The sequence below is a fragment of the Netta rufina genome (genome assembly GCF_964035555.1).
Source record: "Netta rufina genome assembly, chromosome: 5".
NCBI classification, from domain to species: Eukaryota; Metazoa; Chordata; class Aves; order Anseriformes; family Anatidae; genus Netta; species Netta rufina.
In genome coordinates this window covers 41,839,759-41,982,894 of record NC_140128.1, presented here as the reverse complement: position 1 = coordinate 41,982,894, position 143,136 = coordinate 41,839,759, and the positions used below count along the sequence as shown (strand labels likewise).

At 40.5% G+C, this 143,136-nt stretch overlaps 5 protein-coding genes across 7 annotated transcripts; 4 read left to right on the top strand and 1 right to left on the bottom strand.

The window, feature by feature from the left end:
* Positions 1-29,746: 29,746 nt before the first annotated feature.
* SRP54 (signal recognition particle 54) lies at positions 29,747-41,751 on the top strand. Of its 2 annotated transcripts, none has more exons than XM_084287608.1 (16): positions 29,747-29,858; positions 30,268-30,381; positions 31,790-31,881; positions 32,494-32,578; positions 33,498-33,602; positions 34,800-34,866; positions 34,952-35,009; positions 35,708-35,858; positions 36,677-36,825; positions 38,156-38,256; positions 38,364-38,450; positions 38,844-38,917; positions 39,158-39,266; positions 40,056-40,226; positions 40,669-40,764; positions 41,300-41,751. In XM_084287608.1, the coding sequence occupies exons 2-16, from the start codon at positions 30,304-30,306 to the stop codon at positions 41,389-41,391; spliced, it is 1,515 nt and encodes a 504-aa protein (XP_084143734.1). In that variant the 5' UTR covers positions 29,747-29,858; positions 30,268-30,303; the 3' UTR covers positions 41,392-41,751. The 2 variants fall into 2 exon arrangements, with proteins under 2 accessions (XP_084143734.1, XP_084143735.1); XM_084287609.1 differs by lacking the exon at positions 29,747-29,858 and adding an exon at positions 30,109-30,127.
* Positions 41,752-45,384: 3,633 nt separating this feature from the next.
* On the top strand, positions 45,385-62,083 carry FAM177A1 (family with sequence similarity 177 member A1). The gene is made up of 5 exons (XM_084288031.1): positions 45,385-45,544; positions 49,472-49,648; positions 57,041-57,107; positions 58,891-58,988; positions 59,838-62,083. Exons 1-5 carry the CDS (start codon positions 45,458-45,460, stop codon positions 60,048-60,050), a joined length of 642 nt encoding a protein of 213 aa, XP_084144157.1. The 5' UTR covers positions 45,385-45,457; the 3' UTR covers positions 60,051-62,083.
* Positions 62,084-62,860: 777 nt separating this feature from the next.
* Positions 62,861-76,398, bottom strand: PPP2R3C (protein phosphatase 2 regulatory subunit B''gamma). Its single transcript, XM_084286946.1, has 13 exons — positions 76,272-76,398; positions 75,993-76,120; positions 74,750-74,854; positions 74,117-74,229; positions 73,153-73,250; positions 70,589-70,659; positions 70,064-70,196; positions 68,889-68,944; positions 68,740-68,815; positions 67,972-68,108; positions 66,435-66,572; positions 64,007-64,066; positions 62,861-63,318 (listed from the first exon to the last, which is right to left on the bottom strand). Exons 1-13 carry the CDS (start codon positions 76,318-76,320, stop codon positions 63,130-63,132), a joined length of 1,353 nt encoding a protein of 450 aa, XP_084143072.1. The 5' UTR covers positions 76,321-76,398; the 3' UTR covers positions 62,861-63,129.
* Positions 76,399-76,551: 153 nt separating this feature from the next.
* PRORP (protein only RNase P catalytic subunit) lies at positions 76,552-122,211 on the top strand. Of its 2 annotated transcripts, XM_084287003.1 has the most exons (8): positions 76,552-76,643; positions 76,912-77,968; positions 79,071-79,118; positions 82,584-82,716; positions 95,142-95,249; positions 118,521-118,669; positions 120,129-120,324; positions 121,785-122,211. In XM_084287003.1, exons 2-8 carry the CDS (start codon positions 76,971-76,973, stop codon positions 121,923-121,925), a joined length of 1,773 nt encoding a protein of 590 aa, XP_084143129.1. In that variant the 5' UTR covers positions 76,552-76,643; positions 76,912-76,970; the 3' UTR covers positions 121,926-122,211. The 2 variants fall into 2 exon arrangements, with proteins under 2 accessions (XP_084143129.1, XP_084143130.1); XM_084287004.1 differs by lacking the exon at positions 76,552-76,643 and having other exon boundaries at positions 76,876-77,968.
* A 4,355-nt stretch (positions 122,212-126,566) lies between these two features.
* Positions 126,567-136,923, top strand: PSMA6 (proteasome 20S subunit alpha 6). The gene is made up of 7 exons (XM_084288586.1): positions 126,567-126,771; positions 129,864-129,958; positions 130,897-130,978; positions 131,247-131,402; positions 133,161-133,339; positions 135,216-135,310; positions 136,715-136,923. Exons 1-7 carry the CDS (start codon positions 126,696-126,698, stop codon positions 136,770-136,772), a joined length of 741 nt encoding a protein of 246 aa, XP_084144712.1. The 5' UTR covers positions 126,567-126,695; the 3' UTR covers positions 136,773-136,923.
* Positions 136,924-143,136: the final 6,213 nt, after the last annotated feature.

The window sequence follows — 143,136 nt, the reverse complement described above, 5'->3', positions numbered from 1 at the left end:
TGACAGGAGCAGAAACCACAGCAGCCAGCTTGCCTGCAGCAGTTTTTCCCCTTTTTTCCAGAGCAAGTCTTGCTGCTGCCTCTTTCTGCTGCTTTTCCCTCTCACCTTGCCCCTCTCCCAGCTCCCAGGAGCTGGCAGGGATCCAGTGGCACAGCGGAGCTGCCAGGCATATCCAGGTGAACCAGTCTGGGCAGAAAGTGATTCCAGTCTGTTGACCTCTGTACTCCAACTCCTCCTGACAAAGCGAGGGATAATGGGGTTCACGTGCTCTTCTGAAAACCTTGCAGGAAGAGTGACAGCGAGAGCATGGCTGGGAGAGGTGGGATGGCTCCACAAAGCCGGGGAGAGGAAGGCACAGGGCTGGGCCTTCCAGAACTGAAAGCAGTGTAAGGAGAAAGGCCAAGCTGAACAGGTCATCATGAGGTTGTAGGAGAGGCTCTGAGCACTGGCATGGCTACTTTCCCCACCAGTCAAACACTGTAGTTGGCTGCTCTGGTGCTGCTGATAAGTTCACCCCTTGTTTCTTCTGTGCTGTGTCACAGCAGTGAGGTGAGCCTTGTGGGCTGGGGTTAGTCTAGGTTGTGAGCATGGATGTCATCCAGGATGCTTGCCTGCTCTCCTCTGTCAGCATCCTTCCCTACCATTAAGGCATGCACAGGGATATAACTAGTTTCTGACCAGCTCTGTGTCCTTTCCACTCTCTTCATGCCCTTACAGCCACATACAGGAGGGACAAAGGAATAAGCCCGAGTCTGGACACCACAAGACTGTAGTTACAGGACCATACACCAAAACCAATCCATACCACTGAAAGGCTGGGAGCTCTGGGTTGAACGGTCTGCTTGCGAGTCTCAGTGAAATACCCCCTTTTAGTTACTAAATAAAATCTCATCCCTGTTGTTTGTGAGAGCTGAGCCATATGTACAGTTATGATGAAATATGGGTGCTGCAACTGACTTCTGTTAATTCAGAGCATGAATATCAACTCAAACCGATGAGTGGTAAGAGCAAAAAATAAGAAAACATGTAAGAACATCCTTCTATTACCAGTGAGCTTTCAGGGTGGCATCAACTGTTCTGAATACTCAATTTGAACAAAATAGTTGACCAGAAAACAAAACAAAATAAAAACAAACACAAAGACAAAAGACGAAGAACAAGAAAGGCAGACCACAGTGGCTCAAGACAAAGGAACACAGTGTTGGATTGTGTCATATATGTACTGTGAAAGAGGATCAATCTGAAAGGGACTGGAAAATTTCACAGAAATCGTCCTGTCATCTATTTGAGTAAACACAAATTCTCATGCTACCCTCAATTGTGCTGTTGCTGAGTGCAAAGCCCTCTCAGAACAAAGCATGTCATTTTAAGGTTCCTCTCACCTACAGGAAAGCCTGAGGAGGACGGGAAGGAAGAAAATAGCCATAAAAGGTGTCTGGGGCTTTCTTTGGCTATAGTGGGTAGTAGAGACCCTGGAGTAACTGCTAACTTCTTCATATTTAGCTATTCTGCAAGTTAACGTTTTTTTTTGTTTGTTTGTTTGTTTGTTTGTTTGTTTGTTTTTTATCAGAGCAAACAAAATAATACAGGTACAGGAGAACTTCAAAGGTAGCTTAAAGACTTTTTTTTTAAGTTTCTCCCTCAGCCCACACCTTTGGCTGTAGCTCAGGATCTGAATATCTGTGCATAAGTAGGCTTAAAGATCCATCTTTAGACATCTCAGTGCACTGAGTTGGGGGTGGGGAGCCAGATATTCAGCTGATAAGAACTGTAGGAAATTCACTGGAGTCTTCTTACAGGCATGGAGTTACACCAGCAGGCATTGCACCAACTCACTCCCCTCTACTTTTATCTAACAGTTTCCTTGCTCAGCACCTTCTGATGGTTCATGGTGGGTCTTTGGAAGTGAACATGGATTGAACAAGCTTCATGATGCATGGAGATGCTTCAGTTCATGTAGTTACCCACCAAGATGGGACAAGCAGCCTGGAGCAACCTCTGTGCCTTCCTCTGGCAATGGGGCGTGCAGGCCTCCAGCTCCTGCGCAGGCCTCCAAGGCTCCAGTTCCAGGGAGGCAGGCAGTGTGCCTCCTGCAGAGGCTCACCAGCATCCAAGGTGAGGCACGGAGAACAACATGAGCTAAAAACCTCCGCTGATGCTCAGCAGGTAGCAGAAAGCAGGAGCCAGGGGAGCTGAGGCTGGGAAACAGCCCCACACAGCAGGGCAAGCCATAGCTGGGCATGGGCCAGGAGGATGCAGGATTGTGCCACAGGGTAGAAGAGCTGAGAAGGTAACAGCAAGGAGCCAGGACAGTGCAGCGGCAGCAGGAGGCGGCCTGGAAGTAGGAACTGGGAAGAGAAGATGACCATCCCCCAAGGCTGCATGAACAAAAAAGGAACTACATCTGAAAGGCAGCTCTCCGGCTGTAACCCATGGCCACGCACGCAGTGCGAGTAACACGGCAGAGGTAGCACTGAAAGCCAGCGTAGTACCTGCACAACCAAATGTCAATAGCAGCCTGAAGAGGGGACTTCACTCTGCAAAATGCATAGCTGTGAAATCTGTAGACAAAGCTGATGTCTGCTTCCATTAGTACCAAAACAGCAGTTTGACCTAAATAGCAATTTTTGTTTGGCATTGAAAGACAAACAGGAATAAGGTCCAACACATGAGTCATTAAAAACTAAAAAAAAGCCCAACAACATGCACTCTTCTCCACAATCAGCCCCTTCCTGAGAGAGGGCCAAAAGCTGTACATAGTTTGGAGTCTTCTCTTCCATAGCAAATCTTAGCACAGCTTCAGAAATTTTGGCTGACACCTTTATGACACCGAAATAGAGGGAGTCAGTCTACGAAAGGCAGATTTTAACTAGGCGGTGGAGCTCCTTGGTAATTCCAGTAAGTGCCTCAGAATTACAGACTCGCAGTATTGCAACACCATATGTTGTACTTACAAGTGCCATATCTGTGATTATAAAATCCCCGAATTCTTCCTATGACCCAGTCATTGCCTGGTGCTGCTTTGGATTTTTGCTGACGACCTTCTGGGTGACTGCCCCAGCAGGAACAGAGCCGACAACAAGTTACCAGTCATTAGTCCAGCCTTTCTACAGTGCCCAAGTGTGAAAGGATCAGTGAGGAGGTCCAAGATGCTCCTGTGAGGTTACTATTGCCAGCACAGACTTCTGATCCAGATACCCTAACTACACATACATAGCAGAGTGTGCTGCTAAGTTCAAGTAATCATTCTCCCTACTTGTCACAGTTTGTAACTGGAAGGTACTGACCAGTCAAAATGCTTTCAGAATTACCAAGAGAATTTACTAGCTCATGTACATCTTAGGCTTGCACACCTTAAGCAGGACTGAAAGAAAATACACAGGCACCTGCTATCTCTTGTACAGAATAGTGCTCCCCAGTGCCTAGGCCTTGTTAGTGGGCAAGTGCTTTTGCAGCATCACCCTTAGTTTCATTTGGTTTCTAAGATGCTCAGCCTCATGTTTTGATAGCTTTCTATTGAACTCACTACTAAAATTGTTATTTTTGTCTTTATTTCTTTATTTGAGCAGCTGAAAGTGAAGCAGGCAGTTCCACCCAAATTCTTCTTTTCATTATACCAATGTCCTTGCTAGGTTTATCCATGTATCAGCTTGTTATCTGTTTTCTACTGTTTTAAATGCTTTGCCAGGAAGCTGTCAGTGACGTTCTTCTCCCCTCCTCCCTCCACTGGGAACTATTTATCTTCTTAATGTCATTTTAAAATAGAGACTATTTCTTTTAATGGCGATGTGCATATTTTCATGCTTACAATTATAAGTCAATTAACGCATTGACCACAAAAGTGCACTCACCAATACTACAGACCATGTGCGTGCAATTACCTCATGTACACGATCACAATAACGACACATAATTGAATGCCCCATCTGTAAGATAGGAAATAATATTTCCTTTCTTCTACCTTTGTCCATGTACATAGTAGACTCTTGAGGATAAACAGTCTCATTTTGTTTGTATATATATATATATATATATAAACACACACACACACATACACAATACACATGCACACAATGCTGCAAACAATCAAAGCCTGATCTGGGGCTGCTAGAAACTCTGGTAGAACATTTTGCTTCAGATTTTGTCACGATATCTCCTGCTGACTTTCCCCCTTCTTGCTATTTCTAGCCCAGGCTGACAGTTTTGGTTAGCTGCTTTCCATGCTCCAGCAAACCTGGGGAAACAAGGCAAAGCAGAAACACTGGAGGACAGAAGCAGAGCCTTCCCCCTCTCCCACATGTCCCCAGAGCCCTCAGTGGGGTTTGGGGCATGTAGTGGAGAAGCAGAGCCCTCACAACCATTTTCACACAAAAAGAGGGCAGATGAGGTAGAGCCCAGGAGGACTCTGCTGCATCCCGTGATGGCAAATGAAAAATGTTTTCCTGTTCTTTCTGTCCCAAAAGGTGGAGGGAGAGGGACCTCCCAAGAGGAATGAATGAAAACAATTCATGAGATACGGCCTGTGGGTAAAGAACTACCACAGCTGCAGGAGAGGCTGGGATGTTGTGTAGGTCACGCAGCAGAGAGTGGGGGGAATGCAAAATACTAGAAAAGACTCACAGCAAGTAGGCAACTTCTGGGCTTGGGTGTTTAAGATCTATTTGTTGGCAATCCTGAGGTAAGTGGGGAATGACTCCAACATATGCTAATGTAGGGGTTTCTTACGTTACAAGCCCCAAGGGACTCCTGAGATGATGAACTCCAAGCCTTCAGCAAACTGCTTCTTCGTTCCTGTCAGAACAGACTCATCTCTAGGGTCACACAAACATTTAATTGCATTTTTTTTTTAAATGCTCTAAGCTGCACTGAATTGCAGGAATTTAACATATATATATTTAAGCATGATGTTCCATCTCTCTCCCTTCCCCAAAACACTGTGCCACATGAATCTTTTCTCAAACGAGTGGATGTACCAACATCTGCAGAAATGTAATGTGCATTAGTTGGCCAAACAGCATTGCCCTCCTTCTCCACTTATTTCTACAAATACATGCCCCTCTACTGCAGAGGGTTTGTCACAGCCCAAGGGTGAATTTTGAGAGACCATTTGTTAAAATGCTGGCAACAAGCCGCAGCATTGTCTGTGCTGAGCTCCAACATTTCCGAGGCGGGGAGCCAGAGCCTGGGTCTGCCATGGTGCCTCCGAAGTGGGATGGGGCCGGGTCTGACCATTTCTTTGGGGCCCTGATGGGAATTCCTGGAGAGTGCAAAGCAGCCCTTTGGAAAAGCTTCCATCATTATTCCAAGCTGCATTGGCCTGGAGAAGCTGCTCAGCTAAAGTGACTGGCTAAGAGTGCTGTTATGTCTTCCAGTGACAGACAAGAGGCAGGCAATGCCACACTCGGGTGGCACTTCTGCTTGCCTCCGGCTGCACCACAGCCTGGTCCTGGCTCCGGGAGCTGGGGGAGAAGAGAGCTGAAAAGAGACAAGAGACAGAAGGAACCGAAGAAAGAGAAAAGGAGAGAACATAGATGCAGAGGAATTTAGGAGCTGGGCTTTTTCATGCTTGTCCCACTGTCAAGTTATCCCATTCAATACCTCTTCTGATACCACACACTGGGAAGAAGCATACATGGAAAATAGCTCACCTTTGACAGCCAGGCTGCCCACAGTGGACTTTTGGTATTTTTCTTTAAAACGACATCATGTCAAGAAGAAATTTTGCAATGTTTTCTGTCTGCAAAGTTGTTTTATCATTCTTACAGCTTGACAGTTTTTGCCCTGTTACAGTGGGTCCCAAACACCTTCTTTGGTTTACTGAAGTAGTTCTCAATGGATTTAAACTTCACATAGCTTGTCCTGCAGAAGCCAGAGCACTACACTGAGAGTTATGCCATTAGGAAAGAGTGGAGCTGCTCTCCACTCTTCTGTGTGCCAGACACTCCTGGTGATTACAAGAAGCACTGCAGATGCACAGCTCCCTCTGATTAGTTTGTCCTAATTCAGCCCTACAAACATGAATTTCCATGATTTATGAGTTGCTCATGACCCACAGGGTTTTGGCATCACAGCTGGGGTTAGCTGCTCCACCAGGTCATGCACAATGCTGCCCTTTGCAGGAAGATGTAGCACACCATGATGTAGTCTAAGAGCTGTTCACAGCAGCAAGCAGTTTCTGGGCTGGCAGCTTGCAACAGCCACAGTGCCATCTGTGGTAGCTGTCACCCAACTGCCCTGTGCACAGAACCAAAAATCTGGATACCAGTGGGGGTTTGTTTCTCTCACTTCTCCTCCTCCTGATGCCAGCAGCCAGCTAACAGCAAGAAGAGTGCAAAGGATGAGGGCACTAGGAAAGAACTATTGATGTATTTTCAGCACTGTGGTGTGGTTAATCTGGGTTTCCTTTTCAACATTGTCTTGTAAAGAAAAGGGTCAGAAAGTTATCTGAGAGAAGTACCTGATGTTTTGCTTTGCTTTCCAGCTCCTCTAAATCAGGTCAGTTTACAAAGAACAGCCTGGCTGTTTAGCACATTTTATATGACAATCTCAAAGCAGTTGATACTCAATTAATTCACAACCTTGCTTTGATTTTGGATTTGTTATTCCCATTTTCACTGTAGACACTGAGGCAGAGAAAAGTTCAATTTTCTCCCAAGAAGCATGCAATACAACAACAGCAGAACTGAGAACAGGGACTCGGCATGCTGGAGGTACCCCTGGCAGCTTCCTAGAGCCAAACAAGCAAGAGCAGAGCAGAACCAATGCAGGCATTCTCAGGAGAATTTCCCCTGACGACCCAGCCTGCCTAGGTGTACACAGGGAGGACAGATTTTCCCACTCATCACACAGGGTTTTGCAAACCTCCTCACATCTTACTTTTGCTGCTCATGTGTAAGGGAATCTATAACAGGACCAAAAGGAGACAGATAACAAGTTGGAAAAGGGACAAATTCAATTAACACCTTCTTTCACACGCTATTTTTTTCTAGCTTGTCATGCTTGTCTAGCATAACACCCTTAAGAACGGCCCCATGAGCTCTGGCCCTATGAAGCCAAGTTAGGAAGAAATGTCTGAAGGGACCAAGAACCAAACCAAACTGAATTACCACTACCCTTTCTCTGCAAACACGTGGACGTGTGGTTTTAAGTCAAGGACCTGTTAAGGGCAGCAGAGGAAGACAGACATTTCAACAATTTCAACTCACCTCTGACTTTCTCCTGATGTCTAAAAAAGACATGGGGAGCTTCCCTATTGCTCCCTCTGTTGCATCTGAGCTCCAGATGCGTGCATGCTATTTCCAGAGTCAGAGGATACAGATGTCATTAAATATGCTGGTGATCTGCTCGAGTCTATTGAAATTTTTTTAATCTGAGATCAACACCCAAAAAAGTATTTGAAGACTCAGCATGAAGAGGGGAAACAACTGCAATGAAAGCTATAGTTCCCGTATTGCCAAAACTAGGTGCAGGGCACAGATTATAGCCAGGATTGTGAACCAAAAGTCCAATTGATAGGGGACAGGTCTTGCAGGACCTCTGAAACAAGTAAGAAACTTTTCAATATGGTGTTTTCTCCTCACGTGGTAGTAGGGTTATACAGTAGGTTTTAAAGTCCCAGCCAGTTTTCCTTTTATAGTAGCCTATTCATACACTCTAAATTCAGTCACAGCTTCCACTGTACTGTACTGATTACTATAGTGCTCATTTCCTCATTCTGAATTGCACACATATTTCTTTTCCCATTTCTTATTCTCTCCTTGCTTGCTAGATTTTATTAGCCTTGCATTACCTCCACCCTGCTGCTTAGTCTCTTCTAGGTTCTCTTTCTAGGGGCATTTGTGGCAAATAAGTTGGCAATTAAGTAATCATCAGTTTAGTTACTGTACTTTAATAAAATAAACATTTTAAGCTAAGCCTCTTCATTCTTAAATGCATGAAGAATAGATGCAATGGAGTTTTGGGGTGGTGATTCAGTATTAAGTTAAAAGTTAAAATATCAAGTTAAAATATCCTCCTCCATGTCAAATAAACTGCACTAAAAGTATAATTTCTTAATACTTACTATCCTTTATCTGGTATCATTTACTTATTGTGTTACTATGTGCCTAATGGCCACTGCTCTTTTTTGCTTACATGATATATTATAAAGTTCACCCTCCTGTAAATCATTTGAAGACTGAAATCCAATTTAAAGTTTTCCCATTTGCACTAGACATAAGTTGTGTAGCAAACTTTTAGAGACTAACAATACTTCTGAATTCACAATGCACTTAGTCCAAAAACTCCTGAAGTTAATATTTCTGAACTTGATTGCCAATGTTTGCTAAAAACTGAAACATTCTTCAGCTGACTAAAAGCTTCACATCCTTAGAACGTAAAATCTAAATATAAATGTGGTGGGCGTATGTGGATCTTTTCTCTCTGAGGAGGCTCTGTTACGAATTTCCAATGTTTTACGCCACCACCAAGCCTCCGCTAAGCCGTGACACCTGTTCAGAATTTTCAGCTTCTTAAACTGAAAATAAGCTGAAGCTTATTATACTTCCTATAATCCCCAGAAGAACTGCAGGACATGGAACAGAGCTCTGCAGTCCTGGACTTGTGGTATTAATTCTCAGTGCCTCCTAGGTGTCTTTCAGTGTTTTACATTAATAGCCACCTTGAGGATGACTAACTAAACAGATAGACTTGTTTCTCTTAACTAATGCCAGTAAATGCTTGGGTTAGCAGGCAGACCAGGGAAAGAAAACCTACAAATTCCATAGAAGGAACACTACAGATAATATGGGGAAATGGCCTATGATGAAACAAAACAGAAAAACTTAACGTACTGCAGCTTTTAAGTAACTATGTTAAGTGCAATGCTATCAATCATATTAATAAAGATTTGCTATTCTTAGATTTGATATATTCAGCAAACATTAGCAGTACACAGTGCTAGTGAACAAAAATTCTTTTGGCGTCAGTCTAAAGTCACTTTCTAACATTTCTACCAAAAATAAACCACATCTCCTAGTTAAAAGCCAAGATATTCTTGAGGCACAATGCCTTCACAAGAAATCCAGTTTCAGAAGAAGACTCTCTCATTACAAACCACAGATACCACTCAAATTAATAACAATAACAATTTTGACCTGATTTATTCACACATATCAATCAGGAATAATTTTAGACTCAAAATATATGACATTACAAGGTAATTAGTAAGTTTTTCCAGGTACTAAAGAATCCTGTATAGATATATTTGTTCAAGTGCTTCTTTGTCAATATCCTTTTCCACATTTACATCATAGTTTAGCTGCACCTCTACTACCCATTGGCTAAGCTGTATATCCGTCTGAAACAATGAAAACAGATCCTGAAATTAACACAATTCTGAGAAACATAACAGGATTTTCAAGACCGGTACAACATTAAGAAAGCATGACATAATAAGAGAGATCAGTCATTCCAAATTAGGCAGCACTGATAAACTCATTTCTGGAAATAACATTTAGCTTCAATAGGAGAGAATACAGGTAACCTTTTAAAATCAACTCAGTTGGTAATGTAGGTATTTTGCATTTTTGTAGGTAGGCTGCAACTGTTTCTCTATACGCATCTGTATAAGTCTCAAGCATCCTGATCTCAGGGATCATTTTGACATAAGTAGTGAGGCAGCAGCTAACTGTACCATGGAACAATCACAGGTACTTTCTTGTTTTACACCCAGGGAATATTGTAGTAAGAGTACAAAGGGCTTCTCATCTGTTGTGTAACAACCGTCTGCTCCAAGAAAAGGTCAAATGACACCCCTGCTGCTCCTAGGGCCAAGGATCTATTTCATTAATCAGCATAGAGGCAACAAGTGATTGCACATCTACAAAGCAGACTACTGTGGCCAAAAAGCCACTTTATAAGTAACCTTGTCATGTATTATAGCGTTTTGTTTCCTAAGTAAAGCCAGCCCACATAATTTATATAGGCATCATACACATAACTGCAATCTACCGATAACCTATGGCAGAATGGACACAGGGCAGAGGTTGGTCCCTCCGAAGTGGTTACTACTCAGAGCACAGCAGAGACAGCACAGGATGTTCAGCATCAATTAAAGCTCTGATGGCATTCTGTTTGTTGCCAACTGCAACGTAAAGGAATGTTTCTGATCCAATCAGAATCACTTGGCTAGTTGTGAGACCATATCTCTCCCTAATCTGCTCTCCTAACAAGCTCATACCAGCAATATTGTGTATAATTTTCAATACTGACAGCAGGTCAGAAGACAGGATATCCTCAGGAATCCCTTCTTTAATATATTCTTTTCTTCCACTGGCTTAGCAAAACAGTTTGTCATGTCTTAAGGCAATGCAGAGAGAGCTGAATAGAGAAAACAATTCAATTTTTTGCTTCTAACTAGAAGCTTATCTCTACTTCTGAGGGTCTATTCCTATACCTGGAAATAGTCCGAGGGGAGTGAATACGACTGACACAAAACTTACTCACATCATCATATGGCTTCAATAATGTTTTTTGTTTGTTTGTTTGTATGTTTCTTTGTTTTTTATATAACCTCACAACTGAAGTCTTGTTAATAATACACATGATAATACAATGATTCCTGGAGCCTACTGATAGAAACTGGGTTTTCCATTTTATGGGTAGGAACAATCAAAGTACATAAGATCATTGATGACCAACCTGGAAATAGAATCCAGAATCCTACAGGTTTTTAATCTAAGCAGTAAATTACTTACCCTTTCTGATGGAAATACTGGCAAGCAGCTAATCTCCAGCACAGAACTGCTTTTCCATAGAAAGTGACAAAATGTGTTGGATAAAACTGACTGAGGGAACTTACCTGAAGCTTTGAGGGCAAATCTTTAAGGCTTGGAGCTGTCACTAATAAGGACCCTCTTTTCTTTACAAGTGATAAACTCCCAAGCTCTGAAACACATTTAAAAGTAGGTCATCAGTTTCAAGGAAAAGAAGCACATTTGATATCCCACAAATCTAACACTTCTACAGTTCAAGCATTGGAAGTAGACTAAGCTTAAAGATATGCTGTACATGTTTATTGGCCACTGTTCACATGTCAGCAAATAACTTTGTAGGAATAAAATTGAGCTTTGTATTAAAAACAGAGGGAATATATGGTCTTATAATATCAGTTTTCATAACTTTTTCACTCTGATACATACATGCATGTCATTTTGTACTTGTGCACCTTAACTTTGGACTACAATTAAACATTAACACTTGGTCCCTTTAAACTTGTGAAGAAAATCCAGTCCCCTCACACACTGTTTTATTAAGCAGCTCTTTACATGCTTACTTTGCGGTCGTGACAGAAGTCTCTTAAGACATTAGCAATAGCAGTATTTAAATATAGCCCCCAGCATTCCTTTTTTTTTCCTGATTTTGCAAGTCAGATCATTTCTCACAGCACAGCAATTCGGACTAAAAAGATTTTAATTTCCATCATTTTTCAAATGTCATTTGTCTTCACGGTACCAGTGCAACATTAAGCCACTACACCTGAGTTCTTGAAGAATCAAATGAATTCTCTGTCATGTGCCTGGAAACAAATCTGATGGCAATCTGAAACACCCACTACCCTTCACCTATCCATTCTGTCTCTCTGGCTGACGTTACTGCTTGGTGTCAAGGGCTGTAGAACAAGCCTTGAACTGCTTGCAATGTCACACTGTTGGCTGGGCTGGCAGAGACATAGGCACGCTTTCCTTTTTACTGCCCATATTAAAAGAACAGTAACTTCGTCAGGTAAAGTTATTTATGTTTTAAATGGACACTGCTCACTGCTCGATTAACAAAAGTTCATCTGGGAGTGTCTAGTACCTGAAAGAGAAAGATCTTAACCACGCATTTGTTTGCTGTCACGCCCTTGTGAAGATACATTAGAAATATCATTATGTTTTGCAGTGCATCTGTATTAATGCTCTGACATCCACAAGGCAGAGTGACCTGTCTTCTTTCTGAAGATTAAGCTTTATGCTGATAGAGTAATTTCAGACTCTTGAACAGCAAGATACTATTTTAACAGATCAGTACAAGGATCCAGGGCAGGATTTGGGTAAACAAAGGAGCAGCGTTTAGTGGGTTTAATAACAAACAACTGCCCTTTCACCTTAGCACTTAAGAAAAACAATTGAGTAAAGCGAATTTCCTTATGTAATTTATGTATGTGACTTCAAAAAGCACATCCTTAAGGTTTTCCATAATTCACAAGGTTACACACACATTGCCAAAGAAATAGATTACTTGTTTGGACACATAGCTTACCTGGCCTGTTCCAGTCTGTCAAGAAAATATTCAAAGACATTATTCATTACAACAACAAACATCAGCCTTCTGAAGAAGTGAAGCCTGAGTACAGATGTCTGCATGAACCACCTGAAGGAGAAAAATTTCACAAGGCATAAATTAATTTAAGAGACAAATAAAGCCTTTAAGTAGTCATGAAGCCTGTCAACATAATACAGCACCCGCTACCACCATTTTGGACTTGTCACAAAAAGGGGTATTTCACAGAGTTAACAGTAGATAAAAACTGAAGTAAATAACTGGAATAAACTTAAAAAATAAAACTGACTTCTTTCCTCTAATTAAAATACATGATTCATTACATTAAATGAAATAAGCTGTATCCAACTTTTGTCCTAGTACAGTGCATGCCATAAGAGAGGAGATGATGTATGCGATGGCTGATACTTTTCATTTATCTATGTAATACTGCAAATACTTATTGATTATAGTGAAGGAGTTAAGCTAGCTAAAGGTTTTTTGAGGATACTAACAGGCTCCTCACAGGCTCAGTGGCTTACTAAGGGATCATAGCTAGAAAAGACACTACAGATGTAGGTTTGACAACTAAATTCTTGTTACCAATATTGGGACTGGGAATGACAGAAAGGCAAAATGCTGATTGGCACTGGCTTTACCTTCCCAAACAACTGCCTTACCAGACAGCATAGGAGCTGGCTTGATTTCATTTTCTTTCACCTACCAAAAAGGATATTAGCACATCATTTCATTTTCAAACAGGTGAGATTATAGCGACAGGAGAATATGAATGCTCATTAACACTCTGACAAGATGTGTTTGATTTCCTCTTAAAAATGGAGAAATACATCACATCCTAAATCTGAGGAGAAACATAAATCAGAACATCTTTTTTTGAGGGAATAAAGCAAAGAATGCTAATCTGCATATTGCTTGCATTCCACAACGTGGTTTGAAAGTGCATCCATGTATGTTGACAGTGTAGAGAAAATCCAAATAAATTCCAGTCTTTCCTGTGTGACCACCTATTAGGCTGTGCAGAGAACATACTAATATGGTGGATTTAACATTTCACATTTTGGGAAATCCTTCCAGCATTGGGAAGATGTAAAAGGGAATTATTGATTCTGACAGAAAATCTGAATGCTTGTATAGAAGATAAAACATTTACCTTTTGAATAGCATTTTGCCCACTTAACAATATACAAGTACTTGTCAGGAGGCTAAAATATACATGTATATCCCACTTCATAAAGAACATGCAACGCATGCTATTCTGATTGACCGAAGAAACAGATGCTACCACCCCTGCAACTGGTAGGGGTTCTGGTGGGGAAAGTAATGACAAATTGTCACAGTTTATGATCCCAGCTGATGCTATCAGAATGCATTATAGCAATTGAAATTATAGCCAAATATTTCAGTATCAGTAATAGCAGAAACAAGGGTCTACTGTTCAGAAAAAAAATCAGCATCACAGCATTTCATCTCTGTGAGCTATATTCCATGGGTTCTGTAAGAGTGCTCCAACTCAGAAAAAAAAAAAAAAAAAAAAAAAAAGCAGCTCTCTTTCCTTAAATGCATCACCATGACAAGTTGGTCACAACTGCTTGTAGTGAGCAGAAGGGAACCAAATGCATTATCGTACCTTATCCAGAACTGGCAGGCTAGTGTATGAAAGCAGTACTTCTCTGAGAAATATGGACAGTTTAGTAGTCAGAATGACTGGTCAAATGGCTACTTTCACCTCTTGTGTATGGACTTCTGAACTCCTTATCCAGTAGTTTATGATACTTAGAGCTTTTTGATACAATTAAAAATTGTCATCTTTTATCTTAAAACAGTGCACTATAAGCTGCAGGAGGACCAGATGATCTTGGAGGTCTTTTCCAACCTTAATAATTGTGTGATTCTAAAAAGAAGCTCGACCATCTAGGCAGCAGAGAAACAAGATGGATCACTCCGGTTGATGTCACCACCAGGAGCCCTAAAGAAGGTAGGTTACAGCTGTGAACTCCTGTCCTCTGCATAAAGCCACTGCTAACTGTAGATAAAATTGACAGACTATGAACTGAGGTGGTAGAGGTATTATAGATAAACACTCGACTACTGCCGTGCTACATGGACAACAGCTTCCTGCAGTGGGGCAGGACAGACAGCAAGGGCACAAAACACGCTTCAGCAAGACCTATCAGAGCTCACTTATCAGAACCTGCATTACTCCATGATTTTTAGTGCACCTAGGCTGTAAGCAGGGTTCAGATCACAGTTTCCAAGGCTAAGGAGACATTTTATGTTACTCTTTTATTTTCAAGGGGAGGAAACAACAAAACCACTGAACTTCTGTACAAAACACATGAGCAGCAGCCCTTTAATCCAAACACAAGTGACTGACAGACTGTTCACAAACGGATCTTTAAAATGACAACCTGAAGGAGGAAAAGGTTATAAATACACACAGCACAAGAACTTATATTAGTACTGAAGTTTCTTAATGCCTTACTAATGGCAGTCCTCGTATTTTAAGCATCAATTCAGAAAACCAAACTACTAGGGAATTTTGAACATGTGTTGTTACCTCCTTTATTTCAAAAACACTTAAACCTTGAATTAAAATAAGACTGCATTTACAGAGTAGGTGACTGTGCTGATTAAACTGATTTCAGCAGCCCCTTCTCCCTAAACACATCCTTGTTCCTACGAAGGAATGTGGGACCACATGGCCAGCCCCAGATACTGCTCCAGCTGAACCACTTTTTTTTTTTTTTTTGCAGGTTCTCTTTCAGCTGGACCAAGTCCCTGATCTGCTCGGCTATGTGCTGGCACAACAGAGAGGGCAGCAACTGATTTTAAATCTGTTGAACTATTTTAGTTTCCACCCAGCATCTAAACATTTGCTCCAATGGCAAAAGATGCTGAGCAACTTTCAATGTACTTTAACAAACCAATTCTTGACTAAGATTACTCCTTGCTGTCCTTTTGGAACATATTCTGACAAAAATTCAATGGTTATTTAAGAAAGGACTTTTCAAAGTTTTTCCCATATTTGTGTCATAAATTATTATCAGCATCTGGATTCTGACTATTTTTTAAGCTAGTAGGTATCTCTAGAGAAGATTCATTTTGGGGGTAAAAAAGAATCTAATGAGAGGTTAAAAGCAGGGTGATAACAGAAGTCACATGACTAAATTAACATCTAATGAGATGCAAGCAGCAAAGTCCTCAGGCGTTGCTTTGAAAATGTAATATCTTCTTATCTTTATGCTCTGAAATGAATACTTCAGCAGAATTACAAGGTGTGAAGGAAAAACAAAGTCTTATAATAAAGAATATATGAGGACGAAAAGCATGTATATACATCTCCAGTTCCACTGAAGTAACTTGACAAAGTTCCTAACTGCACCTTCAGTCTCATCACAGTATGGTGCTACACAAATGAACACAAAGAATATGCAAAAAGTGAAGGTTATGGATAAACTGGCAGCCTGGGATTGAACTAGGTAACCTGATGATACTGCTTACTTTGTGTTATATTTATGTATGTTTATTATTTCTTTATGGTTTAAAATTGGTTACTTTAATTCCAAATGCATTACTGCAGCCAGAAGTTTGTGTGACTCCACTCAAGAGCATATGCACATAACACAGGATTAAAGCCAGTGTTTCACTCAGCGTACCCTTTTCACCAGTTTTAGCTGGTAACAAAGCAACTGGTATACCCCAGAAAGGAAAAATACAAAACATTTTTCTCATTAAAGTGGTAGTAGTTATTTCCACAACAGGAGTATGGAAACAGTTCCCATATGATATCCTATTATTTGAAACCCATATTGTTTGTGGAAGGTACACATGCACTGGCATTCCAAGAAAACAATTACCAATAGCCAAAAGTCCTTTATGTGTTCTTAAATGCAAATTTGCAAATCCTACAAACATTTTTTCTGCTAGTGTTAATGAAACACAGAGATATTTAGTTTTGTTATTCAACACAGAAACTCTTTACACGCTCAGTTTCAAGGAAATTAGTGGCAATCCTGTCATTATTTCACTGGAGAAACAGCGAAGATGTATCTGTTTTGCATGAGTCAGCAGGTAAGTTCATTCCAGAAAAAGGCTAAGCCATTTGACACACATTATCACATTTTGGTAATTTCCTTTCTCCTTGCTACTTTGAGAATTTATTTTCCAATACAAAGCCTTTGTTTAGGACCAAAACAAGCAAAGGCAGAAACAACTTTTCAGAATGCTGATTTACCAGTTTCCCTCATGAACAGGATACCTACTGTGTACAGTGGTTAAAAACACACCCACTGAACCATATTATTTAGTTACTTTTATTCTGTCAGTGAGCTGGTATTTTGTAATTGCCATTTCTTGCAACTGGCAAAAGTCTGCATTTCTACTCCACAAAGATGGGATGCTGAGCTATAAAGATAACCCTCTGTTAGGAAAAGGAAATTTAGTAACTGATGCCTTTAGAACGACTTCAAATATTTCAGTTGGAATGGAAAATATAAAACAAAGGTTAAGATTAAGAAAGTATTTTAAAACAGGATGATGTCTTACAGTGGATGTGATGTATTTTTCAAAGATAAGCCTCTATTTTGGCAATTTCCCCTTATATCTTGTGATTTTTAAAAAGAAATCCAACATAAGAGATCAAAATAAAAAGAAAAGGAAAGCTCCAACTGCACTTCAATTGCAAAACAGATGGAAAAAGGCCTAGGAAGGAAAAAAGCAAAAGAAAACGTTATTAAAATAGTGTGAAAAGAAAAGACTGTACATTTTTGTTTCTTGTAAGAACTGAAGAAAAAAAATAGCAAGAGAAACAAACAAACAAACAAAGATGTACACAAACAAGATGTACACAAGGTCAATGCAAGTGAAAATGGAGGACAATGTACCCATAATATAATGGGATATTTTTGGATAGTCTTTGTCAACACCTCTAAGAACACTATTACTACCGTTTTCAGGTGCTTCATAGAGCTACCTATGAAAAAAAAAAAAGGTATTATCCCGCAATGATGAGCCCAAAATACTTCAGTGGATTGGTTTGGGACCGAGATTTTGGAAAGTTGATAGAGATGTTTTGTTTTTTTTAAAGAAATAAACAACCTTCCCCCCCCCCCCAAAAAAAAAATAATCAAACAACAACAACAACAACAAAACAACCACCAAATGCTTGAGCTTATAGGGCCCTAGCAGAGATATTGCTTTAACTTTTATCTGCCATTGTCTCCACTGAACACCATTATTACACATTAGCATTATTGCTAACAATGGGAAAGGCAAGCAAACAAAGCTAAAGATACAGACTGTTTGAAATACCTGTGGACTGCAATTTAATTAACATTTTCTGACGCCACTCAATTCTGCAGAAACGCAACCTGTGAAGGTGAAGTCACCATTTCTCCAACACAAGCCAAGAATATGACAAAAAGTAAAACTCTTTACAAAACATTTTTCCTGCTTTATCTTGAGACTATCGTCTACTCTAACAATACAAGCATTTAAGAGCTTCAAAACAAATTCAACAGCTAACAAAAGCGTTACCATTTAAGGACCCAATGCTGCAAATATTTACAAATTGGAGTAACTTTCCTCTTTTGAGTAGTCCCAAAATTAGATTATTCAGATGAGTAAAATTACATGCTCCAGTGTTTCCAAGACTGAGCCCTAAACAGCCATTGACTTTTGTAACAAAGTTGTAATGTGTGTTTTGCATTGCTGTTGGCCATATGTTGCACCAGCCATGCCAAAAGCAATCAAAATTGCACTCAAGTTTCTCGATGAAGTATTTTATGTGCATTTTAAAACGCAGAGCAGGACAATATGTTTTTGGAGACAAATTCATATCAAAGTCTTCCTTTGTGTAATTTAACAGTTTGTCAGCTTCATAAAGGAATTTGACATAACTAATCTATATATAGACATGGTCAAGACATACGGGACAAACTTACTTATGAAGGAGAGACAGAGCAGGAATTAGCAAAAGAGCAGCATGTGTGAGAGCAATATGCTGCCGTGTTGGACAACAGACTTCTCCTCTCCATAAGCAAGATCATTGGTATTCCCTTTTGTGAGGAAAGAGCAAGAACTAAAATCGCTACTAGGTAGCACCATACTCTATTCAGACAGTCAAACCAAAGATGCTATTAGGAGTGACCTGTCCAAGATCGAGTAATGAGAGTAGGCAGTCAGAGAAGGAAAATGATTGTCACAATAATAAAATACAAATTCCTGCGCTGGAAGTTACCACAAATAGCTTTGTACCAAGCCTGGAGCCAGCGTCAACCACTACCTTTCCTGTCAGGTCAGGGAGTACGCGTTGATAAAGAAACTTTAGATTCATGAGAGAAAAGGAATGTGAAATAAACTCTGGGAAATAAGAACAGAACAAAGGTGTTGGGTGGGCAGTGCTGACTAATGTGTTATTAACCAATGAAACAGTAATCTGAAGAGTTGCCATCACTGAAAATCTGTCTGCTTTCTTGCCTGAACTAGTGTGGGGACCCTGGAAAACCAGGGTTTGCAGATCTGATGTAGCCTGCCATGGAGACTGTCCTGAGTCTGGGGACTCATTCCCTTACATGGAGAATTTTGAAATCCTTCATGAAACTAAATTCCCTTTTTCTGCACAGTGACACACTTCGAAGAAAACCAAATACAGTAACTTGCAGTCATTTATGTAAAAAAGAAAACATGGTACCTAAAGCTCAGTGCAATTCATGCAAACCTTTTTATGGGCAGACATATTAATAGCTTAAAATTTAACTCCAAGGTTTTAAGGAACAGAATGTTCTCCTTATAAACTATGTCTTCTTCAATGCCTGTGCTGTACTGGTGACAGCAGTGATCTGTACCACACCACACATGAGCTTTAAGACAGATGGTGCTTTCTACTGCCTTTCAGTGTGCAAGAGGAGACTCAGGTTACTGCACAGTAGGAACAGTTTTCTTCTTGCATCTTCCTTTTCAGTTGTACATAGCTGTACCTCTTCCCTGCTCAGTTTTTGTGGGCAGCTGGGGCCATTTACACACTGCAAATTACTTCGACTTACATGTGCAGGAATCTCCTTCCATGGGTTAATGGCAATAATTCTGGCTGTGTTTTGCACCAGTGTGCATGAAGTCCTCCATCAGCTGGATGCTGTGCTGTCCAGCTGAGTCATTGCACAAACCAGTTTAGCTGAACTGAATTTGTTTCTCATGTTCCCAAAAGAGCACTTACCTAAAGATGCAGTCTTGTATGAGCCACACTCTGTGCAGTAATTTCTATTCATTCTCTCCTCCTCACACAATGAATCAACGAAAATCATCATCATAAAGGAATGCATCAACACGAACCATGGGCAGTGGATGCTGATGCATCTGAGAAAAAGAACAAAATCTAAAAAAGCCATCTAAGCCCAAGTCTTTAACAGTGTTACACAGACAATCACCTCACCATTCTACCTTTCCCCAAATCCCTGAGACCCAAGTGCTTCCCCATTCAGAAGTTGCAAGACAAAATTACACCACAGAAATCCCACATGTGACCTGGATCATCAAATTCCACTGAAATAACCAGTAGGTGGAAGCTGACAAAGGAACGAAAGCTGCAGGTTTTGATATCTGAGTAGGAGAGCTGCTGTGAATTTTGTTTCCTTAGAATTGCTTGGCTATAGAGAAGGTACAGGGTAATGGAACCTTTTTCTCTTCCATTTTAATGAGGAGAACATATATTAAGAAAGGGTGATCTTGCTTCTTAACGTCAATTGTCTAAGTATTTTTTCATCTTCATGCTTCATGCCTCCATCTAGAAATACCCCTGATTAACGCAAGTATAATTTTCACTCAAAGGGACACCAGTTGGGATGCTCGCCTTCTCATCCTTTCAAGGGGTAAAATTCTTTATCCTCCTACTCCTCCTTCCTCCCTCTCCTAGGTTTGTTGCATGTGGCCAATCCACTTTTTCCACTTAAGAGCCACACACATGGCTTTTTCGGGAAATGTGTTAACTTCCCAGCTATACTGCCAGCTCAAGCAGAAGAGGTGCTCTCCCCCTCCCACGGGACTCACAGCCCACCTCTTTCTGAGCCATCACAATCTGAAAAGAACTGGAAACCATTTCTGGGCTGCCCACATTACATCAACAGCAAAGCACTGGCCCTGTATTTCTCTTTTCTTTCAGGGGGCTGTTAAGAGTCTGTTATGGAGCTGGCATTAAGGAGTCACCGTGACAGGTACCACACCACACAGAATGAAAGCTGTGCCAAATAACCTATGAAGCAGTATGAAGCAGCTTTCCTGGGGTCACACAGTCGTGCAGCAACAGACCTGAGAACCAAACTGAGATTTCCCTTATCTCAGTCCAGCGCTCAGCCTCTGCCATGAGCTACTAGTAAAACTGAAATCAGCACAGCCCCCAAATAAATGATGCGGTTCAGCAAAAGGAGACCGTAACAATTAACTTACTTTCTGCATAGCTAGATGTTCCAAATTAAACATTGCCTCAGTGGGTAAATGAGGTAAATTCTGCAAATCTTCAGTGATATTTTTGAGCACAACTTCATTATGCGTTACCACAAGCTCATCAAAGTCACCAATAAATCAAAACAAACACAAAACCCCGAACAATCATATGTAGATCATGTGGCCTAAGTGATGACCAGTACAATATAGTTGCAAGACATAAACAATACCAGATGGATACGGTTTTTATTTGAAATGCATTTTTCAGCCTTTGTTGGTTTTCCCAGCCAATGACAGATTTAGATTGTAATAACTTTGCCACTTAAAATAAATGTAGCGCTTTTTTGAAAACTCAAATTATTTTCATATTTATAAACTTATAACTCACATATGATGGTCTGGGCTGCCACCAAAGGGATATTGTTTCAGCTTAAGATATAAAAACATCAAAGATGTTTTTGAACTATTGGAGAAATTACAAAACTCACAGTTGCCTGAATGTGCATAGTTTTTTGTGTTTTTTTTGTTTGTTTTATAAATAAAAGTTTCTTTTTATACACACCATCTTTCTAATAAAGTGGTTACAAAAAATCAGGGATAACGTACAGTTCAACAGTTCAACTTACGGTACATTTTATGTGACTGAAACTATCAAAATATTTCAAATGTGAAAGACAATAAGAATGGATGTAAACCAGTAAATTTTTGCAAAGCCACACTAAATTATTTCTATATTTTCCATGATATCCCTGCATTACTTCAACTTTTTTTTTCTTCTTTTTTTTTTTTTTTTTTAATTTTGATTTTTTGATATAGACATCTAGAAAAAAGACCTGGAAGGAACCTTGGGGGTTACCAATACTGCTTCTTCCAAGGCAGAATCAATTCTGAGTGCCACTACTTTTTCCAAACTATTATGAAAAAAAAATGTTAATGCTGGAAACTCTACAACGTCCTTTATCAATCTGTTTCAGTGCTTGACTACACCTACTATTAGAATGAAATACTTTTCTTAGTAACTGATCTAAATTTCTCTGTGCCAATTTAAACCTAGTACTCTCTGTCCTGCTCACAACTAGAAGTAGAGAAATTTGTTCCTCTCCTGTATATGAAAGCTTTTTTATTTCTTTGAAGTCTCATCATGTCCCCTTAAACCTTCCCTTTTCTAGAAGAAACAAGATCCAGTTATTCAGCCCCTTCTTGCATTCTTCCTAGGAGTCTGATCATTCTCATCACTCCCCTTTGGATCTTCTGGACTCTCCCATCCTTTATGACCTGCGGTATTCAGAACGAGACCCATTACTCCAGCTAAAGGTTTATTTGCATCAACCAGGCTTTTCACACCTTGCAGACAACATCCTGCTTACATACTCCAGTTTCACACCAGCCCTCTTGCCAGAGCATGATGTTCCTAACTGACATTCAGCTTGAGATCATCTGTACGCCTGTGCTCTATTCCTCCTCAGTTGAATTTCCCCTAAAAGAAGGACTAGATGAAATTCCTTTTGCCTGGACATCTCATTGCTATGAGGGCACTGAGCTGGTTCTGGACAAAGGTACATCTCAGGTCACAACTACATACGTGTAAAAGAAACAAAAAACATGAAACAAAAAGCGACCACAAAACTAATCCTGAAAAACACATCCACCCCATCTCGATTCTTTAGCATGTTTCTCCTCTGTTCCCCGCTCCTTCTGGTTTGCTTCTGGCTCCGTTCAGAACGCACAACGCTGGGCATGGACTGTGGTTTTCACATATACACGTTTTGCTCACCAAAAGGAGATCTGACAGCTTATATAATTGTTAATAAAAAAGTGTTGCTGTCCCAGGCAGGAGCGTTAGGATGAGCATACTTGATAGCAAGCAGGTTCAAAATAAATCTATCAAACATGCCACAGTTCTGCCTATGCTAGTACGCTCAATCTTTGTTGTGAAGCACAAGCAATGCTAGAAACAGTGAGAAAATGTAAGGCAGTATAGGTAGGAAACAGAGACCAGCTACTCTTTTAACTATGAAATGCTTCTGAAATGTGGTTTGCTTAAGCACTGCAGTCAGAACAACGTGATTGAAGAAACCATTCATCAGTGCAAAACACTCTTCTTACAAGGTACAAGAGTAAATGGTGATTCCAACACATTCCCAGACTGACAGAAAGAGATGATCCTAAATCCCCCCCACTGAGCAGCAGAAATTGTAAATGAGCTGTACATGTATTCCCTTAAAATGTGTTTAGTTTATCACTTACAAATGTCCATCGGTAACACTCCAAAGCCCTGAGGGGCACGGTACACCCCCTATTAGCTGTTACACAACTGGACAACAATTTGCTGTTGGAAAGTTCATAGATAGGTTCTCCAGGACCTCAGCTCCCCAAAAGATGCAAACTTTGCATCGAGGAACTGGGCGGGATAGAGGAGGCAGCTGCAAATGCAGCAGCATGAACAGCACAACAGGTGCAAAGCAGCAGCTCCAGCTTGTCAGCATGCAAATTCGAAACCTCCACTAAGCACCCATCCCCATTACCCTCACAGTCCACCCTCACCCTGCAGATCCCTTAGGAACAGCCCAGAAGCAGTGAAGACAGTGACTTTTCTGATCGGCTCAGGGAAGGCTTCTGTGGATGTGATGTAGCACAGAAGTAAACCCAGAGGTTATGGGAAGGAGGACAAACTGCTGCCTAAGTCTGACGATATCAGGCCTGGGGAAACCTCAGTAATTAATGTGGGAATGGGACCATCAGCAGCACTGGGACAGACCTTGAGAGTGCAAAGGAACCAGAGTCTGTGGAGGTGGAATACATCTGAGGAAGCAAGAAGAAGAAAAGTCATGACGTAGACAGAACCAGAGAGTAGAAAGCTGATATTAGCAGCTGCACAGGCTGGTGGCTGTGGGCAATGAGCCCCTACATCTGGCACATGCCTTAAAACAATGCTATTACTATGGAAGAGAGCTCATCCAGCTGTTATACTGCCTGCTAAGAGTATCAAATTCATACAGGGAGTTTAACGAAATTCAGGAAGTGTTCATAGACCTCCAGGCCCGCCACATCCCACTGCAAAGGCAGAACTGCAGCTCCCTTGGTGGGTAGGACCTGCTCCCTCGTGGCTCCAGCCACGTTTTCTGGCCACGGGCAGCGGCGAGCAGCCCTGCAGGCTGTGTGCAATATCGCAGCTCCACCACGGTGGAAGACAGGCAGGCAGCACACCCACCTTCCTCAGATCCTGGAACATCCCTCCCTGCCATGACTCCCATCCGTACAACGCTTGTCACAACACTGAACATCTCCTACGGGGCCCTCTGAGCTCCTCTTAGGAAACAAATGGTGCCATGCAAAAGCTCTTGTGGATGCTCTGTATGAAACGGGTCCGAAGCTAAAGCTCCTTAAAACGCTTAAGCAGCTCAAATGAAAAACTTCTGAAAAACTAATGGCCAAAGGAAGCGCTCCTTTCCAACTATCAATTAGTTTTGTAAGCACAGGCATTCAGCAACAAAAAAGAGGAGGTCTCAGCATGCTCCTCCTGAGATGACAAAATGGCAGCTTCAGCAGAAGCCGCACGAGGAAGGCTCCGCACTTGCGTGGTTAGCCCCTGACTAAACTCACACCCTGAGAGTCACCTCGTTCCTGTCAAAGCAAGAAACAGCAGCAGCTCCCGCAATAACTCATTCACTTTTGCAGTATGTAAATATTTATAGATTGCCATCAAGTACAGAACGCAGGTGCCAAATATGAAAATCTGTATTTCTGCCTCAGACTGCTGCAGTTTTACCAACTCCACCCTGGTGTTTAACAAATCGCTCGCTCTTGAGAATCTCAGTATCACTTTACAAGGATCTTCAAAGAAGAAACAAAAATAGAAAACTATTTTTTGCTATCGTTTTAGTGCCTGTTATATATATCTGAAATGCAGAGTGTGCAAGACAAACCCTGCGTTCAGACAGCAGACAACGAACCAGGAAAGAACTGCACAGTTCATGAAATGCTGCGAGATGAATCACAATCATTTGTTTATGGAGGAAGTCTGAGAGCATTAGTGTTTGTATTTTACTTCAAAAACCGGTTCCACTGGATCTACTCAACGTGCATTTCTAACATTTAATCAACACATTGCAAAAACCTAATTAACACCCTGGTGCTGCTCAGTCTTTCTACAGCAAATATAACACAAGCTAGGAAAACATCACAAAGCCTGACACGGGATAGAAAGGACTGCTATCCAACATCTAAACGTCCTGGCACTGTGAAGTGCGTGGCAGAAGGCAAGCAATCTATGATTTCCGAATGACAACAGAAGATAACATGTCATGGGGAAAGGTGAGGATTCAGCCAGCACCGTATGGTTTTCGAGATGTATATTCAGGCTCACAGAAGCAAAAAAAGCAAACACTAACATCTATGTTACTTGATACACAGTTAATTTAACCATTCAGTGTGCTTTAAGGATACTGGACAAGCAGGTCAAAGAGGAAGTCCCACATCTCTAAAACATTCCTAGCTCCAATTTTGACCAACAATTTCAGAACCAATCTGTGACCTCAGTATACCAGGTTCTTCAGGAACTCCAAATAACTTTTCTACCCCTAAGCATAACTAGCCATTGGTAGAAAGAAAACAACTTTTTTTTATTATTATTATTTTCCAACAGAAATATAACCAGAGATTATTTTATTAGTTCCCTTCATTCATAAATTGAAAGAAACTTCAAAGTTAAATTTTAAGCTAGTTAACTCACACGCCTATTTTACAATCATTGGTTTTCACCACCATTATTAAGTGTCAGTGACTAACAACTTAGAAGTACTTGGTATTCTTGAGATTTCTTTCCTGCAGCAGTATCATTTGTCTCAACTGAGAGTAACAAAGAAAATTAACGCCACTTCCTAAAACTGGTGATTCATCACACGACAGGTTTACCAAGCAACAGAGCAGTGAAAAAGATTTTTGGTATGGCATCATTTTAATAAACTACATTCCTGTTAGTGTGGCTTTGCAACACTATTTTGATCTCTTTTGCAATGATACTCTACTTGGATAAATTCTACCCATTTGGGTATTAAGCCTTGTATTAAATTGCTTTTTCACACACAAAAAACGCCTACACCTACACTTGTTACATCACAGAAACCCATGCTTTTATCCTTTTAAAGAGACTCATTCTACCTGCAGTGACAACAGTACTGAAAAGAAACATTAAAGACCGTTCCCTGTAAAAGAGTCAGGTTATTTTCTTATTTTATACTACATCCTATTCTTGTCTAGTGAAAATCACCATCTACTAATTTCACCTGGCCTGTCTGGGAACACAGCAAAGCCCAAATAAAGTACATAATATAAGCTGGACAAACTCAGTCTGTTCCTGAGAGCGTGATGAGAAGTTTCTTCTCCATATGCAGTCCATAGTACTAAAGGAGCATGTCTACCACGGTCTGGTGAAGTTAATTTTGTCAGCCACCCCTCCTTCACCGCCTGGTAAAAGCCTGAGCTTACAGCACTGATTGACCTCAACTTCTGAGTCACAGGACTAAATTCTGCATCAATCTCTTAACAAGCTGATTTACTCCCAGTACAAGTGAATCCACAAGAGAAAAAAAAAATCATACTTAATTATATGTTGCTTATCTTTAACTTAGAGGATTTGTGAGGGTTTATTATTCAGTGACTGTTTTGAATAACACATCACTCTGTGATTAATTGGCATTTCAACCTAGAAAATCACTTTGAAATCTTAGCTTTGAATTTAAATGTTCCTAATGAAATGTATAAAATGAAAAAGCTTATAAGATTGTTTTATTTTACTGTTTTACAACTGATGAGAAAAAGAAGAAGAAGAAAAAAAAAAAAAAAAGCTAGTATTAGTCTGTATTATCCCTGCTGAAAAAAATACTTTTAAAAAATTTGTCTTAGACCCCATGACAGTACATGAAAAATCATAGAGGGTCTTTTTATCACCTTATGTGCACTCACTGACATGAATCAAGAGACAGGCTTTTGTAATCTGCATTAAGGCTCCAAGTACAGCAAGGATACTCAGTAGTTGCCAGTAGGCAGAATGGTTTGGTCACTTCAATCTTGAAATTAGTATTCCTGGAGCTACTTCCTCTGATTCCCGTATTTCTGTTAGCTTATAGATACAGGAGCCTGATCAGAGCCTGACCAACTCTGCTCGCAGTGCCCATCTTCTCCAGGACCCCTTCTTACCCAAATGCAACCTCTTCTGCAATTGAAAATTCTTAGGAGTTTGGGCAGTGGAAGAGCGTTAGGAGAAATGTGCATGCACACATTTATATGGAAGCTATACATCAAATGCTGGGACCCAACCGAGTGGGATCTTCAGGGGGGTTTCCCCAAGTGGTTTGAATTAGCTCTTGGGCTTCACCCAAGTTTTCTTAGCCAGAACTTCTGGAACGTGGTTATTGCAGAAGGATATTAAAGCATTAATCATCCTATTATATAAAAAAAGTACAGTTAAGAGACCAAAGGTTCCTGTTATTCTTTCCAACTCTTATTGTTTCATTTTCTTTGAGATCTAAGAGTAACTCAAAAGAAAAGCTGGAATGCAAGTCACCGTGAAATGACGTATGTTTCACTGCAGTGTGTGGGAAGAGCTGGCTGATTGCGAAACAGCGAAGCAGGGTTGCTAAGCAGCTGCCTTCGAACAGTAACGTCTTCTTCCATCATACGTAAAGATTTGGAATTTCTAAAATTTGTGAGACCAAAAAAAAAGTATGACTAGTTATTTTGTTCTCTGCTGGGACAAAGAAAATGAATAGCATCTTACACACACTTATGTTCCCATAATTACTGAGAAAGATTAGTCAGAAACCATTAGAGTGAGAACCTGTACAATGTTCTCCCAGCCCCATGTACAAAAGGGTCTTTACTGTAGATAACTTCTTTTATTAAAAAGTAATTTGGCTCTTCCACAGAAAAGTTTTGATTTCAGTCCATGCACGTAGCACGTGAATCAGTCAGAAAATATCAGTTAAGTTAAGATGAATAAATACGGCTGACTTCGTGACAACACAAATCCTAAAGGGCAACCGCTTTTACGGCTTTACTAAAAGGCTGCATGTACACTGTTTGAGAGGGAAAAATCCTGCCTATAACTAACACTGGAATCTTGCCTAGCCTTCCTCAGCTGGAAGTAAAACTATAAGCTCAACATCTTGACAGAAGCAGGAATGGGATGGCAGTAGGAGGGGGGAATAACCCACACACCACAGAAAAACAACTTGTCTGTGAGGGTGCCGTATTTGTTTCCATATATCCCGTCCTTGTTTACTTTCACTATTCTCTTAATTCAGAATGCTATCCTTCAACCCCCCCCACCCCCCCCTTTTTTTTTTCATCATAGACTTGTTTCTTTCCTCCACCTCTGTTGCCAAAGACTTGGCTTTTATTTCTGTGTGGTAACTTAGTGCCGTAACTCAGAAACCTCAGAAACCTCACAGTCCTCTGTCCGACCGGTCTTAATGACCACAGCGCGACCTTGCGCAAATGTTAATTGTTTTGCTTAAACACCATAATCAATAGATGCAAAAACTGGTAGTTTCTACAGGCATTAGCATGAGACCAAATTTTATAGCCTCTAAATTTCTCCACAAACCTGGCAATCTGGGAAATAAAATTAGCCTAAGTCCAACATGTCCCAAATGACACACGTAGGTTGCCTATAGTTTCATCTTGGCAAAATACAATCACAAGCTGTAAGAAAATGCCAAAAATGCAGATGCCCAAAGTGTAAATTAATTTCTCAGAAAATAAATTAATGTCATTCAGACAGTACGTTAAATATGAATGGTTTTGTTTTCTGAAAAAGAAAGGTAACAGAAATTATAGTTATTATTATCAGATCATACACATCCTGTCTATGCTGTCCTCTGATCTGCAATATTAGAGCTAAAAAGCCATTGAATGGCGACCAGAAAATACATTATGTTAGTTTCAAGATGATGTACGTAGTGAGGCAACAGAAAGCAGCACATACACAAACTGAAGGATGGAGATTACTCAGATGTATCGGGTGTGACACGGTTCAAAATTTAGAACCTGACCTACACCGTAGTCTGTATCTTCAGTACAAAGAGTAGACGTGAAGCAAGAATATAAACCTCCTCTCATCGAAAGACTAGGCACAGACCTAGATCATTAAAATAATAATAATAATAAAAGCATTTGAAAGATCATAATGTGAGGAAAATTAGGAGTACATCATGTTTGTCCTGCACAGAAACTACCCGTGAGGATTTTTGGAAGTCAGAGCGTAAAAACAAAAATTAAAAAGTTATTAAATGACTAAAGATCGTCATTTTTGCCGTGTTAAATGTAAATAAACCGTGCTGCTGGCTAAGGACTGCTCCTGGCAGCGGGGAAGCGGGATGAGGGGCTTGGGGTGGGCTGGCACGTGCAGATCCCGAAGCCATGGGACTGCGTGTGAAATTCGGCGGCACTTTTACATCGGGAAGTGCAGGACGGCAGAAAACCGCGGTATTTATGGGGATTTACACCAGGAGGGGCAGCAGGCAGCTGCTGCACACGGGGCTGCAGGCAAGGGCACGGCACAGCACGCGGCAGTGCACACGCAGACAGGTGCACACACACATATATGCACATATATATGCACACACACATATATATGCACACACACACATAGATATGCACACACACACACACACACATATATACGCTCACACACTAATTACAGCTAGCGCTAATTAACCCCCCTCAGCCCCAGCAGCCGCAGTACCACAGCGCCGCCGCGCGGGGGCGCTGCGCCTCACCCCCCCCCCCCACACCCCGCTGCCGCGCATGCGCAGAGCCCGCCCATGAAGCCGTGCTACGCGCATCCGGGGCCGCCCTTCCCCGGCCCCTCCCCTACCGGCCGCGCTTCGTGTCCCTCCGCTTTTAAGGTGGCGCGGGGGAATTCTGTGGGGTTTCTCCGTTCGCGGGCACGCGGTTGCTTGGAACGCCCTTAACGGCGCGGCCGGCGGCTGCCCCGGCGCCGGAAGCGCGCAGGGGGTGAGGCCGAGTGGTGACGTTTCGCCGGTCGGCGGGGAGCGCCCGCCGCTGCCGGAGCGCGGAGCCTGCGCAGCGTCGCCAGGCCCGGCCCGGCCCTGCCGGTGAGTGCCCGGGGCGGCCCCCGGGGGGAGCTGAGCTCCCGGCGGCTCGGCCTGGCCACGGCGCTGACAGCAGGCGAGGGGCAGGCGGGGCGCTGGCTGCCAGCCTGCCCCAGCCGTTCGCTGCCCGGTGGGGTCGGTGCGCAAACGGGCCGGAGGGGGAAGCGCCTCCGAGGGGCAGCGTGGGGCTTCTCCTGTGAAACGGGCCGGAGGGGTAGCCCGGAGTTAACTCCGGGCTGGTATCTGCCAAAAATAACTCCAAAAAGTGAATCGTGGGTGCTTCTCGGAACGCGAAGCTGATTTCTTACCCCAGTATTTACTGGAATAAATCGTTTGTGCAGGCATGGCTTCGACTCGTGTTTAAAGTTATTTTTTAATTGTGTCTGTTTTTTTTTTTTCTTTTTCTCCTCAGGTTCTTCTCAGTGAAGTTCTCCTTGAAGCTGCCAAAATGGTTCTGGCAGATCTTGGAAGAAAAATCACCTCAGCGTTGCGCTCGCTGAGCAATGCTACGATCATCAATGAGGAGGTTTGTAACGCGTGTGTGATGGCTCTGTAACGGCTGGGAAGCAAAGCCCTAATAGATGAGGCTGACGAGAGGCTCGATGAAATCCCTGGGCTCTTCTCTTCCTTCAAGTAACGTTTCTAGCTAGAGTTGTATAGCCCAATAGCACTGCCAAAACTTAGAGCTGTGTCTAGGCCTCAGCGGTTGTGGGTCACAGGGTCATTGAGCCTGGCGGCTGTACTCCTGGGCACTGCAGCTCTGAGGGGGGAGTGCTGAAGGAGGCAGTTTGCGCCCACATTTGGGTGGGATGTATGCTGTGAGACTGTACAGCGTGCCAGCTCTTGTGTTCAGCTACGCTGTGGATGTGTACTAGGGAGCTACAGCTCCAGAAGTTGGAGAGGAGAAGGAGAAATAGCTTTTGACGTAAATTTTGCCCTCTGAAATATGAGGATTGTTGTGGTTGTTGCCTTTCTGTTCTAGCCAGCGTGTGTGGTTCTGGAAGCTTCTTGACTTGGTAGAGTCTGTATTTTTTTTTAAAAGATCAAAATATGAAATGATAAATAAGTGTGTTCTGTTATAAAGACTGAGAAGCAAGGTTGAAAACTAACAGATGTGATGTTTCAGAACTGCCAATGAGTAAATAAATTGCTAGAAACTTTTCAGGTGGGAAGATACGGTTTGTGGCTTAAAGTAACTACAAAGAAAGCTTATCAAGGGTTGTAGAGTTGGCATAGTTACAGGACTTGTGCACAGGGGATAAGTTTTAACAAGTCTTAAGCTAGGAGACAACAGAACCTTAACTGAGTCAAAGACAGCCCAATTAATTTTTTCAGCAATGCAGACTTTGCTGCTGCAATAGCTCAAGCTGTGCAAATGAGGCCACCTATTCAGCTGCTACTTTAAAAAAAAAAATCTTTTCAAAGTGACGGGTCTTAAAACAACTAATCTGGGTTTCAGAGGTACCTGTGTGCCTCAAAGACATGGCACAGAGCAACATCCCAGTTTCTGCTGAAAACGTAGATAGCATGACCACCTTGTGTTGGGGGAATACTTTTGTTTGTCAAGATTGTGTTAAATTCTTTTGTGGCTTTCTGTTGCAGTTGTTTTTGAGGAGTAGCTGTAGGGAAGTCTAGGAAGGATTGCTACCGTACAAGCAGCCATCCTCCTTAGTGCGATAGGAGGCATTCTGCATTACTTGCTAGTTTGCATATTACAAGTAGAGGAACCTCTGTTCTCTTTCAGATTTAAATTTGATTCGCATATGAACAAATGTGCAGACTTTGTGGCACTTGATATAGTAATGGTACCACCTGCATTTAATTCATAAAAGCCTTTACTAGATTATAAATCTACTTTCATATTCTTATTTGAAACTAATACTGGCTAGTCAATGCTGTGGATTGTAAAACCATTTTTCTTTTATACTCCAAAGGTTTTAAATGCTATGTTAAAAGAAGTATGTACAGCACTACTGGAAGCCGATGTTAATATTAAACTTGTGAAGCAACTAAGAGAAAATGTCAAGTAAGTCAATAATCAAAATGAATTTAACTTCTCATGTTTGTAAAAGTTGGGACTTGAGCTTACAGAAGAACAACTTCTAACTTGCTTACGGTTTTCTTAGACATACCCAGTTCGCCTTTAAGCCTCTATTTTCACTTTACAGAAAAATCAGTTTAAACTAAACGTCTTGCCAGCTCCATCAAAAGAATCTTCCTCAAGTTTAGTCGGTCTTTGCTGTTGTGTACTTGTTTGGAAAAACTGATGTCAGTTGAGTGGAAGAGTAAACAAGCTCTTTCTTGCTGCCTAGACACCTCATCTTCACATGTTTTGTGCTGGATATAAATAGATCTGTGCGTATGACCAGGACTGTTACTTTGGCTATTTTCAGATGTGTAACTCAAGTATATGCGAGTCTGAAAGACAAGTATTGCAGAACCATGTTTTCATCCTGCATGCAGAAGTGACATCTCCAATGTATGTCACTTCCTGAATGTGCACTAACTGAAAACTCAAGGCAGATCAGAGTGCTGCTCCTGATGCAGAGACTTCACTATTACTAGGTTAAACTGATGCTTTAAATTACAGCAGTATTTCATGGCTTTGGTTTGACTAAAACTGTTTTCTTAAACTCAGGTCTGCGATTGATCTCGAAGAGATGGCATCTGGCCTTAACAAAAGGAAAATGATTCAGCACGCTGTCTTTAAGGAACTTGTTAAAGTAGGACTTCAAAATTCCTTATTACATCACTTTTGTACAGCCTGGGTTGTGTGAGCAGTACAGTAGCAAGCTAAGCTTTAAGGTTACCGTGTGGTTCCAGCAGGCATTCTGCCTGTTTGGGTTGTTATGTTTTCTGCTCTAGTGCTATTTACTATGCAAACAGTATTTTTTCGATCAGAACTTTACTTTCAGGGCATCTCTCTGAGTAACCTCAATGTAACCTTCAAGTTCAGCTATGCTTACTTTTCAATTGAAACATGAAGACAAAGTAAGGCTGCCAGGCTACAAACTTGTGGACTACTGTATATGGTTGTCCCAGAAACAAGCCTTTGCTACCTTAACAAAGATTTTTTTAAAGCTATTTTAAAAAGTATAAGTAACAACCAGGCAGTTTCTTTTATGGCAGATTCTAACCTGCCTGCTTGGTCAAGTCAGTGCCTGGATGCCTGTATTCTGTCCTCTTCCCAGTTAATGGTGTAGTGTTTACTTCTGTAGGCTGTGCTCACCCACATGATGTCTCCCTGCAATGTATGCACCTTCTGCTCATTGAAAAGCAAGGCACTAACCCAATAAAGTCTTCTGTAGTGTTGGACTCTCATCAGACGAGGTCCTTCTACTGCAGTGATGATGGGGTGGAGGTTGTGTTTCTGTGCTGATTGTAATATTTGTGCCATACATACAGGCCACCCTGACTTTAGTGCTTGGCCTTGGAAAGAAGCACTGTTACTGTTACAGGATGGTTAGGTATAACACCATATACAGATTTCTTGCGTGGGCTGTGGCTGTTCTTGTAGACCAGTAAGCATCTAAGCCAAGACCCAGATAGACAAAAAATGGTATTTCTCCACAGAATGTGACACTAACTGTTCTGTGCTTCTGAAATTCAGACCTGCAACATACAGTATGCTTTGTTCTATAGCTTGTAGATCCTGGAGTCAAAGCATGGACACCTACCAAAGGAAAACAGAACATTATCATGTTTGTTGGCTTGCAAGGAAGCGGTAAAACAACAACCTGTTCAAAGGTAACTTGCACTGAACCTGCTTGTGTTGTGTTGTTTTGCTTTGCTTGGGAAGGAGGGTGTGGTTGGACACGTTACGTAGGACTTGCTTGTGACCTGTGCTGCTTTTATTACTAGGCAAGTACTGACTGATTACGTTGTAGAAATGCTTCTGTTGAGGGGATTCTGAGATGAGATGAACGTTCAAAGTAATATTATTTTGAGACTGTTTATGGTTTCAGGACTTCCTTCAAGATTTTTTTTAAACTCCTAATGAAAGAATTCTGTATGTGGATCACAGATTCTTTCCCTTCCATACTTACTGCATTTAAGATGTACTCTGAGTGGAACCTATCTCATTCTATTACGTACTTAAGGGAACAAGTAGAAATTGTCCTCTGTATCAGGTGTCTCAGCTGAGCATGAATGTGTGGTGTTAAATCTGTTCCAGACCAGAGTTTATTGAGGAAATTTTAGATTTATATCCTCAAGGATTAAAAAAAGGCACAATTCAGAACAGTTGTAACTTAACATATTTACAATAGTTTTGAGGAAGGAAAAATCATCCTGTGGAAGAAGATCGATGCATGTTTCCGTATCTTTTCTTTTTTTTTTGGTCATCTGCTCTGTGAGATTCAGACATAAGCTGTATGGAATATATCACTGTTCTGATTTCATAAGACTTTCCTAGTGCTTATGTAGACAAACTGTATTTTGGAAGTCTCTCTTTGGGTGAATCAAATGTTCTGTGAATGTATGTTGTACTAGTGAAGCTTACAAGTGTTACAAGGCAGTAAGGCTTCCATTCATTGCTTTAAAACACGTCCTTGCAATGAAATATCTTTGTTCATCTGGAAGTGAGGAAACAAATGTTCATGTCGCAGTATGGCTTTGGTCAGTTTCTGAAATCTAATCCTATCTGCAGAATCTTGGAGTTAACAAAATGGGAACAGAGGTTATTTGTAGCCATTTCTAGCTCAGGAAACTGAAATCAGAAGCAGAGTTGAGCAACTATTTTCATCTAACCATGATAATTATTTATATAACATACTTTTCTAATGTGCTAACAAGCTGATGCTTGTACAGTGCTACTAAGTGGTCTCAGTTACTGGAAAGCTGGCTTGATTTTGTGTCCTCAGTGTGTACTTCAAGCTGTTACATAGCGTCGTGCTTTCTGTTGGGATTTTGGTGTAACTACTTGTTTGGATTTCTTTTTAACAGTTAGCATACTTCTATCAGAGGAAAGGTTGGAAGACGTGTTTAATATGTGCAGACACATACAGAGCAGGTAATACAAACAGCTTCTAACGATATAGTTCTTTCTCTTAGTTTTGTTTTTTTTGAATAGCCCCTTGACCATACCTGTCTTACAGGTGCTTTTGACCAGTTAAAGCAGAATGCCACAAAAGCAAGAATTCCCTTTTATGGGAGGTAAGTATCTTTCAGAATCAGTTTGAAGAACAGCTCAATTATAACGAGATATTGTTCCTTACTGAGCATCTCCCACAAAGTCCCATTCAGTGTGGCCTAACTAATAGGCTATTATAATGTTTGCTCTCATGAGATGGAATACCTGTCTAGCTCAGTATGTTCTGCCTGTCAGTAGTAGCAGTAGAGTGAGCATAAGAAGAGATCGGGCACCTGGAGATAATCCCCTAAACGTTCTCTCAGCTCGCAAGTTTACAGGGCTTTACCAGACAGATTCAGGTTTTCAGGAAACAATCCACTTAGCATCTTTACAGATTGAAAGATGTCATTTTTTGACCCTTAATTTTTGTCAGGTAGTGGCAGCAGCAGAACTAATATAGTTCTTATTAAAATTCTGTCTGAGCTTTGCTGGAGGTGCACTGTCTAGGTGCCTAGTTACAATTTCCTTCCGAGAAAGGCTAGCAGAATCTAGCATGATCTTCAGCAGATGAGACAGTCCTTTGTGCCTCAGTTCACTGGGCTGCAAGGGTAAATGGCTTAGGGAGGCATAATCTGAATCAGTTTTGGCTTGATATAAGAGGAAGTCCATCTTGAAATCTAGGTAGATGTTATTGCTTGACTGTGAACTTAGTAATTGTAAATGCTCAATTAGCTTAAGGATAAGGAATTGCATACATGTTGATGTTTATCTTTGTGATCAGTTACACAGAAATGGATCCAGTAATTATTGCCTCAGAAGGTGTTGAGAAATTTAAGAATGAAAACTTTGAAATAATCATCGTTGATACCAGTGGACGTCACAAACAGGAAGACTCTTTGTTTGAAGAGATGTTACAAGTTGCTAATGCCATTGTGAGTAGTTTCAAGAAACACATTAATGTTTGTTAGCAATCATTTGTACTCAAATTATTCTCATCTCCCAATGTTCTGTGTGGTTGTCTGTCTTCTGGAACGTGTCTTTTAACACCTAGAATGTGCTAGAAATTACAACTGATACGAATAAGCTAGGACTGGATGATCAGTGCTGGATAGCTTTGTGTTGGTTTAAATTCTTGGATCTGTAATTCAAGGGTGCTTGCATAGATTGCAGTTCTACTGCTTCGACTCCTTTTGGGGCCTTTGCATTAAGAAACAAGATAAAAGAAGAGTCTGGTCTGATTTTCTGTAGCTGTTTACTACGTTTTTGTGATTGTTATGAATATTTGCCCTGAAACAGAAAAGATGATTGGAAAAGGTTCATCAGCTTGGATATGTAAATGAAGCTGGTGTTTCTCATGTGACTTTTAAAATGTTTGGCTAGTTCTTGATTCTGTGATCTCGCATAACAATATGACAGTTCCCACACAACAACTGTTAATGGTAACTTGTTTTCAGAGAAATAGACATCATAAAGCTCTTAATGTAAAACCAAATGGAAGATATTCATTGCTTGTAGATGCTAATTAGCATACTGGCTAAAATAATTCAAAACAAAAGCTGTAAAACTATTAAAATTTAATATTGTGTTGTAGATAATTTTTTTCACAAATAGTAGCACGGCATTAGGGTTTCAAATGGTCCTTAGACAATAGTGCTCACAGAGCAGTGTTGCAGTGAGTTCTGCTACTGAACATAATGCATCAACACAGTCCAAGAAAGCAGGAAACAATTTTCTCTTCTTTACCTCCTAGCAACCGGATAACATTGTTTATGTGATGGATGCTTCCATTGGCCAAGCTTGTGAAGCTCAAGCTAAAGCTTTCAAAGACAAAGTTGATGTAGCTTCAGTTATTGTTACGAAGCTTGATGGACATGCGAAAGGAGGTGGCGCACTTAGTGCGTAAGTACTGTGATGTAACAGGGTGTCCAAGGCTGTGGGTGTACAACTGTGAAATGTGTTAGTGTCTCACAGAAACCTGTCCTGTGAAAGTGGCACTGTCACATTACAAGGAATCTAGAAATTTCAGTAGTAACAGTTAGATTTTTATCCTAATTTCAGTGGACCTGTTGGCATTCAGTGTGAGTTGGAATTCATATTAGGATGTACTTCCAGTGCTGTAGTGTGTATTGTCATGCATCAGGCTTCTGTCTTCTGAGAACAGAATAAAACAATTGTTGCATCTTGCATATCAGATGCAAAATACAAATTTGAGCTTAATAGATAAGGCTTACCTAAAAATTTTTCTTCTCACTTAATGCCCATGATTTTTCCAAAAGGGAAAAAAAATGTAGCTAGTCCTATCTAATGGCCTTAAAGCTGTGATGAAATTAAATTTCTGAATTTTCAGTGTCCAGAAACTTGGTAAAAAGATGAGTCTGCAGTCACGCTTTTCTGAACTCCATTCTTCTTGGACTTCTGATGTGCTGTGCTGTATCTTGACAATCGTTGTTGACTAGAACACGCCATATTATCTTTTAAGTTAGAGTAATCTCCAGCTGTTTTTGAATGATACAGCTTGTATGGAGCTGAGATGTGTCCAACTTGGATCTTAAGTGTTAGAAATCCTAAACTGCCATGTGTATTTTGCTGTTATTTATAGCGCAGTGATGGAACACCAAATTTAAGAGTAAAATGAAAATACCAAAAGTGAGTTCCAGCTGACATGTGGTTGTATACATTGTCTGCTGTGCTGTTCTATACTTTCTGTAGGCTGGAAGCAGAATTTGATTAAAGCTAGTGTCAGTGACTGATTCCTGAAAAGGTTTTGATTTTTCTCATGTCTAAGCTTTGTTCCTGTGTGGAAAATGAGATTGCTGTCTGTAGGAGGAACCCTGAAGAAAAATTAATCAACACCTGTGTCATCTGACCTCCCAACATTAGTGTAGAATGGACACAATTTATTTTTCTTTCTATCCTCTCAACTATCTGAAACTTGGCAATGAAAATGCAACTTACCTACCTATTGGTGATTTGTCAAAGCACAGTGTGGAAGAAGCAGAGTTTGCATTTTACAAAGTACTAATTAAAGAAACGTCAGCTATTCCCAGCAATCCCCTCCTAAATGGATGTTGGATGTTTCTGCATTAATAATTTTTGGGAGTAAAAAAGATACTTAGGAGATTGAGTTGATGTTGTGTTCATTGTGTTGTGCTGATGATGTCTGAGACATAACATATTCCGTATTCATATTCCATAACGATTCCATAATATATGTATTATTTTACTGCAGAGTTGCTGCTACAAAGAGTCCTATTATTTTTATTGGAACTGGTGAACACATAGATGACTTTGAACCCTTCAAAACGCAGCCTTTCATCAGCAAACTTCTTGGTATGTACTACATGCAACTGTACTTACAAGACACTTTGAACCTGATAATAGAAAGTTTAAAAGTGTAATTTTTTAATGCTAACTTCAGAGCTGCTTTTGTTTTCCAGGTATGGGTGATATTGAAGGATTGATAGATAAAGTAAATGAGTTAAAGCTGGATGATAATGAAGCACTCATAGAAAAGCTCAAACATGGTAAGTTGTTCCCTGAATAGCAGGTATATTACCATGAACTAATTATGGCAGGTTCTCTCTGAGATGCAGTTAATGTGTATTCTAGGTAGAGACAAGTAATTTGTTTCAAGTGCATGTTGCAGAACAGTTGTTCTTTCTCTAATAAATGCGTCAAGCGAGTAAATAGTCATGTTTTTCATCAAGTGACAGGTAGTGCTGTAACTGCAGATTAGGCAGCTTAAAACTCTTGAGTGCGTGCCACCTTGTGTGCCTAGCTGTATTAGCAGTAGAGATGATGTTTACATATGTTTTTATGCTGTATAGTAGTATTCTTTTTCACAGGGTAAATAGTTGAGAAAGCAATACCTAAATGTTAGTGTGACCTTTGCTAATTTTCTTTTTGTTGTATTTCAGGTCAGTTTACATTAAGAGATATGTATGAACAATTCCAAAACATCATGAAAATGGGACCATTCAGTCAGATCTTGGTTAGTTATTCCCCAAATCATTTTTCTTCATCAGATTTTCATTTATATCTGACAAATTTCTGCTGTGAACACAAACTCTTCAGTGAAACTGGTGCTAGAGTCTGTGCTTTAGATTTTCCAAAAAGGTCCACTGCGATACATATCTGCTGAACTCAAACTTGCTGTCTGTATTTCTGGCTGCTTAATTCAAGTTAGTTTTGCTTGTTCTGACACAGCTTTTGTTTTGCATTTTAAAACTAGGGTATGATCCCTGGTTTTGGAACTGACTTCATGAGTAAAGGCAATGAACAAGAATCAATGGCAAGGCTAAAGAAATTGATGACTATAATGGACAGTATGAATGACCAAGGTAAAACAAACTTCAACCGGTACTTCATTTCTCAGTTGTTGAACAAGCTTATTTACAGAGATCGTTTTTGGGTACAAGTTGGACTTAAGGTAGCATCTAAAATAACAGAAAAGGGCGAAGAGCATTTATCAGTTTTACAAACAGCAAAGAGTTGCTTATCCCTGTGCCTTTAAACTTTCTGAGTAAGTCCAAATACTTAAGAGAGATACTGACAACTTCCTGTTGCTGCTTTCTTGCATAGACTAGATGGAATTTCAAAGCAACCCATTGAAAATTAATGTGTTTTTACTTTTTGTAGTGTAGTTGTGATTCTAAAATCATTAATGCTATATGTGCAAATGAAAAAGTTGCATTTGTGTTTAATCTGTCATTAACATCTTTCCTCATACCTTTCTTCCACCCTCAAGTTTACTTAGAGATACAGCCTAGTCTCTGGAATTCAGGGTGTGCAGTCTCTAATCCACCCAGAACTCTTACAGGAGAGGTGTGCTCTCACCTTTGAGATAAACCTATTAGCCTGGCTTACACCAGGTATGCTGAGAGCATAATTTATTCTGGCAATTTTTTTTTATCACTGTGATTGACACTAGAAAGGCCACTGCTATTCCCTTGAATATTCTGTCTCAATTATTTCTGTACAATTCTGTGTTGATGCTTCTGAAACTATTTTTTGTTCTGTGGATAAAAACTAAATTCTCAGCACACACTTGCTTTCGTTATTTTTACAGCTATAATAGATTTTAATGTTAGTAACCGAATGTTTTTTTCTCTCCTCTGCTGTAATTGCAGAACTTGACAGCACAGATGGCGCCAAAGTATTCAGTAAGCAGCCAGGAAGAATCCAAAGAGTAGCAAGAGGTTCAGGTGTTTCTACCAGAGATGTCCAGGAGCTTTTAACCCAATACACTAAATTTGCACAGATGGTGAAAAAGATGGGAGGTATCAAAGGGCTCTTCAAAGGTAAAAGAAAGTAAAACACTTACTCAGTGTGAAGGTCACTTGATACGTGAACAGAGGAAGCTCATAATGTAGATTAGGTGCTGGGAGAGGGGAGGGAGAAGGGAGGTGTGTTGGGAGAGAAGGACCGAGTTTTAGCTCACTCATTTTCATGATGTTTGCAAGCTTTTTGATATAACTGCTGAGAGCCATACTGTTCTTCATGATGTTAATGTGTAAATTGTGAGTGAGAATTGATGTATTTTTGGCTTTATCAAGGTAGAGTTCATCACTACCACAGTACCGATACTTTAATTTGTTATGTGGGCAGGACAGGGATTGTTGATCCTTAATTACTCAAAGTAGTTGATGTAGTAACTTGATCATTGATTTGAATATAGAATTATGTAAAATTCTGTTTTTTAGCCTTGTATGTTAATCCAATTTTTCTTCCATTTTCTTGAAGGCGGTGATATGTCAAAGAATGTAAACCCATCTCAGCTGGCCAAGCTGAACCAACAGATGGCAAAGATGATGGATCCAAGAGTCCTTCATCATATGGGTATGTGTTGGCTTTAGACAGCTTCGCTAGGTGAATACCTGTTACAGTCATCCACTTGAAATATTACAGAATTTAGGAAGGGGACTCATTTGGATTCAGCTCTCAAAATGAGCAATTGGAGTAGTGTCTGAGAAAATAGTACAGTGATGACTTCAAGCATGTCTGTTGTGAAGCAAATCTATTCCTGAACTTCCATCCCCTTCCGAGCTTTGCCTTAAATAAGTCATTTTGACAAGAACAGCTTTTACTAAAGATTCCCATACTGGAATCTTTCTAACTGGTAATGGTAATTTATTCATGTTTTTTTTCCTTTGTCTAGGTCTTGATGCAAAGGTCATCTTAAAACCTACTTTAATATTTATGTAATTACTTCCTCAGTTGTCCATATTTTGATAGCCATTTAAGCGTGGCTGAGTATTGGGCTTTTGTTTGTATATTACAGAAATGGCCTCCTTACAGCACACAGACTTTAGAAGCAAGATAGCTGTCCTTCAAAACTAATTAACGCATGCATCTTTTCACTTATTTTCTGTAGGTGGCATGGCAGGATTGCAGTCAATGATGAGACAATTTCAACAAGGTGCTGCTGGGAATATGAAAGGCATGATGGGATTCAATAATATGTAAAGAAGCCTTAATAAAAATGGACTTGGTTGACTATTAGTTGCGACTTCAGTGAAAGGATTGCTTTCTTCCTTTTTACAGTGATGGGGGAGGTGTTTTAAAATCTTATTCAGGCTTCTCAGTTTCTACATCTAACTTCTGAAAACTATTTTTGCTTAAAGTAGTTCCTCTCCACTAATACCTGATGGCACAAGAAGTAATTCAATTTAATAAAATCATGATGTAAAATTTTAATATGTAGAGACACTTTTTAATTGTTTACATTAAATGGCAGCCATTATATTTGTAAACAACCCTGATCTTTGGTTATAGTAACATAAAATGTCACAAATATACTGTAAAATAAAATTAAGCAATTATGAACAGAGGAATGGCCTATTTCTTCCAATTCTTCCTAATGAGCCTTTATCAATATGTAATGAGATTTCCTTAACTTGAATCATTTCTAATTATCTATGCCAAACAGTTATAGCAGTAACAACTGCAGTGCAACGTTTAAAATGTAGAGGTGCTGCTGCTCAGATTTTTGAAGGTGTCAGTTCTGTACAAAAATTGTTCTCCAGCAGTCTAATCAGTCTTTTACATTAACACTGTAGGAACTGAAAACATTTATGTAGAAATCTTCAGTATATGTGACAGCTTGAACGTCTTCTTACTGGACTGCCAATTAAGCAGCTTTTCTGTTATCAAGAGTTTGTAATATATAGTAGATAGAACTCTGTGCTGGTATTGAAGTTAAAATAGCTGTATCTGACAGGACCATATTGCCCCAACTCAACTATTATCTGATCTTAATTTCCTGTCATCTTGTACTACCTCAGTCCACGGTGTTGGTCTGAAATGGGTGGAATCTACAGGTACACTTCAGAAGTGTAAGCCAGATAAACCTTAAAATCTGATAGACAGTTTAGCAAATAGGGTGAGATCTTTCACCCTTATTTTAAGGAAAGGGAGTATGTTATGGATTTATTTAAATATGTTGAGTGCTTGGATTGTAAATAGACACCCATTTCTGTTGCCCAGATGACATAAAAATTAGACACAGTAATCAAAGTATGTCCATCTGTTAGTGGCAGCCATTTGCTTGAAAAGGTGACTGCTAACAGCTGATGGAGAACAACTTATTAGCACAAGAGCATAATTACCCACCTAAAACATAAGGCATGCTGTAACTTAGTTTATAATGTCTATCTTCTGCACTAATAATGGTACATCTATAGAGAGGGGATGCAGCAAAATCTTTGGGTATGCTTTTTACTATAATAATTATACGCATAAAATGCAGCAATCACTAAAAGGATTGGTTAAGTTGGATTCTATTATTTTCAGTGAAAATGAAACAAAAGAATGAATACTTGCAATAATAAGGGCTTGTCTAGGAGCTGTCCTCAGCTATACAAGTGGCATGTGTTCATGGAAACTACTGTTTTATAGTATTTTCGGTTTTTGAACAATTAAAATACAATATATGAAACCATGCAGTTGCATTAGAAAGTGGAAAATAAATCCACTTAAATAAAATTAAATGTGTTTTGCAACAGTTGGTAGGGGATAGTGGAGTTCAGCTGAATGATGGAAATCAAACATGAGAAGAATGTGCATATTGAGAGTGAACAGTGAAGCACTGTTTCTGTACAGGCTTAGTTGGACTGTCGAGTTATCAGCAATGAACTTGTCCTATTTTCAATCCATTGTATGCGTTTAGTTTTAGTCTTCAGAATTTCCAAACTACTGCTATTGTACAGGAAGAGAACAAAAGATTTGAACTGATGTCTTAAAAAACAAACAACAGCACAAAGGCAGCCATAGGCTCATGCTAGAGGTGCTTAATTGGAAAGTTCAAATGTATAGAAGGGTATATAAAAACCCGCTCATAGCTTAGCTTTCTTTATGGGAGAACAACGTTTTTAAGGAGTGTGAGGAAATAACTTTGTAGATCCTGCGGAGGACAATGTACAGAAGAAAATCTGAGCTGTTGCCAGAGAAGAGAAGCTATCATATTCTGTACCTTCTTTCAATCTGGGCCTCTAAACTGATGACTTAGCTTCTCTTGGCTCGATGCAATTATGTAAAACAAGGCTAGAAAGTAACAACTCCTCGGACTGTCTTGCGTTATTTAGACTTCTTGTGCTTGTCCACCACAGAACAGTTCTGCCTGGTACATGTGAAACTTGAAAAGTTGAAGCAAGTTTCACTGGGAATAAATATAAGACTGAAGTTCATCTTTCTATGTCTGTCTTCACGAAACCAGTTGGTGCCGCTTGGACTAATTTGCTGTTTTGTTATCTGGGCACATGGCTCAATCTAGGTCGAGAATTTGAGAGGAGATGATGAAGGGTTTAGGAAATCAGGTAACTGTAGTGCCCGGGGAAGGCCACGAGGAGGAGCCAAGGGACAAAAGAGCAGCGTACAAAATAAGCTCGTCTCGAGATTCTGTTCTAGAAGCGCATCCCTGTTTTAAAATCAGTAATATCCTGCAGTTGCTCTCTTACAGTATATTAAAGTTACAGTATGTTAATAAATTCTGATATGTATGTGGTCATTAGTGCGCCCTGATGTTGAAATAGGTACCTGATGTATGTTTATTGTTTTTGAAAGATGATGGATATAAAACTTTGTAAATCCTGATGATTTTTGCTATTCTGTGTAAGTGGAAAACCTTTACCAGCTGTGGATGTGTTGTTGGCACATGTTTTCTCAGTTTGCTGCCTCTCGATGGAAACTGACTGGGCTAGAACAACAGACAACAGGCCTGATGGACTTTTTCACTCCTTTGCTCCAGACAAGGAAGAGAAGGAACTACCCTGGCAGTTCAAGCATAAATGGCCTTTCATCACAGCTATTGAAAAGGATGCATCTCCTTCATAGAAGCTATTCTTAAGCCTCTCTGCCTGAGCAGCCCACTAAAAGAAGAAACAGTTTTGAGTCAATACATAGCTGTGTGATAGTAGCTGGACAATTAACTCTATTAGCACACAAAAGTAGCCATGAAAAGGCACAGGTATGGTTTTGTCAGAACTCTGTGTTATTTTTTTACTGATACTGGTCTTTACCTTTCATCAGGACTTCCATTGTTAACAACTACTGAAGTTGTCTAATTTGCAAATGCAAATTGTTCTGGGAGGTGAAAGTATTACTGCACAGCTGCTACTGTAACCATAGAAGCAAAGGACAGCGAGTTGGTTCATTTAATGATGTTCTAAGAGCTGCTAACATATTTCAATCAGTTCTTAATAAACACAATTCAGATCTAAGGATAAGGGGTATTTACTTGCCCTTATGCTAGTTTGCTTCTTTACAGTTTTAAGTAATACCTCATTATTTCTATATACAAAGCAGATGCTTGGTCCTGTACTGTATGAAGTAGTGCTGTATTCACTGGGTGTTTGTCATCAAACACTGATCACACATCCCATTTGTGAGTCACTTCCATCAGGGGAACTTTTCTGCTTTATGTAATTGTAAATCGGGTACGTTTGTGCTCTGTGAGACTTTAATTTGCCTCACAATCTGGATAATGCTGCGATGTGACTGAAAAATGGCGTAAGAGTCTGTGCCACAGCCCATAACTTTTGGAAGCCACGCGGAGTGGCAGGGTTGAAGGATGGCTCTTGCCATCACGTAGTGTGTTACAGCCGCCGACTCCTACCTTTAAAACATGATTCACTCCTCGGTTCCACAAAAAGGGTGCTTCAAACACTTCCTCCCCCAGCTGCCTTCCCTGCTGGTTGGCCGTGGCCGTGCCTTTCGCCCGGGTCAGCTCCGGCCAGGCGTGAGCGCCTCAGCCCCCGGGGGCCGGGACCCCCTCACTCCGCGTTTCTGCCTCCGGGACGATGCGAGGCGCCTCACGGCGGGCTCCCTTCCCCTCCCGGCGGGGCCGTGGGGCTCCCCTCGGACCCTAGGGGGCACGGCGGAGCGGGGCGGCCCGGCACCCCCCGTTGTCCTGCCCTCGCTCCGCGCCCCGCCCCGGCGGGCGGTGTGACGGGCGGTGCCGCCCGGCTGCTCGCCTCCCTGGGCCGCCGCGGGCCCGCTGCCGCCCTCCCCCGGCGCCTCGGCGGGCGGGAGGGAGATGGAGCAGGGGCTGTCCGCCATCACCCTGTACTGCGCCCCCGCCGCCGGCCCCGCGGCTGCCGCCTGCGCTATGGAGCCCGAGCCGGTGAGGAGCGGGGCCGGGGAGGGCGGCCATTTGCGGGGCGTTGCGAGCCCGGCGGGCAGGAGAGGGGAGGAGGAGGAAGGGAGGGAGGGAGAAAGGAAGGAAGGAAGGACGCGTGCCCTTCCAGTGAGCTGTGCTTACAGGCTCGGTGTCCTGCGTTTCACCTGTCACACAACGCCTCGCGCCAACGGGCCCGATAAATATTGCATTAGGACAGGGCTCCGCTGCCGGGCAGGTGCGCGAGGGGGCCTGGCAGGCTCCGTGGGTCCCTGCTGGGCTTTATCCCGATACCTGTGTGCTGCGCCGAGCTCCTCGGGCTCGCAGCGCCCGGGGTTTCTTTCCTACAGTTCCCTTTCCGACTGTCCTGTTTTGTCATCTGCTTCCAAAACACCCTGGCTTTTCAATTTCAGTTGGAGCACGATGGTGGAAAGTCAAGAAATATGCCAAAAAGCAAACCAAACCAAACCAAAAAAACACCAAAAAATACCTACCCCAGAAATTGATACGAACAAAACCGGTAAGGCAGGCAAGGCAGCAGGGGCAGAAATATTTCTCAATAGGCATTAGCAGCCCTCGAGTAACTGGCACTGTGGGATCGGTAGATGTGTGCAAACCCAATTCCTCGTCTTTCTGAGGGAGAGCGGCTGCCACCGGCTTTGGCATTTTGGAACAAAAGCTCTTGTACGTGGCACCGGGTTCTGACAGATGAGAAGGTGACAAAGTGAGTGGTCTGCTCTCCATAGTGCTGGTTGCTTTTCTTCGACGAGACTTGAGGTTTTTGCATTGCCTTGTGTTAGTTGTATTGAGCCCCAGTAGCTGCAGGTGTCCTGGCACACCTCATGCTTGATTGTAGCTTATTTGTTTGGGCATTTTGATAGTGGACTTAAATTCCATTGTGCTGGATATTGTACCAACAGGGCCACAATGTTCCCTGCACTGTGTGCTTTTGGCCAAAGGGTGAGGTAGGCGAGGAGGTGAAAACATGGTTAATGAGGAAGAGCAGCTCTGGATGTGACTTCTGACAGGCGAGGCTTATGGGGGAGTCATAAAGTGAAGAAAAATTCCAAGAGGGCATTTGAAAGGAAAGGGAAGTAGCTTTACAGTGTTCCTGGAGTCTCTTCACAGCCTTAGCTGGTGTGGCAGAAAGCACAAAGGTAACTGGCCCTCGTGTTGACACAAAGCTGACAGCGTAGAAGCCATGGTAAATACTTGTATAGCGTGAGGTTATGTCAGCTGCCGAGCCTTTCAAGACATATATAATATGTTGGAGGGGGATAGGCTTGTGGAAAAAAATGAGATGGCAACCTGAGCAGAGCTGTGTAATGACCTCTTGCACTGGAAAAGAAAGATCACGCTTGGAAAGAAAGATCAAATGTGTAAAGCCTGAAGCAGAAAATAATGTACTGTTTGGCTGCAAAGCGAACCTGGATGATACTTAGGGAATAGATCTGCATTGCTACACTTTTGGGTAGACCCTGTTGGAGAGGTAAATAAAATTTACTGATGCAGAACTTACTGCTTGCAGCTGGGTTGAGAGTTGGCTTTAAGTGGTGCTGTGTATGTAAAAATTAAAAGGACAAATGCTACTGTGATGACTAAAAGCAGCATCCGGGTTTGTTGGACGTGTAATAACCAAAGCAAGAGCTGACGTGTTTTATTTTATTTAATAATTTAGGACTCTGAACCAGATTACTAAGGGAAACTGGATTCATTGTTCCTTGATGAATCCTTATTGTCTTGAACTGCTGCATTTGTCTGAAACTTTGTACCGGTGCCAGCTGTGCTGAGCTTCTCACTGTAGGTAGTGTAAGTGGAGTGTGGGATGGGTTGAAAAGTGTGCAGTTTCCACAACCAGGGAATTAAAGCCCGCTTTTTAATCTTTAAATATTAACTGCAGTATTTTTCAAAGTTAAAATATGTTTGAAGCATTTGAGTTAAATTAATCAAAATCAGCAGAAGACTGTGCCTTTAGAGGAGCTTGTAGGCGAGGGTTTATGCTGCTCACGATTATTAATTACAATAATATTTGTGATGCTGTGTCACAAGAAATAATGCTCCTCAGTACTGTGACTAAACATGAACAATGAAATCACCATACTATGCCAATAAAAGAGTGTGAGATTTTCCTCAGAGGCTGATTCTGTGGTGCTTTATGCTCCAAAAAAAACAGAGCTGACTTGCAGTAAGTGGTCTCTGCTTTTCCAGTGGCAGCAAGGGGTGTTCCCTGTACTCAGGCTGTTTTGCTTTTTTCAGCATTCATATTTTTGTAGCTTTGTTGTTCTGCCACTGCTGTTTCCAAGACTGAAACTCAGCGGAGAGAATGCACTAGGCCCAGCACAGTCAGCTTTGTGTTCCTGCATGAAAACATAAGGCCGTTTCAGCTGGATTATACTTTGGAAAACTTGTCACTTAATTCTGCTCTGCTCCTCCAGGAAAACACACACAATGTGCCACGGTAGCTAAGAAACACTCCAGGAAGCTGAAATGACTTGCAGTTTTCTGAAGCTGCTGTACAAGGGCTAGGAAGGATGATGGATGTGTGTACTCCCTCTCCACATCGTCGGGCTTGGCACGTGATCTTTATATTCCCTCCCTCTGTTCTGTGGGCATGAGAAAAACCTATTGCCTGGAATGAAGGCAGCAGTTCTGCTCTCCTCTGCCTTCTCCTGCCCCGCTATACCATGCCCCCTGCTTATCCTAGCTAACAGCCTTTCTGTGTTGCAGGGCTAATTTATGTAATGCAGCAGAAGTGTCAGGAAGGGCACTACTGTGCTCATAATGATTAAGGGTTATCTTACAACTGTGTGATAAAAGTAAGTGTTTTTAGTAATAATTTTGATTTGTGATCTGTGAGGGCTGCTAGGGCTGCATAGACAAGAAGTCAAAAATTGGCACGTGTCTGTTTTATGCAGCCTTAATTCTGTGTGTGCCTACACACATTTTCTTCCACAAGTTTCTTATGCCGTGCTTTTAAATTACATGAACTCATGCATTTTTAAAAACCTTCACGGTACATTAAAAATGTGTGTCTAACATTTCCTGTCTTCTGTGTCCTTCTCTGTGTGGCAGGCGTGTTTTCAAAACAGTTTTTGCATTTGTTGTAGTAGTATTTAAAAGCTCTACCAAGATGTAGACTCTGTTTTGATAGATACAATACAAAACCTTACTAAAATTCTGTCTGTGGGAGTTATTAGCCTAAAGAATTATTGATTGGCCTTTGAACTAGGAGTGTATTTTTTCTATCGCTTGTGGCTCGAAGACGGCATTGTAGTATTCAGCAGCTCAAAGAACAAAACCGGACATTGTACTTCTCTTTTTCATCTGTCCTTACACACCAAATTAAGTGTCCTGCTTTTTGCATGATCCCTTGTACTGGTAGTGATTGCTGATGAAAGCCCAGAGAGGCAGATTCCTTGAGGCATCTTTCTAAATCTTGAGCTTGGTGGCTTAGTTATCCTTCACTCGGTTTTCTTTCGAACTAGAGCTTTCTGTCTAAACTTGCAAAGAGGTGGCTGTAGTGTCTGAGTTACTTGATTCACTTCAGGAGATGCTAATTCAGAAACCAACAGTACGCTTAAATATTAACACTTATGTGCTCATCAAATTATTTAAAGTGTTCTGCTAAGGAACTCTTACATAACAGCGTTCTGTTGGAACAGACGTTTTATAAAACCACCTTTCTGTGCTGAAATGAAGGCACTTATCTTTGTGTTATTTCTGGTGAATAGATAATTTTGTATGTATCTGCAAACAATGTTTCAGTCCTATCTATTATCTACAGCCAAGCTCTTGGATATATCCTTTGTATATGGTAAACAATCTAAAATTCTTTAAATACCTCATGAAGTTTTTTAAGGGGGAACTCTTACAGTTTTGCAGCTTATTGCACGGAAGTGTACTTGAGATAATGATTTTTTTTCTTCATTATAGCAACTTGCAAATGGAGATAGAGGCTTTGAGAATGTGGAGCTGGGTGTCATAGGGAAGAAGAAGAAAGTTCCCAGAAGGGTAATTCATTTTGCAAGTGGAGAAACAATGGAAGAATACAGCACAGATGAAGAGGAAGATGAACAAGAGAAGAAAGACCTGTTGCCTCCTGTAGATCCTGTAGGTATTTTGGTTGATAAATTGCTGCTTCTGGTTTATTGTATAATTACCTGCATTTTATCCTTTAATTTTTATGTCACAAATATGATTTTGTGCATTAAAGATTCAGTAAATTCGATTGCCTCTAGGCACCGAGAAATCTCAGAGAAATATTCTGCAAAGTTTTGTCCTGCAGCCCTCCCTCATTGAAATAGCCCTACTAATTAGAAATGGGTTTAATTTCTTCACAGTTCTAATCTGTCCTCTCCAGAATCTTCCCCTCTGATAATATTTGCTTGGTGTCTCTTTTATTCACACGGGCATTTGAAAAAATCAGTTGGGAGGGCATTTTTTCTTATCTTTGTTGGCAGTGGAGAGTTGAGCTTGTAACGTAGTGTTAGCATACCAGCAATTAAAGGAGTGTACAAAGGAAAGAAACAGATGATTTGCAGAAGTATAGGAAAACTTCATTGATACATCAAAAACAGGTTTTAAGGGGTCTGCCTAGTCCATGTATGTGAAGTCCATCTGTGTTTTAACCTGTTAAGATTTGCTCAACCTGAATCACATCTCCATGTGTTGGTCCAAATCCAAGGGAAGTTAGGACAGTTAAAGCTGTCTCTAATAGTGCGTTTTATGGCTACTAAAAAGAAAAAAAAAAAAATTCCCTTTTTGACAATGATTTGGTATCTACACTTAGAGGCAAAATGAAGTACATCACCTGTTTTATTCTGTTGGAGTGTCTGACAATGTGTTTTATAGCCTAGAGATTTGCAACCCCAGCAGCAGCGTGCTGGAGGAAGCAGCTCCCTGCCTTCTGGCAGCCAGCCTCGGAGAAGATAGGCATCCATCTCTTCATCTTTCCACACTCCCAGTCTCATGTTTCTTTTATGACAGCCCCACAAACTGGTGTTCCAACTACCTCCTACAATTCTGTCCTCCATAAACTGGGTCTGCAGTCCTGTTCCCTGCCTGCCTGCGGTACTCCCTTCCTGGCTCTTGCTTTGCTTGCCTGTACTGAAGTTAGAGGTGGAGCCCCTGAAATTGGCTGGATCCTTCCCTGTGTGCTGAGTACAGTGAAGTGGCTGGGAGTTTCTGCTTTGTGCAGCAGCCAGTCCTGCCTGATTGCACATTGGAGGCAAACGCCTGTTTAGAGTTGCTTGTTCCCACACTTCGATAAGAGTCTTGGCATGCACAGAAACTGGTGCTGCTTCCTACCTCACGTAAGCATTGCTGTCAGAATGACTCATGCACCAGAGTTTGGGAATTGGTGCTTAAGAAAAGTCATGTATGAAACTCACTATTTTCTGTACTACTAGGCTCTGTGTTTATTTATATGTGCATCCTTCCAGGAAAGCTGGGATTTCTTGGGGGGATTGCAGTGGAGTTTGACTTTCTGCTCATTCTTTTCTGAGAAAGCAGTGTGACCACGAGGAGCTTGCTTTGGGAAGGACTGTCAATCAATTCTTTTTTCCCCCCTCTGCAAAATTAATTTACCTTGAAGAAAAAGTAGTAGTTAGAGGACTGAGCTGCAATTAGACTATAGAAAGCTGGGGCTGGGGCTCCTGAGTAAAGCCATTGCATTTAATCTTGGATGGACTTGGCAGTGGCATCTCTTTCTTATTAAGCTGTTCCTGTATACAAGGAAAAGTAACGTTAGTCTGAGAGCAAGTGTTTCAGTGTAGAAAATAAATATACTAAACTTATGAACAATGAATAGATGTTAAGCTACCTTGCTGGGTGGGCTTTTGTTTGTTTGTTTGCATTTTGTCTTTGAGATGCTGTTCAAAGAAGTGCAAGAACTGTGAAACTTACCCAACATTCAGGTATCTTTGGAGTCAGATCTGTTTCCCACTGTGCAGGTTGTGTCAGATACCCATGGATGTGTACAAAGAGATTTGTTTTTTTCCAACTGTAATTAGCAGAGGACCAGATCAGTATAATTTCTCTGTCATTTCCCCTCAGTAGAGCAGTTTCACCATGATGGAAGGCTCAGGGGACTGTATGTGTTGTGAGGCCAGAGGAGTACCCACTGCTGTACAAATGGACGCTTAACTAAAAAACCTGCAAATATTCACAACAGCCAGGAATTCTGTGCGATCATTCTCCTGCTTTCCTAATATGGATTTTATTGTGAATACCTGAAAGTATATTGTATGGCACAGTTAAGATTGCTTTATTCCACTTCTATAGTTTATGAAATATTTAAATTTTATTACAATTTTTAATAAAAGGACCCTCCAAGGCTGAACATGTTATTGTGGAACACAGTATGCCTTATTATGCATTGCTTTTTACCTTGACAGAATAAACTTGATTAGACCAAGGGTTGCCATTAAGTGAAGTTTACCTTATCTGCTGTATGCTTCGTGTATCCCAACTGAGCCAGTGAATTGAAGAAATGTTAGTCCAAGCTGAGCTTTGATGTTTTAGCCAACAGCTGCCTTAAAAATGTTTTTATTGTAGGATTTCTATAAAAGCAATTAAATAGTCAGTTTGCTGGGACCAGCATGTCTAAAACTTGTTATCTCAGTTGGGATACAAAAAAGTATGTTGCAAATAATAGCTGTTTCTGGTCCAATTTATTTTTAGAAAAAGCACTTTAATATTTTGAATAGAAACTTTACATCATGAAAATTCAAAGCTCAGCTGGTATTGGCATACAAACAGGTTCTGAATTGAGTTTAAGAGAAACAAATGTTTTGCCGTGTTGTAAAGAAACTTCTGCAGTAACTACCTGGGTTTAATTACGCTTTAGAGCTAAGCAGATGATGATGATGTCTTTCTTGCTAAGCAAAGTAGCATGTGTGTACTCTGGTAATATGACAACTAAAGAGCTCACTGTGATGGACTGGTGTCACTCGTAACTAAACAAATTCTCATAAAGTACTGAGTCTTAGGCTGTGCTTTGAAACAACGATTCCAGCACTTCTGTAGGTCAGCGTTCAGGTCACTTAAATTTTTGGACTGGAACGTCCTTTTGTTCTGGTGTTTTGTTCTTTTTAAGAGTGAATTGAATCCAGAACACAGGGCATGCTTAATAAATTTTGCTCTGGTTGTTGTTTTTAGATGATAGCATTCAGTATTATTCATGTTCTCCTTGGCCTCTTTGGTGCTTGTAAATGCTTTAACTGAATCTTCTATCAAAAAATGTAGATGCTTACACTTTACATGTAAATCTTTTGCTTCTGTCCACCAAAACCTTGCTTTATAACTTTTTGTTTTGTTTTAATTAGAACAAGAAATTAAACTTCTGTAACTTGTTCTAGAAGGTAATCTTTCTGTTTATCCCTGGAGTTCCGCTTGCTATGGAGTCTTGGTTGCATGAGTAAGCAGAACGTGGAGTCTAAGCCTTTGCAGAACATCTATCATCAACTATATAATTATTGATTCTAACCGTAGAATTCATCCTGAGCACATTTCTGTGACAGAGCTCCAAAACAGATGTAATTTTGTTAACTTTCAGTGCTTGGAAAGACTGAAACACGTTCTTACAGGAAGGTTATTGTGATATCCTGTAGTTAAAAGGAGCTTAACTTCATACAGCAAAGAAAGCATTGTTTTTATGCTATTGAGGACTCTTAAACTCTAATTTCATTTTAAAAGTTCTGGAATGAGGGAGAAAAATAGTGACTTAATAATAGCTGTTCATAATATCATAGAAGCTTTTTTGATGAAGAAGGGGTATGTGTTCCTGAATCTTGTTTTCGCTGGCTCATTAGTTGCCACAGTTCTACCTGGTGTGTACACTGAAGGACCTATTACAGCAATGACCAGTCATTAATTTAACTCATTTAAAATGAGTCTTGACATAGAAAACAATGAAAAAAATATCTATTTGGTGGTATTTAACTCTCAACAACATAGTTTATTTTTTCTTTAAATGGGAAATGATTCTTTACCTCCTTTTACCATTTTCTCTGCCAACAAAAAAAACAAACAAACAAAACAAAACAAAAACATATCTTGTGAAAGTTCAAATGTTACCAGGGACTGAAATCTGGCAAAAGTAAGTATAGATGTGGATTGTTTGTATGGTACACACTCTGCTGAGCTTCTGAGCACATGTATTCCCTTCAGCAGCCCCATACTAGGAAACAGTATCATATTGTTACTGAATCATAGCCCTTTGGTTTTATCAATGGTTGAATTTGTTACGTGATTCCTACTTAAAATGCATTACACCAACACCTTCTGGAGGTAGATTTGGACAGGTCCTATTATGGCTGAGTGTCAGGTTAGAATTGTACATTGATTTGTACTTTAAAAGCTGAGTGTAGCAAGCATTATGTTTTCTGTTTTAAACAGCCAAATGAAGTCATGATAGCAGAACAGTATAGGTAAGCATTGCAGAAACATACACTTAAGAGTAGAATGATGCTAGGAGAAATACTATTGCCTCCTAATACTGTGTCCTGTATTCCATTCAAGAAGCACAGTACTACTGTGTCCTTGTTTTAATTGAAGCCATTCCTCTGGCTGAAGGATATTGATGCACAGCATCAGGGCATGTGGTTCTTACCAACCATTAATAAGACCTGACTTTGGTGCCATTTTCCAGAGTCATTCAATGCATTAAGGCTACATCACAGAGGATTAGTTTGCACTGAGCTTTTGCATAACACTTCACATCACCCATAACATTCCACAAGGTTCTTGTTCTCTCCAGTACCTCTTCTCGCCTCATATTTGCCATTCTTGCTTAGGTCTCTTGAGGTGCTACCCAAACTTACCTTGAGGGGGGGAAAGAAAAAAAAAAAAAAAAGAGGAGGGTTATTTCTCCCAGATGTGTTCCCCTGTTTCTGCTTGTTCTCAGTGGTTTACTCTACAAAACATTTAATTTTTACTGCTTAATTTTCATAAAGTATCTTCTCTTGGTTTTATGTTGCCTTTTGAGATACTTGATAGAAGGCTCCTTTTTTAAATTATTGGGACCAGCAAAGCAACACTGGATATCACAGAATCACGGAAAGACAGGAGTGAAGAAGTGTCTGGTTGGGCTAGAGACCTTTGTTGTCAGAAAGCAGAGGTTTCTACAAAGTTGAACTTAGAAGTACTTCTAACATACCAAACTGTTCTTTAATTGTAGTGGGAAAATAGAGGAAATAGAAAGCATCTCTGTGCCTGCAGAGTCTCAAATTTTATGTTTGTGGTACTACAATAGTACGTTAGAATATTCTGTGTCTGATTTACTTCTGTCACGTTGAAGCTCAGCTTCTCTTTTTATCCTTAAATGTTAAGGGGACTCTTGTAGCTTCTTGCGTACTGCTGCACAGCAGGCCTTTGTTTGTCCTGTGCACTGTGTGAATGCTTTTTAACCTTGTCACCTTGTTATGAAGGATTGTACAGAGGCTTGTCAATGCCATTATTTGCACCTGTGGCAACAAGCTTTTCCAGCACTTTTCTTGACTTCTTCAACTGAACAAACTGAGAAATGATTGTCGTTAGTCTGTCTGCCAGCTGAGTACGTAATCAACAAGCGGGAGGTGCTTTTGTGTAAGCAGGATAGCAGCTGGTTTTGCTTACACTTTTACCTTGGCAGGATATTTTCCATACCCAGTGCCAAAAATATCTAGCATCTGGCTTTTTTCTGCCTGCCCAGCTTGAGTTTCTGGCTTGACAGATTGTACGCAGTGATGAGATTTCCCCTGAGCTTTCTCTTCTCAAGGCTAAACAGCCCCAGCTCCCTTATCCTTCCCTCATGTGGGAGATGCTCCAGTCCCTTTATCATCGTAGCAGTGGTGCATCCCATCAGGGCTCATGAATTCACATATGTCCAGTTTGCTTGAGTATTCTGTAAGCTGATCCTCCTCCATACTTTTCCTTATGCTACACCTTCCCTCAGTCCTCTAGTTTTCTGAAGGCCGGTCTTACTAGTAAACACTGAGGTGAAGATGGCTTTCACTACCTCAGCCTTTTCTACATCCTGCATCACCAGAGCCCTTGCCCCATTCAGCAGTGGGCCCACATCTTCCTTTTGCTACTGAACTTACAGCAGCCCTTCTTATTGCTCTTTAAATCCAGGTGCACTTTGGCTTTCCTAATCGTGTCCCTGCATGCTCAGGCTGCTTTATATTCTTCTACATTATCTGTCCCTGCTTCCAGCTTTGTATAGTCCCTTTCTGTGACTCAGTTTGGACAGGAGCTCCTCATTCATCCACACAGGCCTGCTGGCATTTCTGCCTGACTTCCTACTTTTTGGGATGGATTGCTCATGAGCCTGAAGGAGATGATCTTGGAATATCAACCAGTGTTCATAGGCCCCTCTTCCCTCCAGGGCCTTTTCCCCTGGAACTTTTCCAAGCAGGTCCCTGAAGAGGTCAGTCTGCCCTCCTGAAGCCCAGGGTTGTGATTTGTTTTTCCCTCTGCTCCTTCCTCTCAGGATCCTGAACTCCACCACCTCAGTCACTGCAGCTGACGCTGCCTCGAACATTCACAGCCCCAGTGAGTTCTTCCTCATTTGTATGAGTATGAGGTGCAGTAGAGCACCTCTCCTCGTTGGCTTCTCTGTCACTCGTGTCAAGAAGTTATCAGTTCTCTCAAGGTACCTGCTACGGTGTTCCTCCAGCAGGTATCAGGGGGGTTGAAGTCCCCATGAGATGCAGGGCCTGCAAATGGGAGGCTGCTTCTAGCTGTCTGTAGAAGGCCTCACCCATGTGTTCTTCCTAGTCAGGTGCCCTGTAGCAGACACACTCGGATGGCACCCATAATCAGTTCTTTAATCCTTACCTGGAAGCTCTCAGCTGGCTTCTTATCCTTGAAAGCTTCGTTGCCTACGTGCAAATGCTTGAGGTGACAGCTGAAGCCCTGGTTTGTTAATTTGGTGATCCCTTCCCTTCACATTATCTTAGGCCCTTTGCTAATCAGCCCTGTCCACTGCTCCCTCACAGAGCCACTGGTGACTCTCTCCCTCCCTCACTGTTCCTAGCTTTGTTCTTCAGGTACAATTCCAAATGATAATTCATATCTGTGTTTAAATATATGGAAGCAGCTTGTTATGACCACTTTGAAGTGTTGTTTTGCTTGTTTATTTTTTAAAATGTCTCTCATAGTTCTCCCGTTACTACAATCAGGGAATACTTGGTTAACCCACTTCTCTCTTTGGTCTGACAGAATGCAGACCTTTATAATTTTAGGAGTTACCTTGGGATTGAGCTGGATGCTTGCTGTTTCCCAAGTTTGGGAGTAGGAAACAAAAAACAGTGAAATGAGTGTTCCCAGATATAACAGCTTTCTATCTTATGGTGATACTTCATGCATGTCTTGCCTAGACTTACTTGAAAGCAAAAATACTGTGGTAGCTGGCAAACAGGCAATGTCACAGATCTTTCTTCTCTGTCTGAGCTTTCATGTGTGTTATTATGTACAACGAGCTTACGGCTACACATACTAATACTAGTTTTGTTGTTACAGACAACGCTCACGTGGGGACCCTACTTATGGTTTCATATGCTGAGAGTTGCCACTTCAACGCTATCAGGTATTGCTTTAGTTAATTCTTACATAAACCCGTGAAGGGATATTGAGTCACTCTGACGGGCTGTAAATCATCTTTGTGATCTACCGGTCAATTTTTCAAAAATATGATTGTGGTTTTGTTGTGTGTTTTTTTTTTTTTTTTTTTTTTCTGTGCAGACATAATCTCTTGTCTTTAGCACTAATTTTATTTATTAATTTATTTTCAAGCAACAACTGTTGAATGAAGAATGAACAGAAAAATCCCTTTGCTGAACACTTTTTAATTTTTCTCTTTTTCTCCATACGGAGTGATGGCGATGTTGGCAAGGGATTTATTTCAGCATCTCTTATATAACCCTTTTGAGTGATTTTATCTGAAAAGAATGCTGTTTGGCCTAACTAAATTGAGTTTTTATGAAGACTTAAACTGGAAAGTATCTTAAAACACACTTAGTCTTGTGCTTTACAACAGTTGCAAAATAAACAAAAATAGGGCTATTTTACAAGTCTTAAACCCACTACACAAAATTTTCATTGACCTGTGGACCTCATAAAATTTTGTTAAGTTTTTAGACAGCTTGTCATAATCTGTGTTCCTCACAAATTGTAAAGTATCTGTATTGTATACTGACAAATATTTGTGGGATTTCCATGATTGTACAGCCTCAATTTAAACTATTGACAGTCTACCCTATTGATTTTTATTGTTTTTAGAAGCACCTTAATGTACAGTGAATCCTATTCGTTGCATACCTTTTCCTTATACCCAGTGGTAGATATTGCTTTCCTTTTTTCAGAAGTTTTTATGAATTTGAAGATTGCTACATATTTGCATCTCACTTCAATGTCATTGAACTTTGTCATTTGAACTGGTCTTTTGCAAAGGCTCTGTCTGTAAGGATGCTTGCAAAATGACTGAATCCTCACGGAGACATTCAGTTTCTGACTTCTGTTTTCACTGAAGATGACTAACTTATTCACATCCTCAAGGATGTGAATTTTTAATTTGAAGTGCAGTATATTTGATTTCTTGCTTGCTTTTACTCAAGGATCAGTGCTTTAGCCATCATCGTGGTAGAGAGACTGACTGACCTAAACCCACCTATTCCATCCTTCTGATTGCACTACCTGTTTTAGCAAAGGAGAACTGCATGTAGCCTCTAGCTTGAAAACTGAGACAGCTGACACCTAAAAATTTAATTAATCCATCAGTATGCTACACAGAGCATTGTTAAAACTGATACTGGCTTAAAGTATACATCTATCGATAAATAACTTCAGTTGGTTGATATCATTAGACTGAATTGTCAGTCCAGTTGGTAGCCATGTATTTTTAACTAACCTTAATTTTCAGTTAAAGTTCAAGTAAAAGCTTATACTATAACTGATGACCTAGCAGAACAAACCTGGATGCAAAGCTAAAACTGGTAGAATGCAAACAATACCGTCATCAAGGCTTTTGTTGTGTTTTTTGTTTGTTGTTGTTGTTGTTGTTTTTTGGGTCCATTCTCTGTCTTAAGGAACAATTATTAGTATATAGACCCGTAGTATATAGACCTGTGTGGTGCCAGGATTTGGACTTGATGATCCTTATGGGTCCCTTCCAACTCGGGATATTCTATGATTCTATATTTAGCTAATAAAAACTATATATAAGTAGATTAGCATAGCAGATTTTATTTTTGTCTTTTGAGTGAAGTAGAACTATGGAAAACCATTCAGGAGAGATGACACCTTTAAAAGCAGAACTGTGTTCAAGAACTTTCTTCTTGATACTAACCATTTGTAAATCTCTCTATTTTCAGTGTGTGATTTCCTTGGGGAAAAGATTGCATCTGTTTTGGGGATAAGCACACCAAAATACCAATATGCCATTGATGAGTATTACAGAATGAAGAAAGAGGTATGTGTGTGAAATAGGGTTCTTACATTTTTTTTCTCCCTACTTATCTTCCCTGGCATTTTCAAAAATAAAATTTGTATTCGTGCATTACTTACTAAAATGAAGTTAAATTTTAGAACCTCTCTTTCAGTTTTCCTTCAGTTTTCTTTTGATGCTTGATTTATGCTTGCTTATCCATTAGTATTTTCTCACCAGCTTATCTGTTGGGTCCTGAGCACTGCTGTACTTGCTTCTCTTCTACAAGGCATTTTAAAGTCCAGGCTGGGAGAAAGCTGGAAGGAGCAGTTCCTAAAGAGGCAGCTGCCTCACATTACTCACTTAAAGTGAGTGTACTTTGAAACTCTGAAACTTGTCCCATTTCATGTGATAGGAAGTGCCAAGGGTAAATTGAACATTATGTTACCATTTGTTCTGAACCGTAACTTAAAATGAATGATAGCCAGTACTTTATGCAAAAATAAAAAAAATACAAAAATTAGTAAATCTCATTTGGAAGAAATGTGAAACGTTTAAAGCTTTGATACTTTTTAATAGCTTTTAATTATTAAGGGTTGAAAATGCTTTATAGGTGGACCTATCACTGCTACTTTTGATTAAAAACTGCTTATCTAGATGTCTTTTTTTTCTGTTTATGTAACACACTTTAATCCATCACTTTGGGCTATTTCTAGAATTCCCATTATAGAGGAGAAAAAACAACAAAACACCCAATCTTGTGATAAACTAGTGACTATTCTGTAGCAGAACAAATATTCTTTTCTTGTAATAGAACTGGTATGTTGTTACAGAACATAAGTGGTGTTTATTTCAAGTAAACAGTAACTTACGAATCTGGTTACATATTTTCAGGAGGAAGAGGAGGAACAAGAAAACAAATTATCAGAAGAAGCAGAAAGACAGCATCAGGAGCAGCAGAACAAGGCACAAGCTGAAGCTCCTGTCCAGACAGACCAGCCTGAATCAACAACATGTACTTCATTTGTGAATTTAAACTTTGAAAATGAGGGAGATAGCCACTCTGTTGTGGAAAATAAACAAGATGTAGTTACTGTCCCTACCTAAGTATAAAGCTCTGTATAATGTAGGAAATAGGAAGTGTCAGGTGTCACGATCTGGCTAGAAGGAGGAAAAATAGGATTATACTTATTCAGTGTAATACAACTTACAGCATTCTTATTGATCAGGAGAGAGCTAGGTGATGTCTCTTCAGCCTGTCTGCCTAATAAAGGCTGAGGCATTCTGCCAAATTGGCACTTCAGTGAAAATGAAAATTGCACTACAAACATTTGGTCTAAAATTGAATTTCTGTGTAAAGCAAGTAAAAATGTCTTTCCTTTAAATTGCTGTCTGGCACAGTGGATTGCAGATGCAGTGCTGTTCCTCCTTGTGAACACCAATTTCTGATCTGCACGTTGTTTGCAACTTGGCTCTCTATGAATAGATTGATAGGAATCAATGTCCTGTAACTCACAAGTCATTATAATCGCTTCTGAATTTCCCTATTTATTGTCACTATTGTGTGCATGTATCTTTTTCTGTTACTAACACAAGAGAGGTTAGATTTAATGTTAATTAGATTTAAGGGCCTAATGGAACACTTTCCTTTTCTTTTTTTTAACTCTAAAGGAGGCTGTAAACACCCTTAAGTATTTATGAACTAGTACGAGCACTTTTGGGGGCTAATAGTGCTCAGCTGCGCTATGTAATGCTGTAGCAAAGTACAGAACTAGCATCTGTGTAAGATGCTGTCACTCCAAATCCAAGAATTAACAGATTCTTTACCTGCTCTGAATTGGGCTGGGATGTAAACTGAAGTCTTGCTGAATTATAGCAATTACTGGACATCGCGTATGGTACTAGTTTGTAACTACAGAAACTTTCTTAACATAAATTACTTGAGTCAGTGTACTTGATTAAATAAACAACCTGTTTAAGGTTAATGTTTATTTATGAATAAGGAGTGGGCCACTGAAGGTATCTATTCCCCTCTAGTGCAGAATATATATGTAACTGGAGATTAGAAAACCAGGCTTATGACTTTTTTAAACATGAAAAGCATTTGTTTCAATATTGAAACAATATTCATTTTTGTTTAAGTGAAATGCAGGTGGCTCCAGTTCATAACCAGCCCCAAATACCATTCACTTAAAAGAATTTTAGTGCAGTGACCACGATCCTGCTTCTACCCTGTTCAAGGTGAATGGTTTGCTTTGGGACAATCAGGTACTGCTCCTGCAGGCAGATAAACAAGCAACTGTGTGTGTCCCAGTCACTGTCTATGCAGAAAGTTTATTGATAAATGAGCAGAAGACCTGTACTAGTTACCGTAGGGAGTGTTGTTTTTGTCCTCGAGACTTCTAAAAATAAACCTGAAGAGGCTTCAGAGAAAGTTTATGTTGGGCATCATCACACTTGCCTGGCTTTGGTCCCACTACCAGCTACCTGAGGAGACTGCTGGAACAGCACAGGCCAGAAAGCTCAGCTCTTAGTTTGCAGAGCTCAAACAACTCTGCCTGAACTAGCATCCCATTCAACTCAAACTCTCTCTTCTCATCTGCCCCTAGCATTCCAGCACTTCAGCAAATCTGAGTAAGATCCATTCATCAGCTCTGTTTGATCTGTTTTGATGCTCTGTTCTTTGCCTTTTTGAATTGTAATGCAGAGGGTGCTGACAGCTGTGCAAAATCATGCCATAGCCCTGAACATCTGCAAAGGAGAGTATGGTTCTGTATTGTGTAGGGAATACAGAGAAAGAGAGATCGTGTTGGGAGTTCTTGTACTATAGCAAAGATAAAAAGCAGCCCCTAGCTCAAGAGTAGAAACTGTAGAGCTGAAGGATGCTTTGCTTTTCTGCAGAGAAAATGTCAGTTGTATTTTCTTTTTTCCCAACTATCTGTTACATCAGAAATGCTCTCACTGCCTCGGGGTTAAACTTGTTTGTATAAAATGCTGTATTACTCACTGTGCCTTAACTTAATCCTTCCTGTCAGTTTTTTTGCGAATTGTATGAAAGTGGTTACTTTCATAATGGTTTAATTTTTCTGTAAATGCATTAATTGGTTATTTTATATTTAATATGATTTTTGAACTGAAAATTGGCTGTGGCTTTTCCTTTGAGACTGTGTATTCTTTGAAAGTTTATGCCTACACCCAGGAACACATGCTTGTTCACTTCGTATTTTTTGAGTCACATCCTAGTGGAAAATCCAGACACTGAAATTCAGGACACACTGCCACCACCCCTTCCTTATAACCTTATGCAGTACTTGTTGATGTACTTGACAATTCAGCACTACCCAACCTAATAAACAGAGTAGGACTACAACCATCTCTGGCCTGCAGCTATTCTAACTTTCAGATAAAGTTGGAACACTTACGTAAAGTCATTAAATCAGTAAAACACTTATTCTTTCATTACATAGATGAGCTACAGCCGTAGTTAAGATAACCTCCTATGCAACTATTTTACATAATTTAAGTTGGTGAAAGCCTTTATACAGGTATTTGGATTAGTTTCAACCAGACCTACCGCTAGGGTGGTACCATTTCTGTCCAGGAACCTCTTCACAAGTACATAAGCAAATAAATGTTGAACCAATTGAATAGTTACCCTTTCTGCCAAAGATAGACATACAAATTAAGAAAAATGCCTAAGGTGTTTAGGTCTTGCTGAAGACCTTTGCCTTCACAGAAGGACATGTAATAGTGCTGTCATTACACACAGCCACAAGGAATGCTGTGGGAAGCCCTGTGAGGCTGTGTGGGTACAGGGCGGTGCTGAGGATACCCAAGAAACACATTCTCACCTTCAGGATAAAATTCACATTCTATATTAGAGCACTCAAATAATAAAAAAGGCTTTGTATTTAAGGAAAAAGTCCACAAATATTTATTTAAAAAAAGCACCACACACACACCAGATCATAGCTCCCTCTTAAACAAGACTTGCTGGTTTGTTTTCAGGAATTAGTTCTGCAATTCCTCTGTACCACATTTTATATTATATGCTTGAGGGGAAATAAGGTGGGGAGGAGTAAAATGGAAGAGGCATTGATTCAAATAATGAATGTCTCCAGCTTCCAACAGTTAATGAATGCTTCAGTTAGAGATATCAATGGATACAGTCTACTCCTGTTCAAAGTCACGTATCATCAACGTCAGCAGTGCTGTCATTATCACTTGCCACAAGGACCTCTCTATTCTCGTATGTCCAGAACCCATTCAGATCAATTAGAATGCTGGTAACAGTGTCTCCTTGACTGCTATTGATTAAATCCTGAAGGGAGATTTTGTAAGGATCCTTAGGCTTTACCATATCAAAGATTTCATCCTGTGAAAGAAAAAAAGATGAAATTATGGGGAAAAAAGCCCCCACACATTAATGAGTAGAATAACAGTGACATTATATACTATATACAGAATGATCTTTGGATAACTAGTGCCATCCTCACCAGTTTACAAAACAAGTCTCTAATAATTTAAGATGCAAAACATAATAGCAGCTACAGATAGGACCAGTGTGCTCAGCTCACAGATCTCAAATAAGAACTTGCTTTTCTGGGGAGGCTTTGGGCTCAAAGCAGCAACATGAAGCTCAGTTCATTTCTGTGAGTTAAGCTTTATAGAAGCTTTCATTCTTTTAGTGCTAGAACTGCTAGATGTTAGTAGGCAGCAGTGAGGAGAATTTTACTGATAGTTGGTTTTAGTCAACTCCACATCCCCCACAGAGGGATGATCCTGAATTATGATATAGATATATGAAATATCTTTAAGGCAGAGCAGTACATATTAACAGCCAATGCATCTATTAAATATGGAAACAACTAGAACAGCTGAATACCAGATTTTTCTTACTAAGCAACTGCTGAACAGAAAGACGTTTTCAAACCTGTAACAAATCAGATTCACCTCTGCTACTCTGCAAGTAAATATGCATCAACCTAGAAACTACAATATGATGCAAGTTATAAAATCTTTATTCAAATATTTCATGTAGTTCTCTACTGAGGAAAACTAACCTTCACATCCTGAAAAGAAACTGGTTCTTGTCCGTGGATTTTCATTTGTTCCTGAATAGCCTAAAATACAAAAGTTAGAAAAAGTAGTTCAGTATTATACTGACACTGTAGGAAACTGTTTTAAATGCTTCTCCATCTTAAGCTGTATTGCCTTGTGACATAGTATTAACAGCACAGCTTGCAACCAATTCTCTTCCACAGTGGTGAGTTACGACAACCGGTGATACACATCTCTGGGTGCACAGCTCTCAGTATAACAAGAACCCAGTATCGTTATGACCAGCGTTTGAGCATTCTGCAAACAGGACATGCAGACCCTTGAATATCACTATTCACCACTCAAGATAGGAATACATTCAAACCAGAAGGTTCAGTTGTCCTACGAAGTGAGGAATACAGACTAGGGAAAGAGAAAAGGGGAAAGACCAGTCAGCAGACAAAGCAGTGTGGCTACTGACTTGCAATTGCTTTGAAAATGGAACCTGTACTGGGATTGATCAAATAACATGCGGGAGATGGTGCATTTGCCTAGTTGAGCATTTGTCTGGGCATTCTCCTGCTTCATGCTCTAAGTAGGCATTTCTGATCTGAAGTAAAATGGTGTTCGCTATTATTAGCTCTGTTAATGCAAGACTACTTAGAGCTGCATCCCCAAACCTCTGCCTGCAAACAATGACTGTGAGCAAAACCATTTGCTTCACAAGCACAAGCTGCACAGCCCTGCCAGGACAGCTGTATCACTATGGTCCAGATGCAGCCTGGGGCTCTCCAGGCTGTGACAGGCATTCACAAACCAGTGTGAACCCACCAGAGGGCCATCAGGATGCTCAGGTAGCCAAAGCAAGCACAGATGGGAAGAGATAAGATGATTAATGAGCCTGGAGAACAGAAAGCCAAACTAGAAATCTAGATATTTTAGATAGAAATTAATGTAGAAATCTACATACTAGTTCAGCAACCTAGCAGGTGGTTAGAGAGATGACACAGCCATGCTCCTCTTGGAGATGGACAGTGCAAGGACAAGAGGAATGGACATTAACTGCAGCAAGAGACATTCTGATTAGAGCAAGACAGGGGAAATGGTTAGGGGAGAAGATATACTCAGCAAGGTCAAGCATAGGAACAAAATGACCAAAAAGGCTACAGAGTCTCCATCATTGGAAATACTTCAAATTTGCCTGAACGAGGCCAGGAACAACTTACCCTCACTATGAAGCCAGACCTGCTCTGAGCAGGTGATCCCAAAAGTTCTATTCCACCCTAAACTACTCTGATTCCAAAATGCTGAAAAAGTTTTTTTTTGTTTTTTTTTTTTTTTTTTTTTTTTTTTTTAAAAAAAAGAAAAACAACCTTTCCTTTTTTAAGAAAAGCCTTCAAGATAAGAATTCCTGTTTTTTTTTTTGTTTATAAAATGATATGGTTATTGTCCCTACCAAAGTTTATTGCAATAAGCCTACATATGAACATAAAGAAGGTAGGTAGGAGATGATGCCTTGGAGTAGGCCTGAACACTTAATGAGTCAAGTGAAGTATGTACCTTGTTCTTCATACTTTGAGCACAGGGAAAAGTATGACATTTATTTTTAAAGTTATAATATGAAGACCCACATACAGAAAACTGAAGCATTTGTCCCTGTGCCTGAATAAATATCACTAAAAGACAGCCTTGAATATGAACAAAAAGCATCACGCTCTCAACTCAGCCAAAACCAACCACAGCAAAAATGTAGTCCCAGAGCTGAGAACCTACGAACAGAAATACTACTTTACTCTGACATTCCCCTTCCCAAGACACCCAAGGTATCAATTAGCAAAAGAACACCACAAACCAGAAAAAAGAACCCCACCCCCAAAGCCATAATTCAAAGGGATACTTTACAGTCTTAGGTTAAGTTTAAAATAAACTCAAAAGGAATTATTTCAGACCCATTTGGGGGAAAAAAAGATACAAAGTATTAAATATATGAGAAGCTTTTTGCATGGGGCACCCTGGATGAAAAAACCCACAGCTGTATGTACAGACCAGCACTGCATTTCAGTATTTACATTTCTTGTACTGTATTTGAAGATTACACTGAAACTAAAAGCATGAGCAATAACCAACTAGAACCATCATAAGAGATTTTAACACGTAATAATTAGGTAATTGTAAGGACCCTTTTTGAAATCAATAGAAAATATTTGTCCTAAATGAAATCAAAACAGTTAATTTCAACTGCAGATAAAATGATGAAATACCTTTTGAATTCTTTCCAAGTTTTGCAATTTTTTTTTTTTTTTTAATGTTTTAAATCTTCTTACAAGTAGTTACTAGCCTCCCAGTGGGTATTGGTAATTCAAAGTGATTCCCTGCAGATCTGCATGCAGAAGCACACAGGCTATAACACCATAAACACAGAAAATGGCCTACCTGTATAAAGAGACTTACCCTAAAGAAATAATTAAGGGAAAAGACATTCAGGTATCCTTTGTTCTCTATATCAAGCAGTTTGAAAATATATTGCAGAGCTGCAGGCTCCTTTCTGTTTTCTAATGCAAGTACAAAGTCCAGGTAGGTTTTATAGTCCTAAAAGTAGACACAATCACGTTTATTACAGTCTTCTTTCTAAATTGATTTTGCAAGCAGGAACATTATAATTGGCAGCTATTTCGTTGTAGGGGATCAGTCTATTTTCTGAAAAAGACGACATGAAATAGAAAATGGCTGCTACCAGCCACGCAAACAGAAAAGTTAGTTTCCAGTGACTGCTGAGGATAGGAGATCCTGCCATTTTAGATGCAAAATAGAATTCCAAGCATAAAACCAAATTAAACAGGCTTCATATACACTTTTAAACAACATTCATTACACCTTTAGGCTGCTGAGTATACCTAATCAGTTAAAAAAGCTGTAATAAGTTGTCATAAGCATAAATAAGAGATATCCAGTAGTAGTAATTCCACTGTTATCCAAGAGTAAACTACATGACCAATTAAAGTACACAATTCTTAGACCAGAGTAGTAGTCTGGCAAACCATGTGGTTAAAGCATTAGAAAGCAAAGATTTGTGCATTTCTTCACTATTCTTACTTTGTCCACTAGTACTGATTCTTGTTTTCCTGATTAACATACAGTTGTGACAACCAAGGGTCAAAATCCTACAGTCCTGTGAATGTAATCACCATGTCTACCATAAACACCAGCAGGTTCTGCTTCCAAGCAGAAGGACCTCAGACTGGAGAAATGAGAATCTCACTGATTTAAGAGGGAATGCAAAATCCTGCATCTAGGGAGGGAAAACCCCATGCCCCAGTACAGGCTGTGGGCTAACTAGAGGAAAGCAGCTTTGCACAGGAACAAGTCCAGCAAACCAGAGGCAACTAACAGGTTCTCTCTCCCCTAAACTCTGTGATGCTGTGATTCTATGGATTCTAAGTCATCTGAATGCAGACATTATAAGTAGCGGTGCATTAACTCAAGCTTTCCAAATAAACATAGGGCTCAGGTTTTAACTGTAATTTAGTTAGATTTCACGTTTCACAGCTACGTAAAGTCTACAACAACAACAAGAACCAATGCTATTAGCTAACCTGCACATTTCATCATGAAGGCAACTTGCAATAGTATGAAATGTCTCTCTAAATAAACAATTAAAAAGCATGGCTAAATCTATACATTTTTTCAACATGCACTTTGTATTATTTAATCTACAAGTGGTAGAGAAGCTCTATACTACGTTATCTGGATTCCCTCACACCACTACTTCTCAAAGCAAGCAACTTGTCTTCCAACCACACTGCAATCATCTTGATGTTAGAAAATTAATTTTCTAATCTGCTGCACTGTCATTTCTCTGAACTGTAAGAAAGAAAGATTACATCAGCCCAAGCTTTTTTTTTTTTTTCCAAAGATACTGTTTGAGACATTTTCCTTGTCGATAAGAAAAAGCTTTTATCTTGTGAACAGAGTATAAGTATGCAATTACCATTTCTCCATCATAAGTTAAGCATTCCTGAAAAACACGATCCAAAAATATGTTGGTTAGAGTCCCTGTTCCGTATCGGGACAGTTCTTCTTTGCTGAGCATGCCATTGTGATCTTTATCGAGGTTTAAGTACTGCCCTAGGGAGGAGACAGGACAAAATATAGTATCCCTATATCACCAACGAACTGTTTCAATGGAGAAAGGAAATGTAGCTTAACACTAATCTAATTTTCATTATAAAATTAATGCAGTTAAGTGAGAATCTGCAAGATCCACAATAATATTCACAGAGCAACACAAGTGAGCACAACATGGAGGGAGCACAGACTGGGCCAACAGAGCTCCCGTAAGGAGGCACTAACAGTTCCACTATAAATTAACAGCTTAAAAGTAAAGGCTGTTTATACAAAGGTGTCAAAGACTGACAAGAACATGTTTGAAACAGATCTGCTGTAAATAAAAAAGATATAAAGTTGATACAAAAGCACGAACAGAACTGTCAAAAAAAAGGTTACATAGGGACCTTGTACCTTATGACAGAGGGAGCAGAAAATGAGAGAGGATAAAACCAAGGTAAAGAGCAACGTTAGAGAACAGAAACTGTAAAGTCAGGAGGATACAATGAAAGGATGGCTAAAGGAGTTGAAAAGACAAGTTATTGGGAGGATTTAAAGAGAAAAAAAATAACAGGAAAAATAACAATAGAAATTTGACTAAGTCATACAAGGTAGAGGGGAAAAAAAGTGTTCACATATAAAAGGAACCTACCATAAACTCTTAATGCAGAAGGAGCAGAAAACCAATTTGTTTCCTGACTTTCTTTAGAGAGTTCTTCATCCCTTAACTAAGTGAAATATAAAGTTAGAATTCAGAAATAGTAAACCAAAATAAAGATCTATTAACATATACTACTGTACCTCCAGTAAGTCATCCAGGAAGCTGCAAGCTAAAATGTCCTGTATCTTTATCTTCCCTGCAGCAAGAAAAGGAAAATGCATTTTAACAGTCACCTAGCCAACACATACATTTGGCTGTTCTCATTTACCTGGTTCTCAGCACAAAAAAAAGGTCTTTTTTTTTTTTTTTAAGTACCAAAAAAAATATAAATTCTTACATCACAGATAATGCAGTCATTTAAATGATAAAATAAAAGTAGCTTTTCAAATGATGGAACAAAACTAGTCTGATATTGGTAGGAGTTAGGCTGCAACTCCGAAAGCTAGAAAACTAAAAATATAAATATTCAACCCAAAGTGTAAAAAAAAAATACAAAGAAAGCATATGCTTAGAATGTTTATTAGAAAAACACTGACTCTGAAGTGATGTGATTATTTTTACATCTTCAGACCTTACAAAAACTTCTGCCAATGAAGCTTTTACCTGTGGGCAGATGCTGCACAAATAGCTGTGCAGAACGACAACATTGTAGTTTCACATACACCCTCTCTACATGCTTGTTATTACCTCTGCTAGAGGGTACTGCCCACACCATGTTGACATCTCCAAGTGGCACAACAAAATTTTGATAATGCATGGTTTGTGACTTAATTCAGTGATGGGGGGGAGGGAAAAATCAAACTCTTCTCTGAGTAAGCTACAGATGTAACAAGAGCATTAACAGCTGTAATTGCAAACCTCTTCTAGTGAGCTTATATGGTGCGCTCAAGTTTAAACACAAGAGAAGTGCATCACAATAAGCATTCTTGAGCATTTCCTCAGCCCCGTGGATGTTCTGCCCCACAGTTCATAGTTACCTGTTACTGTGTTTTCTACACATTTTAAATACTTTTAAAATTAGCTACTGCTAATGATGCATTATGATGAAACAATTGTCTTATCTGTTAATTTCTGTATCTCTGTACTACTTCAGCTGATGGATACCTCACTACAACTCATTAGCAGTGCAAGCAGACAACCCAACCCACAGGAAGACTCATGGTCTTCAGGGGAGATGAATATCCAAATACAATACTGCTGAATGGAACCCTGCAAGTACAATTATGTTATTTTGAAGGCACAAGTAGCTTTGGTAGAAACATTTTAAAAGTGAAAATATTCCCATATATTTTGAGTTTGAAAAACACAGACCTACCTGTTCTGAGAGGATCCAGAAAGAAGAAGAACTTTCTAACTGCTGTGCAGACATAAAAAGAATAAAAAGATTTTTCTAAGCCATCCAACTGTGGCAAAGTAGGGATGAGTTCCAAAATGTAGTTTTCTAAATCCTGCAGAATTAAAAAAGAAAAGAGCACACACAGAGAAGCTTTAAACACTACTATTGTTTAAAGCATATTCGTTTGCTACACTCCACCCTAACTGTCACATACACTTAATTAAAAATACAACCCAGAAACAACGCAGGAAAGAACATAAATGCAGGCAGAAGAGCTAGTATCAGTGCACAAGAAATCCTAGGTCAGATGCGTAACATGTACATGTGGTGCAATGACTGAAATGGTCTGCAAATAAAGCAGAAGGTTAAAAATTAGATCTCACCACCGGATTTCTAGTATACAGATTGATATTTATCTTAACAAGTGTGCCCTCCCCAAATCTAGATTATTACGTTCTTTTGATGCTCTATCACATGAGTTACATTAACCAAGAATGTACTTACCGATTCTCTGAGGTAACCCTGTCCTGCCACGTCGTATAAACTGAGACCAATTCTTGTCTGATGAAGCCACACTGCAAAACAGAAAAAAGAATTTAGTGTAAAAACCTGGAGAGTTTTTTTTTGAAGCCTCACCAGAATCTGAAGTTATTAATGCAGAACTGTTAGATATTAATGTCTATATTTCCTGTTTTTCAGAGATTTAAGCAGGTAGGTACCAACCCTGCTGAGAAAGCCTAGTTCGGTCTCCAAACCGCTAAGAGTCACTAGTGATGTGTTGTATGCTGTGGCCAAGACTGCCCTGTAATAACCAGCTGTGAGTAATGGTTGAGCAGGTACATTTCATCTGGTATGTTGAATCATATGGATTTGTTCTCACTGAACTACTCCTACAGCATTAAAAACAGCTGTACAACAAGGCATACAGGTTGCTTGTTAGATTGCTGCAGCCCCTCACGCAGCATGAGACATTGCAGCTACACCCAACCGTCCCAACCTCACTTCTGAGTTCCAACAGTAGAATGAAAATAGCACAAGCATCTATTTGAGATCCAGTGCATCAATCAGATAAATTACAGGACAACGTGCTTAATGGCAGAAATACCCAGAGCCGCAGGAGTTAAGTCAGGAAACCTTTAAGGTCACAACTTGAAGAGCAGCATTTTCCAGTTGCACTGCCATTGTTAAAGCACAGTAATGGAGATGGACCACAGATCAGACAGAAAACTTATCCACACACTCTGCTAAATCTAACTTGCATTTTATGAAGAAGCAGTTTACGAGCTCCTCTTACAAAGCATGACCCGTACTTCATACCAACATTCTTCTCTTCAGGGTTAAGTGCTTGGCAAAGTGGACCAAGTACCACTCAGAGATGCCAGAGGTTGGCTGGCTGAAGCTTACAGGTAAGCGCATCACACTCCCCGAAGTGATTCAAGACACTTGTACCAGGCTTGACTTCTGCAACAAAGCCAACAAACTCAACTACTTTTTCTCCTGAAGGATAGTTTCTGGAGTTAGACAGTGCTTTGGGAAATGCTTCACTATTATTCAGTCATTAACTTTGCTGTTAATTAACAGTAAAGTAATTCAGTCATTAACTTTGCAGCCTAGCTGCACAGCCCCTGTCAGAACCAGGTGGGCTGTGGGACTGCACTGCTCCAAGGCAGCTGTGGGGTAACTTCCCTCCTCTGTTGCTTCTCCCTACCCTGTCTTTTCACTGCCATGCCTGAGGATCCTTAGCAGTAAGGATAGAAACAACTAATTCCAATCTACAGTATTAACTAGAAGCTCCTAAAAGAAAGGAAGAAAAAAGATTTAAATTCAAGACCTAGCCTGGTCTTTAAAGCTCATAAGAAATGCTGTCCAACAGACTGCATAATGATCTCAGCTACTTCACAGATGTGCTACTGGGCTGATTTTGTTGCAGAATTACAGCGCTGAAAGTAAGCAGAAAGAAGGATCTTTGTGGAACTGTCCCAGGAGGGGCAAACACTGCGATGGGACTTGTGTTGGACAGGGACTGACAACGCAATCATATTGAGATGGGACACATTGAAAGGCAGAAAGCTTCCTGTGTCTAAGTGTTTGTATTTTGTTGTTGGTGGCTTTGTTTCTTTTTTGTTTTGTTTTACAGGGTGGGAGGCAGGTATTAAGTCTTGTGTGTTTATGGCAAACTCTGTGAAACAACTGAAATGGAGAGCCGTGGATCTGTTCTGTCTTTTCCTGTAGGCCTTCTTGAAAAGTGCACCATTTCCCGACTTCACAGAAAGTCTTTCTGTCCTGTAGCTTTTGTTTGCCATTTGCTGTCAACAGATGCACTACTCCCTTCTTTCTTACTTTGCACTTCTGCTTACTAGATTTCCTGCTTAACACATTTCTCATTCTTTGCACCTCATGAATTTAAGTTAAACAAGCTTAGCTGGTCTAGAGAATGCCATTCTTCCCTCCTGAAGGCTGTACCAGACCCAAGAAAGCACATTGGATGAGGCAATGAGGCAACGTTTCCTTTGTGCTACCCAGTCTCATCTTGTTAACAAGATCTAATACAGACTAAATACATATAAAATTCATATGTATTTTTTTCAGCACCAAAAGGCTACTTATAATCCAAAATAGCTGATGATATAGCAAGGCTATATTGACATGGACAAGAACACATTTACATATTGGACAAGCACAGTCAGAAGACACAGCTAATGCTCTGTAGAGGGGAAAACAGCTGGTAGACAAAGCTGTCTGCTAGACAGTCTCATCCCGGAGGTTACATCACACTGGCCACATAAGTTCATTGTTTTATTCTTCTCAATACTGACCAAATAAAGGAAATTAGATTGATAATATATACAATAAACAGACTGGTGATCTTGCTGGCTGGTGGACTTCAAAGGTATAGTGAGCTTTCACCTCCCAGTAACAAAAACTCCTCAAACCTCCAGGAGAACAGCATTAGCAATCAAGAGGTAGACCTCACTGTTTTTGGAGAAGACAGCAAGTAATTAATAGAGCTTAAAATAGCATTGAAAATAAAACAGCTTCTCACCAAAAAAGAGGAAACATCAACTAACCTTTTCGCATGACGTAATTGAAAAACTGCATGATGGATATCCTCCCATAAGGATCATTATGGAGCAATTTAGCAAAGATCTTGGCTGTGAAGAACTGCCTGTAGAACACAAACACAAAGCTATATCTGTGCATCTAATTACACTGTACTGATAGATGCAGTTCCATACCCAAAACTCATACACTTTAAAGACTTTTAACAACACAGAACATGTTCTGTGTCTTCAAATACATTGAATTACTATGCTACAGCCAACAAGTGTAGAGTGCATTCATAGCAGGTACACACTTAGTTGGGAACCTCCCAAGTAACAATGGTAAACTCAATAAAAAGCAGCAGCTTTCACTGCTCATACATGTGATACTCTTCACTGTGAGAATTTAAAGAGTTTTTCTCCAATTTAATTTCTCTTTAGTGCAATATATTTGGTAGCTCCCGACCTTCTACAGCATACATGTAACCATAATAAAAGGAACTGCTGGTACTGCCATCTGCTTCTGCATAAAACTCAGTCACACAGTCACAAAGCTACACGCACAACACAGCTGTGTATGACACTAATCTCCCATAGGAATATAAAGCAATATTCATTTCATGACATACACAAATTTGGTAGGAAAGGTTCCATCAAAAGATCTTACAGAATGCTAGGCAGTATTGCTAGACATGATTTCCTCTCCAAGTAGGGAATGAGCAGTTTATTGTCCACACTAAAATCATGAACATACAATAAGAATTTCTTCAAAAGAACACTGTATTCTCTTTTGCAAAGAACTCTATCAAAAGAGACTGCAGAAATGCAGGCAATACACCTTTGCAAGGATGTAAAGCATTATGCTCAGCAATAACCTCATGAATGTTATTTCTCTCACCATTAAACTGTCTCTATTTATTTGAGCAGTTAAAAGTTACAGCACCATTTAAACTTGGCCACAGTAAGCATATACAAGAGAAGAAAGCCTTACTTGCATTTAGGTCCAGCCTTTTCACCGACTTTCAAGAAGTTCTCATAATTGATCATTGCTTCTTCCCCAATCATTGGTGATGTCTGATGTTTGTCCAGTAGAAACCAGAGATTCTTGAAAGGCATTTATATATTTGGTTAAGTAAACATCACTCTGTATACATCAATGTGCATAAGACAGAGCATCTAAGAAGTGCAGCGAAAATGCATTTTTACTGCAAGGCTATCTCAGGTAATTGGTACACATCACTTCAGCCAGGAAAGCAAGCAAGCAGTACTTCCACTGCTCTAAACTGGCATTACACACTCACCCAACTAGGATATACTCAGCTGTCTTTGGAGTCTCTCAGTGATATGTAAACACTTATTACTTCTGGGCCCACTAGGAAATTGACAGAATGTGCTGGAGAACTGGAAGCCATTGATTTAATCCTCATGTACAGCATGAGGAAGTCTTACCAGCCAAAGACTTTTCAGCACTTTAGTTTTATCTAGGGCTTCACAATAAGCCAACGTGCCCAAATACAAAGCACCTTACCAGCCACACAAGATTCTGTGGACTGATGCTCAAACTGTGCAGAGAAAGGAAGTTTGTCAGAAGTCATTACAAGATGTACAGAAAATATGTTCATACCTGCAGCTCTTCATTATCCAACAGCTCTCTGCTTTTTCTTTGCAGGAAGACAGCTCTAGATTCTTCTCTTAATTTCTGAAGCAAGACTTCATCTTCAGCTGGCAGCTAGAAGCATTGTGATGTTTCAATTTTCTGTACAGTGATACCATTCAAAACCTACACAGCGAGTGAGTACTCTTAGGTAACCCTGACTCACACCCTCAGAGGAAGCTGTTTACTCAACAGAAAATACCATACTATCAACCAGAATGCTGTGTGGTACCTGCTTCTTCTACAGGTGTACTTTACATTTGCATGCTGTCTCAAATTATTTCATTACTGAAATACTTATTTAAAGTGGGACGTTGACAGGAGAGACAGGGAGACCTACCACATACCTGGTAAGTCACCTAAGAAGTGTTTTCCCACTGGTGCAAGATAGGCTACATATGAGACATTTACTAGTGTGTTTTTAGCCAGGAGAGAGCAGCACTTTCTGTTTCATGGTAGGCCTGACTCTCACATGCACACACGTCTATGAGGTGTGTTTTGGTCAGCAAAACAGATGGGAGAATGCTTTGTATGAAAATTCTACCAATATCTGCACACAAAACTGCACCATTATTATCAGGACTTGTATGTTTGCATGTATAGTCAGCAACTGAAACCTAAGTACTTGAGAACTTTATTGGCAGTAACACACGATCCTAAGGAATATGGGACAATGGAAGGTGAGACAGCAGTGAACAGTCAAGCTGATAAGTGTCAGCACTGTGAAGGTGTCAAACTTCTGTTCTCATAGTCCTACAAAGCTATCTGATGTATGCCACAGTTAAGTTGCCTGGCCAAGCATTTCTGGCAGATGCAAGCAAGAGCCTCATCTGCAGTCTGCAGGACTAAGGACCCATACTTTTCATAAAGTAGCAGCCTACAGTGTCTGAACAGAAACAGGAAGATGCTTGTTTATAACACCTGTGTGCCAAAACTTAGTTAAAAGGGACATACCTCTGAAAGAGAAGCAGGACTTGTTACCTTTTGGAAACCCCCAAGCCTACTGCCTGAGCACCAAACTATTCCATGGCCTTTCACAAGATGCTTGGTAGTTATTTGAAACTGCTGAAGTTCTTAAGCATACAGAGACAGAAGATCCACACCTTTCAGATCTCAAGATATTTCAGCTTCTGTGGTTGAAACACCTCTCCGAATAAGCACAAGTACCTTACAACACCACGTAACTTCTCGTTCAGCTGCGCGCCCCACTCACCCTGTAGTAGAAGCGGGGGATGTTGCTGTAGGAGGGGTTGCCGCCGGCCCCCCCGCCCTTCCACTGCCCGTAGTACTGCGTGAACAGCTCCATCTCCTCCTCCTTCAGCTCCTGCTCGCTCCTGGCGGCTGCGCGACACAGACAACAGGGCCCGCGCTGGGCTGCGCAGCTCCGGCCAGCCTCAGCGGGGAGCCAGGGCCCGGCTGAGGGCTCCCAGGAGGATGAGGATGAAGATGAAGACGAGACCCCCCCCACGCTACCCTGCCCCCCCCCACTCACGGAGGCGGCGGGCGGCCAGGCGGCCCCTCAGGCTCCGCGCCCAGTCCATGGCTCTTCACACGCCGCGCATGCGCCCTGCGCCTACCCGACACACCGGGCGCTCCGGGCGCCGCGCCCTCACCTGACATGGCGGAACGGGCCACTGCCAGCGTGCGCGATTATAAAGCGCCACGGGTCACACGTGGTAGCCTCCGCGGGATGTGATTGGCTGTGAGCCCGGCAGGCGCGTCCAGTTATACTTCCGGGTGAGAGGGGCAGTGGGTGCCCTGTCCGCCGCGCGGCCGCCTCCGCTCCACGCCGCGGGCGGGCAGCGGGCCCGCAGCGAGCCTCCCGCGGCACCGAGGCGCGCGCGGCCGCCGCGCACCGAGAGAGGTGGGCGAGCCCCGCAGGGTGAGAGCGGAACGCGCGCAGCAGCCGCGCTCCTTAACGCTCCGGCGCGGTAACGCGGGGAAAAGTGGGGAAGACTACATTTCCCAGCGGGCAGCGCGCCGCCGCCGTGCCGCGTGGCACGCTGGGAGTTGTAGTTCAGCCGGGGGGGGGGGGCCGGTTTATGGCAGCGAGGGGGCTGTGCTGGCTCCTGGGGGACTCCCGGGCTGCCCTGGGTGAAGGCAGGAGGAGCTGATGAACCTTTCCCCTGCAGGCTGCCTGCCCTCCCGGCTTCTCTCCGCGCCGTGAGCTGATGGCGAGATACCGCCCGTGATGGCGCTCTTCTCTCAAGCCAGTCACCAGGGGGTGCAGGGGTTGCTGTGGAAGTGCCGTGTGTTCTGGCCCGTTTCGAGATGTCAACAGCTGTTTGCTGCCTCTTTCGGCATCCCCAGTTGGGAAAAAGTTAGCGGTGTCAGTTCTGTGACCTCCTCCAGCACGGCTTTACCGGCAGATCCCAAAGGAGCTGATGCCTTTCCTGCCAAGAAAAGGTCTGAAGTTGTTTATGAAGAAGAAAAAGGATGGGATGAGGAGACTAAAGAAACACCCGAAGAGAAACTCCGCCTCTCTTCCTCTGCAGGAGCCCCCAAGAAACGAATAAGTCCCATTGCATTAAGGCATAAGTTTGCTAACGTACAGCCTCCAGAAAAACCTTTACAGACTGAGGAATGGAATAGACTGAGGGAAAGCTTTCAGGCACCTGAAATATTCGAAGAAGTGATGTTTAACAGTATGATCAGGTACAACAGCTCCATCGACGTGGCGAAGTCCTTGCTGACTCACATGGCAAAAAGTAATGGTGACATTGGATACAACTTGTTGGTCAAATATCTGGCATTGTGTGTCCAGCAAGGGAAGACTTCAGAAATTTGTGACGTTTATGATATATTGAAAATGAGATTTAAGACTTTAGAAAGTGGGGCTTACAATCTTATTGTCAGGGGGCTGAGTAATTCAGATCAATGGAGAAAGGCATTGACTCTCTTGGAAGAAATAAAAAAGGCTATGATTCCTTCACGAGCAAACTATGAGTCCTGTATCAAAGCAGCCTGCCGTCACCAAGAAATGACCCTCGCATGCGAACTTTACCATGAAATGTTGACTAAAGACTTGGTGCCAACGCTGGATATCCTGCAGACCTTTTTTGACTACAGCAGGGGTATGAAAGATCCTGAATTACAAAAAGAGCTGTTTGGTATCCTCTTATATTTCAGAGAGAACCAAATATATCCTCACAAAACACTTATGCGGAGTATAAAGCTGTGGTTTGAAAGGTAAATAATGTTCCAATAGCAAGCTCCAGTTCATGAAGGTGGGATTCTGATTATTCCACGCATCAAATCTAATAAGATCCCTTAACATACTGTTTATGCTGATGGCTGAAAATAAATAAGCACTTGACACAGAGTTCCCAAACAGAAATAGAATCTGCCAACTTCTAGCACCATTAGCCTCACAAAAACAATGCAAATTGGGAAGCAACTTTTGCTGACAGAGGAAAATGACAGTACAGTAAGCACAGAAGTGAGGTCTGTGAGTGTAACTGAATAGGTGTTCTTTTAAATAATGTTTGTTTGTTTTTCTGAAGAGCAGGTTAGTCCTGGCTTTTACTAGTGAATAAAGCCAGATCCCATACAGAGATCTGAGTATACAACAAAGAATCACGCTATTTTTGGCTGCCTATTGTCTTTGTAAAAAAAAAAAAAAAACACATTAGAGAACCTTTGTGTATCATTGTGTGCAATAGTAAAGGAGGGGAGAAATGGATGACTATCCCAAAGCCCATGGCATGTGTAATTGTGCAGATAATAAATGCAGTGGCAAAGGGAGAGAAGTCTGCCATTTCGTGTTGTCACGTGTATTATTCTGGTTTGGGTCTTGTGGGCAAAAAGGACTTTACGTGAGTGTGGTGGCACCACTAGTAGTGCTGATGATGTAGTGACAAAGTCTCAATACAGGATTTTGGGATAAGCACCATTACCCGTGGAGTAGCTTTCTGAATCTCTCAGGATGACATGCACAGAATTCTTGAGTCCTGCTTTCCCATTTGCTTTCGGAAGTGCTTTATGAATGTGTCAGGCAGCAGCTTGAAATTGACCATGCAATCTGGTTCTTTATACAGTTCTTAATATTTGGTTACAAAGTAAACTGGAGAGATCAGTGCTTGTCTCTGCATGTTGTTAAATGCTGATTCATTATATAATACTTTTGGACATTGCTAAATTACACATGAATCTTTGTACAATTTCTTTGCAGGGCTGATTGGTCTATTTTATTTCTAAACATTGACCAAAATAGAATTGTTCTTTATCTGTAATTTAGGTATTGTTAAATAAGAGTCTAATACTGTCATCTATCTTTCCCTATGTACATTAGTATACCGGGGGAGAACTGGAGAGGACACCTGACCAACATCACCAACAGGTAAATGCAACATTTTATTTAAAAGTGAGCTGTTGTTCTTTGATAAATCTTGAGCTTTTCTTCCCTAGCTATAAAAACAGTGGTGTGTTTTTTTTTTTTCTGTATCTTTGTATAAGAAAATATTTTAATCCTTGAGAATATGAATTTTCATTGTGTATGGATGACTTCCCAGACTCCAATTTCCAAATCATTCTTGTGCATGAAACAAGACCGAAGAGGTAGAGTTGAAAAGGAGTTATGCTGAGCATAGTTGAGACAAAAAAAATAAAAAACAAATAAAGAAAAACACAGAGAAAAATAATTTTCAAAAATGCTATTTTACAGCATTGCTTATTTGTTTAATGTTTTAATTAAAGACTAACTACTTGGTTGGCTTTACAATACTGTGGTTTAACAGGGTTTTTAGTAGAGCAGCTTTGGGGTATAAATTGATGTCACCTTGAAAGCTCTCTGTTACTATTCATACCTTGCAGTAATTTGTACAGATGCAAGGGTTCTCCCTTCCCACCTGATTTGAGTGAGGACACAATAAATGATTCTTGCGTTGGTTTTCCATAGGGTTATCTTGGATGCATGTTTCTATCACAGCACAGTTTTCTTAATGTCTGTAGATTCCTATTGTAAAGGATCCACTCTATATGAAACCTAATTCTGTGTTTTTGTAGCAATTTGGAAACTACAAATGTATTAATTATCAGAATGTTTCCAATAGATTAGGCCTTTTTGGTGATTCACAGTAGTACACTAGGTGGTGGTTGCTAATAATGCACTGCTACTCAAGCAAAAAGCACACACAGATATTGCTGCTTTTGAAGCCCATGAAAGAATGGTGAAACTCCTGCCCTAAGAGTAGGGGTTGTTCGCTGTAGCGTAATGGGTTATTATGTATAAATGTGTGTTACTGTACTGTATCATGGTAAATCAACACAGTCTAGACGACCTTTTTCAGACTTTAAAGTTTTAAAATTCAAAAGTTGCGGAAACTTGTTTTCTTACTGTATAAGCTGTTACAGACTTAAAGGGACTTAGATCACATCGCATGCTATCATGGGTTACGTATCTGTGAATGTAGCGGCGGCAAGGTGCTATGTAGCAGTTATTTTGTGATAACTATATGAATACCTTTTATTTTGAAGTAAACAGCTTTCACGTAACTTGCCTGGGTAAGCATTCAAATAAAGTTAAAATGGTTTCAAGAAAATAAAAAGAATATGTGAGTTTTGTTGTGTTTAAATTAAATGGCTTTTGACAGAAAGAATCTTTAGATTTTAAGAAAGGATTTATTAATTAATTTATTTATTTATTTGTCCTTAGCATAAAGGACAAAGCCCTTTTAAGGTATATCTGAAACACATGTGGTGATTGTTACTAGACTCATCTCTGCACTCAGTGTAACTGGTGTCCAAAGGAACTATTATTCCCTAAGCTGAACTTGAAAATTCAGTAGGCTTGTTTACAGGTTGTCCTGATTTTTTTTATAAATACTGTCAGTTATATCTAATATGCTTATAGCCAGGATATTTTCTTCTTTCTCTGAGCTTCTAGTTTCTTTGATCTGTGATAGTCAGAGTCAGAAGCTTGAACCCTCTACAAGCAAACCTTGACATTTGCTGACCAGTTTTACTAACTTTGAGAGTTACAAAAGTGTTGGTTTTCCAAGATCAGCTCCAGAAAGCTGCAGCTTGATTTTTTTTTTAAGCCAATTATCGCATCTGATTTCATGTTATACATAGGTGCCATGATACTCTAACTAGCTCTGGCCCTTAAAAAAATGGTTTAACAGTCAATGAGTTGTAAGGACAGGAACATATTTTACAGAGATGAAAGCTTTCTGTCTGTGAATTTCTCGGCATGAAATCATAAAATGGTCAGTGAGGTCAGCAATGCAATTAATGCACTCTTGGTTTGTTTTTAGGTACTGGTCTAGGCATTAATGTGTACCAGACATCAGTTTTTGGCAGAATTTCACATTTCTGATTGCCATGGTTTAGAAAATTACAATGTCTTACTCTTGGTATCTCCAGGATATCTTTGTGGAGAAAGTCAGAGGAGAACAACTTGTTCCATATGAACACTTGAAGCTCAAAGCCTTTGATTCAGTTCTGAGATTGTGCTTGTGAAAATAAGTTATCGTGTTGGATTTAGAGAAGAAGATTTATTTCTTCACTTCAAAGTATGTCCAGCTGGGTGAATGTAAGCTTCTAAACAGAGCATGATAGAAAAGAAAAAATGAAGCATCAACAACATATCGTGCATATAAGAAGAGTGTAAGGGGGAGCAAGCAGGGAAAAATTCATTGTTTGGCAGCCGGGAATTATCAAAGACCCATTAAATGTTATTTAATTTATTGCCTGTTGAAAAAACCATTGGATTCTGCTTATTTTCTTGGTACTGTGGCTGGAGTCTCCAGTCTGGTGATGAAGAAGCAAGGTGGATCTCATGTCTAATACTCTTTGAAGAAGTGCTTAAGAACTTTAAAGAGAGCTCAGACACAACCGACTGAATTTCTGTAGTGTATGTTAATGTCCTTTCTGACCCCTCTTTTTCCTTTCTCACATAGTTAAAGAGTTAAGCTTGGAAACATTTCCAGTTTTAGCCCACAATCACAGATGCACGTCATGAAGTATATATACCACAAAGTCTGTGTATATTTTTAGCTCCTTCGTTTGTCTTTAGAAAGCTTATCTGTGAAAGTTCAAAGCCAGCTTTTTAGGGGAAAAAAGAGTTCATGCAGTTCACAACCGAAGCACTGAGACGCATGGTGTTTTGTCTCAGTCCGCCCCTGCTACCCACACCTTACTGATGGCTTTGTGGTAGGCCCAGAGGTTCGTGGCAATGGTGCATGACTCACACAGTTCTGATCTGGGTATGGAGTTGTGCGTTGTCTTGCTGTACAGGCTTAATTTGGAGGGGCTACAGGGAGGGACAACTGTGAAAGAGTCAAAGGAATGAACAAATAGTGCTTGGAAGCAATGGCACTTTGATTTTATTCAGAACGTGTGCTAGGGCAGCAGCTGTGGCTACGTGACGTGCAACAACCAAAAAAAAGGCTAGATTTCTAAAAAAGATTATTCTCTTTCTAACAGCACAGTTCTGGAAGATCATACAAAAATCCAGAAGCAGCCACAGGGTTTTCACACTCTCCTGCAGAATCTTAGTCCTAAATCCTCAAATGTTTCTAGAGTTCGCTCTTTGATCCTGATCCAGTGGAAGCCCATAAAATATTTCCAATGACTTCAGAGTTTTGGATGCATCCCAGAAAGAGTACAACTAATTTTCTCATAATTTTACTCTGTTGGATTTGTTGGAAAGAATCACAGAATTGTAGGGGTTGGAAGGGACCTCAAGAGATCATCGGGTCCAACCCCAAATGTGCTCATAGTCAGACAAGTTAATAAAATTTAAGGCAGTTCTTCTTATTTAAAATTCTTTTAATTTTATCTTCTTGTTTCACTATTGATACAGTGGACAGTGCCCAGTTTGCAGCCATCAGCTGGAGGATAGTGAGCTCAGCGAAGAGGAGTATAATAGACTCAGTGAAAGAATAATAAGAGATGTGATACATGGAACTGACACTTTCAGAAAGACCAGTCCACAGGTAGGTCTTGCATGCTGTCAGGCTCATTGGCTAGGAGGGTGATATATAATTAATATTAAATTTCTTTGAAAACACCACAAATCTTATTTTTCTTTGCTTTAAACATTAATAAGTCATTAGATACTTACTCGAAGTATCTGATACATATAGTATATGTATTCAGTTCTGTTGATAAAATGTGTCTAAACCTTGATCTCTTTAGTATTGTTTTTGTTCTTACATTTTCAGCCAGTCATTAGTGGATACTGAAATAATTAAAATGTAAAGGAAACTTGGAAAAATATTTTTTAAAATAAAAATGAAAAGCTGTGGAAATCATTTAATCCTTCAGAAACTACATTTTAAGTATGGAATAAAATTTAGTAAGCACAACAAAGTAAGATGTAGCATTTTGAGCTTGCAAAAAAAATAGAAGTCCTTGCGTTTCAGAAGTTCAGTTCTTATATGAAACTTGTGTTTATGTGCTCGCTGAATACTTGATTTTTCAGTTGGGTGACTGTTTGCCAGAAACAATAAAGATCCACTTTTCATTTTGTTTACTCAGATTTTACAACCGACCAGCCAATTAGCCCTTGATTTTAAAGATGCACTTTCATATTTATAATTACAGTATGCATCAGGAGCCTCAAGCTCTTCTAAGGATGTTGTATACATACGAGAGGGAGTAATTCCCACCATAGACTATTACATATTGCATGCAGTTCTGGTTCCTACTTGTTTTGTGTGGAGATCCAGCAAAAGTGATACTGAATGAAGCTGAGCTCCACTAGGTGGAGCCCACACCACATCTTGTGGTGGTTTTGCTTTACCTCTGTAAGTATTGATGTCATTTTGCTGCAGCTGGCACCTCTGTTCTGCACTGGTTCTGAAAATATGGGAGAGGATGTCAGATTTGTTTTTAAGGCTTTCTGCAGACACAGCCCTTGCACATGTATAACAGTTAAAGAAATCTGAAATGGTTAATGTCAGGGTGCTTGTCGTGTATGAAGCCTGTTGTTCAGATACCTAATTTCTACACAGATACTTTCCTCAGTTCAGGACTGTTGGCAGATCTGGCTGTGAATTATAGAGGGGAGTGAAATTATCCTTAAAAATGTAGCAATAATTTTAAGTATTTAGTGGGTACTGGTGTTCTGTAATATTACAAGATAAACAAAAGGAAGTGTTTTATTGCATGCTGTAAACTAACATCACTTGTTCTCCAAACACCTTTGGGAAAATCATAGTTAAGGTAGGTTCATTAAAGAAAGTAACAGCAAAAATTCAGTGCCTGAAACAGTTAACTGTCCAGTCCATGAAGCTTCAGTCACATTCTCTGTGGTGACTGCTGTCCTGAAAATTTCAAATGTGTGAAGTGCACAGGGCTAGATTAGCAGCACCGGCTGGAGGGGGGAAGCTCAGCTAGGGAGTTCTGTAATGGGTCCTTCATGCCCCAGTTGAGCAATAGTGGAAATGAACCTGATCCATCTAGCGAATGCAGTTTACTGAAACAAAGAATCCACATTAAGTTCTGATGCCCATAGATTTTGCTGATTATTGCGGTAGCTGAATTTCTGTCATTTGCCTCTCCAGGGCAGTTCCTGTCGACCTCGGTCCAGGTGGGCAGCAGGAGGCAGGGAGGGAGTGAGCTTGGTGTGCTCCCTGCTGCCTGCACGGCTCCAAGTCTGCTCCCGCTCCGGGAGCTGAGTGTGGAGGTGTGGCAGAGGCCAAGCAGCATTGTGATGTGTTGGAGGCTTCCAGAAATAACTTTGGGACTTTTTGCTGCCTTTGTTCTGTGAAAGCAGACGTGGCGAAGAAAATATCCCATCCTGTTTTGCTATGCCAAACTCTGCGACTTCTCCTGCAGCCAGGGTTTTCCGGAGAGGAAGCTAGGTGAGGAGGCTGAAGTCATGATGTAGGCAAATAAATGAGAGAGGGGGTTTTGCATTTTCCAGGCAGTCACGTTTTTCTAGTAGCTGCAATAGAAAATATTTTGACTTTCCCTTCCCTGTTTTCACTTAACTAATTTTCCTCAGTGCATCAGTACTTCTTGCAACAAAATGATTAATCAGGGAAACAGTTTGAGTTGTTTTGAGCTCTAAAAAAGTTCTGTTCCAATAATGCTTTAAATTGCATTTGTAAAGCATTTGGAATTTTCCTTTTTCTTCACTAAGGAATAGTCTGCTGTCTTACAGCAGTATCATTGCTTTCTTTTTTTTTATTGAAGATCCTCCAACAGTAGTCTGTTGTGCTGTGTTTAAAAAAAAAAATCAGATTTTGAGTTTAGATACTTCTAGAAAAGAAAATTAAACAATTTAGGATGACACATAGAAATGGCAGTGTACAATACAAATCTTTTGAAAAGATGGCTTACGTGGACTATGTAACTGGTCATCTGTGATGAGAAAATACCTATGACACATTAAAAATAACCATCAGTTCAGATTTTTGTTCACAGCTACCAAAAGTTGTGTAACAAGGATGTCAGATGCTGGTCAGATGTAGCAAGCTGCAACCTTGCAGCTGACACAGGAAGAAAACAATCGTAACAGGACTGTCACATTTGTACCAGTGTCCGTGTGATGCTTTCAGCTGGATGCCTGTTTACTCTGGCTGCATTTAATTGGCAGCTCTGCTATGGAGCCTGAGATGATAAAATCAGTATCCTGAGAGGCAGCAGCATCTTTTGCTGTGAAGACTTCCATGCTCAGCTGCTCTCAGCTGTTTCTCTCAGATATATGAATGCAGCCATTTCATTCCCATCACAGCTACTTCATGCCCCTGGTAAGGGCTGCTGTGCAGGAGGAAGGAAGCACTTGCCAGATGTGTGTGTGTGCTGGCAGGAAGAGATGGGTTTGTGGGCATGTAAAGTCCCCACACTAGGTCTGGGTAATTGTGTAAAGGGGGTTTACAAATTCTTCTACAGTATAAGAGAAGAGGAAGTGACCCATTCATATCGCTGTTATTTTTGCAGTTGAATGAGGCTTTGCTGTTTCCAAGGAGCATGGAAAATAAAGCTCTCTGTCAGCTTTCAGATTGATGCCTTTCCTACAGTGAACATCCCAACTGCACAATTTGCCCCAAAGCCCTTTGTGCTGTGAGTTCTGTTCTAAATGGAGCAGGTTACTAGTTCCAAAAAATGTACGTACTCCAGAACTGTCTGACGCAGTCTCAGCTTCTAGCAAGATCATCTAGTTCTTCACGGTGCATGGGGTGTGCTATGCCCAGGCTGTATGTGCCATTTACCTCCTCTACCCCTGCTCCCATATATGCTACCTTCTTGCTGTCAGTGCCAGCAAGCAAAGGACTTTCTGAGGAGAGGAAGGAAGGAGAGGGCTGGGTGGGATTTTTCCTGTGGCTTTGTGTATCCCCCTTTGCTCCTAGGTGTGTGCCATCACAGGTTCAAATTCCCAGTTAAGTTTTTACATACAGTAGGAGTACAAAAATATGGCCTGTTGGTGAACGCTGCACTTTGCACTGGGACAGGGCTTTTTTAGGCAGGGCTACTTCTTCTGGTTCTTTTGGGTTGTAGGTAGGACGGGGTTTCAGGATAGTAAGGATGGAGGAACTTGGTACGGCTGAATCTCGAAAGTCCTGAAAGTCTGTTGTTTGGGGGTTGCTGTTTTGGACAGCAGGCCCTGGAGAACTCGAGTTATTGGTAGCATCTTAGAAGCTCATTAGGATTGAATTGAGAGCTAATAGCAGTGGATGTGAAGATTTTACTGGTAGCCATTTGGGTGCGTGCTGGTGTTGGGCTATGGACAAGATTAAGGCAAGAGTTGATGTTTGGGAGTTAAAATACTTGGTGCCCTCACTCAGTATGGCTGTGGTTTGGTCACAGCATTAGATTAGAAGTGATCATCAGTAGGAACAAATGTGTTATGATAGTCTGCAACAACATGGATCAAAAAATGGCTTATAACTCGTTTCATTATAGGACAACCAGTGCTGAACACTTTTTATTCTACAGATGATTCTACAGGAGTTGCAGAATAACACAGTGATGATCAAGTCCATCACTGCCTTTTGGCTAATTTTTAGTTATGGGATGAATGTGGAACTTGGATTATGGATAAGAATAGGGTTAACATTGCAATTAGAATTAAATACACCAGTACTAACCCTGCTGACTCCTGGATCATGAAGAGTCCTATCTGTCATAGGTCTAGCAAAACCTACAAAGATGAGACACAACATTTGTAGATAGGGCTGAATTTTATTATTTCTCTGCTACATATGGGCCACTGGACTCAATTGGGAGGGGGTTAGTAGTCAGTACAGCAGAATCCTGTGTTGCCTCAAGCCAGGTATGTGGCTAGGTCTTGTAACGTGCCACAGGAACAGGGGAGATCTGAGGGACTCAGGATTAGCTGCAGGTTTCTTTTGATTGCAGTGTTTTGGCTAGGTTAGTTTGGGGGTTAGACAGGAGGCTAGCTTCAGAGCTCGATCCACTGCTGAATCTTGTAGGTTTAGTAAGCGTAGAGTAAAGGTGGGTAATGGTTTATGGTGGATGTTGGGATAATTTCAGTAGTAGACTGCCCAGACACGATGAGAGTGGTGCAGCCCAAGCTGCAGGATTTATCCTGCATGCTTTGTCTTCCTGCCTCCATTTAATTCAGGGTGGATGTTATGCTCTTCTTGTGATATGATCTGCTAGAGAGCAGAGAACTTCTGGAAGGAAGGAAGAGGAGGGGAAGAGGGAAGACTGCGCGGGGAAATGGGTGGTGAGAGACAAAGGCTGCTGGAATTTTTCTAAGGTTTCTCTTGCATCTTCTCTTACCCCAGAGGCTCCTGATAATGGAAGCAAACAGAAGCATGGAGATTATTTTGGCAGGAGAATAGAAAGACTAAGCTGCTTCCTCAGTAGCAAGAAATAAATTTAGCTATTTCTTCCCCTTGATTACCTCAGTGTTAGAGAATCTCTGCTGGGTTGGGTCAGATCTTCTGGGGTGGTCCAGTCTTCCTTTTCTTGATTCTTTTAAGAAGGAATGAATTGAGATTTTATTGAGGTCACTGTCTACTTTGCCATCAGCTCATTGTGCTCCAAAATTAGGCCACCACATAAGAAAATAATGTTCCTTTCTTCCAATCCATTGTCTAAACCTATTCTGTTGTCCCACCCAGTCTTTTCAAACTGCTCCTTTGTCACCTCTGTATTTGGAAATTCTCCTAGCATACTCAATACTCCAGTTAGGGCAATCAAGTAAGAAAAGTCTGTTTCTAATCTTATAATCTTTTTGAATGCCATTTCCTTGGTTAAAGTGCGCTTGCTTTGCTGATGCAATGATTTTCTAGATCTGTATCTTCCTTGCACTAGCTAGAACATATAAAAAGAAAGAGAGAGAAATAGAAGAAATAAAAAAAAAAAAATCATCAAGGTTTTAGAATGTCATACCTTGAAAAAACACTCCTTTTTTAAGAGTTCATTAGCTGATCACAGAGCCAGACAGGGGCCATAAAAGTGAAGTCAGAATAGTCAATTTTCACCTAAGAGTTAAACTAATCTGACTTAATCTGAGTAGTTCATTTTCAGGGAGATTATTTTATTGGGAACCCCTTGGATGCACAGTCTGGTAGTTGCAGCTTGTTCATTCCACTAATTAGGATCTTCAGACTTCTTCAGACAGTGTTCTCTGCCTTTGAATATTGCTAAGTTCTTTGATAATACTTCTAAAGTAAAATTAGTATGAGCTCATGTTCTTGTACACACTTTGAAATGTTACCTCTTTGAACTTGGGCATAATCAAATGGGCCCTTACCATTTCATCCTTTGGTCCACCACCAAAAATGCTTGCTTCTGAATCAAGGAGCTGGTCTCTAGCTGTGGTCAATCCCAGATTTTTCTGATGCTGCGGAGACCTGTGTGGAATTTCTAACACAGGGCTTCCTTGTGATTTATGGTAACTAGAATTGCTTAACAAGTTATAATAATTTCATGTTATCTATCAAATGCCTTATCTCTTAAGATTTGATAAGGTTTGTTTTAGAACAGTAGCAACATGAGCGGATGTTTTCATTACACACAATGATCCTATGAGTAGATACAGTTCCTCCAGAAATCTGTAAAATGTAAGTATACTTTTTTCCATAGTATGCATTGTTTCATCTTTTTGATGTTAAATTTCATTTGGTTTTGTATTCATCATTGGTCTGGCTTCTTCTGTGCCATTCTCTTTCATCAATGTCTATAAAATATTTCATATACATATGGGAATTAGTACAGAACTTTGAAAGAAGATGCTAATTTTTTAGCATGACCCTTTGTTCTCTTTTTGAAAATGCTATGGCTTGTTCAGTGGTTTAGTAGCTTTTTATGAAGTCGTGTCAGGTTTTTTTTGAAAATGTAATTAATGTCATGTGGTTCTCTTTCACCTACTTTTACATTGACACATGGAAATAATTTTTTTGAGATACTCTTTTGCAAAAGATGTGCACATGAAACTCCTCCAGATCATGGTGTTCCAGTGGTTTTGTACAGTTTTCCATAATCTGTCCAATCATACTGCAATGCACAGATTCTGGTTTATAATTCTCTGGATTGTTTCCAGAAATATTAAAGTAGGGTTAGAACATTTGGTGCCATTCAGTTCTCCAGAACAGTTGCTGTTTCTATTGAGATTGCAAATATTAGTCAGCGGAAGCATTTGGTGGCAGCGTGATTTTCAAACTAGCACAACTTGCCTTACCACCCTACCAGCTGCTCATTCCTGCCCCCTTTGCCCCCTTAAAGTGTGCCAGGAAAAAAGTGAGCATAACCCTATGGACAAGCCCAGATGACAAAATCAAGTTTTATTTTCTCGTGGGTGGTTTTCAGCTAAATCTGTTCCTTGCTTAGATTCACTTTAAGCATTTGCACCAGCATAACAGAGAAAGCAGCAGAGAGGTATATTTGGCTCTCTGATTTTCATGAGGCATCTTTCCACATGGAGATTATGGATTAGCAGTAAGTAAGTGCTAGTCTGCCTTGTGTGCTTCGATGCTCTTTTTTTTTTTTTTTTTTTTAGTCAGTTCACACTGCATGGCTTTTTTGTTCCACTATCTGTCTTTAATGCCTGTTACAGCATTATTAGGCATTCAAGTTCATCTCCAAAGGCAGCAGGGCAAAGATGAGGGCATTTTTCCACTGAGGACAGCATCACAAACTTCTCGTTCCTCCCTCCATGGTAAGCGTGCTCAGGAAGGACATCTCAGAAGTGCGCTGCCTGGGTTGCTGAGGCCTGAGTTCTGCACTGTTGGTGTGATGGACCCACATCAGCCAGCACCAAGTCCTGCAACGGCACTGCCAGTGTGCCTGCTCTCTGCCTGCCATCCCAGGGCCTTCTTGTTTGTGAAGGCAGTTTCTCTGGAGGTTACAGACACAGCAGCCTGAGACTCTTGCATTGTTTGTTAACTTTGCAGACATAATAATAGAGGGCAAACAAATCGTATGCAATCCAGAGTACATAGTGTTACCATACACAATACTGAGAAAAGCCTTCCTGCTTATACGGGTTTGAAGGGGATTTCCAGGCTTTGAAACTGTGGGGGAAATATTTAAACCCTTCAGGCACAGCAACAAACAGACTTAAGAGTGCTCCATTAGTTGCAACACAAGGCGCCTTGAAAGAAATTGGCTGGATTTCAGTTTGACAGCTGAATTTTATTTCTCACACACTAATGCTCATTCCTGTGTTTTTCTTCTGATATCAGAGAACACTGCCAAAAACAAAGCAGCCCCCATCGCTTTTCATTTTATGAAACTGATAAAAAGTGAATGTTTTCAGTTCCCTAAAAGCTGCTTTCAGTGTTGAAAAACACACTGATTCGTAGGGTAGAGCTGTGTGATATTTAAGTGAAATATCGTATTCTGCTCATTCGAGTTTACTCTTTCCTTGCACTTGAGTATATTGTCATTCAGTGTGGTGAGGGGAAGCACTGCTTTTGCTGTTATACAAACCTCAGAATTTGGATGAATTCTTCTGTCAAATATATATGTTGGTAACTGTAGATTTGTGCTTCATAATCAACTTGTCGCGTCTCCACCCTTATTTATGAGCGAGCACAGATTCGTTTGTTTGGAAGGAGTGACAAGCAGCTGCATCTCCAGTGATTTTAATAGCTTTTGGTAGTTTTTTTTTTTCAAATTCCATGTGTTTGCATAAGCATAATGGCCTTTCTTGTATTTAAAGTCCTGTATGGATTTGCTCATGTATCTCCTTTGTATGCTATATCACTTTGTTTTTTGGCATTTAGATTAGAGGACATTTTGGATTGTTGAAGAACTTGAGAAAGGCCATGATTTCTATTTCTAGTTTCCAGCGCATTTCCTAATTAGATTTGAGCAGAAAAAATGCTATGATCTAACCTTTCAGTAATTTTAAACTTTCACTCCAATACTTCAGGTTGAGAGATCACCAAAACTCTCTCAAAATTCTGTAGTTTCACAATCCCCTGAGTTAACACAGTCAGCACTACGTGGTGATCCCAGGAGTCTCACCTGCTCCCAGCCTCATTCCTTCTCTGTGTGCTTTCTGCACATCGTGCCAGTACAGATTTCTGTGCTCTGACCTGACAAGGGGAACTGGTGCAGGCTGAAGTCTGTTCCATTGGCTCAGCTCACGTTGGATCTGTTCTTGATCCGCTCCAGGCTGCCTTGTTGTGCCAACAGACGTGTTTGCATAGGTAGAGGTGGGGTTAGACTAGGAATGAATGGCTAAGAGAAGGAAGAAGGTAGAAACACCTCTTTCTGCAGCCACACCAGTACATACCAGTAAAAAACAATGGTGAAATACAGCGTGAGACATCCAGCTGGTGTGGAGTACCAAAAATGTGCAATCGCTTCGTGCTTTGGCTGAGATATGAATAGACTTCAGCTATCCACATGCTAGTGGTTAAACAAAAAAATATTTTAAATGTCTTTACTTCTTTATGTCAGGATAAATTCCATAATGGGTTTGTTATGGCTGGCTCTTAGTAATAAATCGATTTAGTCAGTGTGGTGTCCATTTGCAAACATAAGATCTCTTAGTAAAAGTGGCGGTGAATCACTTCTAACGATCGCGTAGCTGGCATTTCCCTATTTTCCCAGCGAGGCAATGAATGAAATCAGGCTTTTTTTTTTTTTTTTCCCAATTCCCTTTTCTTTTGCACGCAGTGTACAACAGGGTACCACATCCCTTCTGCAGGCTGCCCATGTTCCTGTTGCAGCGAGGCACATTCACCAGGCACACAGCCTTCTGGCAGCAAACAGAGCAGAATTGCTGCACAGTTCATTGCAGCACTTTTCTCTAGCTCCTTGGCATTAAAAGAAACTTCTCCTCAGCATCTTTTTGAGGCAAACCCATTTGGAACAAGTTAGAGATCGCTGTAGTGTTTGCCGTGTTTGAGTGCTCTTGTGTGTAAAGAGAGATGTCTCGCTACTTGTTGGCATCTTGTAAGGGTTCATCAGAAGTGCTCCCTGTTGTGTTCAGCAGGAAGTTTTCATCTAAATGTTCCTTTTTGGATTCCTGTACCCATTATCTCCCTGTCTGGCAAACACACCGGTGTGTTTGGGTCAGGCAGTGTGTTCTCAGTTTGGAAGGGGAAGCCTGTTTGGATTCTTTTTGCCTAAATCAACCTTCACATCACTGGTGTACCACATGGGCGGTTTTGGGGTCTGGCTTCCCCTGATCAGTTGTGTCCTGGCTGCAACTGTGCTCTGCTTAATTACTTTTTATAAGGAAGATTTTCAATTTCTTTGTCCAGATGGCTAGTGAGGGGATTATCTTTAGAGAATTGTTGATGAATCATCTCTTTATTACTGTAGCTGTAAGATTTGGATAAAATACAGACAAATCCTGATCTTTGAAAGATTAGCATCCTTCAAGCTGCATACTTTCTCTCCTCTAGTGTAAGTCAGTGTGTATGAATGGATAACTCTTTATACTGCATCTGGATGGCATAGCCTGCTGCTTCCTCCCAGGGTTTGCCCTTTTCCTTCCCTGTGTCTGAAGAGGATGGTGAATTTGACACCTCAAAAGCTCAGGGAAGGAGACCTGGATCTTCTGTGGTCCTTTCAGGTGTGTTGTATGTTGTATTTTTCTTGCTTTGTTTTGTTTTTCTGGAAAAGGAAAGGAGCAGTCTTGCGTGTTGCTGGGGAAACATGGGTAGAGAGGAGAAAATGAAGAGATCCTTGGGGATTTTTAATCTCTCTACGGCTTGTCACTAAGGAGTCTTCTGAATTTGATGACATAAATTAAACCTAGTAGAGTAAGTGCAAAAGACAAATGGCCATTAACTCCTCATCTCCCCCTGTGTGGAAAGCAGTCTCCTGTGGCAGCAAGCCTTCTCCTCCTCCAGAATCGCATCGTTTACTGGTATTGGGAGTGTTTTCTCTTTCTCTCTCTGCTGTATTGTGGTGTTTCCTGGTAGTGAGGCAGAAGAGCCGCTCAGCGCTTGCTGAAAGGCCTTAGCTGGGGCTGGGCCTGGAAATGCGGCCAGGAGGAGATGGCAGGGCAAGGTGGGGGGCGAGGTAGCCCTGTAAGGCCTGCAGCTTCTCCCCTGCTCAAAAAGTAAACCAGAGAGAGCCAGGAGCTGGCTGCTGAGAGGCACTGAGCCTGTCCTGCTCGGCAGGCCCTTCCTGGCAGCTCCTGCTGGGAGAGGAGAGGGATCGAAGCGCTGAGGGGAGCACCCCCTGCGCGCCTTCTCTGCTGCCCACCCAGCTTGTGCTGCAGTGTCTCCTTGGTAGGGCACTCTGCCCGGCAGGGAAAACCCATGCCCTCAAGGAACTGCTCCATAACTATTGGCACTTGAAATAAAATGCCTCTTTAAGGATTCTTCACAAAGTGTTTGTTCTGTATTGCACTGAGCCCTTGAAGACAAGGCTGTATGTACACCGTGTTTTCTAAAAATGTGTACTTGACTGTAATCAGTGTTGTGTCAAATAATGTTGGCGTTGGGAAAATAGCACTCTGCTGGAGTATTTACCACATGTTTTCATCTGATTCCACTTTGTCTTTTCCATTTCTTACTGATTTCTTTTATCTCAAAACTTTCCTATTTTACCTTCATTCACCCTGCATATGTTTTCCTCCTTCTTGCCTTCCCCTCCTTTCAGCCAGCCCTCCAGCGTTACAGCAGTGGCTCACCTGATGGTGAACCACAGGGGAGTCCAATGAGCCTGGCAGCCAGGAATCCTCATTTTCTGGAGTTGCTTCTCTTGCCCCCACTGCCTCTGCTGGTAACTGCAATTTTAACACCTGAATGATGCACTCGTATCTTCCTTGGTTTGCTTGTACTCTGCATACAAGTAACCCTTGTTCTAGTGTAATTTGTCGTAAGCATCCTGACTAAATTTGAAGTCGGTGATCATTTGGTACTGCCTGACAGCAGTATATCTTCTGAGCAAATAAATTATTTCATTTCTTTCTTTGAGGAAGAGTTGTATATGCTATAAAGGTTTTGGTTTGGTGTGGGGCTTGTAATTCTTTCGTTTTACTTATTGCTACATGGATAAATGGGAGAAAGTAAGATTAGAAGAGTGGTTCTGGAAGTTTGAGCCCAAGGGATGAAATTTGTGATGGTTGTGACAGTCACTGAGCACCTGGGGCTGTGAAACCTCCGCTACCTGATAAATAAGTTTTACCTGTTAGTAGAAGGGTCTGTTATGAAACAAGGTCACTGCACACCACTTGGCACAATATCAGCAGGAAGTAGAAATCTAATACAAGCATCTGCTGAAAACACTAGATCTTTACTCAAAAATCAAAATAGGAATTCCTGAAGACTTGATTAAGACTTTGTATTCTGTTCTCGTTTGGGCTCTCAGGGCTAAAGCAATTGTGGTTTTCCTTCTGTTAGGAAAAAAAAAGGATGGATGCTCTTTGTTTGCTCAATCACTGCGTTATGTTTCTGACCTAGTAAGAAGTTCATTGTTTTGCTGGGCTTAAGGCTGTGCATTTCTCACAAATGGAGGGCTGTGTTAGTAAATGAATGCTTATTTAAACTTAGATCCTATTATCCAAAGACTGGCATTCAAGGATTTCAGAATTCTTACAGAGAAACTAAGCATGATGCTCTCATTTTGGAAATATTAGCGATAGTGTCATACCCCAGCAGTATTGCTTTGCTCCCCAGCTGTTCCATAACAATGACTATAGACATGTATCTTTACAAAAATGTTTGGTTTGGTTTATAATTTTTTTTTTTAATTTAGATGACTGCAAGTTTTGGTTTTCAGCACTAATGTAACTTAAAATTATGTTGAAAGCATCCACTATAATATTTATGGCTAAAGAAGGTACAATTTTGTGCATATGTTTGTTTTAGCAAATACGCAAGTAAAGATGTGAATTATAATCAACAAAGGAAAAACGAGAGATTTAGTGTTTTGTTTTGTTTGTTTTTAATAAAAATGGAATGAAAACTTTGTGTTAAACTAAACATATTCTTCCCCATACCCTTTCAATTTCTTTCTTTCTTTATTTCAGGAATTTGAAGCCTTTCAAACATTTGTGGAAAATCGACTTCCATTTGATATTGTTATTGATGGACTCAATGTTTCCCACATTAAACCCAGAAAGTTGCAGTGTGAAAATGTAAGTGCTGGTTAAATATTAATTAAGAGTTTTGTGTATGCTTAGGCTGATGGTGGAACAATTAGTGACTCATTATTAGTTACCCTCTTGAGAGATTGGTCAAACATTTTTGTAGCATGTTACAATAAGTCCAAAGACTTATCTAAACTTTACAAATGAAAATGATCAGTGGAAAGATGGTGGTTCTTACATACTTAACTGTATTAGTCATATAAAATGATACATAAATTTCCCTTGTACGCAGTGCTCATAGTTAGAGATAAGTTATTGATAGTAACTTTAATAGGACATATGTTGTGAGTTTCTCTGTTTTCATAACAATGGAGAACAGGATAAACCTACTGTATAGAAGATACAGTCTAATGCAGTTAATGCTGGTAAGTCTTTCTCTTGAGATAACCCCCTAGTTCAGACTGCATCCTTTCTAAGTTTAAACTTTATTTCACTTCTTATTGTCTTAATCATTTGAGTTCTTGTTCTTACAAGGGCAACTCAGACTGGCTTTAGTTCTTTCCACTTCGTGATTTTTTAGAAGAATAATCCTGCTTCTTTGCCAATACCTTTGAGAATACCTTTCTCAATCTTTGAGAATTCTTGGCAGTCCTTTTTGGCATTTCACTAAGAAATGGCTTAATGTTTTGTTGTTGTACTTCCAATGAAATATTTATTTTAAATTAGGAATAACAAAGTAGCTCCTCACATGTCTTCCGAAGCCAGTCTTTAAACTTTCAAGCTCTTGAAATTAAAACTAAGTTATAAATGAGCTTGATAAAAAAAAAGGAAGTAATTTACTTCTAGTAATTACAAAAAATACATTTTTGTTCTTAGAACTACTTTAAAACTATTCTGAAGAGGCAGGATATCCTTTCATATATGCAGATAAAAGCAGCTGAGCTAAGGAGCTGAGGTAAACCTGCTGAAAGATGTTTAAGAGCTGCAACTAGCTTTCATAAGATACTGGCTCACGGAGAGGGTACTTTCCTTAGAATGAAAGTAGAAAAGGAAGTTCACAAGTTGTTTGCATGGGATCATGGAGGAAGTGTTGATTATCTGAGAAGAATCCCAGGCAGCATGCAGTGACACAGTATTTTAAGACCTATGAAGACAGATTTATGCTGCCAAAGGGAGAAGAGAAACAAAGTGTTGTTTTCTTGATGTCCTGCACCAGTACATGCCTGTCCCAGTGTGCGAGCTCTGATCGGGGTCTTGAATGTTCACTAAATGTTGGAGGCAATGGAGCAAAGAGCAAGCCCAGTTCTGTGGGATAATTACTTCTGATTTCTGGTCTGAAATCTTACTAGGAGATATTAGCATGTTGAACAGCATAAGCTGCCTTTGAATTGCTTTTTAGATTCTGCTGTATTTACTGGTAGGATTTTAGGGTCTATGATGCTGAGCAGCTCCAGGACAGTATGGCAGCATCAGCTTCCATTTAGCTGATTCCGTATAGATGCAAGTTGGATCTTTCATGAATCCTAGGTATTTACAGATAAAGATGTTCTGTGTAGGAAGGGAAAGCAGACACTAACTTGGGCTCATCCCATCTTACCTCCTGAGAAAGATTCTCTTAACTAAAATTTACTTGTTCTACTAAGCTATGGTGCTTTAATTGTTTTTGCATCACCATGCACCCGAAATGTTAATCTTTTGGAGTTTCTGCCAAGCAGTCTTTTGCTGCTCTTGTTAACTCAGTCCTGTTTTTGAGAGTGTGAAGTCATTACAAGAGGGAGGATGAAAATGCCCATTAGTTTTTCTGTGCCTTTTATCTGTAGATAGAATTTTTTTTTTATAGAAAGTGTATATTCATGCTCTAAGTGACAAAATAGCTGCTTTGCTGCTCCAACCATCCTAAAGAAATACTCTTCTAGACATATGAACTACTAGATACTTTTTTCTTCTATTGAGCCCCAGTATTCATTGAGATACTTTTTTTTTTTTCTAATGGTAGATGTCTTTATGCATGATTATTCTATTAACTGCTGAGTTTACTGTTTTATCCACTTGAATGTGGAACATTGCACTTATCCACTTGAACTGTGGAACAGTTTAAATGTGAGAGTATGTAGGATGCTAATTAGGAGTATTTTCTTTCTTCATGAGCCTGAATTCTTGCACTGTAGCATGTCAGGAAAGGATTGTGCTTGTGCTTTTATTTTTATTTTAGGTGCTTTGGACAAGAAGCGTGTGTTCTGGTTTATTTATTTTTTTCAGGACACAGCTAAGCAAAATAAAAGGAAACAGAAACAGCGATGCAAAACAGAGCAAGCCTTTCTTCTGTCTCCAAACTTTTCCTCCAGAGGATGGAAGGGAAGGCCACAGGAATCTCTGCTGGTGTAGCTTTCCTGATCAGTGTTGGTGCTGGGGGAACAGCCCCCATCTGTCTGCTGATCTCTGCAGGCTGTAGCCTGAGCTTTGAGATCTAATTCTGCCATAAAGCGCTTCATCTCTGGAGGCCGCTGTCCCTGCAGCAGAGGCAGCTGAATGGGAAGTGGCAGGTCCAGGGCACAAAATGCAGAACTGAGAGGACAAAGAGGAGAAATAAATGCCAGAGAAGCTGGAGGCAGAGTCTGAAGGATAGAGAAAGTTAACAGTGAAGGTCAGGGTGGCTTGCTAGGGTAGTACGACTGGCCAATTTAGAAGAGGGGCGTGTTGTGATTCTTCAGTGACCTAGTCTGCTCTTCTTGAGAAATAATACTAGAGTGTATTTCCAAGAACCTGTGTCAAAAGCTGCAATCGTTAGCTTGTTGGACCACCTCTTATACAATTTAGAGTAAATATCAGAATAAAAGTCATAGTTAAACACAGGAGGTGGCATAAGATTTGTGGCAATTTTAATGCAGTCTCATTTTTATTTACATTTAACAAAAATACCATAAAACATTGATAAAATACTACTTTCTTTTTCAAACAGCTTAATATTTGTAATTCCCTCTAGGCATTCTGTAGGTGTCTTGGAAAGTGGATGGGTGGAGGGGCAAGGCACAAGTGCCTTACGGGATGAGAAGAAAAGGAAAAACAGCAGAAGTTAAAGGAATGACTTTTACTTGTGTAATCCCCAAAGTATTCTGACATTCTGGAAAACTAGATATGTGACTTCCAGTAGCCCCAGGCACCTTTAGTCTTTACAGCCAGCACTTACTTAGCAGATCATCATGAATCTTATTGACTTGGCAGATTTACAGGAATATTCTGTGGTAATTTCTCTATTATATGACACAGTCACTTTGTAATTACAATCCACTTTTTTGCCAGGTTGATTTTAAACTAGGGCTGTTTCCTGGTACAAATCACCAAGCGGCTGCATCAATTACTGACAAAAGAGGAGGTAGCATGAGGATGGGAACAAGCATTTTTGAGGGCTAGGGAGGGAGTGGTGAGAGCATCGCTTTTGAAGGCGATCGCTGTAAAGCTGCAGCAATGGATATTAGCAAGTACCTCTTTTCGGCACTTTGCAATTTAGTGTGTCATTTTAAATTAGACATTATAATTAATTCCTAATAAAAAGATACCACGGAATTGAAATTATTTTTGCTATATAATCCAAACAATAGAAACAGACTCCTGTAACGTGTAAAATAGTTGTCATGTGTCTTTTTTGGGCATTACATTCTGTTCCTATTTAAGACTGTACCTGATGTGTATTTGCCTTGATGAGTCAGTCACAATTTGTACTGCAAAGCTGGCAGTTTATAAACTGAGCTATCCTTGCAGTTTGACTAAGGAAAGTTCATTCTGGCTGTGTCGTGACTTAGAGTTAATCCTCTCCTCCAGGTGTATGTAATTACATCAATCTGCAGCTACACAATGACATTTGGAACTCCCTGTTCCCTGCTGCCCCGACTCCCTGTGGTGTTCCTGCCTTTCACCTTATAAAGGTCAAGAGAGGGAATTTCCACGCTCTGGCCGTCCGGTTGTCTTCTGAAACACAAACTGTTACATAACTCTCGGATGCATTTTTTCCTGTTTATCACTGTTTTCGGTAGAAGTATTCCTTGGAAGCAAGGGGATTCTAAGTGCAAGCAGGATATCTAGGCTCTGAAGCATCCCTCTTGGGATGTGGGAGAGGGGTCAGGGACCTCTGAGCTCTTCCCAGCTACCTCTAGATTGTAAAGGCCAGGGCAGGGGTGAGAGCGAGACGGGCAGGGGGAGCATGATCGGCAAGCATGATTTGGAGAGCACTTCACTATTTTAAATATACATTGAGATTGCTCTATTGTAAATGAGGTATGCAGCCAGCTCCTTTCATAGCTGTACCCAGCTGGTCTTAGACATAGCTGAGTATATATATCTCAAATGTGTGTTGGGACAGATCAAAGCAAACTCACAGTTCCCTTCTTCAAACAGTTCAGCAGTTGGGGCCAGCTCAGCCCTAACTTTTCACTCCCTAATCTCTGTATTAAACTCAGACATCTAAAAGGTTGGTAAAATGCTTCCAGACTGAATTTGTTAAGGCAGATACTGCACAAAGAAATAGTTTTCACTCTTGGCGGAGAGTTCAAAGCGGTTACTTCCAAACTAAACCAGCATTTCTATAACTGGACTACACAAGTTCATATAATTCCCATGCAAATTGTAGTGGGCCTGTACAACAGCTGATGAAGCCAGAGCCTTGCAGTTCCCCTCCCATCCCAGCCCAGTGGCAGCAGCTGGCAGCCGCCCTGTATCACCTCCTTCCGCCTGCAGCAGCCGTCACCCAGCTGAGCCACCAAAGCTGCCCTCCTGCTCAAAAGGGCAGGCTGGGGTTGTTGCTATAGCTGGGGTGCTGAGATAAGCAGAAGGGATAGGGCATGCCTGGTAGATATTTCCTCTTTCTTCCAGGGGGAAAAACAGCAAACTTGTTGAATGGAGGTTGCTCTCTGAGTAACCAGCCCTCCAAAGGGCTGTTTGAATGAACTGCGTGGTCACAAGTGGCATAGCAAACACAGGTTATTGCTGATTTTTTTTTTTCATATTAAATATTTTTCTAATTTTTATCAAGGAAGTTCAGAGTTTAAAACTAATACCATAATTTTACCTGTTCTAGTGGTTCTGTGCTAGATATTCCTGGACTCCCTGACTGCTTTAGTAGTATGGAAGAGGACAGAGAGAAGTTTCAGCTTTGAAGGGAAAGCTGATAGTGAGAAGACTTTCATCAGGACAGGGGAGAAGAACAGGATATAGGATAGTAGACTACAAGGAAATGATGACTGGTCTTAGTATGGTTTTGAAAGAAAGCCTAACAGCAGCCAAAGAATTGAAGAACTTTGAAGTATCATTCATTGTAATTCAGCTTGGAACCATTTTTTGCTATGAACTTTATTCCCAGTGTCAAAATTTGTTCTCCAACTATCAAGACAAAGGGAATAGCTCTTCAAATGAAGGAATTTAAAAACAAGGGGATAAGGGAGGAGGAAGAACCAGCCACACTAACCCATCACTCTCTTGGATTAGTAACCCCAATCAATATTGAAATACAATTTTGTTTTTTTGAGGTCTCCTGCACCAATAAATCCTCTGTCATTAAAAAATAAAAAAAATGTATTGGAGCGTATGGTATTTGGGGGAAACAGTAAAGAAAACTTTCACTCTGATGTCTTGACTTAGTAAAAAATACTTTGAGGCTAAAAAACACAGAAAAAAAGTAACACCTGTACACACATACATATATATAGTTGACAAAAAATTAATTACTCATGTTTTCATGTGGTGATTTTTCCTAGTCTTCAACTCCGTTCTTAGCCATGCTGCATGTATATGAGATCAACTGCATAATTAGTGAGACACTGATACTTGATACAAAACTTGAGCTCCACTGTATGAGCTGTCCTGCAAAACAGGCGTTTATTAATAAATTTGCCCCAAATCAAGTCATGCATGGAAAAGAATGTTCTTTCTTCTTTGACTCATTTGGCAGCATCTGTGATTTGTTCAACTACTTTACTGTCTTTAAATGAAGCGAAAATTGAGTAGATCCATGAGTCATTCTCTGTTCAGAATCAATACATCCAACAGAGGTCTTATTTGTCATACTGTGACAGTTCATCAATTCTTCCTCCTACCAACTCTTGTCCTACCACTCAGCAGAGCCGTCAGATGTGTTTGTCTATTTGCTCCCAGCCTTTTCCATCTTTCTATTTTCTGTCTTCTGATGATAGTCCAAGTTTACATATCCATGATAACTAAACATTGCCCTGTTACTCAATGTTGGACAAATGTCTGTCTTTGCAACATCTGTGTAGTCTTTAGAACTGTGCTGTCATTTCCTTTGAGTATTGCTCAAATCATAAGGATGAGGATCTTTGATGGATGCACTGAAAATCACCTACAACGTGTGTAACGTGCTCATCGCTTGGTTTAGTCACAGGATACCTCTCCTGACATTCAGACCCTGTCTTAGTATAGAAAGAAGCTAAAGTGCTAAAGTACTAAGTCTTGCAAGTGCACTTATTTTTAGTGTTAGAGATGTGTGGCTGTCACACTCAGCAGTGCATTCATCTCTCCTCTGTTAATTTCTGAGGGTCCTTCAATATCTCAACAGGTGGACTGAGTGAATCTCTTCTCTGAAGTCACATGTAAGAGACTGATAAGCTGAAATTTATCCCCCCTCATATTTGTGCCATGCTAAATAGGATAGATCCAGTTCATGAATTTTTGTCCACTAGATCAAGAAGAAGAGCAAGGCTGTTAAGCTCCTCAGGAGAGGTGAAGGGGAATAGACTCATTTGCTTCAAACTTAGAGGAAAGGTCTGAAGAGTCTTATCTTTTCTCCTTGAAGTTCTTCAGAACAGTTGGATACTTTCTATTTGTGGCTAAAAGAGAAATAAAGGGGCATTTAATGCATTCAGCTTCACACACATACAGAATAGTTGAAGGCGTATTTGACATGAGTGTCAGAGATTCTAGAAATGCTACTTCAAGTAGTAGGAATGTTTGCTTCCACTTTCATTTTAGAGTTACCCAATCTGATTTTGCATTTCCTGGTGAGAAGAATGTAGCAGCAAAAACTGAACAGGCTAAGAAATCTGACTATAAGGCATTTTGACAACCTCTCCCTGTCATTTTCTGCCTAAGTCCAATACTTTCTGGTGGTGCCTCCCCTTACTATTGTTGGCCTCTGGCTATAAGGCTGAATTTAAAAAACGAAACAAAAAAACCTTGTGATTAACGTAGTGACCTGTTGTGGTTCCTCTCTGGTATTTATCATTTCTGCCTTTGTATTTGGCAATAGGAGCAAATCGAATGTTAAGTACAGGAGCACCCAAGCACTCCTTTTTTTATAAGGGGAATTGCATATCTTTCATAATAATCATTCTTGTACATCACCAGGTATATGAGCTTGAAATTTGATAGAGCAGAATGAACATGCCCTGATGATTCATGTTCAGGTGAACTTTGTAGTTGTAGCAACAGGTTGGTTGTTGTGTTGCGGAGAAGTCCCACTAAACTCTGGGTGACGAAGTCAAATGAGGGTATCTTCCGAACTGGGTGAGTTTCAGTCATGCTGTTTTCACTTCTCCCTTGGAAACCAAAAGGTGAACTTTCTTTGGGCAGCCCAATTGATTCATCTGATTATGGAAATGTTATCATGTGGCAATAAGAGGTATGCTGTGATTCCAGATCTGAAACCTGGTCTTTAGGCAACAGAACTGCTTCTTTAGAAGTGATCCGTGTCTGGAAACTCCTATTGAATAGTGGTATTAACATAGGGGATGCAGGGCAGAAAACGTGATGGTTGGTTTATTATAGGTCAATTCTATGCAAGAAGAAGCATTTGATTTGAGCCTGAGAAATGCTGTTTCTTTGTATGTCATCTTAAAGGTAACATAGATAAAATCCTTAGAACAATGATTGGATTCATTTATGTACATCTGGATTTATGTACATTGAAAAGCAATAAATTTTTGATTCACACTTGGCTTTTATAAATGATATTCTATTTTTAGTAGAAGTAGGAAAGTACACATGTTTAGAAGCTGTGTCTCACGGAGAAAAGGTGCAGCAAAGCAGAAGCTTAAATTCCGTTTGGATTTATTTATGAAGTTATGAAAACCTAGATTTTCTTGCACAGTGGGTTATTTCCAGAGATCTCGGTATATTGACATGGTGATTAATGATTCAGCAAGCTATTAAGCTGCATTTATTGTTTTTTCTCTAGTTGAATTCTACTTGTAGAGCTAGAGTGAAAGAGGTATATAGGGATAGAGGTTTATACAGGTAGTTAAATACATATAAAATTGAAGTTATAAAATGATTGTAAACCTGCAGTGAAATTTAAAACCAAAGTTAATTATTATTATTAATATTTTAATATTCTGGAAAAAATGAGTAGAATTCTCCATGGATTTTAATCTAAATCTCTCTGTAAACTGATTGCTTCATGTTGTCTGGTACAAGAAAATAGTTTACAAAGTCCTATTTGAATCTAGTTGATCTCTAAGTGAATCAACTTCACCAGATAAGATTCCATACTGCAAACACGATTGCACTAGCAGTATGCTTATTTAAAAACAATTCACAAGAATTTGTATTTCAAACTGAAAAATTGTAGGAACACTTAATCCTTATCCAAAATACCATTCCCGTTACAGATGACTTCCTGCATCAAACCTTTACTGTGAAAAACATACCTTTGTCTTGTATTGATTTTGTACATCAGATGCAGAGGTCATAGGCAAGAGGATCTCACTCTTCAAATTCTACCAAGTTTGGAGGGATGATTCCTGTTGTTATAGTCTCCCTTATTTATTTATTTACTCTTGAAAAAACTGCCTCCCGAATAACAGATGTAATTGCCACTGATAGAATTTTCTGTGATAAATTTATTTAATTACTTTCCCCAAATACTTCTTTTTTTCAAAGCATCCTGTGGCAATGAGTTTTACAATGACAGAAGATATGATATAATGTCTGTACTTCTGTTTCCTTTAAACCTTCTGTCTGATAATTTTGTATGGTGGCCTCTACTTTATGTGCTGAGAAAATGGTGGGTATTACCCACTTGCACTTTACAGCTACCTTGTAATTTTTCAGGCCATCTGTAATAGGTTGCACATACTCTTTATAAATCATCTGGAATAAAATACTGCATACAGTTATACAAGTTAGGTGTCATGGATTTATCTGTCTTTCTTATTTTTAACTGTGTTCCTTTCTTGATAGGGTATTTGCTGTACCTGAGTGCATGTGATGAAAATAAGGGCTACTCTTGGGCTAAAGAGTAAGCTCCTCAAATAGGACTGGGGAGAGCAGTGCTTCACTATATAAGTGCTGGTCTCCCATTTGACTGTGAGCAACTCTGAAGTATTCAGGTCTTGCAGATTTCTTGTAGGTAGTGTACCAAGCCAAAGCTTTTTGTGAAATTTTCACTATTTTTAAAGTAAATTCATATATCTCATAGAATGAAAATTCCCAATATCTTTTCTTACTTAATTGTAAGAGATTAATATACGTTTTTAAATAAAATTCAAAATTAATTGCGCCTCAGAAAGGCAGTCCGAGTCTGTGACACTACAGCAAACCATTGCAGTCTTCTGTGGATCATTTGTGGTACGCCTCTGCTGAGGTTAAATATGTGGTTAAACAGAGATAGCAGGAGAAGGGAACAGTGTTTTGGCATCTTCCATCTAATTCCCAAACACCGATGCAATCAAAACATAGTCTGGAATAGTATAAAACATGAAATACCTGGAAGCCTTGGAAGTGTGTCTATTAATGGTTCTAATCAGACCTGATTTATTCATACAAAACATAATTAAGGTATTATCACACATGCTGGGAGTTGTAAATGATTTTGTTGTTATGTGTCATATGAGGAGCAGTAGTGATATGGTAAGAATACCAGTACCAAGAGCATAAAAAACAAGCTATGGCTACCTTTGCTACTGCTATTCAAATTGTCATTAAAAAATTACCAGAGGGTAATTTCTAACACAGGCAGTGTTAATCTGCATGGGTACTTCTTTTGTCATGTAGAATGAACTCTGAAGAATGGGGATTTCTCGAGACTGCTTTTAGGAGAAAAGTCCCAAGTTGAAATAAACTCCAAAATCTTCCCTGAGTTGCAGGATCTCCTGAAAATGAGCCTTTTATCTGCTGGGTCTCCTCATGGGCATGCAGTGATAGTGTTAGCAAGTGATAGTGTTAGCTAGTTGGCTGACTGCTGTGGAGGTGAGACCTGTGTATAAGATCATTCCTATTTCTTTGTGTAAAGCAACAGAATATTGTTTGGTACTTGCAGAAACTCTCCAAACACTTTCCATATTTGCTTCTTAGCATGATATTTCATGCTGCTTACATGGTTTTATGACGTTTTAGATCTTTTGATGTGCATTTTTCTAAACGATAGAGAATGAACTAGAAGCTTAAACTGTGTATGTGTATTACTAGTAGCCATGGTTCTACGGCCCCATGGTACTAACCACTGTACATCAACAGAATTCTTCACTAGAGAAAGACACCCACCTCAAGGTCTTAAAAATTAGACTTTGAAAACCATTCAATGAAGAAATACCCCTATGAAACAACATTTAGATGCTTCATAGACTTCTACTTTTTATGTGTATCCATCAAATAAAAATCTGTATTTTCTATTCTATAAATATTTTTCTCTAAATATGATCCCCAAAACTGCAATGTAAATTACTTCGAATGCTTAGTCTTTGGCGTCGTACTTACTGACCTGCCATGTATTTTTAGGAAACCTACCTCTTAGGAAATTCTCCATTTCCAATCATTTACATATTTCACACTAATATTTACAAGTATCTAGTGTTTTTCCTTTCTGCACAGAGATACTAACTTGTGATGCTGTTTTCTCCTGATCTATTATTCACCAGATAGTTCTTTAATAATCTGAACAGTTCTTTTCACAGTTCTATCTGGAAACATGCATTGAAGATATAATGAGTCAGGTGAGTCACAAGCTGAAGATGTTGTCATATACTCTATTTTCCAAGCAATTTTATCAGCATATCAGCATAGAGGCATAAGCTCTCTAACAGAAGTTCAAAGCCAGTTCAGATCCACTGGTTCAATGGAGTTATTTCTGACTTAGGTGGTATATTCATGTGGAAGAATCCTCTTTGCTAATGCTTTCTCTCCTTGCTTATTCCTAATTATGTGATGTTGGGGTAAACTAGGTATTGCTTATGCTTTGCAATGGAAAAAAAAATTAGTATGATGGTGCGTATTAGATTTGTGGTTCATTGCAATTGGAGCTTCCACATTCAATGACAATTTATGTTTCTATAAATTGAAGATAGGTATTTATTAAGTGCTAGTATTACCTATATTACTACCTAATTGATTGATTGATAAGAATTTTCTTCCACTGTAGTCCTAAGTTGGTACATATTTGAATAAATAAATAAAGTGGCAGTAAGAGAGATGCAAGAGGATAGACACAGAGCAGAACCAGACAGTCTTAATGATGTTGATTTACCCTGATCCTTACTAAGAGTCATCGTCCTGGGCTTGTCTAATGTTAATTTTGCTACATTGCTTTCAGCATCTAAATCCATTTGTGTTTACATGTGATATCCCTGTAAAGGTTTGTATTGACTGTCTAAATCCATTTATGCATGCTGGCCCTAAGACTCAACAGTTAAAGGAAGTGGTTTAAAATAAAAGATGTGGAGGTTTTGACATCTTCACTTCTCAGTGATACATATGTCATACTTCATATTTTCATGTCTCGCAGAGTAAAGAGTTCTGTCTTTCCACCGAATGGGCATCCCCAAATGGGCTTTCAGAAATACTAATGCTAAAGAATATAAATTTTTTTTCTTGCCCCACTCACTCTCATTTCCACAAGCCCCATCACTCTGCCAGCCTAGCTATCATAACCACTAATATGAAAAAGTTTTAACATTGAATTATCTGATGCATTTGGCTTATTGTCTATATACAAAATACTTCTGAAACTACAGCTGTCCCTTACACTTGAGCATAGATGTTTGGACCTGGGTGCTGCAGAGGGTGTTTTTGGGTAGGCATTCTTTCCACAGGAATGGGCGAAGGAGGGAAAGATGCAGCAGAATTCCTTAAATGGCTGGCTGGTGTAGTCACATACAGACAGCTGGAAACCATAATGCTGAGTCCCCAAAATGAAATTTGCCTTAAGAAGGTAGATCCTTTTATGAAAAAGGGGGTGGAATGTTCTTATTTGGCTTCTATTACCTGAGCCTTTTTGGTGATCATATTCACAAGCTGATTTGTCTGACTACAAGGGCAAAAAATGACAAAGTTGACAAAGATTTTCATATAACCCTTTGTTCCCATGAGGTGGAGCTTTTAGACGAATGCCAAATATCATCTATAATTAATTTGTGGGAGCTGACAATATTATCTGTTTGTCAGATACTCTATCTTATCTCCTGAGTTAAAGAAAAATACTTAAGATAAACACTGACCTGGCCAGTGTTTAGATACTGAGTACTGCAGATTGTTACCAATAAACTTATATTAAAAGCATTAAAGTAAATTAGATCTTGTGGATCATAGTCACTCTGAGGGGCTTTCAGACCTTCACTGCCAAGGATCTCCAGGCCCAGATGTTGGCAGCAGCGATACTAGCAGTAAAATAGCATGAGTCTCCAGTGCTGTGCAGCTCAAGTTAGTAACTGTGTCAAGAAGAATAATGCTGAAATATTAAAGCCCCCTAAGTTTTCTGGTAAATACCAGTTATGCTTATACCAGTATTAAACAGATTCCTGCCTTAGTCCCTCTCTGCTGAAATCCCTTATCCCTAGGTATGCGTGCAGGGTAGGTAGGCCTGGCTCGGACCTTAATGCTGCCCCTTCATCTTAGACCTTTGTGCTTTAGTTTCTGCTGATTTTTGTCCTGCTGAAGAAAAAACATTTGATATGTTCTCTGTCATATTAAACAATCTTTTTCATCTTTCAAAGAGGAATCACCAAACTTGAGTAGTTGAGTTAAAGTATTTAGTTGTGTTAAGGACTGGAAAATGGCTCTTATAGGAACAACTGGTTTTGGAGGTAGCCTCTTTAGCTCTACATAGTAATCTGTAGCAGGCAAATGCAAAATAGTAGGAATAAGAAACAGAACAAAAATCGTGTGAAAATTGCGTCATAAATATTTGCTTCATACTGTAGTTTAATTTTATTTATTTATTTATTTATTTATTTATTTATTTATTTATTTATTTATTGCAAGCAGTTGATTTATGGATGAGTTCCGTTGGTTACTGTGCCATCCTACCTGGACCATAGGCCTGTTTACCTGTGAGCACAGAAATAGCCTATATTTTAAAGTCTTTCTGTAAGTCTCTAGATTATTAAAAGGTAGGTTGTCACGGCAGAAGCACGGATTTACTGTGTCTTGTACTGCATCAAGGCAGTGCCTGCCATAACATTGATCTCCCCATCTGGTGCAGCACCTTTCCTCAAAGAATAAAAGTACCGTCTGGGGCTTTTTGAACCACAGATGGGAGAGGGGGAAAACACAGCATCAGACTAGGTCAGTGACGCTGTTCAGACATCTGCATGGGACAGTGGTGAGAGCTACAACATTGGTATCTTTTAAACTGTCAGTTTCAATCTTACAAAGCTGATTTCAGTCCTGCACCAAGTTATTTCCTATCTGTGGAAAAGATCAGTCGATCTTGTGTTTTCATTTTCATAACGACCCACCGCCATTGCCACCAACACCCAGAGGTCCTGCTCACATTTTGGATTTTCAGTGCTTAAACATAGCTTCTGACTCAGCCTGTCAAGATCAAAGACTGGCACAGCTGCATATAATTCACAAATATTCCTTTCTAATAGCTAGCTTTTTACATTCTTTCTACAATGAGAAATGATAGTTTTTTATATAAGTTTTTTATATATAACTGCTATAGAAATAGTAGAAATGCAAAAATACCAGTGTAATGTCAAGCTGGGTTTCCAGTGAAAGATGGCTGACTCCTGAAGTTGAGACTTCAGCTGGGACAACTTTTCCATTTACAGTCTATATCACTGACAGATGAAGTTTTACTTCTGTAGCCTATACAAAAATAAGTAAAACCTTATACCTTTTCATTTATATATAACTTACTTGCTCATGAAAATAATGGGGATATTTATGCAGTACTTAGTGCAATAAAACTATGTGTAGTGAACAGTGAGAAGGTACTGTTGAGGAAACAGCAGCACAAGCAGGAAGAATTCAAGAATGAGAACAAAGGATAGTATTGAGATGTGGAAACACATAAGCCAGACTTTGTGTCCTTTGAACTTTTATATGCTTATTTTCCTAATGTTGTATAATCACTGATAGAGGGAATCACCTATCTCATTTCCTGGGTGTCAAGGGTTGATACTGATAAATCTTTCATACTTTGAAGATCCTCAGGTTTTGATACAAAATAGTGAATTCCCAGGAGAAGTCTGAATTAAAAAAAAAAAAAACATGTAAGATGCCCCATGAGTTTTGTGAAGATCTTGCTGTTTTTTCTTTGTTGCAAGAAAGGAGATGAATAAAAGGAGAGATGAAAGTATGCAACAAATTGGATACATAGAAAAAATAGAGAAGACAGGAGAGGTTAAAGGATTAAAATAAGGGTAATGGAATCATTTGGTACTATTTTTTAAAGAAATAGGTTACAGGTTTGCATGAACTTAAGTTTTGATCCAGAACATCAATTACTAGTTTCAGTCATTCAACAACTGGAAACGTAGGTGTATTTCTTTCTTTAATGTCTTGAGCCATAACCTGAGTAACATGGCTTGAGAAGAAGATTAAGAGAGAGTCTTCCAAACAGAATTTATTGAAATTTGGAAGGGGTGTTGTGCCATGATTTAGCAGATCTACTTGTGTAAATTGATTCTCTGGATTTCATAATAAACCTTATGAAAAGAACAAGGTGATTAAAATCTGTCATTCTTTTATCATTAGAATTTCCTTTTTTTAGTTGCAATTTGAGGAAAAAAATTATCTATTTAATTTATGGTATTGATACTTAACTCTGAGGAAGGAGTTATCCAGGACAAGAAGAATCCAGGAATTATTAAGTATGATATTGCAAGCCTGTCATTATTTCTGGAGAATTAATCTCTTGGGCAAGAGTATATTTTAAAGCTTTAACATATGCAAGAGAGACTTCTTATCCTTAATATTTAAAGAATTGCATTCCAACAAATTGTGCTTTCATTCCTGAAAAGACTTGAGTGACACAGGTGCTTGATCTTACTTTCTGCAGAAGTACCTCAGGGTGTAATTTTCAGGGAGAACAAACAAAGTCTAAAACTGTTTGCATTTGGAATAGATGAACCAAGCTTATAAGCCATGTTTTGTATCATACCTACATCTTTTATTGCCCGGTTTTGTCTCAGAATAACATCTTATATTAAAAATGTGACTGTCCATAAGAATAAACCTCTGATGTGTATATAGATGAATTTGATTGCTTATAGACAGAGCAACTGTGCTCCCCCCTGCTTTTCTCCCAGCAGAAGTCTCCATGTTCTCTACCACAAACACAGTTGCAGGAAATCAGGTAGATGGGAAATAGGGTTGGGAGCCACGTGGCTAATCTTTTTGCCCCTCAAAGTCGTGCAGCCAAGTAGAGACTGTGGAGCCAAAACAACAGGAGCCATGTGAGATGGCCTAGTTTTGTAGTTCTCACCCATGCTCTCTCCTTTCTTCAACATGCTTTGGGTAGTAGAAGATGCAGGCTGTGGTAGAGAGGTGCAGCATCTGAGATCACTTAGGTCAAACAGCCTAGGAGGGGATTTCAGATTATTGATTGTGACTGCTGCTGTGGGTTGTGAGTTTCTGAATTCCTGAAGTCTTAAAGAAGTTTTACGTTGCTACACTTGCGACAGAAGCAGAAAATGACTGTGTTACTAAATTTTCCTTGTGAATATGGACATTTCCCAGTTTTAGTTGTTGCCTTGTCAAAAATGCTACTTTGGATTTCAAACTCACTTTGTCATGATCTTTATGCCTAATTCATAATTACAGAGCCAACATCAATGGGTCAGTTTACATGTTTAAATCAATGGTATAATTTTTTAAATGATAAAAAAAAATGCTGTTGTGGATGTTTAACAAAAATATTACTGTTTCTTTGTCTCCATGTGATTCTAAACCTGTTGCTGCATAACAGATTTTTTTGTGGATTGAGAAACTTAACTGGCACTGCAGTGACTTTCAAAACTCAACTTTCAAAAATTCAGTTATGCAACTAAGGAATGTTTGTGTCCACATAGTTCTTAAATTGTTGTAAGAGTCAAAGAACAAAGCTGTTTTTCTCTTTTACAAATTAATACTATGAAAATCAGCAGTTCTCCAGCTCCTAATCACTTCTTTAGCCATCATTTCAGAGTTCTTGGCATTGTTCATTTAATAACATGCTTTGCTAACCGTTATCATTATCCATTTCTCTTTTATTTATCCATGGTTGACCTTTACTCATCTGAAGATCATGAGGAAACTGGGCTTGTTTAGTCTGGAGAAGAGGAGGCTCAGGGGTGACCTTATTGCTCTCTACAACTGCCTGAAAGGAGGGTGTGGGGAGCTGGGGGTTGGCCTCTTCTCACAGGTAACTAGTGATAGGACAAGAGGGAATGGCCTCAAGTTCTGTAAGGAAAGGTTTAGGTTGGAAATGAGAAGACATTTCTTCTCAGAAAGAGCAGTCAGGCATTGGAACAGGTTGTCCAGGGAGGTGGTGGAGTCACCGTCCCTGGGGGCAAAGAAAGGTTGGGCCTGGTGCTTAGGGACATGGTTTAGTGGGTGACATTGGTGGTAGGGGGACGGTTGGACTGGATGATCTTGGAGGTCTTTTCCAACCTTGAAGATTCTAGGATTCTATTATCTTGAAAATACCACCATTCAAACAGAGTGACATAAGTGTATTCAAGAATGGTGACATTACAAGGTTTGTGAACTGTAAGGTCTGAGAAGAAGGGCCTGAGATCTTCAAAGCAGCAATCCGTTCTGAAAAAACAGACTCCAAAAAGCTGGTGTTTCTTCCAGCTGATGGTCCTGCACCTGCCTCCCTATCCTTCATGTCACACACACAAATAAAGTGATTTGTATAATTTGTATATATGATGTCCTTGGTCTCCGCATGCATCCCACTTGATTCTTGTAGAAAGTACTGGTTTGCTATTCATCCAATGACTGCTCATCATGCCTTTTGGGTATAATGGCAGGATATGTCTGTAATTAGATTATATATTAGAAAATATCTATTTCAGAACCTTTTTTATTTTTACTCACATCTCTGCTAGGAAGGATGGGGACCTATCCCTGTCTTCACATTGCATAGAAGAAATCTGCAACAGCTTTTCTAAATGTAAAGGTAATTTACAGAAGTTTGTTTTGTAGAGGTGTCTCTTCAAGCTTGTTTGGAATTGGAAAATTTACCTGTAGTCTATAATACAGCAGAATTTAATGCCAGAGTCTAATTATGAACATGCTACTTCCGCATTCAGGGCTGTTTCACAGATTATTTTGAGCAGGTTCCACCTTCACTTGAAGTCAAGTATAGTAGTAATTAAAGGTATCTCTATTACTGGGATAATATCCAGGACACTGTGTAAACAGGAAAATATAAAACATGCTATTGCTTCTGTTCCTAAGTTGAATCCGTTTAAGGTCACTCTTTATAACTCTGCTTTACTCTCCACGGTACTTGGGAATCAAGAAGGCGCGAGTCAGGATGCACTTGCTGTCAACGGGAACATCAGCACCTGCTGAAACGCCAAGGGTCTTGGTACCCAGTCAGGTTGCACTTGGCTGCAGAAGCATCCCTTGGATGCCTCTGAATACCAATTTCTCTGCAAACAGCAGAGCTGCATTTGGGCATCATCTCCTCTGGGCAGACTGAGGCTGCTGTACCATCCTCGATCTATGTGAAATCAACTTGGATATCTTTGCTTCTGTGGTTTAGTTCTCCTGTTCAATCCATACTCTGCCTTTGGTTGCCAGAGTTCGCTGTGAAGGCAAGAGCAAAAGCTGGCACCTAAAAGTGAGCCGCAAATTCTAATGAGTCGTGGAAGTTAAGGCATGTGTGTGTGTGTGTGTGCTCAGGAGAGGATACGGCATTTCTAGGTGTGGAGTCAACGCAGACAGGTAGAAACATGTTAAACATTGCGTGATTGCTGTCCTGATGTGTAAAGTGGTGTCATTGGTAGAGTTTTGCATGGTGATGTGTGTGTTGCATCAAGCTGCACAGTCGTGCTGTAACATGGTATACAAATATTCCCAACAGCATTGTAACTGCAGCACTACAGAAACCTCCAGTATTGTAGAGGATAATTCCCAAGAGTTGGTACTGCCTGTCTCCAGCAGTAGTAACCCAGGCTGCTTGAGCTTCTGCTGTTATTTATTAATCCATTACCGCTTTCTCTTCTAAGTAGCTGCCCCTTTCTATTCAGGGGAAGGGAATCTGCAGGAAACCAAGAAACGTGTATGCAGCCTCTGCATTTGAGGGAAGAGGACTTTGAGACTAATTTACACCGAGGACTTTGAGACTAATTTACCCTGTGTCATCAGCAATAATGTAGGGAATATAAGAAGCAGCTTCCATTATCTTTGTTGCTTTGATAATGGTGTTGAATCTGCTTCAGCGAAATGACTGGGCTCGGTGGAAAAGTGACAGATTAGGTTGGTTTGGTTGTTAAATTTCTGGGAGGCAACACCCTGCCCTCCCTGCTGCACTGGTCGTGCTGGGGAAATACCTCCCATGTCCCGGCACGGCTTGCTCTCCTGTGTGGCGCTTAAGTGCACATGTTTTTTGAGCTTCTTTATCTGCAATCTGGAAAAGGGAACTAAAAATGATCAAACTAAATCAAATAAATGTATTGATGGTGGGAAGTGTTCCCTTGCATAACCCCATGGAGAGCGCTCGTGCTCAGCCCCGCTTGATGGTGTGCTCAGGCCAGCTCTGTACCTGTGGTCAGTGGGGTGGTTTTAGGTTTCCTCTGCACTTGCACAGCTCCGGGACTGGGTGGGAGGCAGCACTGACAGCAGGTGAAAATAAATAGCAGCAACACTCAGCAGTTTGTTGCTGTTATTAGCAGATACCAGGCCGTAGGTGTGTTTTGCTTTTAAATGGCAACCAGTAAAACCAAATGTTCAGAAAATGTCTCACATGATTTAATAACAACAAATTTAAACTGATTTAAACTTTCTGGTTTCTTTTTCCTGCTATAGCTGTAGGCAGGTGAGCCACCACCTTTTGCTGAGGGCCAAAGGGTGTGCCTCTGAGCACAGCGTTTAGGGATTTCCCATCCGCCAAATGGGAAAACACCGGCAGTGTCCAAGGAGAAAGGTTGTCTTACAGAAAGCTAACCTTTGGAAAAGGGACACGTGGCGCTGGGTGATCTAGTGATGAGAGTAGATGACTGGCTGTAGGAAATCCGTACCCTGCTCTGCTCATGGTTCCCTGTATGAGGTGGAGTAATTCACCCACCTTCCTTGTGCTGCATCATGCACTTGTGTAAAAGGGAGATTTAAGTATGCATTTACTTCATGAGGCTGTTGTACAGCTAAAAGAATGAGGATATGTTTTCCAATGGGACAAGGACTGTCTGCCCCTTCAACATAACTCCGGTGTTTTATCCTTGTTCAGTCGTGCAGAATTGGGCATGGGGGTTGCTGCAGAACTATTCCCAGGAATTGGTATTGAAGCATTCCCTTCCAATGCAAATATGTTAATAGATAATCCTCACCTGAAAAGTGATTCTTTTAAGGTATAACTTGATGATTTTTAAAATATAAAATTACCAGCTACAGCATTTTCAGTTGCTCTATTTCACATTGGCAAAGCTTGGGCTTATGTAATGTGGGATTGTATAACGTGGCTAAACCCCAGCATGTTGCTGTGGGGTTTGTGCTCTCTGGTTTCTCTGATCCAGGAGTTTCTGCCCTTGAGTGTGAGCTCATGGCCCCACGAAAAGAAGGTATCAGCACAACTGAAAAATTAAAAAAAAAAAAAAAAAAAAAAAAAGGTGCATTGTGCTATGAGGGCAGGAGCGTGGTGGTGGAGGGGAAATTCCATGAAATTGCATTGGTGCAGATACAAAACAAATATTCATTTACTTGTGGGGAAATAGCTGCCTGCCTTTATCTCCGGGACTGTCCCAAGGAAAGATAAATGTATGCACTCAGCCAGGCTACTGTACGAGCTTGCTGCTCTTCCACTGATCCACAGCTTAGGGTGCAGAAATAAGAATCAGAGCATGCACACTGTACACATGCATCCATTTTATGCTTTTCCTATAAAAATTAATAGCAAAATGCTTCAAAGATCCACGTTGGGAGATACCATACATATGTGAGCAGTGGTCTGCACTCTAGCACTGATCTGTGTGCAGTTTCATACTTCCTTGTGGCTGCACCCTGGCTCCATCCGAGTCCAATTTGCTAACCTGCTGTGAACACGAAACTGTTCACGTTGTCGGTGAGGTGTTTAGGAGAAGCTTGAGAAAGACCTCATTAAACGAAGACTGGGACAGCACAGTGATTATTTAAATGTAGCTGATAATTGAAAGGGATTGCAAACAGATCCTATTCTGCAGCTCCTAATGAGCATGAATGTTGTGGGGAGGGATCTAGTGATCTCTACAGACAGTTGATTAAAATGTCTCTGGTTCAGAAAGAAGCATGGACCCTGATGTGCACTGTCAGAGGAAAAGAAATAAGACTCAATGAAGTGATAGCTGTTTATATAATCTGGTAGGACTTGCAGTACCTTGTTGCGTGGCAGTGATGTGTGCAGCACAGCAGCAGTTCACAGCTTCCTGGTGTTTCTCTGGCTCAGCCGCATCTGGCCACGTGAATTGAAGGAGTCAGCCTAACCATGCTCATTTTCTCTTCCCTGCAAAATGGCAGTTCACAGTTCTAGTTTTCAGAGAAAATGAGGTTTTCATATGCTCTGCTGACCAATTTTGAAAGATAATATTTGTAAATAGTGATAATACTAGGTATTACTATTATATATGCTATTATAATATCTGTTATATATTTATAAAAGCTCATTCTTTTACTAATTTTGTAATCCTCATTCTTGAGAAAATGAATAACGTGGGGAATGTGTGTGCTGCACATTTTTAAATGTTTTCCACACACTGCTTTTTGAATAATTATCCAGCTGAACATCTGAGGTTTGCTGCCCAGCTAGTGTGGGAACATTCAGAGGGTGCCTCTACACGGAGCTGTTGCTCATAGAGCTCGACAAAAAAGCTGCTGCCTATAGCAAATGTGCATTGTGTAGTGGTAGATAACAACTCTCTAACTTTTGGAAATATGAGATTAATAAAATACTCTTTTTTTCTAAGCGAGATATCACTACTTCTGCTTCTTCGTTAACAGTACTATGTTGATTTTCCTCTATGACTAAAGCGAGTGTTATTATTGTGTGTCTCATGTCTTCCTTTCTTGAGAAGCCACCAGGCGTGGGAGTAGACACACTCAGGGAAACCCCCCACATAAGTTCTGAGCCTCTCTGTAGACCACCCTTGTTAAGTGCCCAAGCCCAAAATGAGATGAAATGCTGTTTTGTAAAGTTGTGTCAGGCAAGGGGGTGCGCAGAACAAAATTATTTGCATCTTGTGAAATCAAAACCAATTTCTATCTTCTATGTTTTATTTGTGTAAGTAAAGTTTAATCTTTGTGGCAACTAGAGGAGGGACAACATGCTGTTATGCAAGGAGGAGATTCTGTTTGTTTTTAATGGTGAGTCCAGTTGATTTTATTAAGATTTAAGGCTGGTTTGAGTTTGTCCATTGCAAAACTGTAGCTAATTTATACCCACACCTCATTTTTTTTTCCCAGAAGCCCTTCATAGCAGAGAACCATGTATTCTAATAAACTGTAGGAGAAGAAGGTCCATCTGACTGCCAGATACATGGCACACTTGGTTTGAGCTGACTGCAGGTCCTCTGCCGAAAGGGGCACTCACACTTGCTGGCCTCACTACCTCCAGTGATTTCTTCCCATAATTTCCCCTTGTGTCAGGTCTTTCAGTAGTGTGGCTGCAAGCTCAGCCCTGCAGAGAATAAAACAATCTCTTGTTGGATTGGTGAGCTCACAGGTAGCTGGGACATTGCTAGATCCCGTGCCACTGAAGTGGTGGCAATGTGTGGCTTGAGACAAGAATGAGTGGGAGTACCCCTTCCACTGCTACTTCCAGGTAGGTCAAACCAAAGGCATTGCCAAGTTGTACTCTAGGGTTGCAAGAAAAAATCTTTCTATTTCCTGGAACAAAGGCTGATGATAACAAATAATGATAATGATCATAAAAGGAGAGGAAAGAACAAGAGAAAGAGAAAGGTAGTTGGAGGTATAGCAGGGAGAAGAGATAATAAGAGGGAAGTAGCTAGAAAAGCTATAAAGGGGGATTAGAGTAAAATCGGGAGATTGCACATCAGCAAACAGAGTTGCACATTAGGAAACACCTTTCCCTGGAGGTTGAGCATACAGTCCTTGGCCTTCAAACATGATGTTCAGTCTCAAGAAAGAGTTTTCCTCTTTCTGGGCAGTATTCAAACAGCATTGCTTTGTGACCAACCCATGGTACCAGTCTGCAGGCTGAAGGTCAGTCTGTGCTGTCACCTCTGGGTGAAGCAGGGAGGGGAAGCCAAGGCAGCAGTCGTGGCCCCGATGCCCGTTCAGAGCAGCACATATTGCTGAACTGGCACAGCTCAGAGGCAGGCAAAAAGTCCCTCTGAAGAGCTGCCAGCATCGCAGTGAATTTGTCACCTCAGGATGTTGGTTCATAAGTGGGAGGCTGGCCTGGATGTGGCTTTCACAAACCCTTATTCCTGAGGTCACGAATTTCCTTCTGCTGTAGCTTGCTTCTTCCCCACAGGACAGCCCAGATCAGATGCAGTTCTGGAGTTTGGACAACAGGTGGGGCTGGAACGGCTGTGTGGCTGGGGCTCGGTCCTCTCCAACACCACCAAAGGCTTCTCTGCTGAATCATTCCCAGGGCGAAATACTACTTGAATCCCAAAGTGATTCAGGTCCCTCAGCTGGCTCTGGATTTCTGAAATCTCCTACTGAATGCAGGCATGTCAACCTGCAAGAGCTGGAAAGGCTGAAAATAGCAATGCATTTTCTGTGTTTTGAGAACAGCTTCCTACAATCTTTTTTGTTGTTGTTGTTTCCTTTGTTATTATGGACTCAGGTTACTTATCTACATAACTTGTGTTGCAGGTAAGAACTGTAGGAAATGAGGGTATGCCAGAAGTCCCTCTACCTGACATGCAGATGTGAAAGTGTTTCCTGCCATTCTTGTCTTACAGCTAAGGAAATTGTTGGTTTTGCTTTTGTTTTCTGCAGCTATTTGAGGCTGTCAACTGCCTGGCAAAAAACAATGCCCGCTTGCTTGTGCTGGGCCGCAAACACATGCTGGTCAACTCTTCAAACTGGAAAAGAGAGATTATGAAGGAGATGCAGAATAAGGCAGACTTCTTCTTTGCTGAAAATATGTAAGTTGAAGAAAGAGGCTAAGCTTGACAGAGATCAACACCTGGTTTATGTGCCTTTAGTCAGTATTAACAGCTATAGGTTTTAGTACCTTTACTTGTATCTCCAGTTTTATACGTGCAAGAGAAACATATCCCTTGCTATACTTGCTGCAAACAATGATACATATTAAAAGATGCATTGTGTAAAATTTCATCACTTAGAATTGGGCTGACATCTGTATGGTTTCCCATGATATGTAATTGTTGAAAGCACCGCCAAGGATCACACTGGCCTGAATTTACAGCATACCTCAGTAAACTGTCGTGGTTTGCTGTGTAACCCTGCTCAGAGGGAGATGAGGTTTGTGCCTGCCCAGTGATGCTTGGTAGCAGAGGAACGTGGAGAGTCTGGAGCAAGGAGTTCCCTTTTGCTCCTGCGGTAGAATATTTCTGAGTGGAAACAGACTGACTGCTCCTGTCCACTCAAGCTTGTCCAAGACTGTAAATTATTTACTTGTCTCTGCCTCCACCCCACTGTCCCCCTCCTTGCCCTGCTTTTATAATGAGTCTCAGTCTTCCTTCAGTGCCAGCTCCACCTAGTTTCCATCTGATTTGGGCTCTGTTGATCATTTGCCTGTCTCTGCCACTGCTCCTGTGTTCTCCCAGTTCCCAGAACTTCTGAACACATTCCTTGTCCCAACAGCCAGTCCAAGTCTCTTCTGTCTCCTTCTTTCAGATCTGTTCTCATGCATCACCCTTCTAGTTCTTGCCCTTGTCCTCTTTGCTGTTGAATCACATTGCTTTCTTTTCTACTATCTGAGCACCAACAAAGGGGACACAGTTACCAAAGGATGGAGAGGAGAGCCTCACTAATCTCAAGTCATGTCGCTTGAACTATTAGAGTAATCCATAGCAATCAGTAAGTTGTTTGAAGCAAAGTTCTGCTTCTGAACCTTCGTCAGCCAAGGGGTAACTCCTGCCCATTATAAATGAACTTTTAGAGGTTTTTCCCTAAAACTATTTCAGTTTAACAGCAGCTAATATTGAATATATTTTGCAAATAATTGTCAGGCCTTTTTGGAAGTTCATTCACCCATGTGACAAAGACTCACAGATTCATGCTGTTGGTGGGTGATTATTGTTTGCATTCCAACAAAGTTTTGGGGCTACCCTTACTAGTTTCAGTAGTTCTGTTCCACATACTGTACTGTTAAGTTTTATAGCAAAAGATGATATCATTATATTACCAGACAATGATGAGAGGGAAGAGTGCTCTGTGTAGCACGCAATTTTTATTGTAATCTCTGACTTCTGGTGCCTCATGGTAAGCAGAAGTTATTTATTTTATCAGGGGCCTAGAGTAGCAGTGGGAATTTTCAGTGATGCTGATGAATAAATCCCAGGTCAGCCTTTGATTCATTTCCTGCAGCCAATTACTGCCTTGTGAATGATGTCTGTCTTTTCCATCTGTTTTGTTAAGTTCTGAAGATGATCCCTTCTTGTTATATGCCACTCTTCGATCCGGCAAACGCTGCAAGTTCGTTACGAGAGACTTCCTCCGGGATCACAAAGCTTGTCTTTCCGACAGCCTGACGCGTCATCTGTTCCGTAAGTGGCAGCGTGGACACCAAATAGTCCTTTTTCCTTCTGTAGGAGGAAATCCTATGAAATTTTTGGTAAGTTTTCTTCTACGTTCAGAAAGCACACAGAGCGTGTTTGTTAAATATAAATGATTTCAAGCTCAGTAGGCAAAAAGATTTTTGTTGGAATATAAGAGGTGGATTTGGCTCAAAACTTCCATTTTTACTGAAAATTCACTATATTCATAAGGCATGACACAGACTTGTTAATGTTAAAGAAGCAGCCCTTGGAAAATACAGGCATTTCAGTATTCACTGTAATATTATCCTAACATATCTGTAAAGTTTCATGAAAGAGAGCCCAGAATAGTCATGTTTGTAGTCGATATTTAGCTACTGAAATCACAGCATACCAAGCATTATATCATCGTATAGCAGAATGCTCTACTGCTTTTGTTTAGGAGACAGAAGTCCTCGTGATCCATGAAAGTATATTAACAGGAGTGCAGCTGTTCTAAGATTTTTCTAGGGAAAAATTCATCACGTGCCATTCCATATCCTACAGTTTCTTGCTGTCTGATCCCTCTTTGTTGTTATTGCTGGCTTAAAGGAATACTGCACATACGCAGATTCATTTCCTTGCTGCTCGAGTTAAAACTGTAAATTAATGTTCATCACTTCAGTCAGACTGCAGAGATACAGGCTTATAAGCATGTAAGACTGACAGCCTTTCATTCAGTGCTGCCATATACATTTCTTTCTATGGAAGCAAAAATTGGATGCAGGGTTACCTGAGTAACACAGCTTTAGCTGCATTTTGTTTCTTTCTTTTGTTGTAGCAGGGCTAGTAATTTTCACATCTTAATTCCCATGCAGGTTTTGCGTATCACACGTTCCCAGTTGTAGACTTCCAAGATTATACATACACAGTTAAAATGTGTTCTGAGAGCCATAATTGCAAACCAATTATCTTTTCTATTTGGGTTATGTATGCTGAGTTAGTATATCTGTAACAGAGTAGACCAGAAGAATAGTTTTTATTTGGCTGGCTGGCTGCTTTGGAACGTGCTATTGAGAACCCCTTTTCTTATATCCTCCTCGGCATAGAGCAAATCATTTCTGCAAAGAGATGCAGTGGGAGAACGAACACAGGATGTCATTAATGCACTTTATCAGTTCAAACTGGTAAACTCCACACCCTGAGCTAAATCCCAGTTGATTTCATTTAACTGAACAGAAAAACTTTGCTTTCTCTGAAAATTCAGTGCATTATGTTCAAGTCATTATTATCTGGTGGAGATTGAAAATGTATTTTTTTAGCCATTTATAATGACCCCTAGACCACAAAATACTGAAAGATGTTTTAGTTTTTCCTTCAGTGCTAAAATTTATAATTTGTTTGTTGTGGGGAAATAAATGAGAGTTGTTAAAGAGATGAATCCATGGAGATTTCTAAGGAAAATGTTGGAACTTATAACTAGCTATAAATGGTATTTCAGTAGCATATCATGGAAAGTCTAAAAACAAGTTTGTTTGTTTGTTTTTTTATCCTACAGCCTGCTTTCAGTTATGACATTGTGGTACAGACTACAGGGGACACATGGCATATCCCCTATAAAGACGTTTATGAGGAAAAATATTCATATCGAGTGCCAAGAAAATGGCTCTGCCTTCATCGGAAGTACAGAAGAGTGTAATTGCACAACCTGAAATTTCTTCTTTTTATTTTTTTTATTTTTTATTTTAATCCCTGCTGCCGACTAAGAACAGAATACACATAGAACAGCAGTACAATTACGGGATTACTGTGTGAGGCATGTAGCTAAAGAAAATTCATTAACTGTGTTTTGTCAAAATCATTCTTGAAGTAAATCTGTTAATATCAGTGGGGGTCCAGCAGGGATGAATTAGGTCCACGATTTCCATCTTTACTGGCAATTTCTGTAGCCTCAATGTGATTTTGAATTAAAACTTGTTTTTCCCTCCTGGAATTTCAGGTTGTGTGTTTTTGTTTTTTTATTTACCTGGTTTTGCTCAAGCTTTTCATCTACACTGAAATTCATGAACTTTGTACTTTAAATAAATAAACAAGACTTCAGAGTGCCTTCAAAATTGGCATGCTGACCATGCAACAGTATTGCACACTATCCAATAAATAGAGGTACATGGGCCAAATGGCATGTTTACTATTCATCAGGCACGCATAGCTCTTAATACTTTCTCACATTAATTAGAATTAATTTGATTATACAGAATGTGAAAGATTTGTTGTAGCAACATATATTAAGTTTTTGTCTGTAAGAATGAAAAAACAACTAGTGGAATATTGTCTGGTTCTTTCAATCTTAAATTTGCTGCTTCTGACAGGATTTTTTATCACTGGAATAATTTGCTTATGGAAATACTTGTTTTTTCTAAACAAAAAATGGCAAAAACTAGCAATTCAATAATACAACAATTAAATTTTGTACAGAGATTTTAGTGAAACCTCTCCCAAAGCACGAAAAGTAGTATCTATTACAGTGATTGTTTTGTAAGTTGTCATTTGTGTTTCTATAGTAAAAGCATTTATTCCATTTACCACGCCTTTCTCCCCCCAAAACATGGAAATACCACATTAATCTCAGCTAAAGGATCACATTTTGTCACATTTATCTTGCACACTAAGAAGCCATCTGTTTGAAACTGAGCAGATCTTTTTGAATACTACTTGCAGTTCTGAGCTTTTTCTGTTTGATGACAAGCTCCCTCATGTCTCTTAGCGTTCAAGCATGTTCCCTGCTATTTTTTTCACAACAGTCCTGACACTTATTCTGCTCCTGGTGTCCGTTTGTAAAGTGGCAGGTTTGTTTGGCACGTAGTCATGTCCTTCAAATAATGTACAGAAAATGTAGAGGAGCTGGATACCTCTTAAGCTAACCTAGAACCTTGGTTTTAAATTCATCAGGTAGATGGTAGAATTCATGACAACCCCCTGTTCTGGCAGAATGTGCCAGCTCTGGTAGGTCATCTGCTTTCTGGAGTCCTCCGGGAATGCAGAGATTGGGTCTTCTCTTGCTCCTCAAACTGATTTACTTCTAATTTGTCAGAAGTTTGTCTTTACAATTCTCTAAGTCCAACAACTGCCACATCTCCTTGAAAATGCAAATATTGCATTGTTACAGTGTCTGCTCCTGCACAGGACTACTTCATTAGTAACCATTGCTCTGTGGGAGGGTTACCCTCTGATGTAGTTCCACGACAGCAGAAGCTGATCTAAATGAGTGTTGTTACGGTCCCAGTGTGGTGCTAACTTTGGTTGTTCTGCAGTCCTAAGCAATTCAGAGCTGAGTCAGCTGAATGCAAATGCTATAAAACTTGTGAGACACATTCACTGAGGTTTGTATTTTATCTCACCCTGGTCATTAACAGACACGCATAATACCAACATCTAACCGGAATAATTGCATCCCGCGCTTCCTTTTGACCGAAACCAGACATGTCCTTAATCGCTCAGGTTTCATCTCAAAAACTGTTCTTAGAGAGATACGGTAATACTTTCTAAATATTAACACTTCCTGAATACACAGTCTTAGTGTGAGTAGTTAATACTGAATGCTAGTATGTGTGCTTTTCGTGTTGCTGTCTATCATGCAGAGGTTCTGCAACAATTTTAATCCATGGTCAAGCTATGAAATGGTTACTTTTTCAGTGCTCTTTCCTTATTATTTGTACTGCAGGGGATGGAAGGAGTTTGTTAATCACTGGCAGGATGAAAGGGAGCATGGAGTTACGTGCTTCAGAACGTGTTTCAGTGTAGGAGTTGATTGAATCATTTGACAGCTTTTGAGAGCCTGTGAAGCATTATCAGGTGGGGTGTCGCTGCAGTTCTTCCCCATACAAATGAATTTCCCTGTGCAGGAAATTTATCCTGAAGCCCACGGTGCCATTGTCGTTGTAGAGCTGGGCAGGTCATTTTGACTGGGACCATGTTCACCTTGGGGAATGCGCCAGTTATTTAAAACCAGTCAACCAGAAGAATATACTACTAGTTGTGTGATTTAATACACTGCCTAACGTGTCAAACGACAGGGAGGCTTACAGTTACCCCACGTAAATGAAGTACTATAGTAAGTAGTTGGGTTTAGTTACTACATATGAAAATTTTTCTTTGAGAGAATGTAAGAAATTGGTTTAAAACCTCAAACCTTTTTTTTTTTTTTTTTTCTCTGAATACATGAGTATTAGAATTAGCTGAAATAATACAATAACACAGTACTGATGCCATCAACCATTAAAGCAGTAAGTTTTCTCAGGGCAGATATTGAACAAACCAGCCAGAGGGAACACAATCTGGAAATCCGCAGCAGGAAGATGTCCCAGGATTAGTGTGAGAATTATTATGATTTCATTTTTAATTATGTTTGCTGCTAATGCACTTTGTTGTAGCTCCTTATAAGGGATGAACAGCCTCCTCTCTGGAATGAATGAGGAGATGTTAGTGACCTAACCACAGGCATTTTCAATTTCATGCCACCTGTTTCTGGATATTTCAAAGGAATTCTGGGGTGTTTTATTGGCAACCTGAGAGCCAAACCAAAGCAATCTGCTAGCAAATCTACTGACATCTACCAGATCTACTTGACATCTCGTACTTATTAGTACTGTTGTACAGTGAAAAAACAAGGATTTTTAATGTCTTCCTCACATTAGCTTATCAGATTGATGAGTCCACATTGAAAGCCAGGAAGGCAAGTTCAGGTAAGTCCTCTGAACGTCGCAGGAGTTGGTGCCACCATAACCATGGCAAGTGGCTTTGGTGCCCTTTGCAAGCACTCTGAGTGAGAAGAGTCAGACAGAACAACACTTAACTTGGCCTGCCACGTACCATGGGGACGGAGACACGCTGGGAAGACAGACTTGAGGAAGAGTGGACTGATTCAGCCTTTACTGTAGTTGTTTTGTGAATAGTTTAATCTCCGTGATTGCCCATTTGCTGTTTATTATGTTAAAAAGATGTGAGAATAGTCTTTCGCAGAATCTTGCATCACAGACTTTAATATGGTAGGTAAGAAGTGATGAATATTACACCCAAAATACTTGATAACTCTTCTGAAACAAAACCATCATTTGGAAGCTGATGCAATTGCTATATGGATGGAGAAAACTTCTGGACACTGTATCCCAAGAGTAGTATGACTTCCACTCTGTCATATCCATGGTGTTGAGTAACCGTTTAATCTTAATCTTGGGTTTAATCAAATATTTAGTCTCTCATTTCAAACAGTTAAAAGTAATGGATTTTCTCACTTGGTTACTTTTTGGCAATCGGGCTGAATTCTCTCCATTTCTCCATCCCTTTTTTCTCATTGAGAATAAAAACAAAGAACGTGACATTAAATTCTAGTGTTACAGTATGGAATAGCTTTGTGCGTGGTAGGAATTGGAAGCCAGGCACCCTTAGCGTGGGGAAGGGGAGGTCTTAAGCAGGTTGTAAGAATCATTAGTGTTGCGGAGGGAGTGCACAGGGACGGGGTGCTTGCTGTCTCTGCCAGTGCAAAAGTGGCATCAAACGGTGCTGGCGAACAGAAGGCTCATACAAAGGGTGAAGTTTCAGATGCAACCACGCAGTGCGTCATGGTGCTGAGCCACCCCTTGCCACGGCCCATCGTGGATGCGAGAGGTTCACAGGAGTTCACAGGGAGACCAGCAAGTTCATGAAAGAGAAATCCAGCAGGGGTTATTTAATAACTAGACGCTATCTCTGCCCCGGGAAGTCCCTCCAGACGGCTGCAGACAGGGAGAGCATTGAGGGAACGCCTCACGAAAGGCTCCCTGCAGCCTCAACAGCTTCTGGGGCTGCTTCTGGCCACAGCTGGAGACAGGCCACCAGGCTGGGGACTGCTGCATCAGAGAACAAACATTTCATAGCTGCCCACGGAGCCTCTCCCTAATGAGGGGGACAAAATCTGTCTCTCGCAGCGTGTGGCGAGGCGCGTTGTTCTTCCATTGTATTAATAATTAAGGAGAGCTCTGTGGAAACCATTAAAGCAGGCTTTTTAATGCGTGGCGTGCACCTGCCGCAGGAAAACGCGTGCAGTAACACTTTCAAATGGAGGCTCGGACATCAAAACGCAGCCTTCCCGGCTTTTTTATTGAACTCTGAGGGAAAATAACAAATAACGACAGCGCTTCCCACACAGCGCCGGGGAACTCCGCGCGCCTCACCCACAGCCGGGGCTTTCCCGCCCCGCCAGCCCCGTCAGGGTTCCCCCACCCCCCTCCCGCGTCCCGCACTGCGCATGCTCGCCGGAGGCGCGCGGCCGAGAGGCTCGGGCACGCGCGGCGGGGCGTGGAGGAGAGGAGGCGGCGGCGGCGGCGGGGCGCGCGCGTGCGCCGAGCGCGTGACCCGGAAGCGCTCCCTCAGCCGCCCGTCCGGTAGCGGCGGGGCCCTGCACGCTGCGCGCCCCCCGCGCCCCGCGCCCGCCATGTCCCGCGGCTCCAGCGCCGGCTTCGACCGGCACATCACCATCTTCTCGCCCGAGGGACGCCTCTACCAAGTCGGTGCGTGCCCGCCGCCCGCCCGGCCCCGGAACTGCCCCGTCACGGGCCCGGCCGGGGCAAGGCCCCGCCGACAGCGCCTGAGGGGGAGCGGCCCTGAGGGGGGCGGGGAGGGGTGAGGGGGGTGCCGGGCGCTGCTGCAGGGCCCCCGGTGGCAACGCGGCCGCCTCGCAGCCGGGCAGAGTTCGTCCAGCCCCGGTGCGGCCCGGGGAGCCCCGCGGCTGGGCCCCACGAGGCGTTGTGGCCGCATCGTCCTGTTGCTGGCAGCCCCCCGGGCCTGGGGGCTCTGCCCCAGCTGCAGGGGTCTCAGCGGCAGTGCTCTGCGGCTGCACGGCCATCGCTCCCCAAGGAAAGGAGGCTGCGGGGAGCGGGCTGCACCGATTGTCGGCAGCGGCCAGCGCTTTCTGCTGTGTCTGCCACTGAGCTTTGCTCAGGAAGGAGGATGCGTGGAGCAGGCAGCGCAGTCCTGGATGGCCCTTACAGCAAGGCACACCTACAAGCATGGCCGTGTTTGGGTGGCTATGCATCAGCAGAAAGTCGCCAGCTGCCTACATGCAGTGCCTTCTCAGTACCTGTTGTTTACGTAAGGCTTGGATGCAAGTGAGGCTGGTAAGCCTTACACATGCAGGCAGTAGGAACAACGCTTCCCTGCACAGGGTGTCAGTGGAGGCACGATGGAAGAGGCATGGAGTACGGCCTTCTGTTGCCATTAAAACGTGCTGGTCGGCCTGCATCACCTTTCTGGCTCTTTCTCTGCTGCGCTGCTACTTGCTGAGTATGGTTTCAGCATCCTGCAGCAACGAGGGAATTGAGCCTTCATTTTCTGCCCCCTGGATATACGCATCAACTGTTGTTAACCATTATGATAATATACGAGAAGAGTCCATATCTTCCATATCTTTCCTGTGTCTGAGAAGCAAGTTCCTGCACGCCTATTTGAGACCATCTGTTCAAAGGTGTTTTGAGTACCCATCTGTTAGGGGAGTATAGGGAGGGAGGTACTTAGGTGTGCACAGTTACCTTCAGGTAAGCCTGACCTCACTCTGCCTGCAGCCAGGCTGATAACTTGGGCATGGTGCCACGCAAATCTCTGTTGGCTAGCACCTAGCCACAGCATGGGCAGAAAACTGCTTGTGGTCAAATGTGTGAATCTTTCTTTCTGAGTTCTATACATCCTTATCTGTGTGCTAGATGCAGACTATTAGGTGCTATCGAGTATGGACACATCTCAGGCTTTAAGGCTGCCTTAAAACTTGTTTGGTTTTGTTTCTTTTCCCCAGAAGTTTTTGCCTGAACAGAGATTTCCAGTGTAGTGATACTGGCCTGAAATGCCAGCGCTTTGCCTTGCATCTGTCTTCTGAAGCACAAAAAGCTTGTGCCTTCAAAGTGTTCTCAGAATAAAAGATAGCAGTTATTTCATATGAATTTCTTGTTGCTGTGATTAAAAGCCTTCAGAGAATCAGTGCTGTCTTGCCATCTGTTAGTTCCAGTTATCAGAGCTGATGTTTCTTCTGAGGGAACTTCTGAGAGGTGAAGGAAATGGTAGAATTTCTGATGAATAGCAGAAAACAGACTTCGCTGCCAGCAGCAATATTTATTTGGACTTGCTATACTGGAACAGCCACTTCACCTTTTGGCTTGTCTCTTTGAACACAGCATTACAGGTAGCAATAGGAACAGACAAAGGGGGACAGCTCAGGCAGGGTGCCCAGGACCATATCCAGAAGTGCTGCCTCATGTTTAGATGGGACCTCTGGTGCTCCATTTTGTGCCTGTTGCCTCTCCTCCTGGCACTGGGCACCACTGAAAGAGCCTGGCCCCATCCTCTTTGTGCCCTCCCTCCAGGTATTTAGGCACACAAATAAGCAGGCGCCACACGCCCCTGGCCTGGAGCTTCAAACATGGGTGTTTGTGGACAGTGCTGGGGCAGTGCTAGTTGTGTTTCAAGGCTCTGTGCTTCGCTGCAGGCTAGCATGGGTATGCCTTGGGAAGGCAGGTGGAAGGGGTGAGCAAGATGGTGCATCTAGTGGAGGGAAAAGGGGAAGGTTCCTTATGTTATGCTAAGGTAACCAGTAAATGCTGGGAAGTTTGAGAGCACACATACAGAGCTCTCAGTACGTGGCAGTTACCCCTTCCACAATGCCGACTCAGGGTATCAGACACTGACTTTTTGCAAGATACGTTTTTTCATTTTCAGGTGATTCCTGTGCTGTTGCGCAGTTTCTCCCACAAATTTGAACACAGCTTTTGAAAAAACTTTATTTCCTGCCCCTACTGTGTGTTTTTTTTTTTTTTTTTGACAGTAGTGGTAGCAATGTGTTCTGGGTTCCAGCCTCATTCACGTAGCTAACAAAAAAAAAAATGGTCTGCATCTAACTAGTGCCTGAAACTTGCTTTTCCTGACCAGATATTAGGAAGTTCTGAATGTTTGTCACGTATTGCCAGATAAAGGTTTTTAAAGGTTCTTGAGGCTTTTGAAATCATTAGTGAAGGGAAATTTATTTCTTGGAACGTATCTCGTAAATCTTTATCATTGTCTGATTAATGCTCTTTAGTAAGCACGTGGATTAATTTTTGTATTAAAAAGCAAATAAAAGCATTGCAGCGTTTGAGCATCAAGACACAAAACATGACAATGAGCTGGAAACTCAGCTTCTCTGCCTTGCCTGTTATTTCAGTTCTCACCTGTATTCAATAAAGTCTCCAAAAGAAAATTGGCCTTACAATGGCAATAATACTTGAAATACTAGATTCTGCCATGATAAATTTTTTATGTAGGGATTTATGGTTACTGTAGGTTAGTGTCGGCCTGTGCAGAACAAATTCTGTTGCTAAGTGCTCTAATTGAACAAAAAGGCCAATTATTAGAAATGTTTGAAGGAAGCAATAATAGCAGTTCTGTGAAGACAGACCAGTGTAACTTGCATCAGGAAGTCTTGCTCTTTGTGCTAAAGAGCTTAAAGACAAAGTGGTACAGAAGTGCTTGCTGTTAAAAAGGCCAGAACTTGTTGAGATTTCTATGGGAGGAGGTGTCAGAGTTGCTTGTACTAATATATCTAATAGTGGTTTTTATTAACTTTTACATATTTTTCTAGAATATGCTTTTAAGGCCATAAACCAGGGCGGACTTACGTCTGTAGCTGTCCGTGGGAAGGATTCTGCAGTAATTGTAACACAGAAGAAAGTACCTGTAAGTCTGCTCTTTATATAAATATAACATTAATGTTGTGTATTACCATTGACGCATATAGATGTTTGAACTGAATTTCGTGTCATTCTGCTTACTGTCATTTCAGCCCTGTTTAGTGCTCAGTTGTACATTTCATCCCTATGTCCTGTGATTTTTCTCTGCAGCTGTTGAAGGGATAAAGCTGAACTAGGGGCTAGGCTCTGGTGTACCTTGGTATATGTGCAGTATTCTGGCTTGTAAGGGTTGAGCTGTCCAAAGTCAGTTTTCTGATTTCTCTTCCTTAGTTCTTGCTAAGAAAGCATAATACTGACAGCACCACAACAGCCGGAGTGTTTCAGCACAGTGGTGATGTGCTGTTGATGAAGGGGAGCTTCATCACGCTTGCATTTGAAGGGCAGCATGCAAGAGGGACTCCGGTGTTTATATGCCTTGCTCTCAAAGTTGCTTCAGAGGGAAGAGGCCTTTGTGTTGGTCATGCTTTAGCTGTCAGCATTTTCCAAATACTGAGGTTTTTATCTTCCTCATTATTTTATTTGTTCCTTTGCATGTGTACAGCAGTAAGTAGTGGAGAACCCAAAGGACAAGTTTTAGCTGTTGATTCTTCTGGACTCTTCGGTAGCTACCAGTTTGTTGTACTCGAAGGCCTTATTGCAGCCTTAAACTAAAAGGGACTAGATTTAGATTAGATACAAGGAAGAAATTCTTAGCTATGAGGGTGATGAGACTTCTCAAGTTGCCCAGAGAAGCTGTGGACGCCCCATCCCTGGAGGTGTTCAAGGCCAGGCTGGATGGGGCTTTGAGCGGCCTGGTCTGGTGGGAGGTGCCGTGCCCAAAGGTGGGTGGTGGAACTAGATGGTCTTTAAGGTGCCTTCAAACCCAAACCAGTCTATGATAGCATAGCATATCTATGATAGCAGATTATTTCTTCTTCTCTTTAGGACAAGTTACTGGATTCCAACACAGTGACTCATTTATTCAGCATTACTGAAAATATTGGCTGTGTGATGACAGGAATGACAGGTATTTAATTCACTATCTTTTTAAGTATCTGGAATGCCTGTGGTTTTTGGTGTTGTTTTTTTTTTTTGGTTGGCCAACTGTGTATTGCGTAAAACTGAACCTGTGCTCTAGGAAACTTGTTACACTCGATCTGGTCTTAGAGAACTTGTCTAGATCTAATGTGTTTTTTAAAACTTAGAGTTGGGCGTGGAATTTGCATTCTCAACCAACGCTAGGAATAAATGTGGTACACGTTCATTGAAATTAATAATTAGCTCTCTCCCTCTAGCTGACAGCAGATCCCAGGTGCAGAGGGCCCGCTATGAGGCTGCTAACTGGAAGTACAAGTATGGCTATGACATCCCTGTGGACATGCTGTGTAAGCGGATTGCAGATATTTCTCAGGTCTATACGCAAAATGCTGAAATGAGACCTCTTGGTTGCTGTAAGTATAGTGTATGAAATCTCTGTTTCATGTCTAAGCTTGCAACTTTGAGTATAAGCAATTACCCATTTTTAAATTGTGGAAAATGATATGAATGTAACCAAAAGAGTAAGAGGGGTGAAGAGGCAGGTGAGAGAATAGTGTTGGAAGTCTTGAACTGGAGCCATGATTTTACCATTGACTTAGCATTTAGACTTAATGAAATGATTTAACTGCTTTAAAACATGTTGCTATTTCACCTTAGTTTTTATGAGCCTAATCTGTTTGCACAGTGATGGCTGTGAATGGAAGATGCTCTTTTTACCAGTGTCTGTGTCTGGGTAAATATCACACACACATGAAGAATGCAGATTGTGAAGATGTTCAACTTTTTTTTTTTTTTTTTTTTTTACTCTGAGTTGTGTGTATAGGCTAAAAGTAAGCTAAATTGGTGCTTTTAACTTAACCATTATCTGTGTAATGTAGGGAAGACACACTTAATAGTTCACTTGCAAAGATTTCTGCACCAATCTGGCTCTATAATAGCAAATGCAACCTAAGTTTAAAAAAAAAAAAAATAGTGTGTAAAGTTTTCTGCATATACTTGGTTGTCCTTGTATTCTGAGTTTGGTTCTGACTTGTTTTTTTTCCTTACATTCAACCATGAGTAATGTGTAACCGTAGTGTTAGACTGCCTGGGAACTGGGGTAAAAGACTTAATGTTTCCTCAATTGCTCGTTCACTAGACGTTCTGCCTAGATTTCTTTTTGTGTCGTTGGTTTTCTTTTTTAATGAAAATATTTTCAGAAGTGATGAATCACTTCTGGTAATCGTACTAGGCACTAGCACTTCTTGCTAAAGAATTAACATTCAGGGTTACACCACAGTTTCCATGATGGGGCAATTTTTGTAGGCTTGTACGCTTGTAATGTTCGGGAATGATCATTTATTTCGTTGCTTGGCATTTTCCATGCCCTGATACCACTGGAAAGTGAACTTTTTTCAATCCAAGAAGAAAAATGTATTTTTCCTAACTTTGGTTTGTAAAAAGATGAAACTTTTTTTGTTGCAGCAGTAGCTGTTCAGAAGCTGATAGCTATAACTGCTATTTAAAAGTTGCACAAGTATAAAGCTAAAAGTATTAAGATGCTTTTTTTTTTTTGCAGTTGTTATTTTTCAGTTATTTTTAATATGTATACTGAGACTATAGAACTCTAAATGTAAAAGTGTAGCTGAATATTGCTGCGCTTCAGAGATTTGACCAGTTTATGACTAGATGTAATGCAGTGATTGTCAAGTTATAGTCAAGAACTCAAAATTGCTATTTTAATATTTCACTTCAGTGTATTGTGAAGATGCTTTCTTGTTAAAGACATCTTAACCGAACGTCTGTTTATGCTTTCGAAGTGTCACCGTCACATAATACACAGGATGTGAATTGTGGCTGGGTGAGCCTTGTGTCAGGATTAAACTTGTATTTCCTGACTTTGTGGTTCTTTACTACTGAGTCTGGCCAAAACATTGCTATGTTTAACAAGCAGCTTTCTTGGGGGTGACAGAAATCTAGTCTGTTCTAAAATGAGCTGCGTGCCTGGTATGAGACATTGGTAAGAAATGGTGAATTATAGATAAAGGAGTCACAGGTCTAGGTATTGGACTGGTTTCCAGAAATGAACTGCAGCATGCATATGTCTCTTAGGAGGGGAGTATCTTTAGTGGTCTTCAGTTCAACAGAACAGAGAAAATCAGAAAAAAATATTAACAAATTTTCCCTTCAAGGTATGATTTTGATTGGTATTGATGAAGAACACGGCCCTCAGGTGTACAAGTGTGACCCAGCAGGTTACTATTGTGGATTCAAGGCCACAGCTGCAGGAGTTAAGCAGACAGAGTCAACCAGTTTTCTGGAAAAGAAAGTAAAGAAGAAATTTGATTGGACATACGAACAAACGGTAGAGGTAGGTTGGTGGAGAGTAATATTTATCAAAGTATTTTTAATGATTGTTGTCTGTGCAGGTTTGTGATACAGAAACGTGTTACACGTTTCCTGTTTTCTTACAGCTCTGTATTGCTGCCAGAGCAATTATAGCTATTCCAACCAGAAAATCTTTTGAAAGTATTTGGCAAGTGTTTGGAGTCATGTAGTCTGCTTTTTCTGCGTGTATTAGTTGAAGTGGAATCCACACGATTCTGGGCATATCAGTGGTTTTTGTTGTGTGGTTTTTTTTTTTTTTTTTTTTTTTTTTTAGTGTCTGTTAAAACAATTCTCCTGTTAAAAAGCATTTCAAACAAGGTGGGGGTTAGTGCCCATCTGTCAGTTCAGTAAATACAGCAACAATTACTGTGCCTGCTGTGAAAACTGTTGTTCAAGGCCCATTATAAAAACATACCCTGTTTATCCAACAGATTAATGAACTGTATAATAACCCTTACTTTTTCACTTACACTGTAGAGACCTGTCTAAACAGACCTCTTCCATGGCGCACCTGTTTCTCCTGCCTGGTCTTGTTCAGCTCCCATAATGTTAGGTTTCTTGCATCACAAGATCAGTGGAAATGAAGTATAATAGCCTAAGCAATTGACCCCACTGTGAGATGAAACAGACTTGTATTAACATATATGCGAATGCTATGCAAATTCAGAGCTCCAGCTAAATTGCTTCTGGAGTCTACATTACTGTGAAAAAAAATATTTAAAGGGGAAGTTCTTCAGTATAAATGCACCAGTTTAAAATGTCTGTCCAAAAGGTGTAATATACCGATTTCTTAATCTGTATTTTTTTTTTTTTTTTTAATAAAAGATCTTGAGAGGATAAATACTTGCAACAGATGTTGAATGTATTTGAAATTCTGTCAGAGACCCTATTTTATCCTGGTTAAATAATCTTCACATTAAATGTATTTTTCTGACACTGCTTGATTATACTGTTGAGATGTTCTTCATCATCAGAAAGTTCACACAACTTTTTTTTTTTTTTTAAAAAAAAAAAAAAAAAAGCTTGCAGTGCTTTAAAGGTAGTTTTCCATGGATAAGTTGTGTTGTGTTTGTTTTCTTTTAACAACTTGGCTTCCATGCAATCTTCTGATAAGGTGTCTACATAGTTTCATACAATTACTGCAGAATCAGTGTATTGTCAACATACTGGAAATAAACTTTAGGAAAGTCTTGTCGGGTGTTCTATGCTTCCTAAAACAATACTGATGAGAATTATATGCCAGGATGTCAGAATAACTGATTTGGAAAGCATCTGGCTAAGTAACTGTTTTACAGAACTCGTTTTTGTGCTCACTCGTCATTTTAGGAATACATCTTCAGCATTATTATGGCTTGACTGCAAAGTATGAGTGAGGATGCAAAGAACACCTTTTAAAATAGGTGATGATTAGGATGGAAAAAAAGAAAAGCAAGTTGTAATTAAATGCAATTTCTAAAAACAGGTGGTGTAATTTTAGTTAGCAGAAGAAAAGCCAAGATGGAAGCTACGCAAGTGATGTGCTTTGAGTAATCCTAGATTGTAACAATGATGTCGGTCTTGATTGCCACTTAGGAAACATGTTCTGTCCTTGGGACCTGGGGTTTTAGTCTTCACCTGATAAAAGGTTTTTGTTTTGTCTTCTTTTTTTTTTTTTTTCTGCTAAGAAAATTTGATTTTTGTAGATGGGGTTTACGAGAGAGAGAAGGTGAGAGGAAATATATTTTGTAACAAAGGAAAACTATTTGAAGCTTTACAGCTAACGTTTTGAGGTGGAAGGAAATAGTTGTTAATGCTAGGTCTACTAAACAATACTTCAGTGCTTTCTGGTTAATGACGGGTTTTTTTTGGTCATCTTTCAGACAGCAATAACATGCCTGTCTACTGTACTATCCATTGATTTCAAACCTTCAGAAATAGAAGTTGGTGTAGTCACAGTGGAAAATCCTAAGTTCAGGTAAGTGGTCAGTATTGATAAAACATGGTATTTCTCTGGTTATGTGTGATTAGTTTTAACTTACTGTGTAATAATAAATTCAGAAAGAGAAAATTCAGAAATTTAAAATCATGTTAAGATTAATTTCAATTTTTGACCTGGTTAGGGGATCCAGTGGAGAAAAGTGTTGTGTTTGTAAAAGTATGTTTTTTTTTTTACATGGTTAAAACGTGTTTGTGTGTTCTAGATATTTCTTTCATGCTTAAAAGATTAAGTAGTTTTGTTTATACTAGTATCTGTAGTTCGCTTTCAAATCACAGCCATGACAGCTAACTCAGTAAAGTCTGTTATATATCAGGGTTCATTCTGAAAGTCCCTTAATTTTTTTTTTTATCCTTTTCTAAATGGGAAATGACTCTTGCTCATCTCATCATAGTGTTTAGGAGCTCTAGTATGTAGCTAATAGGTTATGCATTTGTATGATTTGAAATAATCTATTTAAATTTGACAAGATTAAAAGATTCTGGGTTTGAAACCACTGTGCTGATTCAGAACTCGCTGAACTTTTACTTTCCAAGTACACTGTGTTCCAGCCTACTGCGAAAGCGAGACCTGCCATTTCCTCCCCTCCCCTCTGCTTCTACTATTGTCTGAATCTGAGGGCAGCCTTCTTTGTGCAGCATGGTTACACAGACAATACCTGGAAATCTTACTGCTGCGGGCTATATCTCACATCAGATACAATGTGCTGAACAGCCTTCCCACAACACAGCGTACAGCTGTGGAATTACACATGAAAGAATGGGAGTTCTGGGGTCTTTTAGTTAATGCAGCAGGACCTTCTAGGTGTATGTTATTTAAAATTTGGCTGAGTCAGACTTGTTGCAGAGGAGTTCAGTTAATTTTGCCTTAGGTTTTCATTGTGTTTTGGTTTTCTTTGTCATTAAAATAACTAAAAATAAATGAAGGGAAAAGTCCTCTGCTGCTTTAGTCTAGCGACTCAGTAGGTGGGGATTGGAGAAAGACTTCAAACTTTTGGGTCCTACAGGTGTAGGCTTTTGAATGGTTCCTAATGTGTAAAGTTGACATGCAGTAGTTCTGCATGTCAACTGTAGAAGCGTGTGTCTTCCTTGCAGTAATTGTGTTAACTACCATGCTCATTCTTTTAAACAAGGTGCCAGCTTGCTAATATATTACTCACGAGGAATTATGTGTTCTTTTTCTACCGTTTGCCTTCTTTGCTCTCTGTGCTTTTGATTCCTCCTTTATTTTCTGAAAATAATTTAAATGTTGTTTTGTGGCCCTGGTAGCAGGACGTTAAAGTTTGAAAGATGCAATGTGTAATACTGATTTGTGTAGATACTAGGTTGGAGTTTAAGGGGAAGAATCATTGAAGCTATTTAGGATTTCTTTTTGTTCTTTCAGGATCCTTACAGAAGCAGAGATCGATGTGCACCTTGTAGCTCTGGCAGAGAGAGACTAATTAGCTTTCCCATTTCTGTTGTCTGTGCTTCTCACCAGGATATTTGGTGAAAAGAAAACACTTATTAACGGATTTAGATTATGGAATTAAAACAATGTTCACTGTATGATGTATTTTACTCTGTACAAATAAAACAGAGGTTTTTGAAATACTTGTTGTCTTTTAAAGTATTTTTCTTAACTTTCAGTTCAATGAAGTTCTCATCAAAATGCTTGATGACTTTGAATGTTTCTGTGATTTATTATATCTGTTAATTGTATTTTATGAGCACTTTTATACTTGGTTCTGTATTTTTCATCTGAGCTATATGACTCCTAGTGTAAAGTTTCATATCAGCTTGTGGTGTGTGTCTCTTGAGATAAATCTTACATTTCCATGCGTTCTCTTGCCCAAGTATTTGAAGGCTTATAACAGTACTGTTTTATCCGTGGGAAAATTAAGAAGATGTTTATTTCAAACCTGACGATTTGCTCCAGTTTCTATGAGGAAGTAGGACAAAAGCTGAAGAAAAAAAAACTGAACTGTGATTCCCAGTGCATTCAACAGATTTATCTGGGGAGTGGGGAGGAATGTTAAGCTTAACACGTCAGCTACAATCAAATAGTTCTGAAGCTAACACTTAGGGGAACAGATTCTATATGCAGTCTATGTTGGGATTTGTCAGCTACCTGGTCTGAGGCTTTGGGCAGTGCCGAAAGCAATTAATGATAGAGCCAACAGACCAAGTCCATGAGCAAGAATGTCTCTGGGAAGCAATTCCACTTGTGTCTTTAAAGGTTCCAAGTTAGGAGGAAAGATAAGACTGCAAAAACTTGAGTCAAGGTAAAGGAAACTGCTTTTTTTGTTTTGCTGGAATTGAAGAGGTTTCAGTCTCCACAGCAGAAAGGGAGGTGATAAAGTTGCAAGGAAGGAGATACTGAGGGGAAAGTGAAGACTACCAGATACTATTAGCTGTTGGGTGGATGTGAGAGTTTTCCTGGAAGAATGCCAAGCTAGTATGACTTAGCTCTTCAATTCTTCTGTCGTGCTATTTGTATGCTGGCTTTCATTACCCCAGAATTCTCTGCAGTTTCCAGGACCTTTGGGGAAGGCCTAGTAAGTTATCAGGAACTGGGATTGCTTAATATTTTTTGCTTTACTTTACACTTTAAGCCCCTTAAATGTGAATTTTTCAAGTTCATTGTAGTAAAGGAGATATAATTCAGTGTTCAGTTTTAATAAAAGATAATGCTAACTGTATAACTGAGTTGAGGAAATTCTGATACTCACATGTTTGTCTTAGGACTCCAAAGTAGTGTAATTTGCTGACTTTGCAACGTTTCCAGAATTTCCAAGAGCATCTCTAAATTTCAGCTTCCATCATGTCAGATACTAATAGTAATGGATGGTTAAAGTAAAGCCATCCTTGCTTTTTTTGGTGGAGAGGAGTGCGGGGGGGATGCGTTGGTTATCTGAGAATTGTGCATTGTGTAATGGTTGGCAAAACGTAGGCTAGGGGCACATTTGGAAAGGTTTGTATCTTTCCGAGTGACGGATGAGTTTCAGAAACTTCCCTGAACAAAACTTCCCCAAACCTTTCTTCCTAATAATACACTTGCAAAACAACCTGGAATTTTGAGTATGCTGAAATAATTTACTTTGCCATAAAACATACTCCACTCACACTGTGTTCTTGATCAGCTTTGCTTATGTATAAAAACTTCACTAATGACTTCATGAACAAAGCTGATTAAAAGGAATATGACAATCAGAGAACCAGATGACTAGAGCACATTTGCATAGAGTATTAAAGCTCCTTACAATGCCTTTAATTCTAAATTTTGGGGGACTCATATGTGATTGTGTAACTTGCATGTTTTTTCTGATAGCAGTGTTTGCTCATGCCTTATGCTTTTGCATGCAGAACATCACACATGGTTTTCAGAGATGAAGTAAGCTGTCTACAGTCTATTCACTGGGAATGTTTCATCCTCTTTTTATAAGCAAAGTTAAAATTACAGCAAGTGAAATACTCTGTTTTTCCTGGTGTTTTGTCCTGTAATTAAAATTCACAATTCTCACTTACATAATGATGGGGATTTTCCTTTTTCAGTCAAAGCTTTTTATTGCTTAAGGTAAGAAGGCTACACAAAAGATAGATAGATACCTGACCTCATGGGGAAAACCCCGTGTGTTACAGATACATGTGTATCGCATTCCTCATGCCCTGGAGCAGATAGCATCTGCAGCCAAAGTGCATCAGCCATGACTGGTGTTGAACTGTACCTGGTGTCACCTGCTGGTCCAGGCCTGGCACTTGGAGAGAAACTTGGGTATGCGTGGTATGAGCCTAACAATTCTGGCTTCAGGAGAGCGTATCACAAGTGATACCGGGCTTGAGATAGTTTGGGAATTCATGTGGTGTGCATACATGTGGATACATAAACAGTACTTTTGGCAACGTGAAATAATACGCTGTATTCTCTTCTACCTTTTCTGTCCTGTTCCTCATTAAACTTGACCAAAAGTACCAAAGAAGAAATCATTTTGGTTCAGTGTACATTGTTGGAAGTAACATGAAAGAACTAGACCTACAGCTTGCTGAGCTGAAGGGGGGGGGGGGGGGAAAAAGCTTTCAATTTTTCACTTGACACAAAGCAAAGCCTACTATTTTGAATTCTTCAAAACTTGTTGGCTCATGTGATCAAGTTTTTGAAGCGTATCCATGAGAGTACTCTTGTTTTCTTTTAAGAAAATCCCTGCACTACTGGGGGTGATAATGGTAAGGCACTCTGTTGTTCATTTTGTAATCATTTTTTTTTTTTTTTCCTATGGGAAGTTCATAATTGTCATAGCGTGTTCCAGCCAGTTCTTACTGGTAACGAGTTGTCCTGTCCTCTTGTTTTGCTGTAACCCAAACTATTTGGAAACAATGTGAGACATCCTGTAGTTCAGGATCAGTTGGAACAGTAAGCTTAAGTCTCTCATGCCCAAAGTAAAACAAGGATAGTCACATGCGTATGCACGGCTGCCTGAAGAAACTGTTGTCTGGATTTTTTGTTTCTTATGATTATCACGTTTAAAAAAATAAATCATTTTCTCCTGCTCAATATCTGTACAGGCATACTTGCATTTTTTATATGACTGAAATCTTTGTTGACAGCTGCTGTTCAAAAAGTTTTTCTTGGCATACTTAGCATAGTAACTTTTTCTTTTGTGTTATTCTTTCCTGTGGCACCATAATCCATGGAAATTCTGTGCTGCAATGCTAAATATGGGAACTGTAGTGTATGACTGTTAACCCGGTGAATAAATACTCGGCAATACCACTAAGTCAAAATCCTGCTAACTGCATTCGGCAGAATTGAGTAGTCTACAATGAAGTGTATGCTTCCAGGTTTGGGTTAATGGTTTTCTTCATGTCAACTGGAGTTGACTGTTCAGTCACCGCATTTGCTACAAGTCCTTGCTATGCAACTCATCTTTTCTTAGCTGACATAATGTTTATCAAACCAGAAACCTCTGGAGTAAAATTTTTGATCTAAGGCTTTAGCAGCTTAGAATGCAGTGCAGATTAAGACACCCAAGTCGAACTGTAAAAGTTTTCTGACATGTCTGTTTCCCTCTCCCAGAAAACCACCTTCTGTGACAGGCACCGGCATAGACAGTTGTTGAACATAAGGTATTCAGTTCTTCACAAGACTCCTATAAAACAAACCTCTTTTAGGTTAGTCAAACTTGGTAGTTGCAAATGGACTTGAGAATTTAAAGCCTCCTATTAAAGGCTAATAGCCTCCTTTTAAAGGCCAAAGATGCATGTTGTTCTCACACAGGCTGAGGAAATGCCTGCATAGTTTGGATTTCTGTGAGAAAACATCGAGTGAATGTGTGCAGGCTGGGATTGCATAATCAGGAATGGGAATTTCTTTGTAACAAGTGATCCTTCTGTGATGTTTGTGATTTCCCTTGCTCTCCTCCCTGTTTTGATCCCAGGTACCCCTATCTTCTTCCTTCAGCCAGCAGTGGTGCTCATTTAAAATTATAATGAGCCGTTCCCTCTGCTAAACTGATGGAGAAGTGTTTTGGTTTTGTCCAGCTCTCTGCTGGATTAGTGGCCTGGATCAGCCCTGTAGGATCTAAGTAGCAGGAAAGCTGAAGTAAAGGAAGGGCGGGGGAAATGGGATTGCAGTCTCTGATTTAGGTCATGTGGAACTGACAGCCTGCATCACAAAGGAGGGAAGGAACAGGAGAGTCCATAGCCCATCATGCCCTTGACTGCGCTTTGGCTTAAACCTATATAATGGCACTTGGTCCACTGAAGTAGAACATGCATCCGTGAGCAGGTGACTCAAGTCTTACCTCAAGCCCACCAGGATTGCCCCCTCAGTAGGCAGGTACCAGGCTGAAGGAGGCTTCTCTGGGGATGGTGCTCTTCAGTGGCTTCTCCCCAGTTCCTCTGCTCCTACACCTGTTGTTTGGTCCAGCAACTTCCAGGGCTACCAGGGAACATGATGCAGAGGCAGGTTTATGTTTAAAAATAAGTTAATTAAAAAATCTATTCAGAGATGTGTGGCTCCCGGCTTAGCTTTGATCCTGGTCCCGCAGCAATACCAGCGTAGGGGGCAGTGCAGGACAGGAACCACGAGCAGGGCCCGGTTAAACCAGTGGTGCATCTGGCAGGGGCGGTAGTCGAAATCCTCATCAGCAAGTATTTTCCTTGGGAAGAGGATGGATATCGATTCTCTGGATCTGTTGAAGCCTCCTCTTTGGGATCCAAGAGAAGCCTGGCATGGCCAGCCAAGAAGAGGGCCTGTCAGGTCAGTGCAGCCTTAGGGCCTCAAGGCAGGCAGGGCTTCCAACAAGGTGCTGAGAAAACCTACAGCAAGTTGGATGCCAAGGGAATAGCTGCCCTGGAGCATTTCTTAGCAGGAGTGGAACAGATGATGTTTCTCTTGTTTGTTTCCAACCGTGTCCTCTGCCTGTGCATACCTTTTGGGCATTGGGAAGGAATTTAGTTATGCTTAATGCTAGCCTAGTTTCAGCTAGCAGTGTTTGGAAATGCCTGGCTGAGAGAAAAACATCTCTCACCCTAAGGATGTGGTGAACTTTGAAAATAGGCTACTAGGGTAGCTTAGTGGTCTGCTGCCTTCAGCATAGCCTCTGGTACCTGAAGGTGACAGGATGTGCCCGTGAGAAAGCCGGAGGGTCACTTTCAAGGCTGTCAGCAGAAGGTACAGGAGGAAAAGAAGCGTTTTCAGTGACAGCCAGGGAGGCTTGCAGTGAGGTAGCAGGCAGTGCGCCTGAACCTCCTCTGGTGGATTTCTCGGTCTGTAGTTCCAGGTTGCTCTGCCCTGCCTGGGTGTCTGCCACGCGAAATGTTTGTTAAATACCAGTTAGACTACTGTGACAGTAGTCCTTGTTCTTATCTCCAGAAGTTTCCATCACCTATCTCTCTTACCTAGTAACAAACCAGGTAAATACAGTATAAAAAAATATAAAATTAGCTCTGTACGTACAATAATAGTTGTATCCTTTGGGTGACAGAAGCACTTATCAGGAAATACTGAAGTTTCTTTAACTTTTTTTTCCTTGAGCACTTTGCATGGACACCTACACCTTTCTCTCTCTGGCACAGGAAAGAGACCTGTGCACCCATGTAGGTAGTTGAGTGGGGGACAGCTGCTTGATGTGGAGCAATGGTCCATAAATTCAAAGGCAAGAGTAGAGATGGACTACAAAATAAGCCTGGCTGTAGGGAAAAATAAAAAAAATCCACAGATGCTGTGAATGTCATGGCATCCAGTTTGTTGGTATGATAAAAGGTGTCAGGTGGTCCAGAAAAGGAAGATTTAAACAAAAAAATAAAAGTAGTGGTACAGTCTATTATACAAGAAAGAAGTAGCAAAGATGTCCCTGCCCTTCAGCTGTAAGAGGGAGATTTAGTTACCAGTAGAGGAAAAGAGGGTAAAGTGAATTTTTATGTTTTTTGATGCTACGCCTATTGATAAATAAAAGCATGTGCAATACACTTAGCAGAAGGACTGAGAAACTCCCACTGTTGATGAAGCACATTTTCAAAATAACACTACAGCCCTTATTGCAGATGCAGGTAGTAATGAGTATGTGCTGCTGTCCCGCTCTGGTAGCAATTCAAAACACAAAGTCACAATGCATGAATTCTGCTTTGTGACCAGAATTGCTGCGTATGGTTTTGATATGTGCTGTAACCCAGATCTGCGGGGAGTGGGGAGGGCTGGTAGTGCCTAAGTGAGAAGAGTGCTGTAAGAGCAGGGTGGGCAAAGGGCTTGTTTCAGCTTCTAGGCTCACATTAAAAAAAAAAAAAAAGGAATCTGTCTAGGTTCAGCTCTCAGCACAAGCAGCCAAA

Excerpts from the sequence above, each read along its gene's own strand:
- SRP54 (XM_084287608.1), top strand. The coding sequence starts at position 30,304 with ATGGTTCTGGCAGATCTTGGAAGAAAAATCACCTCAGCGTTGCGCTCG. Across the intron at positions 36,826-38,155 it reads GGAGGTGGCGCACTTAGTGC|AGTTGCTGCTACAAAGAGTC; the intron begins GTAAGTACTGTG and ends ATTTTACTGCAG. Across the intron at positions 38,257-38,363 it reads TTTCATCAGCAAACTTCTTG|GTATGGGTGATATTGAAGGA; the intron begins GTATGTACTACA and ends TTTGTTTTCCAG.
- FAM177A1 (XM_084288031.1), top strand. The coding sequence starts at position 45,458 with ATGGAGCAGGGGCTGTCCGCCATCACCCTGTACTGCGCCCCCGCCGCC. Across the intron at positions 45,545-49,471 it reads GCGCTATGGAGCCCGAGCCG|CAACTTGCAAATGGAGATAG; the intron begins GTGAGGAGCGGG and ends TCTTCATTATAG. Across the intron at positions 58,989-59,837 it reads ATTACAGAATGAAGAAAGAG|GAGGAAGAGGAGGAACAAGA; the intron begins GTATGTGTGTGA and ends ACATATTTTCAG.
- PPP2R3C (XM_084286946.1), bottom strand. The coding sequence starts at position 76,320 with ATGGACTGGGCGCGGAGCCTGAGGGGCCGCCTGGCCGCCCGCCGCCTC. Across the intron at positions 64,067-66,434 it reads CCCTTAATTATTTCTTTAGG|GCTATTCAGGAACAAATGAA; the intron begins GTAAGTCTCTTT and ends TTTGTATTTTAG. Across the intron at positions 63,319-64,006 it reads TTTCTTTTCAGGATGTGAAG|GATGAAATCTTTGATATGGT; the intron begins GTTAGTTTTCCT and ends TTTCTTTCACAG.
- PRORP (XM_084287003.1), top strand. The coding sequence starts at position 76,971 with ATGGCGCTCTTCTCTCAAGCCAGTCACCAGGGGGTGCAGGGGTTGCTG. Across the intron at positions 77,969-79,070 it reads ATAAAGCTGTGGTTTGAAAG|TATACCGGGGGAGAACTGGA; the intron begins GTAAATAATGTT and ends TATGTACATTAG. Across the intron at positions 120,325-121,784 it reads GAAATCCTATGAAATTTTTG|CCTGCTTTCAGTTATGACAT; the intron begins GTAAGTTTTCTT and ends TTTATCCTACAG.
- PSMA6 (XM_084288586.1), top strand. The coding sequence starts at position 126,696 with ATGTCCCGCGGCTCCAGCGCCGGCTTCGACCGGCACATCACCATCTTC. Across the intron at positions 131,403-133,160 it reads AATGAGACCTCTTGGTTGCT|GTATGATTTTGATTGGTATT; the intron begins GTAAGTATAGTG and ends TTTCCCTTCAAG. Across the intron at positions 135,311-136,714 it reads GTGGAAAATCCTAAGTTCAG|GATCCTTACAGAAGCAGAGA; the intron begins GTAAGTGGTCAG and ends TTGTTCTTTCAG.